The sequence below is a fragment of the Myiozetetes cayanensis genome, unplaced genomic scaffold, assembly GCF_022539395.1.
Source record: "Myiozetetes cayanensis isolate MyiCay16 unplaced genomic scaffold, myiCay2020 scf3, whole genome shotgun sequence".
NCBI classification, from domain to species: domain Eukaryota; kingdom Metazoa; phylum Chordata; class Aves; order Passeriformes; family Tyrannidae; genus Myiozetetes; species Myiozetetes cayanensis.
The window spans coordinates 36,000,515-36,132,834 of NW_026087521.1; the positions used below are offsets into that span (position 1 = coordinate 36,000,515).

General features: G+C 38.3%; 1 protein-coding gene across 2 annotated transcripts; it reads left to right on the forward strand.

Annotated features, from left to right (window-relative positions):
* The first annotated feature begins 26,221 nt into the window (after positions 1-26,221).
* Positions 26,222-114,789, forward strand: LGR5 (leucine rich repeat containing G protein-coupled receptor 5). Of its 2 annotated transcripts, XM_050324994.1 has the most exons (18): positions 26,222-26,541; positions 62,869-62,940; positions 76,283-76,354; positions 76,965-77,036; positions 87,071-87,286; positions 89,982-90,053; positions 92,463-92,531; positions 94,963-95,034; positions 95,832-95,903; positions 96,010-96,078; positions 96,213-96,284; positions 99,289-99,354; positions 99,551-99,622; positions 100,506-100,577; positions 102,472-102,597; positions 107,212-107,357; positions 108,990-109,073; positions 110,851-114,789. In XM_050324994.1, exons 1-18 carry the CDS (start codon positions 26,330-26,332, stop codon positions 111,939-111,941), a joined length of 2,727 nt encoding a protein of 908 aa, XP_050180951.1. In that variant the 5' UTR covers positions 26,222-26,329; the 3' UTR covers positions 111,942-114,789. The 2 variants fall into 2 exon arrangements, with proteins under 2 accessions (XP_050180951.1, XP_050180952.1); XM_050324995.1 differs by lacking the exon at positions 94,963-95,034.
* Positions 114,790-132,320: the final 17,531 nt, after the last annotated feature.

The following is a 132,320-nucleotide window of genomic DNA, read 5'->3' on the forward strand; positions in this document are numbered from 1 at the left end:
CAGAGATGACTTCTCTGGCATATGGGTTTATAGATATATACCATACAAATCCTCTTGACAGACTAACTTCCACGTTAAAGTGAATTTTAATTTTGGGTTAGAAATGAATGGACGTAAAACAGTGCACGTATCAGACACGCTCCTCTCTCAAAATGAGTGACTGAAAAAAGGTACCTTTCTTTCTGCAGTCTTTTCTGTGCCTCAAATATCTGTTCCTTTGCCACATGTATTTTATAGGATGAAATTTTTCATTGAATAATTGCCAGCAGGCAACATCTACCGTTTTATTTTCCATGTTTTATAAAATTAATCTGAGCTGTAAGCTCTTAAATGCAAACAGGCTACTTTCACATTTTTAGTATTTAGCATTTGAGAGCAACCTAGAAGGTCAATAATAGCTGTCTAATGCTTCAGTGCTCTTGACAGACTAAATCCAGGTTCTCTGTCTTGAAAGGAGGGGAGATTTATGAGAAGTTCTGAAAGCATGCATCTTATTTGCAAGCTACTGAATGTAATACATTTTCCATTTTAATATACATCCACATAAGTTTGAATAGTAATAATATAATGTTACTTGAGGTTTCCCTTGAGAAAATATACAACTATTGTATTCACCTTTTAGAACATTTCTTCCAACAAAAGAAATATGTGTACACAGCTTCTAGGTCAACATTCTTCAAAAGAAGGTCCCTGTGTATTTTTGTAACAACTGCCCTTTCTTTCCATTTCATTCTCACTACAAATCTCAGATTAATAAATGTTAAGAAATGGGGATTTTGTGGTGTTTGAGATTAAATAAATTAGCTCTGAAAAATTCAATTTACATGCACAGAAACACATTGGATTCACTCTTCTAACTGACACCTTATTTCACAAAACCAATAATGAGACCTGAACAAAATCATACTGAAGAAACCAAAAACCCTCAAGTCCTTTGTTTGGAGTATTTGAGCCCTAAGAGTAGGGAAAGGAGAAAAAGTATTACATTTGACGATCTGTACAGACCACCATGAACCTGTCAGTCTTGTTCACTCAAAGGTAAAAAAGAGAATACCAGCACATACCATTGTAGAGAACCTGAGGATGACTAAAGAGTATCTTTTCCTCATGGTCCCCATGGAAAAGCACGCTTGAACACTGGCACTGGGTTTTTCTAAAGCCTTTGTGCCGTAGTAAGGATGCAGGCACTTAAAGCAGGACTGAAGCTGGAACTGAGACCTCAAGACCAAAATTAGAATCCAAATAAGACTCATCAGCTGTTACCTAATCTTGAAGTTGCTTAATTTCTCCATTTTTATATATATATATATCTATCTGTTTGATACAGTGCTTTTTCTGAAGTTGCCAGCCTAGTTATGATTAGGATCCAGAAAAAACATGTTCCAATACCTTAAAATCTCTGAGTAGCTAAATGCAACAGCAATTCAGGGAGACATTCAACACATATTCATGGAACTGGACTTTCTAGAGGCAGCAGTTGTGAGCCATCAGGAGGTGGGTGCACCCAGGAAGCTAGAAATGCAAATTCCACCACTTAAGGACATATTTTGGGAGCACTCAGATTCTGCCTCTGGAGCTGCTGGCTAATATGGACGCTATCATGCACACAAAGATCAGTTGGGGTACAGCAATTTACAGCACAAAGTACATTTCTTAATGGTAGTAATGCAGACCACTTGTTCTGGTTCTGGTGTTTGCCCCTGAGGCTGGAATAAGGACAAAAATCCAGAATCATCACCGTGAGGTATGTGTCCTAAATATGAAGTACATAAACAGGTTTCTTCTTGGCCTTTTTGGATCAATCTTGAATGTTTTTCTGGATGGTGTCACAATTTCAGCAGTATGGGCAGGGTGTATTTTAACGGCATTTTGTGGGAAGTAAGAATGATCATTTCCTGCCCTTGGTTTTATGAGACTCTTGAATATAAATAAGTACCCCTGACACATCAACAACCTAAAGCTGAACAACACGCAGCTCTGCACTATCATCACCATGTCACCCTGGGAGAATGAAACTGAAGTGCACAGCCTGAACTTGAAGCCTCAATGTGTTATGACCAAGTCCCTGATGAGATCTTCATGATACCGAGACTGAGATATGTTCACTTCAGAGTCCACTGATCTGCATCGAGATTTGCCCCTAAAGACAATGGCAGTGATCCCAACTCTTCCAAGCCCTCAGATTGTTAATCCTTCAGCTGTCAGTCAATTAAGAGAAGCAGATGGTTGCCACACTATCAACAAATGTGTGATCAAAGTAACACACTGAAATTTGAGGGTCTGCCATGAAGAGGGTTCTAGACCAGGCATCCAAAGTTAGAAATATACACCTTTTGAAATCAGATTTGCTTCTCCAGCAGAGAATCAAGATTCCTAACATTTCTTTCTGTCTCTCTGTAGTAAGTTCCCTTCCAGGTCTCTTGCAGACGTATTTTTGGTTCATCCTGTCTCCCCATCCTTAGCAAAGCTAACACCAGCACTTAGCACAGGATGTGGGATACAGTATACAGTGCCTAATTTAAAATGCCTAATTTTCAAACAACCTTTACAAGGGCTAGCCCTTAGTCTCTGAACTGAACCAATTGCTCAACTCTTATGAAATTACAAGTGTATTCAAAGGCACTCTTTAAATGACAGTCTGTGAATAAATTCTATGCTCTTATGTCTTGGACTCGGCTAGGTAGTGTCTACAGTACTCTATGAGGCTTCTTGTATAAAAAGCTCTGAAAACCTTGCTATTTCAGGTCAGTAAGTCAGGAACCTATCTAATACTTAAACAAAGGGAAATGACCTCACAAAGTACTTACCTAAAATCTATATAAAAACTCAAGTTAAACCAATGCAACTTGCTTCTGCAAGCTCAGGGCATGCTGCCCTGCATTTATTCTGCATATGCAGACTCCTCCAAAAGGAAAACAGGGCATAAGGTTTTGAGAACAGTCCATTCCATATAATCCTAAATTAACTTGTAGAAAGGCCAGCCAGTGCTGGTTAAGGCCATTATGGCTATGGGTTTAGTACACACTGTTCCCTCTAATACCCTCGTTGCTCTACATTCTTAATCCACTTGAGTGTTGCACATGCTCACTTTTGGTGCAACATTTGTATTTCACCTATCATGCAAAATTCCTCACGCCATCACTATCAGGCCTACCAGGAGATCTAGAGACATTGTAGCCCTTTACACATAGTTCTAACAAAAGGCAGTTTAGTTTATTGCTCTATCCCTAGTAAATTCTTTACATTCAAAGCCAGTACATGCCAGAGAGCAGGCACAAAGTAGACTGTCTTTATTTCTGATAGCTGCTAAAACCAAAGAGTCGGTTGCTGTATGAGAAGGCAAGTGAAATAAGGTAGATACAGCAAAGGCTCCCTGTCCTCTTCTCTGAGTCACCAGTTATCTATGCTTGCATGATCTTAAACCTGAATTTTAAGGAAGATGAATACTTAGAAATAAAAAATCTGCTCACTTTTTAACTGAAACTGAATTCATGTTTCATGTATGGAGTTAGAAGACTTTCATAAAACCTCTTGTCTGGCCTTGGATGATTCTGAGGTATTTTTGTTGGGCCCAAAACTCTATAAACTAGCCACTACTAACAGCTTCCTTCTGCGAGAGGCTCTGTTTCAAACTACAGCAAAACTCAAAGGTTAAATCCAAAATAAACAGTTCCTGTAAAAGTAAATTGATAAATAGCTCCCCTGTAATCATATAATTAGTGGTACAATGTGCTAACCGCTTTTGTGAAAGCAATTTAAATGCTCACCATTCACATTGTCAAAAATATCATTGACCCAGTTGCTTAAAAACAATTGCTGAAATGAATGTTGGTCTCTACCGCAATTATTAATGCTGGGGCAGATCTTGCTGTGTGCAGACAGCAACAGACCCTCCACTGGTACACATTCATGCTGTGATCTTTTTATTTCCTAAGAAAATCTGAAGATTGAGGCAGGGTGGCAAGGATCCACATTTGGCCTATTCACATATCCCCAGTCATTGGATCTGCTAGCCAAACTTACTACGTACTGAGGATCAGTAGCTGTTAGGAAAAATTGTACCTCAAGGAATTCTAAACATTTGATATCTAAAGCTTCAGTAACACAATCGTCCCTCATAGAACATGGATGTGATTCCCTCCCTAAAGGCTTTCACATCATGGTGATAGACCCTTACATTTCCAACCCAAGTAAAACCCAGGCTAACAAAAGGGATTTTAAGGAAATTTTCTACTCCTCATTGGGAAACAGAGATCAAGATGATTAGGTCTAAATAAATGTTGGAATTCAATAAACAGAAGCAAATACCCTTATTTTAACTTTATCCAAGATCATCACCAAGACTGCAAAACTTCTGCAGTCTGCGAAATGTTTTATCCCTATAAAAGGTCTAGTGTGAAAAGAGTTTTCCACTTGCCTGCAGTTAAGCTGGTAATTATAGAATAACGTTTCTCAAGATGTAGAACATTCCTTAGGAAATGGACTAACTTCCGTGGGCAACTTTCCTATCAGAGGCTAAGAAGCCACTATTAAAAATTAAGGCTCTAACTCTTGTGGTTGTGAAAGGTGCCTGCAAAAAAAGGGAGCAACTGGTTTAGAAGGGTCTTCCTGCAGCTTACAATCTTAGACATGCACTAAATCCACCAAATGAAAGAGGTTCTAATGTCAGTAATACTCAATATTTCACTACTGATGCATGCACAAAGAAAAAGTACCTTGTAGGAATTCTTACCCTATCATTCTGAGAGTAAACAGTAAAAAATTGCATGTTATGAGGAAAAAACAGAATATACATCTGCTAAGATGTTTGAAGTTAAAAGCTCATGGAAAAGCAATGGGTTCAATTGATTTCACTTTGGAAATGATCTCAGCTTTTAAAAGACTGAGAAGTACTGTTACAGGAAGATGTAAAGATTTTACAGTAACAGCGGATACCCAAATAGCAACAAGGCACTGCACGCAAAATTCCTGACTTGCAAGTAGAGAGCTGTGCAGCCCATGCCTATTCTCAGCTCTCAATTTTCAACTCCTTGACTCCTGAGCTTAAAAGAAGATTCTTTACTAATAAATTCATAAACCTACCTATACACATTATGTTCCATTCAAATGTCAGTTAGCCACAGTTTGACCCAGATGAGTGACTCCCAAGCTTTCTTTATCAGCACATCTATTTTTCAAAATTCAGCCCTTTGATGACTTCCACTCTACAATTATTCTTGTTCAGAACAACTCCTTTTCTACAACTCCATACTATTAAAAAGAGCAATCACTTGCAAAGACCATCACCTGACAGCTGGGTGTCAGTTTTACTAACAGATCATACCATGCAAACACCGTAATTTCTGCTCAACCTAGAGAAATGCAGCTTAGCACAGATCTAGGAACAGATGCTGAAGGCAAAACCAATACACTGTTACATCAGGCAGATAGTATTTCTGCTTTCCACCCCTTTTCTCCCTTTGAGTATATACCACCTTTTAAAAAAGTCGAATTAGGATCTACTCAATCTTCATATTTTTGTACTTTTAATAGAAAACAAAAGTTAAATCCTTTCATGGCACAGCTACGTAGAACAGAATAGAAGAAAACTTGATCGTGTTGGGGGAGGCATGGGGGGAGAGAAGGCAATAGACTTTCATTACATTGTTCTGGACATGCAGGAAGAAAGACAAGATGCAAGGGATGTGGTTTATTTTGGCTGCAGCTTTATTAACTCAACTCCTCCAGGAACTTTCATCAATAACTTGTACAGTACAGGTCGTCATTCTTTCCATAATCATTCCCACCTGCTGGAGAGCCACAGTTGGCCTCCTTTCTCCCATCACTCCTTCCCTTGCTCCCTCCCACCCCCACCTCCACAGCTGGTCACCAGCTCACTACTGACCATCATATCCCCAGAAAAAGAGTAAAGAAGCTGGAACAGGCAATTGATTCCTTGCTGTTACAGACTATAGCAATTCCCACTCTCAGCTTCTTGCCTTTCTCCAAGCCTTCCTTCTGTTCCATTTAATCATACGTTCAGATCTTCGTTGAACAAATGCCTATATTGCACATCTGCCTTATGGAGGAGATAGCAATTAGCTTGGCTGAGCTTCTCCACCCCTCCATCCTGTTTCCCAGAGAATTAACAGTTCACATTTGCTGCTTAGCACAAAGCTGCTATCAAACTGTATATGCAGACTCAGCAAAGTGCCTCAAATAGAAATAAGTGCCTTTTAACCAGAATGCTGAGCATCATGATATTTACAATTGCTGTAACAATTTGAAAATATAATTTTAAACAACAAAGGAAGTGGATTTTTACACTGGTCAGAGAAAGTGAGAAAAAGAGAGCAATCTAACTTCCATGGTTTTCACCTATGCATCAGATGATCTGCTGGCCTCACATTCTCAAGTTCATTCTTCAGCTCCAAGAATGGACATGATACCCATAAAGAGAGAGAAGTGAGGGCTTGGAATGAGAGTGACAATGTGTTTCACAACAGCCAAGACTGTGGAAGTGGGGATGTGCCTATTGACTGTTTGCATACACAATCAATCTCTTGGGTTGTTCACGCATCAAATTTATATGAAGTGTGTGTCTGCATGTAGATCTGCTCCCCACCTCTTTTGGCAGGCAGATGGGCCCTGTGTGTGCAAATTTCATGTGGAGGAATGAAGGATGAACAAACACAGCAAGAATTACACCCCCATCAAAAGTCTGTCCTTTAAGAAAATAGCAAATATAAAATCAGAAGCACCACAGAAAAGGTTTTCTGATATAATGCTAGCCATTTATCAGGTAAAAGCCATAGAAGTGTCTATGGAAAATTCCATCTGGTATTCCGATGGCATAACCACTGCATCTTAAAAACAATCAGTCTATTTTTAAACTTCTGCTCATCTAAGATTTTTTTAACTAGTTTTGGCAATGTATATACATTTTCTATGAATTATCAGTGCGAAAGGAAATGTGTTGTGGGACCTTCAGTGCAGCTAATGTGTTTGAAAACACTTATATTTCTTAAACCATTAAAACAGAGTTATATGAGGTAGCTATGCTATCACTGCCATCTCATTTCAGATAATTATATCCCTTCTCTAAAGAACATCGGATGCAGACCCACTGACCCTTCACCTTTCTGAATTGATTCTCTTTTCTCCTCTCTTACTGTTTCAGTAACCAAATTGAAATAATTAAAAGCTATACCAGTTGTAGAGGCAGTGTAGGATCAGAAATGGATCTATTCCCATTGACTTTAGAGAAAATGGGACAGTGGTATGCATGATGCTGACTCCAGGAATGCAAAATTAGAAGGTCTTTGCATTTCTGTTTTCTTATTTTTTTTTTTACACCCAATTAATTAGTAAAATTAACTGCATAAAGGAAAAATGCATAAATAAAAATGGAATGCATTTTCATCTGGGTTTTATATTTTCTAAATTAATTCCCTTGAAAATGAAATACATAATTGAAACAGAAATTATATATTTATTGCTCATAAAAACATATCATGCACAAGAATGTTGAATGTTGAACTACTTAGAGAAATTTACTCCTTTGCATTTTTCACTTTAAGTTCCAGTATGGGAACTGATGGATCTTTTCTGGAATCAAGGACATTTGTCTCTGTTCCCAAATGCAGAAAAATAGAAATACAGTATTCTATCATTATGCTGTGCTTGGTCCAGGTCCATTCAATTTTTTTCCTAATGTTTTGGAAACATACAGACATGAAAACCAATGTCTGCCTGGCCCAGCAGGAGATAGTAAAATACTCCACAAACACCAGATGGGATTTTAACAACATTTGTAAAGTATAAAAGGCTTGAAGCATTCTCTGTAAACCTAAAACTGAACATGTTTCGTCTCATTATAAGTCTTTTTAATCCTAGTGAATTTCTTTACATTTTTGTTATAAGACTGGCACTAACAGACTTCTGATGTTTAAAAGGAAATCCAAAAATCAATTTCTTTGGAATCTTATATTGATACAGATACCTGTGTGATGTCACCAGTGTAAATCCTATGTAATCATTATAATGTGTCTGCATGGTCTCAATGCTGGGAAAAAACCCATAATAATATTTTTTTCCTTAATTCTTCTATTAAATAACTAAGGTATTTGTGGGTTTCAAGATATTGCATTATGTTTATGTCTCTAACCATCAGATAACATTTTACAAGTACAAAAGCAGACTGCCAATCCATCATCACATCGGAAGAAATAATAATAAGTTCCTACTCCTCCAGAATTAGGAATGCTGCTGAATGGAAAATTTAAGAAAACTGCTTTTGCCACAAGACAAAAAATGGTTTAAACTGAAATTGCCTCAGGGAGATGAGCCAAAGGTACTGAATTTCTTATTAAAAAAGGGAAACATTTCAAAAGTATTGAGAAAAGTTATTTAGATGATTTTCTAACTAATTTCTGTTTGATCAGTTTTCCTTTCAAAGCCTTCATCTTAAAATGTAAGGCAGTGATAACTGGAATAACATCCTTTAAAAGGAATTATGTATTTAGAAACAATCAAAAAGAACAATTCATGTTAAAGCATTAGTTGAGTTCACAACCATTCTCAAAATTTCAACATATTGCTTTGATAATGGATGGACAGAATCTTCAAAATCTTGGAAGTTTTCCCAGGGTGGAAAATCATTTTAAGCTATATGAAACATTGAAGTTAATTTACATGTAATACAATACAATATTTTTCTTGAAAAGGAAACCCTGTCAAACAGCCTTGTAGCCAAACAGTGTTAGAATTAATTGAATGGTTTAGAGTATATTGTGTGGAAGTATTCTCATTTCCCTCACTAAACATTTCTGCTTACAAGGTACCTGCACTTTCTCAAACATAGGATATGCAGAACTCTTATAAATTGACAATTTGCTGCCTCCATCAGATAAAGCAGTTATTCCAAGGCTAGATCTGTCACTAGCATTAGGAGAGGTGTGTGCTCTCCTGATCCAGCAGACCTGGCCTCCCCAGCTTTGTAAGGTGCAAAGTCATGATTTATCATTCCCTTTTGATGCAGTCTCTTGCATTCCCAGCAGTCCAGTGATCTGAGTTTAACCAAAGGACACTCTTGGCATGCCCTGCAGTTGGAACCCACAGGTCTCCCAGAGGAAGTGACAGCCAATGACTCCAGAGGGCCTAGAGTTTCTCCTTCTCACCTCCCGGCAGAATACTGTGACGCAAACAGGACAGTAGCATTAACATGGCTCTAGAAGACAGGGGGTCAGGGTGCAACCCCTGAGTGAAAATGCAAGGTTGGCTTCAGATGGGCAATAATTCTAAACTCCTGCAAACCAGCAGAACTCAGATGGGAGAAGAGAGCACTCTTAACCACGCTGCGGGGCGCTTCTACATAGCCTGGACGTAACTGCATGGGCAAAAAGGGATCACACAAGAAATATTAGGCAGTACAATGGTAATGGTGGAAAATAGATTTTTTGGCTGCTTCTTCAGGAATTAGGCACCTCATTTAATGCAGTTTCAGCAATCTTCAGCTCAGGAAGCTAAGTGGTAATGCAAAATAGCTTAGAAAAATTTAATTTCAGAAATGCCTGTTGCCATATGAAGGAACTTAGTAGAGTGCAGCAGTCTAGATATTTTGCATCAGGCTTACCAGATACTCTCAGTTGCAATTTATATTCATCATATAATTTTAAAGAGGTATCAGAGGAATTGTGACCCCCTAGAATATGCCCCTTTGAGTTGTGACTCTTGGATTACTTTATGCACAGAAGTGCAAGGTGTTGATTGAAGTAAAGCCACAAATGAGTTATGCATGGTCATCTTTAAACCAGAAGAGTATTAAGTGCCTTTAAGTTTTCCTATCCCTTTGCATTGTGGGCTAGATTTTCATTAGGTGAAACCTGACAGCCATATATTTTATTAGCCTAACTTTTGCACCAGCAAGTGCCGCAATTGCATCCTTAAACACACCTTTAATTGAAGAAAACAGAGAGATATTTGTGTGACTAAGGGACCAGTGAGGTCTTACAGAATTCATCATTAACCTTTCCACCAACTTCAGTGAGATTAATGTCAATAATAAAATTATATTTTTATTAAGAAATGAAAGATTTCTATAAATAGTTGCATTAACAAAAAAAAGGATGGAGTTAGATACATCACCACCTCTGGCTTGCTTTGTGAAAATCCTATACTGAAGACCATCCAAACAAAGAATGATTTCAGGAGACAGGGTGCTGGCATAATATTTTTGTTATGCCTTTTGTAGAGTTGCTTGTTCTATTAATTTAGTAGGAGATATTGCTATAGCAACTGAAATGTTATGAATTATTAATAAATTATTTTCACTCTCTTATTCTGTGGTGCATTATTTTACTTCCTGAGGGGTTTATGTGGAGAACAGTTGGTGCATTTTAGTTAAATATTTTTAAAACAGTACCACTATCAGGATAAGAAAAAAAAAAAAAGCCAGAATTAATTCTACTCATTAAAATTTTATTTTGGTTAAGTAATGTGTATATACATATTGCCTACACATTTGGCTGCATCCATTTACAGACAAAATCTGCCTTCATAGAAATTTATGTGTAGAAACAAGGGACAAACTCTAAAAGCTGGAACACTTCAATAGAGATTTTTTATAACAATCCTATAATTTGAGTTACTCAGTTCCACATGTGGCACCCCCTTGAAAACTACAGCAATTGAGAGTGTACAGTCACAGAAGAATTATGAAGATAGAATATATTCCCTAGTGAGAAAGATATACAGTGTCCTCAGGGAATTCACAGAATAAAACCTATCTCACTATGCCATTCTGTACTAAAATACTCCACTGAGTATTTTTATTACCCAATGACATAGTAGATCGTCTATAGATTCTATTCAGTTCATAAGTTAAAATATGTTTGTGCTTCCTTTTTTTAAATGCCACCTCTCTGAACTAGTCCTGAAATGTAAAAGTCAAGATAGCTTTTCTCAAGTTTATACTCATCCGTATCACCAGTAGAACATGCTTTGCAGCTGAAGCTCCATTAGAAATGCTATTGTGCAAGACTGACAATAAACCAAAACCCTCTCACTAAATTTTTTGGCCCTTCAGAAAGGGAAAAGCAGCTAAAACGTACTGGCAAGGGCTACGCTACCTTTGGAATGGCTAGGAGCACCTCTGCTCACACATGGCTGCTGAAGGATCTGATGCAGGCTGCTTTCCAGAGACTGCCTGGTGGTGCATCAGTCTGTGTTCTGTCCTGCACTGGCTTGCTCTCTGTGTGACTTTAGGCTTCAGGGTTCCTTATCCTGTGCTTGAGAGCCTTTTTGAACCCTGAAGAAGTCCATAACTATAGACCATGAGTCCTGTGGCCCTCTGGGATACATGAGAGTGACCCTCTAGTGACTATACTCCTCCTTAATGTCAGCACAGCAATCTGGCAAAGCTGAGCACACAGTGGAAGCAAATAAGAGGAGGAAAAATGTAACATTTTTAGCAGGCACCTTCACTTTATTCATAGTAATTGTCCTCAGAGTTGCTTACAAGCAGAGGAGTAGGCTCTGAATTCTTGTGGAAAATGGGAACCTCCGTCTCCCTTTGCCTCCTTTGAAAATCATTCTCTGTATGTTAGTTTTGATGTAGCAAGGAAAAAAAAAAGTTAGATTGAGGGAACTTTTCTTTCCAATTTCTTTTTGACCATAGAACAAAACTGTTGATTATTTGTGCTAGTGTGTGTATATGTCCAGATGCTGCTTTCCAAGTAACTTTCCTACCCAAGTTCCACAGTATGGCTCCATCCATGCCTAGTGCATTCAATTGCACTAAGTTCTTATTCCTGTCTTCCCTTTCTTCATTCAAGAGTATATGAGGCTGTATGAGTCCTGAACTATATCACTTTTAATGAACCCAAATGGTAACTGCCCTTTCTGTGTTTCAAAATTTACATCTGGAAACAATAATAAAGCCACTTTGCCTATAAGTAATTTTATCCATGCTACTTACAACTTAAACAACATTGTATTTGTATTTCTATTTAAATAATTTGACTAAGATCTCTCAGATACTGGCTGGTTCTCCTTGTCTTGGCTAAAGGATGAAGTGCACCCTTTCAACTTCCAAATGTGATCTCTTTGTGTCTCTTCTGGAAAAAAGTTTCATTTTGAAGCTACTAAGGCAAGTCAGTGGTGTTATTTCACCCGCCTGCTTCCCTAAAACTCATTACTCATAATTTGGAACCCCTACTTAAGTACTGTAAAGGCACAAGCTACAGGCTGGGATTGAGTACATTTCAGCAAACATTCTACCATGTAATTATTACAGCAGAACAATATATAGTTCAGAAGAAAGTGTTTCAAAAGAATTTATGCCTGCAAAGCAGATACACCTAATTTAAAATGAAGTTAGAAAAAACTCTAGATTTCAGAGAATATATACTGTATTTCAATGAGCTTCTCACAGAGTTTTTTTAGGCAGCATATGGAATACTTTTTTCTTTTGCATTCTGTGATAGGATCAAATACGCTAGAACTCAGATAAAACTGAGACTAGGGTAATCGTATTCATATTTTTACACCATACTTTGAAAACCCAGGCATGCATGTCAACAACACGTTGTGTTCTCTGGTGTACTGAAAATGTGCTAGAAAATAAAAATTCTAATAAATCTAATTGCTAAAGCTTTTAAAAGTGCCTCCTTTTTTGGTTTCAGAAAGCAATGGTCTTGATTCTTCAAGTGCATTTGCACTCTGTGGAACTATCTAAGTAGCCACTTGGCAATTCACACAACCTGTGGATGTTGTGCTTAAAGACAAGGTTAGTAGGACTTGGCAGTCTTAGGTTAATGGTTGGACTCAACAATCGTCAAGAGTGTTTTCCAGTATGAATGATTCTGTAATTCTATGACATGAGCTAGCCCAGCTTTGCATTTGTCCTGAAAGATGTATCTGCTCAAAGCTAGCTCAGGTATATCAATCTGGAAATATATAGGCATGCAAACACCCCTGTTCTGTGTCATAATGTAACCCTTGTGAGTCAAAATTTCCACTGAGTTAAATTAAAATTAGCATGGTAGAGTATGGACTGAAAGATAGACACCCACAGGTATAGATTTAAGGCAACTGTGGAAGGGAAGGCAACTGTGGAAGGGAATAGGGAATGAGTGTCTGAGCTTGTGAGCTTTACCATTCATAACTATATCCTAGCTCAATTATTAGAATTTTTTTTTTTTTGGTGGCAGAAAAACTAAGTCTTGAAACCTCATCCTTCAAGTCCCAAAATTGTCCATCATGTGCCTCAGAGCCAGCTATAACGGCAGAGAGTTTCTAATGTGAGGATACTTTCAAAGCGGGTTTTTTGCTCCATTCATTTGCCTGCATAGAGTTTAGAGTGGTAAATGGTGCCTTAATGGTTTGAATGTGAATTGCACATAGCTATCTAATAAATGTTATTTATATAGGGCCTTCTAAGGTAATCACATTAAAGCAGTGAATTTTAAAAATCACCAATTTATTAAATTCATATATATATATATATATCACATATATATCATACGAAGACTAACTATATCTGTATTCTGTGGTCCTGGCAACATCTGGGTGACTGCTAAAATATGCAGATGTTCCACAAACCTGAAGGAATATTGTCCAGTTTCTGGGTACTACTACTATCATGCCCGTTTAAATATCAACAGGATAAAAAAATTACAGATGTGCTATTTTAAGTAAATTTACATCATGCTACAAAGCAAATCTAACAGCTATCATGACAGGTGTCATACAACAGTATGTGGAAATCGCAATATCAGATGCACATCTTTCTTCACTCTTCTGATAGGCTCCATTAGGGGCACATGTCAGTACTACCTTAATCCCTTGGACTACACTGTGGGTTCAGCGTTTTCAGCAAGTATCACTGAACAAAGAAACCTGTAAAACATACACTGACTTAAAAGCCATTTCTACAAATGACATTTTCAATGGCAGTTTCTCCTGATAAACAGAGGGGTAACTTGCAAAAATAATGACATGAGGCTTCTTCAAGTTACCTCTGTAGCTTCTGATTGTGATTTTTTCCTATTTTCTGAAAAACTGTCTAATAAGTCAAGGATATTTTGACCTGGGAGGACTAACTGAGGATACAGTGTTCGCACTAGAACTATTATCATAGAACTACCAAGGTGTTTTTTTAACCTTCCTTCTCATATCTGCTTACGCTGTAGGTGGGTTCATCGCTACCGTATGACTGATTCAGTCACTCTGTTTCTTAAAACCTTCAGAATTGCCCTTTGAATATTGGGCTCTAGTAACTCCCAAAAAAGCCCATCTTGACATATATCTCATAATAATTCTGGTATCATGTTTGTAAAGGCAGTTTTTCAGAATATTAGTAGAAAAAGCGAAGTCCTTTTTTTGATAGTTACCCTTAATGAAAATCACAGCAAAGGCCCAAACAAACATGTCATCTGACCTGTCCATGAAAGAATGATGGGAATCTCTTGTGGCAAGTTGGTCTCACTGCTTTTTTACATATAATTCAAACTCATGAGGCAAAAAACAAACTCGATATTCATCTATGGCCTAAAAAACTGAGAAAATCATGCTGGACACTGGAGCAAGAGAAGGGGAGGATAAATGTTAAGTTTAATCTTCAAAGACCAGACTTGCAAAGCTACTTTCATTGTTGATAGAGGGAGATAAGCTGTACTGGGGGGTTGGGAATCAAGAACACCTAGATGATTGCTTCTGTTCAGGACCATCCTCTCACTCTTGGAATATTGTATGTTGCCTTGCTTTCCTCTGACACTGTAAACTTCTCTTTCAAACAAATTACGTGCTACTGTTCAGTATTTCAGGGGAGGGAGGAGAGTTCACATTAGTCTACTCTCTCTCTCTTGCAGTTAAAAATTGTGTCAAGCAGCTCTGTGATAACTGTTGGTCAGAACAAAGGGTATTAAAACCACTCCCTTTCATATAGCCTGTGCAGCCTTCCCTCAGTGTACAGGCATGTCAGAGACTATCACCTGAGTCCTCAGCCTAAGAAATGATGTCCAAGATTCCTTTTGAAATGATCTGTGTGTTGCTTTCCACAGCTTTATTAATAGCTATTAGTCAGTACAGGGAACATTGCAGCCATTTTGCTTAACGTCTGAGGAGGTCCCTAATCTGCAGCCTTGTACTCTGCACCTGTATCACACCTCTCCTCTTGCAAAGGCCTGCCAGTAAGCAAAGGGTAAAAGTGCAGAAAAAGGATCCAAGCCTCTCTCTTTACACAAGTACAATGCCATTTTCTACCTTGGAATTTAAAAGGTCTTTCAAGATGAACATGGAGTTAAAGGCTATATTACACAAATTCTTTTTCATAAGTTTAATCTTTCTCTCACATTTAGGACAGAAATACTGAACAATGTATGCTTGAAGGACTTAAAGAGGTTATTTTGATCAACCTCCAGCTCAAGGACCAACTTTAGATCAGGTTTCTCACAGCTTCTCCAGCTGAGATCTGAAAAAAAAGAAAATCAATAGCTCTTGAGATAAATTGTGCCACAGTCTGGGGATGGCTAAAAAGAAGCGAGAGATGGAATTTTAGTTTCCTGTTGAGTTTTACACAGGATACAGTGTTGGTTAATCTGCATCCTCACTTCTCCACTCCCTCTCCCTCCCCTTTTAGTATCTGAAATCACAGAAAGTAAAAACTTGTTTCTGTCTAGTATTTTCTTTTCTGGTCTATCTGATGCACTTTCACCGTAACTATTACTTCAAAATGTCTAGGCATTTCAAATGCAAGTTTTATATTTCTGTAGCATTTTAAAGATTAGACAAAATCTATTTTAATAGCCACTTGATTATATTTTTGCCTCAAAGTGTAACTGTTTGAATTAAGCTGCAACTCCTGTTGCCTCCATTCTACTGCCCGGAGCGCCTGAAGGCAAAAGGCTCAGAGCTCCAGCAGTGACCAGGAGAGGGAGCCCATGGTTTTAGCTTGGTCTTACCTTGCTGACAGCGAGAAGCAGTGTAAAAAGGTAGCATCAAGCGGACGGATCCTGTACAGAAAAAACTCAACTGCTGATAAGCGATGGCAGTCAAATTGCTTTTTAATTCGAGCAGAAATATCTATGTCTTGGGTGTGTGTACTTTTGGCAAAACAATAAATAAAATCCACACCTTCCAGTAATAAGCAGTATAAAAACTTAATTGGTATGAATACACAAACGCATGGGAAGCCATTCAACTTCTTCACAGATAAACTTGTAGATATCGCTGGAATCTTTTAATTAGCCCTTGGTCCCATATGCCTTTTTGTCTACCACTACTTTTTCAAAAATCAAAATAATGTCTTCAGCTACTGCTTCAACATCCGCAGTTGAACCATGGCTTTAGACTTCAGTGTTAGGAGTAAATCTATGCCCTTATTTTGTCCATATGAGGATTCCCAAAGAAGCTGGGTAATGTACAAGACGTAGATTTATAATATATACCTGTGACTTTTCCAAAAACTAGTTCACCCATTTAACGTTTCTTACTGAAATATAATTGCTTGTGTTGCTTGGTTTCATTTGATTTTTTTTTTCAAATAGGCCCTTTACAGCTCATATTAGTCAGTCTTTATGTGAAAACATTAACAAAAACATACTTTTTATGTATTATAGTTGTGTTTTTACAGAAATTTCTCTGAACACTTTCAGTTCACTTAAACACAATTCTAAACTTGTTAAGTTTTACTCTGGTGAGGTACTGAGATAGACATAGAACTATATAAATATTTTTATAAATATTTATATAACTATAAATATAAATATAGAATACAGAATAGCTTTATATACTGAATGCAATGGCACTACCACAAAAGCCTCTATAATTTAGACAGACCACACTAAATAATAAGCTGTATTTGACAAACATTTATGTACCTGATAAAACATTTTCTTTTTATCTATCAAGCCACAGTAATTCTTAGTGTCATCACATTACTCCAAACTTCTACACAACAAAATAATTTAATGATAAAATTAATGATGTTAAATTCAGTGCTGTCCCTTTGATACATTTTTCAAGAAATATAAAGTGAGAGTTCTTACAGCACGGAAAATGCTTCTCTTAAAAAACGCAGTGGAAAAACATCGCTGCTATACTGTTGGACAACTGTAAAACTGGAGCAAATACTAAACAATAAAGCTCCAAGGCAAAATATATAATAAATAATCTTTGATCACCACAGTAAATCTGAATTTATGATTCAAAATACATTAGTTAGTATAACTTTTGAAACTGTTTGTAAGTTGCTCTCAATTTGTAATTAAGTTGTGCAAACTTAGGAAGCAAATACTGCCCATGACTCAAAATTAGCAGCCATATTTTGAAATAAACAGAAATACTGCATTCTGAAGATTCCTGGGCACAAATGAGCACTACTGCAGAGGAGTTTCTGATTTGACACGAATTCACCTGTGAATAATATGCTCCTGTCCTAAATAAAGTTTAATACAATGTTAATGAACACACATATTATAATGTATAATTTGACAATTTACCTCAATCTCTGACACTGTATGGAAGAGGCAGATTTTGCTCTCTGTTACAAAGCTGCAAGTTGATGAGAGGACAGAATTCTGAAGCAAAATAAGAGGACAGCTGAATTCTGCATGGCCACTCGCAAGCAGCACAGCATCCCTTATGAAGTTGTTCTCTCCCTCCAAGTAATGACACTTATGGTAAATGCACATGTTCAAAGAAATACTCCCTAAAATCATCAGCCAACCGGCCTGACATTTCTGACTTCTTTCCAAAATAAGATCTTCTAAAATTCTGGATGAACCATTATTATTCTTAACATTAAATGCATTAAGTGTGTATTTGTTTTAGAGATGAAGATATGTTGCATAAAAAAGAAAACCTATAATGGAAATGAAAGTGAAAACGTACAAAAACATTGTTTTTGACTTGGGGCTTTTGAAATCCATTCCAAGTGGCCACACTAAAAAGCAATTATTTTTCAATACAGTGCATTGCTCTCTTCTTTTGTCATTTTCTTTCTCTTTTTTAAATTTTCAATTCCATCTGTTTTTACCATAGTTCACAGAAATATTTCAAAATAAAATTGAACTTGACCAAATGCTTCCTTCTGTACCACTGCTGCTTCTACCAGATTCCAAATGGCATTAGATCAGAATGATTAGCACCGATTTAATCTTCTGTTTCACCTGTCTCAGGGGCTCATATATTGAGCCAAATGCAGATAAAAAAACGTACATAAACAGAATATACTAAACCTGTGCTTTTCATATAAGTCCTTGTTTGCCAGTGTTTCCTCTTTCCTGCAGGTAACTTCTCAGGGCTGCGCTTTATTGCAGCAGCAACACTAGTCACATTGATACTTTTGCATAGCAATCATGATTTAACTATACAAAATACATTAAATAATTAATGTAGGTACTTTGAACCACCTTTTGGAGGAGTCTGTTACTCTTCAGCTTCAGAAAGATGCCTGGAAGATCAAATTTGGGTGGTATAAACAATGTCTACTCATATCCTACTGCCTCCATTAATTACTAAAGAAAAATAGTCAAACCCTCAGATGCCCAAGTTGTTAAGAGAAATACATACGCTGGCTTCTGTGGTCCATTTTTATATAAATTCGGATTTCTTTCAGACACTGTTTTAAAAAGAAACTCCTGCAGCAATCATGAATTTAGAAATTTCAGTTCTCATGACAGCAATTGCAGGGATATCCAAACCATCCAGCATAGGAAACAGTATTGGACTTGAAGAGGTTCTAAGGTTCCCTGTGGGATCTCAATGGACAGAGAAGAGAGTTCTCTCAGCTTGAAGCCAGGAGCCAGCAAGTGCCTTTTGTAGGTACCTCTTTCTCTTCAATCATAGCAGATGAAGCTAAACGAAGCAACACCCTGCTCCCTGCTTTTGTTACATGTAATAGGTCTTTGCTGATAGTGTTAACATGGGATTTATAAATATAAAACTATTTCAAATAAGTTGATTGCTTCAAAGGCAAACATATCCCAAAACAAGTGTGCCTGCCCTAAAGTCAGATAACAAGCCTTGCCAAAGAACAGAAGAGTAACGCAACGCATATTATGAACATGTTAATGTTATGTAAGGCCCAGATTCTGACATTCAGTCCAGAAATATATCTTTATATCTTTCAAAAACATTCAATACAAATACATAGCAATTCAGAGAGTATTTACACTACCAGAGCAGTGTAGAAGAACAAGCACAGAAACTTCAGAGTACTGTATTTCAGCTGATTGACTCTATTGCACGTACCAAGACCTCTTGCCTTCTTCTCCTACAAGTTTTTTGTGGGTCATCTTGTCTCCTATTCTCTTTAAAGACTCCTTTGTCTTTCCCCTGCTCTAAACCTCTATTAGCTCTGAATGTCCCCATTCTCTTTTTTCAAATACAAGGACTCCTCCAACTCACTCACTCTCATCTTCCTATAAACATCTGTGCTGCGATCATTCTTCCTCCCTTTGGTCCTCTGCATAACGTTCCTTCTCTCTTAATCTCCTTGGCCGATGTAGACACACTATCCCACTTTTCCTTCCTGATGGTTGCTCTGTCCAAGTTCTTGACAAGGTCCCTTCCTCCACCTGCAGCAATAGCCCTGAATGACTGTCAGCCATGTAGAAGAAATAGCATTTCTTATACATCCATGTGTCACTGGCAGGCACTGGTGGAGGCTCTGTGGATATGTTGAAGGTCACAGACCTGTATTTTGCTCCCCAATCCCTCTGTGTCATTTTGCATTACTGCAAAATTACTGCATCAACTTAGGAGAGTCAACAGAGGTGGGTAACATACCCTGACAGTTTATCGTCGTGGTACAAAGTGTGGATGAAGCATGTGAGCCACAGAAATGCGGACGCTTCAACATCTGTGCTATACGTACTATAAAGCTTTGGGAATTGATTTTGCACTGGGGAATACACAAATAGTTTTCAAAAACATCTTGAAAAATTAAGTCCCATAAGGTATTTCACATCTGATTTTTCCAAAGTCCTAGTCCATAACAGGAAAAGCTCTGATATCAAGAGGATAGAGATGTTTGAAATGTTTTGGTCTTACTTGCTAACAAAAAAATCTTGACTTCACTCTCCGCAAAGAAATTTGCTTTTTCTGTGCTTACACCTCAGAAGACAAATATACAGAGACAGAAATAAAAATACAGGCCCCTCCCCCCTTCTAGAGGGTAATTTACAGGAAAACAAGGTATTTTACCACATCTAAAGCCTTCTGACAATTTGTCACGATCAGGTGATTCTTTCCTACATACATTTCTTCCTTTTGCATGACAGTTGATCCCAAAATGACTAAAGCTATTACAACCAACACTAAAAAAAAAAAAAAATATTATTGTGACCTCCTTCAAACAACTACAAACCAATGTAATCACTCATTATACAGTATCATGCAAATACACTTCAAAAACCACAGGAACCCCAGGGTGTTTGCCACACAGACACAGTGAGAGGATGAAAAGAATTGGCCAGAATTTCTGTAGGAGCTGCGAAATTAAGAAATTACTCTATTCATGCACATGGTATGTATGAACTCTTGTATTTTACCCAGAGAAAAATGCAGATCACCACAGCAAATACAGGACACAGAAATACATCATGCCTCTCCACACGCACACATATTCATAAGTTTTATGTTTTACAAGTGTTTAGGAAAACAAAAACAACTCTGCAAGCCTCTACGAAGTGGAGTTAACTTCCTTGCAGATGTGGAGGTACTGACTTTCCATGGGAGTGATGAACTTTCATTGCATTAAGTGAACAGTATTTTGGAGACCTTCCTCAAAGTCCCACTGACAAGCACCACAGAATACAGTGCTCTCTGGACTTAACTACAGCCCTAAAATGCACTCTAGTGCATTTTTAAATGTTTGCTCTGACACCTGCTATTATATAGAACAAGTGGCTATTGATTACTTCTGTGGGGAGAGAAAGTAGAGACACAAGACTATTCAAATCAGGAAACAGTTAAAGGGATTCATCCATCCCAACATACACTTCCAAAATTCACATCCTTCTTTCAGTCCTTTCAGAGAAATATTTGAGCCCACTTGCCATTTGGTTTCAAACCTACCTGTGTTCTGTCCATGAAAAAACAGGACAAATCAGTTCAGAGATCTGTTGCAATGATTTGATGACTAACAGAAGGCACAGTTAAGACTACAACATAAACATCTGCTGGAAGGCAGCAGTTGATTTGGCCTGCCTTGCTGCCACACTCCCAGTTCTGCACCTTTCTGAAGAAACTGTACCATAGCTGTTGATGTGATTGTCAGGGGCTACAAGTGACACAAGCTTTGAATGGGCAGTTAGATATAGCTTGTTAAAACAAGACTTAATGACCCAAAAAGAGAGCTCTTGCCTGTTTTCAAATATTAGTTGTTCGGATAAAAATACTGCTCCCCATTTAATGCCTTACTGTTCTTCATGCATCTTTAGACGTAGCTTACATATCCTCCTCTTTCTTCTTCTGGTTCTACATGAGATGTACAAGGATAAGCTAAGAGACCAGTAAATGTTAGAGATAAAAAGCATCATTTAAAGTATTGTTTAAAGCACATAGTTTCTGTGCTGGTGAAATATCCACTTAATGCTTTTGCAGCCTGGCTGTAATTCTCTGAATGAGGTCACATCCGCTTCAACCCAAAATAATAGAAGGTTCTCTTCATATGTCTTATTTCCACATTTTCACTCTCGAACATGCAGATCTTATTTCCTAAGCAGAGAATTACTGTAATAATCCTCTTTCATTCCCTCCAAAAAACATTTGGTAAATCTGCATCCTGCATATTTACATTTTTCCCTTGTTTCTTTTCCCAAATTTCTAGCTATTAAAATGTGCCTGGGTAATCCTCACTTTCCCACTAATGTTGCAAGCTTTACTATCAGATATTTTCAGACTAAGAATAATGTTCATGCCAGCATTTGCTTCAAAATTGTATGTATAAGTCAGCTGTCATTGTATGAATTGTAGCCGTAATACTACTGGTTATCTGTTTTTGTCCCTTCTTCCTATCAGAAACTTAACTATTGAAGCATATTTCAGGTGAACCCAAATAAATCTTAGCTGGCACATGTTTCACCTCTCTCCTACTGTCACACTGACTACAGAACTGCTCAGGGAAGTGTGCAGCTAGGTGGCAGTGTGCCAAACTAAAGAATCAATATAAAAAGTTGATTTTTAAAGATGCATGACATAGCATGCCTTAAATAGCATGAAAACCTAAACAAAACCAACCGACAATAAAAAAAATAAAATCCTCCATAATGTTATTGTGATTGAAAAGCTGTAGACAGGTGGTAAATTGAGCCACAGCAATTAAAAGTTATGTATTTCTTTCTGGTTCAAGGAGTGACTCTGCCCTAACCATCCTACATTTTGCATGCCAGCTTTTACCACTATGTAAAACAGAGACATTGTAATCTATCTTGGTCTGGAGAACATTGCATGGCTAAATTAAGGGATGTAGATACATGTACATGTTTAAGATCCTCAGCAAAACATGATAGTTAACATGATGCAAATGAGTGTGAACACACACTGACAGGAAAATATGGAATCAAATGAACACAAAATATAAATAGCCTTTTGCTGTGTGTATAAAAAGCCTATATGGTGATAAACCTTAGACATGCACCATTCTTCAAGGCTAGCCAAAACAAAAGGACAAATCAGGTGTCCTGCAAGGAGGAAAGGATCCTTCTGCTCAGATCCCTGAGCAGTTGCCTTACTGCTCTAGAGTAGAACAGCCTAAGGGCTGTGGAGCTGCACACATGCCTACTGAACCCTTTCAGTGTAATGGCTTCAACACATGCAGTGAAGAATTTCTTATCCCAATAGGCAGAAAAAGAAATCCCATTCTGCACAAGAGATTTATTTTCTCCACAGTCTAAACACACAGTTGTACTTACCACCTTCTAAGAACCTACCCTTCATCCACAGGCAGGAAAGGAAAAAACATGCTACAGTCAACTGTAAACTATCTTGTCCTTTGCTGCAATGCTTTTTATTTTGTCTCTGTATTGGATTTGTTTTAATATTTAAAAAATAGCAGCTACCTTTGTTAGTGCTGATCCGTTAATATTTCTGCTTTAGACTCCATTTTGGCTGGGACAAGTGATCGTTTTAGGATTAAGCATAATTTTCCACTGTCAAATGTTTTAGCCACACTCTTCTTTAAAATAATTTTATCCAGTTTAAGTTTACAAAACAGAAATAGCAGTGAATATTTTAGATACCCAGTTTTCTTTTTACAGTCCTATATTTTAAAACCAAATTTCACATAAACTCTAAACTCTGTCACACTGTAAGTAATGATCTAAAAGATTCATAAATATATATATACATGTTGTATATATATACATATATATGCTGTGCATTCTTGAAATATGAATTTTTATGCCTTTTGTGTGCTAACAATACATAACACAACATATAATTTTGTTTATTTGTACAAAACATTCCATAAAGATATCCTTTATAGTGACAAACCTCAGGATGGAGTGTCATCAGATCACATGTCATATTCAAAAGACGAGTGTTTTTGCTCGAGTATCAGAAAGACAGATTCAAGACAGCACTCTGCTGAGATCCTGAAGGGATTTGTTTATTGCCATGATGAAAAACGAAGACCACTAATGGCTGTACCATGGATGTCACTCCAAATGACTGAGACATTATGGTGAGATGTTGGAACCTGCAGGAAGTCTTAACAGTCCCAATGGCCTTTTGTAACAGTAAGAGCATCTCCCAGAGATGTTACCAAACTGACAGATGTTTTTCCTTTTCCCTTTATGGAGAACCAGAGACCTATGAGAAACACAAAAAGGAAATAACTGTACAGCCTAATTTAAATGCACAAAGGTAGGGATTATCCATATCCATTCCTATTAAATGCTTCCTTTAATCTTCAAGCTACTTTTCTTTCAAAAAATCTTTCAGTAAAATTGTAGAGAAGTACACTAAATGTTTTCAAGAAAGCCACTAGCTAAACAAATGCATTAATGCAAAATAAACAACATTCAAAGGAGGACTTTTACAGTTGAACCCTCACTACTAATTAATCTGTCTGTCTAACTTCAGATATCTTGTGCAAGCTGATAAATCCTCAACAGAAAATGAAGAAACAGTATACTCTTTGCTTTCTAGAACAAACAAAAGCCTCAGATTATATAAATAATATAGCACCACATTTACAAAAATATTTACTTAGTTGTTGAGCACAACTATTCCAAAGTCTTTTGGCACCTCAAGGACTAAAATATCATGCAGTACAGATGCCTAATAGAAACTATTTTTTCCTAGAAGAAAGTAATTCTCGATTTATCGAACCATTAGCATGTACCTATTCAGAACAGTGAGAAACTCTTTTAAACCTACTAAATTCATTAACAAAAGTATGGATGTTTTGCAGTGATATTAGACATGAGTTTTGGGCTAACAGGTCTCCTGGACACATAATGATGGGACAGAATGAAAACTCCACTTCCTGCAGAATTTTTCTGCTCAAGCATTTCTCACAAAAACTCTATGCTTTTAACCATTGTTGTTATGAGCTTAGGATAAGGTGATACTTGGGGAAAAGCTTCCAAGCAGCCTCATAGGCCTAGATTTACAAAACATTCTGGCCTGTCTAACCAGCCAGACAGCAGATTCCTTTTTTATTATTTTAAATAAAGCACTTGAGCTCCAGTACAAGGTCCTTCTGCAGTTTAGATTATACCAAATGATGGTCCAGAGGCGAGAATGGGTATTATAAACCTAGTAGAATATAAAAGCATGTCTTTTACTGGCCTTTTCATTAGGCTTTCATTTCAGACTTAATTGTAGATTCAAAGACAACGTCGTAGAATACCTTTAACTAATGCTCTCCAATGCATACTGAGTAGCCTGACCAACAATTTAGTCACCAGTCTAAACAAGAATTGGGCTGGGACTGGGTTCTTAAACTGGTAACTAGTCTCAAAACTGTAGCTTGTGGTCAACTTTGTTCACACTGAAAACTGACTTGGAGGGAAAAAAAGCTTTTAAAAAAATGCCATCCTTACCTTTCCTTCACCAACGACTTTGGCATACTCAGTCACAGAAGCTTAGAGAAAAGGCCACTACCTGAGGAGTGGAAACCTCTAGCAAGAAGCTCAGAGACAGCTCAAGAACTTTCAGTGGCAGCCTCACTGAGAACTCGGTTTCCCTCAGCAGCTGATCTCCTCTAGAAAATTGTTGCATGTTGATAAGCCTGAGATTTAACCGAGTGGTCATGAGGCAAGCAAGTGGATTCCCACTGTTAACCAGGATCATGGTTCGGTCTGCAGCTGGTTCTGCACTGACTGACTAAATAAGGCCTTATAGGCTTGACCTCCCTTCTAGCTCACAGGAACACCCAAGCCTTTGTCCCAGAGACACACTGCTAACTCTGCTGCCTCAGAACCATACAACCTCCACGGCTACCTTCCAGAAACATCCACAGCACACATCCCAGCCCTCAGGGGAGATTCTCTCTAGAGAACAGATGACCGAGAGGGGATCTCGCTAATGTGTATAAATATCTAAAGGGTGAGGAAGGTGCCAAGATGGAGCCAGGCTTTTCTTGGTGGTGCCAGCCACTAGGACACGAGGCAATGGGCAGAAAGTGGACAACACCCTCAGGCGTATGGTGAGATTCTTGGGGTGTCCTGTGCAGGGCCAGGAGTTGTATGATCCTGATACATCCCTTCCAACTGAGCATATTCTATGACTCTATGATTGTATCATGCGCAGGAAGTTCCACCTGAATATGAGTAGAGTGGGTGATCATACACTAGAACAGATTGCCCAGAGAGGCTGTGGAGTCTCCCTCACTGGAGATATTCCAGAACCGTCTGGATGCAATCTAGTGTCATACGCTCTAGGACGGCTCTGCTTCAGCAGGGAGATTGGACCAGATGGTCCACTGCGATCCCTTCCAACCTGACCCATCCTGTGATTCTGTGAGATCACCGCCCTGAGCTGAGCCCCCAGGCGCGGTGGCCGCTCGCACGGAGGACAGCCCGACAGAGGGGGGTTCCCCCGCCTCCCCGCTCCCCGCCTGCCCGGCGTGCCCGCGGCCGCCCCCGCCCGCTCTCACGGCGGCGCGGGCAGGGCCCGGCGCGCTGCGGCGGGCAAGGCTGGGGCGGCGTCAGCGGGCGCGCGGTGCCGGCTCCAGGGCTTTAAAGCAGCGTGTAAGCTGAGATGCTACCACAGACAGCAGCGCGGCGGCGGCAGCCGCAGGAGCTCCCCGAGCCCAGACGGGCGCCCGACTTTCGCCCCCGCCGCGCCGCGGGGCATGAGAGCGGCCGCCCCGCGGCTCTAGGTACCCCCGGGCCCCATGGCGACGTCCCGCGCTGCCCGCGCCCTCCTGCTCCTGCTCCTGCTTTGCCTGCCGGCGCTGCGGCGAGGGGCGCGGGGGGGCGGGCAGCGCCCGCGGGGCTGCCCCGCTCCGTGCCGCTGCGAGCTGGACGGCGTGCTGCTCCGCGCCGACTGCTCCGACCGCGGGCTCACCGCCGTGCCCGCCAACCTCAGCCTCTTCACCTCCTACCTGTGAGTGCGGGCGGGCGGGGAGGGGACACCGGCGGGAGGGCTCGGCCCCTGACAGGGTCGGTGCGGTGCCGCCGCCCGCAGAGAACACCCGACTTCAAATACGTTTCTAATCGCTGTTTAATCAGCAGGCGGGTTGTAAAACATGTATAGATGCCTGGCCATCTCGGTGCCCGGTCCGGCGCCGGGAGGGTCGCTGTGTGATGTGCCCTTTAGGGGGTAGTTAAAAGCGATTGCAAGAGCAGAAAGCCGGTGCGATCCGCAGGGACGTTAATCTTCACCTTTGCTTCCGGGGACAGGGCTTTGATGTGCGGTCGCTGCTGATTTAATCGTTAACAGATCTCCCCTCGGGTGGAGGAAAGGCAGTGAGTAAATCGCGCTCCCAGGAGGCGGCAGCGCTCGGGGACCGGAGTGTCTGTGTCCTGACACAGGTGCCTGTGTCTCGATGCGGGCCCGGGCCGGCGCACCCCGCACCGCCGGAGTCCCCCGGCGCAGTGCCCGCCTGGCGGGGCATCCCCGTCGGCCCGGGCTGCTTGGAAACTCCTGTGCATCTCAGGCGCGCTGAGTTACAGCGTAGGGACAGAGCTGGCGAGAACGGAGAAAATTTGTATTAACAAAACAAACAAAAAGAAACAAACCACAAAAAAAGCCCAAACAAACAAACAAAAAACCCTACCCAAAACTGTGGTAAAGCTTTCTTTGTTTCCTTATTTTTGGCTCAGTGATCGTCGTTTACCTTCTCTTGGTTTTGTGTGTTGAAAGTGTTAGTGCACTAAAAATGTTCCTTTAGTGCCCTCCTTACTGATTCCATAGTTTTTTGTGGTTGCATGACCAGTAGGTTGTTAATGTAATGCTTATCTTTCATATCCAGCATAAAGTATGTCTGTTTCTAAATGTGTTTGTCCATCTCTACATTTTGACATGCTGATGACGTGATTGCTACTATAGTCAGTGTGAAGATGCTTTCACAGCATTACGCGTTTGGGTTTGGGGTACTAAATCATTCTGAACTCGCTTCTCTGTTAATACCAGACTTCAAAAGACATAAAATATATATTGCATCTGAAAAAATAAACTAGAAATGGCTAAGAGAAGTACAACTGTGCCAGTATACACAAGATAGAAATTAAGTGCTACCAATAAAATTTAAGTAGTAAGTATATGTTAGGGGAAAGCTTGATTTGGTGAAAATAGCATCAGTGTATGAAGGGGATGTGGAGCTCAAAGACTCTTCTAAATATTATGCATGTAAATACTGTCCTGAGACTTGTTTTAAGATCAGTTTTACCTTATTTTATGATAAACATTTAACAGTCAAAACTATTAGTAATGTTAAGAGGCAGGAGTCAGCGTTATTGAACAACTACTTACAGTAGAGCAAAACTTTGGCTATGCATTATAAAGATACAACCTTTAAGAGACATACAAAGTCTGCCAGTGGTTAAAAAAATATCAGGTCAGAATTTTGGGTATGCATAAGATACAATGTTTTCTGGTGCTTTGGAAAGCCATAACCAAAAAGGTGAAGGTATGAAGTCAGACTTAAGCTGTACATATCCTGTGTCAAAAAGTAGAGGCCCTAAATTCTTTGTTCCTTGGAAGACTGCTAAAACTGGAAAAGCATGAGAGAACTCACTGTTTGACTGTTTTATGAAGAAAAAGAGGGCATATGCATGATGATGTCAGAATACCACTGTCTTCTGCTGTGGTTCTTCTGCCTCTGGTAATCTGCTTTGTGGTAGGATTGTGATCTAGTCTGCACTGTTGTTTTTAAATTCTCCTGTCCTTCAGAAGGAATGTCTTTCTCCAGTCAAGAATTTTCTGCTGTTCAGTAACAGACACACTGAAGTGAAAAAACATCACTTGGACAGGCAGACCTTTAAATGACCGAGACTGCATACAGGCAGTATAATAGTGTAAAAGACCAATTCATACACATAGGCAGCTACATTTACAGTTTTCCAAATTTACAAGGCTGCTAGCATTGGATTGATGAATTATTGCCTAATTATGGAGAATTGTAGTTCCTGCTTGTCTTCCATAAAGAACTGTCAAGTCTCATTGTCTGTAGATGGCTAAGCAATGGCAAATTTTAAAATGTGCTTACTTGTTCAAGGGATGTTTGCCTCCCTGAGCTTGGCAGTGACCAACCAGCTACTCCTTGATTATTTTCTTTTCTGTTTGTTTGGATTTTTTTTCCCAAAAAAACCCCAGAAGTGTCTTTTTGTGCTGTGACAATTTTAACTTCAGATTAAAATAAGATGTTAAAACTGTGTACTCACAGTAATCTCTCTCCAGAAAAAAAAAATCTTCTCTAGTATATTTTGTTCTTGCATCACAGACATATCTGAGCAAAACCAACCTTGTATTAATTTTGAGCTTTGAAAGGTTTTTTTTTTTTTTTCCTAAATTTCTTACATTTTTATTTTAGCTGAACACTTGCATAGGAGAAGAGGGTAGATGTTTTCTTGGTGTGGAAACTGGAAATTGTGTGAAAAGTTGAAATGCTGAGGCCATTAAGGTTTGTTTTATGTTGAGGCAAATGTGGACAGAGCATGATATCCTATGGCGAGTGAATTTTGCGTGTGCAACCATTTTTTTATGATGGTGCTCTTGCAGCAGAGCTAAATGTACTCTACAGATGGACCTGCTACACTTTTCTCCATTTTCGTTTATCCCAGGCTGCAATTCTTGCCTTCCATCAAAAATATTTTTATTTATGATTATTTGTCTGCTGCCATGAACTGTTAGATTTTTTAAGAGTAGGCAAGGAGAAACTATGAGTTTCTTTCCATTCCTTTTTTTTTCATTTACTTTTAGGCTAAGTATATTCATTTACTTTTAGGCTCAGTGTATTTAATGCAACTCCTGTTGACATAAATGAGAATTCCATGTGCTGATGAAGGGCAGCACTGAGTCTCTGTTTCAAATTAAGAACAGGTTGCTTTCCTATCAGTACATAGTGAAAAGAAGAAGAATTCTGAAGCCAAACCCATGAGTTAGTGAAGTATTGTTACCGTTTGCTGTGATGTGGAAAACTAAGCCAAAGAAGGGCTTGCTCAAAGTTAAAGTTTATTGCAAAGCCAGTAATTAAAGACAAAATGCTTTATCCTAACTCCATTGTTTAACCACAAGCTCATCCTACTTAATTACTCATTAAAAATTGTTTAAAATCTGACAACTCCTGTTCAAGACTATTTAGTATGAGAAGTATCTCATGTGATGACAATATAGAAGATAGGTCTTAAAGATTTTGAGGTTCTCTGTTAAGGGCCTGGATAGCACAGAAAACTAAATTTATTATAAATGCCAGGGCTGTTTAACAATTCAGATGCTGTGTTTGTGATTAAAACATGTCAGTGATGAGCAGAATGTTTGCATAATGTTGCCATCTTAGATTGACATAGTCATGCATGCATACATTTATAAATACTGCAGCCGTTGCATTTTACATTATAGTTTACTTAAAAAGATTAAATTTGAGTACATTGTAAATATCTATAGTAACATTTGGGGAAATATGGTTCATAAAATTTTTATTTGTTCATAAAAATTATTAAGAAAAATTATTTTTCAAAATTTTGATAACATTAACATTATTGCCATCAAACCTATGGAGAAGAAATCAGTGTAAGGTTCCTAACATATTAGTCTTCAAGTAAGTTTTAGTCTTCTGCTTCATTCATTGCCATAGTGTTGTGTTTGGTGATATGTAGTCCTGTAGAGCACAGTTAAAACTATGCAACGTATCTGAAAGTGTTTAGGACTACTAAACATAAAAATAAAACCCAAAGAAATTGGAGGAAAAAATACTTTTTTGAAGGTTAAGAAGTATGTTCCTAAAAATTAACGATACCTTCTGAAATAAGAAAGATAGAAATTTCTGTGTCAAAATTAAAACCAACCCTTTGGGGTAAATTTGCACTATTTTAGTCATTCTAATCTCACAGTCAAACTCAGGTCTTGTGTTGTCACCTAAGGTATCTTGGGAATGACTGTGTTTTTTTGAAGGGATCAAATAGCAAGATATGTTCTTATGAACAAGTGAGATTTATAAAGTCTCTTACACCTTGCACATCCCTTGGCAAGATTTAGAAGTTAGTTATTTCATAAAATGTTTGTGTCTTTTTTAGAAAGTACTTGTTTATATAGGTACAAACTTTATAAGCCATTTTTGTGCCTTAAATTAAATGATTGTCATGTGTTTTCAGTTAATAATCTGAGTCTTGTCCTGATTGAGGATGAAGGTAAATCCAGGTTCTGGATTTAGAATTTAGTGCTAAACTTCCTTTTTGAAAAGGAAACCGAATATTTCCTCTCTACTCATGGCTATAGCATGCATGTAAAGGTAAAATGTATCCATAGATAAATTAGAAGTAAATGAAAACTGTAGTAAACTATATAAAGTTCATGTTGGCTGGTTTTCAAGAGGTTTGCTTTAAATTTCAAAACAGTGTGTCAAGTCAAAGATAGTTTCTTTGAGAAAAAAATTGGATTAAAAATGTATTTAGGAATGTCACTCTTCACTTTTGAGAATGCATGCAGTGCTAAAAATAACTCTTTAGACTGCTTCCTAAGGTGCCTTTTGCTCCTCAGAAAGGAAAAAAAAAAAATCTGGCAACACTACCTTTCTCCTTTGTAGCATTTACTCTGTAGAAACGCTGCGTAAATTGACAAGGAAAAGGAAGCTGTCTTTAAGCTGATAGAATAAAAGGTGCTGACAGAGTGAAGGCACCTTCAATTTGGTTGGTATCTGAAGTGCACTGGACAATTGGCCAGGCAGAGGGAGCCTGACTCCAGCTGAGAACGCGTGCACTGGGCTGACCTTCCCAGTCAGCATGCCAGCGGAGATTAGATTTTCCTCAAGTGCTCCCTTGTTAACCCAGTCTTTTCTCCGATGTCATTTGTCTTTCAAATGCTTAAAACGGCTACCAATTTTGGAGTAGTCCAGATTGCTTTCTTTTATTCTGTTTGTTGGCCAAGATAATATTTCATCTGCATGCACTGCTTTCTTAATTCTCTGTTGGCTATTTAAATGGTCATGATTAATACAATTTATGGTATTTTCCTTGACTTCCTTACTTGAACTGTCCAGCAGATCTGATTCTTTTCCCTGTAAAAATCATGGTAAATAAAGTGTGGTTCCTTTGGCTCCAAGTAAACTCATTGAGGGCAGAATGTGGTGTGGTGTTTTTGACATACCAAAACAGCTTTAGACTTCCGTCAGAAGAAAATACCTTAACATCTTTAAAAAGAATAAGATGTGATCAAAGCATGATTACTCCTCAGAGATTTGGCAATTCATGTGGCAAATCCTTATGCTACATGATCTGCACTGTTTGCTGAGAAGACCTGAGAAACATCTGTACAATTTTACTGATCAGATGTGAGAAATTTAATGCCTAGAGAATTATAAAAGGAATATATGTAGCTGGGGAGGAGTAGGGCGTGAAATGAAGTTGCTGTCACTTGTTAAAGGAGTGTTACGCTCTTTTATCTCTTAGAATCGAGGTTTAAATGTACAAAACCAAGACAGTGAACAGTTTCAGCTTTTTTTTCTAGAAGTCTATAGGCAACAGGTTGTAATTTTTGAGTTGGAGACCTTAGAATGAGTATTAAAGCAGAAGCACCCAAATAGAAATAGCGTCCTGGAATGTTCTTTGCCATTTAGATGAAAAAGACCCCCAGCCAGCTCATATTATACTAGGCACCAGCAACACCTGAAACACTAAGCAGGAATGAAGTGGGATCACAATGCAGAGCCCTAGGAACTGGCGCAGTTTTATGAGACTGTTGCTCAGACAGCACTTTCTATATCACCTTTCAGTTTAATTATTTTGCCATGTTTTTCTAATTTTTAGCTGTGAGCTTTGGGTTTTGGGGACTGCAGCCACAGGAATGAGGTCAGTCCCTGAAAGGACAAGTTATATTTTCATGACTGGACACTACTGCAAAAAATAATTACTCTGAAGTGTTCAACAATGATAATTATAATAATCAGCCACTCACAAACTAGGATTTTACTGGTAACAAATGGGCTCTTAGTTGGGTCCAATTGTATGATTTGGCTCCAGTCCTGCAAATACTTATCCAGATACTATACTTTAGTGTCAGGAATGGTTCCACTGAAATCACATGTGCAAATGTTTGTCAGATCAAGGCCTTTAATAATTCTAAAACAATTATCTCTTCCCCTAACATCAGCTTGGTTTGGGTAATAGTTTCATTAAGCTGTTCTGCTCCGCTGTCTCATTACACAGACTAAATAATTATGTATATCATAAATCTTTTGATACCGTTTCTTTCAAAAATTTTCAAAATCTTACATTGATTTGAATATTTAGCTTAATCTGGAATGACTGTCTTTCAACAGTATTGTTATGTAGTCGAAATGAAACAATTTTAAGGACATATTTTTTATTAAAAATTGTTAAAATTTTTTTGTATTATAGTATAAAAGTACAGGCCTTTATATACAGGTGATATGCTGCTGTGTGCATGGAGAGGTGTGTGTTTAGGCAGACTTTGGGCAAATTAAAAAAACGTATCAGTCTAAAGTAATACAAGCAACTATAACTCCCACCACACAAATCTCTCCCCTCTTTTGAGGACACTTAATTAAATGCTTTCCTTTTTATTGAGAGTAAGTAACTATGCTTAGTGAAATTACTAAACTTAAGCATTAATTATTTAAGTAATGCAGAAGTGTTTTCTGGGTTGGGACTTAATTTCTATAATGATTGTGAATAAACTCTTTAAATCTTAATATTTTTTGAGTGCTTGTATCATACAAACTTTCACATGAAAAGTGTACAATAATTTGATGCTGATATTTGTGGAGGGGAGGTAGGAGGTAGAAAGTAATACTACTTTTCTATTTTCTTTTTTTTTTTCTGTTAGTTCCTTTACCTAACATTTCAACCTGCTTTGTTTGCGGATGGAATAGTTAAAGCACTGATATTACACAGAAATAGAACTTTCCTAGCCCTCTTTCTGTTGCAGTAGGCATCTTATGATGCCAGTTATACCATGTCTTCTGGATCCTGTGATAATAAAAATGCTAGTGTAAGTGAATGAAAGAACAGATGTGCGGTGATGTCAGCATTAAGGGAAGTGTAATTGCACTGATTTGGCATTCACTGAGTTTGTAAATGAGTCTCTGTGTACCCTGAGGGGAGAAGTAGGTCATTGCTGGCAAAGCAAGCAAGTAAGATAAGACAAAGCTCTCTCTCACTCATTATTGAAAGTTACCTGTTTTGAACCACCTTGATGAGTAACTTGCCTTTGAGCTTGATCCTTAATCAGTTTGGTGTGGAGGCTGCCTCAGAAATTAAATATTTCTCCTGTTGGTCTTGCATGTGATGAGGTTGCATTTATGTTTGTGGTGGGGGGCAGACCAAGTTGTCCAGTGTCCAGAAACAGGATTCAACCTTATGAAGGCATAGAAATGAAAGTTTTTTAAACACCCTGATTCACAGAGGTCGCTGTTTTGGAAGCATAAGTAAAGGGCAGAAACTGCTTCTGGGAACAGGGACTACAGTTAGTTAGCCATAGCCTGGATTCAGGTAGAGAGATCTTTCAGTTTTGTTCCTGCATACAGTAATGAAGTAGTTTACACATTCAAGTAAATCATGCAACTTTTCTCTAGTCTTGCTGTATATATGTGATGGCTGACAACTATCTCCATCTGAATTTGACTGACTTAGTAGTGGCTGAAAAAAAGCTGGAGATCTGTAGATTAAAAACACTTTATTGAGGTGCTAACTATGAGTATGACATGGTAAAATAGGGGAATCACAAGGAATATTCTTCTCTTCATAGGGATGTATGTCTGCCTTTCCAATTTGCTCATGACTGTCTATTTGAGCTGAACTCTGTGATATATATGATTCTTACTTACTGGAGCAAGTGAAGTCTATGCAGGCATCTGAGAGCAATAGCTAACCCGCTGACAAGAAAATACAGGATCCATATGCTGGGTGCAATATGGAAGTATTGCCTGCACTTGTGCTACAGTTATGCAAGGATAAGGATCTGGAAGCAGGCCAAAAGAGATGCAGGTTCAAACTTGTGACTTGACAAGAGTCTTACGGAGTACATTCCGGTCCTACAGTGTCCCTGCATAAAGCCTCATCACTTTATTGACTGTAATCTGCAACAGGCACACACAGTTACAGAAAGATAAGAGCAAAAAGCCCATTGAGAAGTAAGAGGTGGCACGTAGTTTGGGAATCTGCCTGTGTCACTGCCATAGAGTAGTGAAATGTGGCTCTTACCAGGCAGCTGAACCGATTTTAAACATTTTAAACCCTCAGGAGAAGTGGCAGTAATGCAGATCACAATTCACATTTGTGCCATGTGTCTGCAATGAGACTTTGTAGGGTACAATTATTATGAGAAACTTTTGTAAGTGGCTCTACTGCAGATAACATCTGAGTCTATAGTTGTGATGGGGTGAAGTGTAACAGTGTGCAGTACTATTGCCAACTGTTTTTAAAACTTGAGCGTGAGGCACTGTGGAAGAGTAACTGGTAGCAGGAAAAGGGATTCACGTGGTGTTATTTAGACCTAGCATGAAAAGGGACAATGTGACAGCTCTTGATCAGAGAATAGCATGTGGGAAGACTGTAAGCTCCTCAGCATAGGGAGGCTTCACGCTGCCTCTTACCTGTTGCCTGTACGTATGCAGAGTAGTGTAAACTACCAAGTGCCAGAACTTCCTTCTGGCCAAGAGAGGCCAGAGGCAGTACAGAACATAGTTGAACACATTCTTGAAATCTTGAAGTACATGTTTTTGGAATAAAACAAATGCTTACTAAATATTTATAAGGGGAAAACCTTTCATCTGGAATACAAAACACTGTGTTGAAACAGATATATGTGGAAGCATATTGTAGAAGTATTTCATAGGTTATTTGGATGGAATATATAAGATAAATTATTACAGGGAATGGCAGAAAAAGAACCAGTGCCAGATTGTGGTGGTGCATCCCCCATTCCTTGGGCTGCACTATCATTCAGAAATGCTTGTTAGCCCCCTCTCAGTCTTGATTATCAGCACCTGGACTAAGCTGCTCTCGAGCTAACCAGAAACTCTGTCTGCTACCAGGAATTAGTTCTGTCTAAGAAGCTCCAGTTTTTCAATTAACAGCTTTGGAAACTTATTTTTCTTGCCTGAATAACAACTCAAGTGGAACAACGTTTTTGTTATCAAACTTTCAAAGAACATTACCAACACAAATTGTGGCCAGGATGGAAGATTGTTGTGATTAAAGCCAACTCTTTTGCAACCCTATAAACAGCTGTCCTAAGTAAGACCCTTTGAGCTCTCCTGGACTGCAGGGGGCTGCAGCCAGCAATGTCTACCTGAGTGGGATGCCTCTCAGAGCCAGAGAACTCTCAGGTTTGCTGTACTTGGAGGGTCGCTGCCAAACACCACTGATGGAGCCTCAGTCAATGCCCCCACTCCTTAAGATTCAAGCCTTCGCCCAGAGAGAAGATGCAAAAGCATTTGATGTGAGTACTCACTGAATTAGAGGGGAATTTTTACGGATAAGTACCTTGTACATACTTCTTCAGGTGTTTGTGTGTGCGAGTGTGAATATGTTATAACAAATGTACTGTGAATGTTTTTCTCTTATATTCTTAAATAGTTTAGATCTGTAAGGTTGCTCTAGAAATGAATAGTAAATTCTGTAGAATCTTTTGTTTAATTATTTAAATTAGGCTATTGATTAAATGCTGCTAAGTTTTAAGCATGGCTAAAATCTTTATGCCTAAACTGTTGGTAAAGTCTATGGACTAAGTTTGGCAAGCAGGTCTACTCTAAACCTTGTGATTAAGCAGAAGGGTCTCCTTTATTCATTTTTATGCTTATCGGTTTTTTTATCCCCAGCCTCCATGGAGGTCATTTATGGTTGATTTTAGATTTTAGTCCAGTTTTTCTCTGTGTGCTTAAACCATCTAGTAAATAGTAGAGTGAACTTTCCCAATGAGCTTTGTTGCACTTTCACTTTAATATTTAACCTACTTTTGCTGATGCTTTTGCCAGTAATTCTTTGAGCAACATAAGACACCCACATACGACACAGATCCATCTCTGCATGTCATTCCTTGTGTGTAAATCAATAGATTTATGCCAAGGAGGACTTCACGTAGTTTCTGCTCTGCTTATGCTGATGGAACTAACTTGATTGTGTGGAATTGGTACTGCTAAAATAAACGGAATTTGAAAAATATGAAGATTTTGGAAAAGCATTAATTAATATAATTAAAATGAAGCATTTGCTTTAGTTTTAATGTGCCAACTCTTGACAGAAAACCTTCTATTATGTCATTACCATGTATAATGTCTGTCGTTCTGTAACAAATGAAGGCAGGGTTGTTTTTTTAAAAACATTTTAGACATACAGCCAAGTGATCATGATTATTGCCATGACTGCACCACGATATAGACTGGCAGGTGAGTTGTGTTGTGTTGTGTCAGGGAGCTGTGTACAGATTTTCCAGTAGTTTGAGGAAGGAGGGAAATTTTTTTTGTGTTCAGTCTTTTTGTGCTGCTTGTTGATAGCATTCATTGAAAAGAGCAATACTTTTTTTTGGAGTGCTGTGATACATTCATCCCATTTATCATAGACAGAAAGAACCATCATACAAATACAGTTACCAAAATCACATTTCTGTATGTATCGGTGCCTCGGTTGTTCTGCCTTCAATGGCTGTCCCTGGTCCATCTGTGAAGAATCCTGTAAACCTGAAGCCAGATGTGGTCTGTTTTCTACATTTATCATCAATCATGAATACAGCCTCTTGTAGTCATGCAGCTTTGTGTTCCTGGCCATAGAGTAGTGCTATAAGAGCATCAGATTTCACAAGGAATTTCTAATATCCAGATTCACTGGATGTTATTATTTGCAGTGTCATATCTCTGTGTGGGAAGTATATAAGGAAGTGCTGCATGCTCTCAATGTGCTGCTAGTTTAATCTCTTTTGATAAGGGTTTGTGAAAACTACATATAAGCCAGTTTGGTTCCCAATGAAGCTAGAACTGAAACTCCTTTTAATGATGTGGATTGAGTCCTGGTATGTCACAGTTAGTTTTATTGTAGAGAGTTCTGCTGGGTCATGAGAAGTCTAATCAAAGGGAAATTACTCCCTATTTATCCAAATATCTCCATATGTTGAGTACACAAGCAGATTTTTTTTTATTTGATAAATGGATAATTACCTAAGTAACAATGATAGTAATTAATTTTTAATGACTTTCATTAGTGGTTTTGATATCTTAGCATGGAGGGCTTCCATTAAGTTGTGTTCACAGCTTTTATAAAGCAGTGTTAAGGTGGTTGTTCAATAATGACCAAATGAAAATAAGAAATATGTGTATCGTCATTTAATAATATGATTTTGGTAAATGGGTGGATGTCCCAGCCACAGGAGGATTATAACAGAAAGACATAAGGGGAAAAAAAATATACCTTAACGCCAAAGCATTATGTTCTTTCAGTCAGTAGTAATACTAGTATTAAAGATAAATGAAATACATGTCTTGCTGCAAATGAAACAAAATCAGACACGAAATAAGCCTACTGTTTGTTCTCTATCTGTAAAATGGTGTTGTTTATCAGAAATAATTCTAGCAATTTAAAGATTTGGTAATTTAACATTTATTAGAAGGTTTAGACATTAACCTGAATATTCCTCTGTGCTGTCAATTTTTCCTTATACACTATGGCATAATTATTAATGAAGATAAAATATGAGGCAGAATTTCTCAGTAGTTACAGTACAAGATAAAGGCTTTGAGGTTGCATCGTAAGATGCTTCTACAGTGCTGCATCAGAGCATATAATCCTTGAGTATTTTAGTGATGTAATATATGTATGTTTTCAGTTCTAGTTCAATAGACAGATTTTGAATATTTTTCTATGTCAGGGCAAGTATAAAGAAAGAACTGTGCACAGAGATTGATTTATTTTCCCTTTTATGTCATCATCCACCAGAATAGATAATGCAGCTCATGTAAAATCAAGAGTTTTATTTCCTATCAATATTGGGGTTATTTTTTTCTTTTTCATAATAATCTTGTTCATGCGGTTGTCCTTGACTGCCAGATTTAGTAATTAAATGTTTTGATAGGTAAGATGATGGTTAGATTTATTGAGGGCAGAAGATTATAAATAAGGAAAAAATTATTGTCAAGAACTTGGAGAACAGATTGCATTAGCATAATATCTTGAGTATTATCATGGTACTCGATATTGATGGATAAAAATTCAAACTGGATAAAGGAAAGTGAATGTTAGACCATGGAATAATACCTTCAGACATATGACATGAAACAGACCGGCAGTTTTCTATGAATAAATAAATAAGAGAAACAAATTTGAGATGTCACAGTGTAAGTGTATATATAAGGCTGAGTGATACTCAAATGAATAAAAGATTGATTAGCAGCTTGAATACCAGTTCTGTCCCTCATGCTACTTCTTCGGTATTTCACATGTGATGCACCACTTACTAACTAAGAAGAATTCAGTAGGGGATACTGGAGTGGAGTTTATGCTGCTCCTAAAATTCAGGGGCAGGGGTGTCTAGAGGTATCTTTTGACATTTTAAAATATTTTCCTTTGTATGTTGCTTAGGACATCAACACAGCACAGAAAGAAAGTAGAAAATGCCTACAGCTGCTTCCTAGGAAAGCAGTCAGCTCACATACATCTTGGGTACTGTTCAACTAGTCAGAACTATCAAGCATACAATGTAAAATGTCTTTGTCTGGCTTCTGAGGAGATTGCTATATACCACTGCCTCAGTAATTCAAGTCATTAGCTTTTCTTGGATCTTAAAAAAATACATATCTATGGTTTTTAAACTTTCACATGCCAAAGACATGACAATATAACTACAAGTTTTGCTAATTCTAAGTAAATCTCTCTGATAAATGTTTGGATTTTTTATATATATTATGTTTTCTGGAGACATAAAAAAAATGCAGGCTAATGGAAATGTGTGCATCTTCTGGCTAGTGATTTCAGCTGCAGTGCTTCTATATAATGCAGTACCTCATACACTCATGAAGTCCTGCCTTTTAAGTGTAAGATATGTTAAGATCTAGAAATTAGTGTATTTTTAATCAGTATTTGCAGATCTAGCTGGTTTGTGTTTGGAAGGAAAGACAGATTGTGCTGTGACAGGGATGACATCATGCAATCAGCTGTGGAGACTTTTACTTCCATATTATCCACTCAGTGTCTGGGCCTTCCTAGTGTGTCTGTGTTTGCCATCTGCAATGCTAAGTGCCTATACAGCTTTTAAGACTTCTATCCTTATCATCTTTAATGGCTTACACAGGAAAACAAAGATTTTTCAAGCTTCTCAAATTACTATTCCTGATCTAGGAAGAGGTTTTCCATAAGATTTTTCTAGCTGTTGAATCTGAATTACACAGCTCCCTTTTTAAGACATTAACTGATAAGATGAAGGCTACTTGCTTTCTAAGTTGTGGTTGGTACAATACATACAGATATTGTGCATGCCTGTATAAAGACTGGGAAAGATGTTCTGGCAAATTTGAGTCTTATAATATTTATTTTTAGATTAATTTTTGTTGTATGTTCTTATGGTAAGTTTTTTTGCAGCAATTCCTTTAGATTAGAGTTCTCCAATAGTGAATGTTCAGTGAACACCATTTCTTTCTTTTTTTTTTTTTAGTTATTTACTTACCAAAATGAAAAAAATTACGGAGTAATCAAAAATCAGTGCCACCATTGCAGAAGCCACCTTTGAGAGCCATTCTTTGCTATAATTACTGTGCCTGAAAGGAAAAGAGAATGAAGTTGCAGTGGACACATAGGATTCCGTCAAGAGATTGTACTTGAGGGTATGCCGTGAAATCTTACCACGTAAGTGGCTTAGTGAAAAAGATGAGAAAGAGGGCAGGAAAGGCTTGATTTATATGCTTTATTTTCTGATATGTTTTATCTATATGCTTTCACTTCTGGTCTCATAAGCGCAGAATTTCATCGTACAAAAGCATAGGAAACCAAAATGGGCTTTTTCTCCAAGTTATGAAAGGATACAGATTTAGGACTTGCTAGATCTATGAGAAAAAACAATTTGGGAAAAGTAGACCACCAAAAGTGAACTTCCAAGGTGCCAGGTTGTGTACTGACTCCTGATAGTTCTAGGTCAAGCACAGTTGATTTAGCTTAGCAGGGCAGGGCACTGGGAAAAGAACTTGCTCTCTGCAGCAGAATTCCCTGCGTAGGCACTACTTGTCTTTGCTAGTTAAGTTTCTGAATTCACAGAATTGGAAGAAGATAGTGCTAAAAGTTTTCTGGAAGACTGGAGTTAGAATAGGAAACTCGGAAAAAATATGCTTCCATATTAAGAGTCACTCTGAAACAGACAGTTTTAGATGTTCATATTGGTCTTCCTCCTCCCCTTGGAGTCAGTTGTTCCCACCCTCCTGCTCTAGGCTCCATCTCTTTCAGCAGTGTTGACTCAACTGTTTGTTTAAAAAGAAACACATTTCAGGTTGAAAAGTATGTATGTAGTTTCACTACTTTGTTTTAGGATATAGTCACAGAAACAGCCGAACCAACACAGCTGAAGGGACAGGGACAACTGATTGGGAGTTCGGTGAGCAGATGAAGGGAGTGGAAAACTTTTCAAGTGCCCTTGCACCTTTGCAGATTCCTATGCAAAAATAAACCCTACAGAAACCAAAGGAATGGGTTTTCTTATCTTTGATTTAGTTGTAGTCATATGCTCATTAACAAAAATCTTTGATTAATTTAGTACAGTTGATAAACAATATTTTGTAAAAATTCCATTGGAAGTGCTTATAATACACACATTATAAGTTCTTTGGAGTATTCCAGATGAATCTAGAATTCAGCAAAACTGAGCAGCTAAACATTCTTCAGGAATTTGAGTGCATTTACAGTGGTTCAATTTAGTAATCAACTGAGAGAAAATTTTTCACCCAGACATAGCTCTATAATTCGCCGTTCTAGAATTTGTGAGTCTAATAAATATGAAGTATATACAGAAAATTTCATATATATAGATAAATGTATATGCACATCTATATACATAATTTCATAATAATGACTGGGTAAAAAACTTTTCCAAAATTAGAAAAAAAGTCCTCTTCATGCCATATTCAATTGCCCACAGGTAAAAATGTTTTGTCTGCCTACTGGCAAACTTCACCTCAGATATATTTGTCCTTAGCCTATAAACTACACAAGACTACATTTAAGACAGTGAAAGAAGATTCATCAGATATGAGCTTAGAGTTGGAAGTGCTACCTTGCTCTGAAATAGCCTGAAATATAGCATCCAGAGCAGAAATTCAACAAATTTTCAACAGCATTACTCTAATGATGATTATTAACCCTATGGAGAGCAGTATGGCTTGTTTGTATATAATTGACATCTTTCTACAAAAATAATTTCATTCCGTTTAGATACTATGGCCCTATTATGATACACTAACAGAACAAAAGCATTATAAGAAGTGATTGCAGCTGCCAATTTCAAATATATTTGCTAGTTTTACCTTATTTCATATGCAGAAAGGAAATATTCCCTTTTGTCTCCCAGCTACCATTCTATACTTTGGAAATCAAGCCCGATTCTGCATCCACAACCAATATTCAGTGAGTAAAACATAAAAATAAAGCAATCACAATTAATAGGTTATCATTTCATATCGTCATTTTACCAAAAAAAAAGTAGATATATTGATGTTTGCGTTTCTAAAAAACCTAAAACAGTTTTCCAATTTTATGTTTCACTTTGCTAAAATTCAGGAATGTAAGAAGTGGCACATTTGGGGCACAAAAGAAAATGTATCTTTAAGACTGAATCATCTCATTGTGTGTCTCTTAACGATAGCCAGAGACTGCGCTTTGCGTGAGACATACAGCATGGCCACACTCATCAGAACTTGTTTTTGTTGCTAAGATCTGTATTTTAGCATTTTCAAGGCTGTTCTGTATTTCTGCATTATCAAATATTGAAACTCTCAGATATGTTTTATAATCACCTTCCCCTATTTTTTATATATATATATATATTATATATATATTTGACATTATAAGGAACTATATTAAATATATAACAAGGTAAGTAGAGTTGTATTTTAGACCCTTCTCTTACATACTATTTAAGGCCAAGAAAACTGTTATATAGACTTCTTACAAAAAGGGTTTATTAAATTGACTTTATTTGTTTTACAGTTTAGCAAACTCTGCAGGTAGCCTTAAGAGTCTGCTCAATTCATTATCATTAAATCAACAAACAGATCTTCTTTCTGCCATTCTCTGGCAGGATTAAAGGAGTTTGGCATGAATTGTGCATTTAACAGTGAAAGCTCTTGCTGGGTAAGCTAGCAAGCTTGACTAATTCTCAGTTGTGTTAACTTCATAAACCTATTTTAAGGTTTTAACTTGACTAAAGATTAAAGGTAGTGACTTATGCTGTTACCTTTGAATATATCTTACATGATTATTGTTAATAAGTGTAAATAAAATATTAAATATATATTGTATGGTACACATGAAAATATATATATTATGGATGTTTAGCAACATCCTGTAAAACATCATTTTTGTGGTTTAAAATAAGATTCCAAAAAGCAATTGAGGTACTGATATTAAAACTGCTGCATAAATTTAAACACTTGAAATATTAAATGATGCACAGAATTAGTAAACTCTATATTATAGGAACAGATCATTTGTATTTCAAAATAACTTACACTTGAATCAAAAAAGTGAGCAGTTATTATTTTATTTGATTTAAAGCTGGCTGTGCTCAGCAAAGCTATTTTGACCTGTAAAGCAAAGCTATTTTAACCTGTAAAGCATTCCAGTTACTATTGGATTTTTCACCTTTCCAGACAACCTTAGAATCAGTATTCAGAAAAGCCTAAAGAAAGGAGAAAAGAGAGGAAAAAATATTTTCAGCCTGTCTGACAAGACTACATAAAAAGCTTGTGATCAAAGGATCTTAAATACACGTTACTGGTGTGACAAACAACATTTTTGTCCCTTTATTAGATTTATTTTCCTTCTGAAAACTGCAGTAGCCAGAGTATAGTTTGTGAAAGAAAGCTGGCAGGGTTGTATTCTTTGATTCCTAATTAACACCTTCAGTCTCAAAAGAGAACTAACAGAAATACCATAAAATGTTGCAGCTGCATTGTTATTCCGCTTGGTTGGTTTGTTAAAAGTCGGCTGGGCATTGGCAGCTGCAATAAAGGAAAAGCTCAATGGATGTTTTGTATTGTGCCCACTGAAGTGAAAGAAGGCAACCATTTTATTTTCAAATGGGCAGCTGCATAGTGATGTTTAAATGGAGCTAAATGTGAGATTTACTGTTAATTTATAGTAATTGGTTATAAATAAAGTAGCAGTATAGCTTGGCTTTCATGTATTAAAGCCATAGAACACAAATTGAAGGGAAATGAGTTATGAAGGGTAAAAAGTGAAGGGTAAAATACTAGAGTGACAGAAAATGCAGTTATTCAGAAGGAGTAGTGGTATTCAGTTTTGCAGTGTAATGCAGAGCCACCTTGGAAGCAGCTAGTCAAGGCTTCTTTAGATCGTGCTTTGAGAAATAAAGGTAGACATTGCTTTGTCCCACTGTAGTGAAAACCAGCATTTTAATGCTGGGATCAGAACCAAGTGCAACTCTGCCTGGAGAGCATAGGTTTGTATTTTGGGTAGTAGAATAAAGGAGCCATTTAACTCTGGTCAGATAAATCTCACTCACATTCAAAAAATGCAATTAGGGAAATATGTAAATCTAGATGTTTCATCAAATGCTACCTAAGGGGTTACCAGTTCTTTCCTTGCATAATGACTGAACTAAAGAACTTCAGTGTCTGTGTAAGAACCATTGTCCCAGCCCCAGAGCCCGTTGGAAACCGAGTCCAGACTGGCCGTGGGAAATACCTACATATTTGACACAGGCCCCATTTCTGAGAGAAAAGGGGGTGGAATAGAAAGTATGGAGATTTTACTGTTGCATTCTAATCAGCCATGATCTGCCTAATTTGCTTTGATCAGGAAGATAAACTAATTTTCCTATAGGCTGGATAAAAGTAATTAGCAATCCAATGCTTTCATGCTTTTGAAAAGGGTAAAGAAAAGAATAGCAGAAATTGTAATGGTGGGAGCAAAGTACCCCTTTTCGGCTCATCTGAAAGCATTGTTAATTGAAAATAGGATGGTGCCATAGAAGAGAGGCCCTGATTAAGGTGCTTCTTTGGGTTAGGATATCTTTGTGCACCATGATCTATAATGTCACGCAGCTAAATGTTTCTGAAGATTAATTTCACTTGAGTTTTAGTATATTTAGCTTCTGCTCTTTTTTGTGGAAAAAGCATATTCCATGTAAACAATATATCTGACATTATGTAAGGATACTGTTTGATTTCCCAAGGCATTTTAATATCATTTTCCACAATTGCATTGGAATAATTCAGTGGTTAATTAAAGTTTGGATCTGCTGCTTCCGTAAGGCTTCAAGATGAGGGTTTCTAAGGCCACATAGTGAAATCAAAATCTTTATATCTAACTCTATAGTAACCAAAGCCAAATTACTGCATATCCTAGTCTCCTGATTTTGTTAGGTAAGTTCTGTGAGCCTGGAGTGTGACTGTTAGCCTGACACACATGCTATGGTGTAATATGCCTCGGCTAAGTTTTCTGATAGCTGTTACTGCTCCTCAGCTTTGGCCGTTCTATTTAAGTATAAATCAAGATGTCTTGAAAGACATGAAGTTTCACAGTAATACGCTTAATATGCAGAAATAATGGAGTACCAGGGCACAGAACTGCCATCTTAACCCAGGCAAACAGTACTCATTCAGATAATCTTACTGAATTCCATAGGCTGCAGAATATCTTATTTTTAATACCTGCCTTCCCCTAGGTTTCCCCATCTTTGTATGAATTGAGTAGTTCAGCAGGCTGTTACAGACAGCTTGCTTAATAATTCTGTCCACTTAACTCTTTGTATTTTGAAAGTTATATTTAAAACATCAGATAAGCTTAAGGACTCTATTTATTTATCATTTATGTTGCAGTTGTATTGCAGTCCACAGCCATCAGCTGTCAGGAACAGCCAAAATACAGAGGCAGGCTCTATAAAAGCTTTCATAGGAAAAAAAAAGCAGGTATTTGTGATGAATGGGAAAAACATTTTATGGCGTGGATAGAGAAACAGGGGCATGTGTTCTATCTCAAAGACGCTCCTATTAAAAAAATAATATCCTTCAAAGACGGAGTTTGGAAAATTAATTTCCCCTGCCAGCAATATGCCTTGAATAGTGTTTGAAGGGAAAAAAAGCTATGTTCCTGTACGATAGTGGTCTTAAACTGAAGCATGTAACAAATTTTTCAGTTGTCTTTCTAAACCCTAAAATATGTTGGCTTTGTGATCATCTGCGGTGTTTGTTTTCCAATCCATGTGATGTCAGCTTGCAAAAGCTGTGTTACTTTGAATGTGAAAACAGTCACAGAAATAAAAATTGATGTAAGAATTATAAAACAAAGTAGAAGCATTCATTGAAATGCCATTGAGAGTTGTGTTTAGCCTGGGAGGCAGCACAACCTCATAGATAAAGCATTGATTTGAGATTCAGACCTGTATTTTCTTTATTTCCTTATTGCATTGCTTAATGCCAGAGCAAAATTAGTTTGTCTACTGCTCTACAGTCTCCTCAACTCCTATTTAGTAGTTAACTCTTTCTTTATTTCTTTATAATTGAATATGGCTATACAAAAAGTACAGGAGAGCAATGACAGCAAGCACATAATTCCTTCAGCCCAGAAAGTTCTCCCCCCACCCTCTGCCAGTACACACCCTTCTTTCATATGGGTGGGCAGAAGTTGCTCCCCTAGCTCTCTGGAGAGGAGATGTTGCAATTCTGTCTCAGACCTTTGAATTACATCACATCTTCTGTAGGATGTGAGCTAGTGTAGATTCCTAGAGCTGTCGCTTACAAACACGAGGAAGGACAGGGAATTGCTTTTGTGATTCTTTTTGAGTTGCACAGAAATTAGTTTCCTAAATCCCTGGAGTTTTCCCAAATGAAAACCGTGAAGAAGTTGGATGATCTGTAACTCTTAAAGGAGGAAAACACTGACCCTAATTATGAATGTTGTCCCTCTTCCATAGCATTCTGTTCATTACAAGGCTGAGGGGGGTTGATATAACGTTCTTGTGGTAATATGGAAATACACCATTCTCAAAATGGTGCAGAAAAATAGTGTTACAAAGAGTACTTCATTCATTTCTAGGTCCATAGAATTCAATACACATATGAAGTCACATCTGTGTAGAGTTTTTTAGGAAGATATATGTAAGCTCTGTTCTCTTGCTCTGAGTCATCTGGAAACCAACAGTAAAGTACTAAGCCTGACCTTACCTGAGCACTAACCTTACCAAAAAGGATGGTATTTATCTGGAGACACCTAAGAAACTGCATGGGGGAGAAACCTGCTCCACCTTGTTGAACCTAGAGGAGTCTGTCTACAAGATTGAAACCCACATGAAGCTGGTCTTCCTAAGCTCTACTTTCAGGAAACCCATACTGAGATTTCAAAAGTCTTTAAGTGTTGTTGCAGCCTAAATTGTATTAACTTTTCATAGGGTTTACTAGTTTTTATTAAATCCTCCTTACTAAGTTTTCTGTATTTCTAGGAAGATCTACCTATTTATGTTTTTATAAAAGAAAGCTCAACAATAAAGTCACAAGTCTTAACATATACTGATGAAAGCAAAGACAACTTCTCACTTTTCCACATGAAGTTTCTCTCATCCAAAGAAAAGCTTGAATAACCAACTAGGCATTACAGTATGCTTCTGATGTAAGAATACTTGCACTGGTGCAGATAAGGAATCAAGGAAGCAGATTTCTTCATCCTTGCATCACCACTAGCATGAATATTGTGCATACATTTTATCTTTTAATTTAGTTGCTTCTGGAGTCAACTTAAAGTGCTATTCAGCTCCAGATTCACATGCTTATCTAAAATGCAGCTGTCTGGAGTAAGCAGTGCCTCATTCTCCAGTTGTTGGAAAACATTGACCAGAAAAAAGTCACTTATCTGAAGATGAGATAAATCTTTCTACCTTCAACTGACTACGTTAGGAGCCCAGAAGCTTATTCCACATGCAGACCGCTAACTTCAGTGTTAGGAGCTGAATTACTGTCTCAGAGATCCGTGCAGTTGACTAAGCAAAGGTACACTCAGTTAGCCTGAGGGTGTCTTAGTGGGCCTTCAGTTTTTTCTTAATAAGGCAACATGTCATAGGTCATAATGTCCTATTTGCCAGGCTGATGTGGATGCATCAGGTAACATTTCAAAGACTCTGGATGCCTGTGTTTACCAAACTGAGTCTCCATTCTCTGATGCAACTGTAGCTTCATTTCAATGTTCACCATGTCTGCCTTATGCCATTTAAGATACTTCAGGCTATCTGAGATGTCTCCATGGGATACATATGATATGGGCTTTACAGGAAGTGCGTCCTCTACTATGTGAATAGTGTTGGTTGGGAGCCAGGCAAGTCATCTCAGGAAATGATGACCCACAGCTAAAAAAATCTGGCAGTTTAGGTTTTTTTAAAAGCTGTGGCATAGTTCCCCTAGAAATCTTAAAGACATACAGAGAATTGCAGTACTGTTAACACAGTAACCTCCATGGGGGGGGTGGATTTGGAGTAGAAAACCCCTTCTGTTCAAACTTGTGTTACAGGCTTCATATTAGTTTTCCAGTGAGTCAGACTGAGCATGGATGATCTCTTATGCCATATCCATGCTGCAGAGAGTTTTCACATTAAATTATGAGACTTTTTCCATTGAGAGCAAAAGAGAGGTGGGACATGCTGTGATGTCCCACTCCTCAGGGAAAGGAAGCATCCCAATGTTCCTAAATGCCCATCATTGAGAAGGAACAACAAAACACAGAGAGTCCAAAAGAACTTACAGTTTTATTAGTAAATTATACACTTTGCAGGGAAATTGGTGTAAGTTAGGTCCTTATAGTGTAATCCACATGGTCGTGGATTTTGAGTAAGGGGTAAAGAGAAGAGAGATTAAAGAGAGGAAGGAAGGAGAGAGAGAGAGAGGAGGGAGGGAGGGAGGGAGTCCAGTCTTAGCTCCAGCATCAGTCCAGCTTATAGAGTGTCAAGGGTCCTGAGGGCACTGCCCAAGCTTATCTTTTGGGCCGTTTCTTTATAGGTAAGTTTTCCCATCCTGGAGCTAGGTTTGTCACTTTCCATGCAAATTAGTTATCGCTTACACTTTTTTCTTCTAGATTTTTCTGGAAGTGAGTCAGAGGGCTTTGGGGGTGTTTGGTGGTCTTGATCCCCCTGACTGGGTCAGCCTTTGGTTGACATTCCCTCCCTGCTTCTCAGCCTCATTCCTGTGCCTGCACTATTCTGTGTTGTGCTTATCTCCAGGTAACCAGAACAAGGATATTTGTCCCAGAAAGTGCTACCCTGTCTCTGTCCAACCTTCTTCTCCAGCCACATCCTGTTCTTTCTCACAGCATGTTCTTACCAACAATCCTTGATTGGCACCATGACTATCCAGCTCTTGGTGTTTGAGACATACACATAAATGAACAATAAGGCAAATAAAAGAAGCAGATGCCAGGTGTGACCCTCAGCCATAGTTAATGTGATTTCACATATACAAATCCTTGACTAAGCTTTTCACTTTCAACAGCATTAAGGGAAGGATAATCTTTTTGTATCCTTGGGAGGGATGTCCAGTAAACTTCCTTGATCCCCAGGCTGTGTGTTCTTGACATTCACAGTAAATTGTCCAGTATGGTGAACAGGTCTATTTGTTCAAACAATGAGATCAGTCTGAATTACAGGAACTTTGACAGGGGTCTGGTTGTTTTTTTCTAATATTGAAAGATTTTCTTGGTCTCTAGTGTGTGAACTTGTTCTGTTTTTCTTCTGTTCTGTGATGCATAAATATTTCGACCTTATCATTTCAACAACAACAACAATAATAGTAAATACCTTATGCCCATCAAAATAGCTCATCTCTTGGCTCTGGTATAGCTTATTGGATACAAAATAGAAAAAAGAAATTAGAAAGCAGAGAATAAAAGCATCTTTAGGATGTAAGAACAGCCTAAAAAAAAGTTTGTGCGTGTAAGAGGCACAAGTTTTGAGGGTTTAAAGCCTGTACATTAGCTTTATTTGGAGAAAGGTAAATTAAAACAGCATTGTCCTAAAAGACAAACACAAAGTAGTATGTAACATATTATAAATTATTACGCCTTATAAATATATGAAGTTTTTATAAAATATCATAAATTTTAAATGTTGAATAAGGATTTTTATCCATTTCTTGTCTTTACTTTCAAAATAAAACAAACAGAAAGTCTTCTGACATCTGATTAAGGGAAATTTTAGACTGTTTCATTAGATAAAGCAATCAGGTTGCGCTTTAATCAGTTTCGTTATTGAATTAGATACCTTCCAGTCTTAAAATAGTAACATGATTGTAAAGTTGTCAGTCTCGGGTTTCTATTTGAACTGATTACTTGATAAAAATAACAAACCATGACAAATAGCAGGGCTAGGTTTCAGTAATTCACTGAAGAATGTCTCTACCAAGTCTTTGTGGCAAAATGTCTTGTTTGCAGGACAAATGCAGAGTTGAAATAACAACCCATGAATACCACTGGTGAAATGGCTATGTACACAAGGTGAATGCTAAAGTTTTCCCTTCTGAATGGACCTTTTAATTCAGGCATTATCTAGACTCTGAAAAAGTCTTCAGTGGCCTTACGTACAGATTAATGAGAAAATCTGAGACTTGGAGTCGGGCTATTTGCAAAAACAGTTTTCAAGATTTACTGATGGTTGACAAATGCCATTTAAGCTTTCAAAGCCATCAATATGCTATTGAAAGGGATTTAGAGGGAAATCCTCCCTCTATAGAAGATGAGGACTTTGAAGGATCTCGGTGGAAGCCCTTGGTCTCCCCACCCCTTCAAACCTTTCACTGGCTTCCTTCAGCATATTGAGCCCTGAAACGCGTGGCTATGGGAAAGGGGGGGGAGGCCCCTTTCAAAGGCATTTGTGTATCACTGAATGTGCCAATCTGCTTTTGTTCAGGCATGAGAACTGAATGGAAGTGTTTCCAGAAAAAGTCTCTTGTGCTCATGGTCAACTTTTCAATGAGCTTTCTACTAATAGATTTTTAATATGGGAGCTGGAAATGGCAAAATACAAGTTTGAAAATTTTATTGAATTGAAAAATTGCCCAGGAAAGACTCTCTGCCCTATAGCATCTGTTATCAATGCTACCATTTCCTTCTCTAACATTTCCTGTCTCTCAAAGGAAAGTAACCTCATACATTGTCACGTGACAAGTCACCTGAGCCTTGAATTTAATTTCTTTTAATAATGTCCTTTTTTCCAAAGGCATTTTAAAACCTGTTTCTTTTCATTATTTAGAAACTCATTTTCAAACCATATGCTTTATTAAAAAATGTTCATTATGGGATTTGGTTAGGAGAAAAAGACCCCCTTAGACAATCATGCTTTCATTGAAGGTGTTTTAATTTAAGATCAGAATGACTTGAAGTCCTTGCTTTTTCCTGTGCTCTTCTGAACCTCTGCAGAGTGTGGAAAATAGTACACCACCTCTCAGCAGAAGACTTACTTCTGCTTAGTGAGTGCCTTGACTTTATTCCTGTCCTATATTTCATTTCTATCTGCACCATTTTCATGCTGGGTCTGCTTATTATCGGCCTCTTCCCTTATCTGGCTCAAAACACAGCTTCTTGCTAAAGGAAGGTTGATGTGTCGTGGTCATCCTCTGGTGCTCATGGCCTCTGCAGCTGGGCTGTTGCCTTGCACATCATCAGCAAGGCACTCGCTGCTTTTTATTAGAAAAAAAATAACCATTACCATTAACATTTCAGTCTCTCACACCATCACAATGCAGGTTATTCTGAGTAATCCTTCTGTTTTCCTAATGGAGCTAACTGGAAAACAGAACTTGATGTGAAAGAAAAATTGAGCAAAGGCTATGGAAAAGAGAGGCCGAGGAAGGAAAAATGAAAGAATCAGCTCATCACTTTGAAAAAAACATCAGGAATTAAAATTAAGTATCCAAATAATTGAAACAGGCATGGCAACCAAACAGGAAACAAAGAGAAGCTGCAAGAGCAGAAAATGTCACACTTTCCTTTCCTTACTGACCCAAACCAATGACATCCTGCCTTTAACTCAACAGATTTTGGAAATTATAAAAGGACTGAAAATAATATGTAGAAATCTTTCCAGCGAACTCATCAGTACTCCATGCACTACTGCAGGCAAACCAATGTGCTGTTGCATAATTTCCACAACTGTGAAGTACTGCCTATTGGGTAGAACTTGGCATTAGGAACTTGTAGGCCTGGGATGATGTTTTTCTCCCATGGGATTCACTGGAATTTTTGCCATCAGCATCAGTGGAGCCAGGTGTTTACCCACAGGCACTGTTCTAATGCTGACATTGACTTGCTGTATTAGAAGTTTTAAGACATGTAAATAATAGGAAAACTGATTGTTTCCAGAATTTTTATAGCATTTGGAATAGCTAAATGAAAGAGATCTTGGAAAGTTCGTTTTGTGTGCAAAAAAAGCAGACCAGACATGTGCAGGATAAGGGACACACTTATTTCACGTATGAACACAGGTGCAATAGAGTTGGCAGCAACAGTTTATATTTGGTAAAGGTTTGTTTTGGCTACTGATGTTTTGTGATATGATTCAATATTATCTCCAGGAAGATCCAAAACTGATACTTGAAACCTGAAACAGGGACACTGCAGTGGATTTAGCTGAAAACCCCCAGTAATTGCTTGCCCTGAAGGGATTTTCTGTTGATCATCATAACAATCACAAGAAGTGGTGGGTCACGGGCCTCAAAATGAGGTTGCCAAGCAGTGGACTATGTAAACTCTCTGAATAAAAGAAGGAAACAGGCATCATTTATTCTGGATCACAGTATGCTGCCCCTACTCCTACTAAATATTAGTTTATTGTCTGAACAGCCCAACTGATCTTAATAGAAATAGTTCTGAAGTATTTTACCACCATATATTAATTGTACAGCTCTAATCCCAGTAACTTCAGTTATTGTAAATGGAAATAATTTATCCAAAGAGGTGACATTTATATACTAGAGGGAGCACAACCCTTTTCCTTGAAGATTGTGCTGTCATAACCACCTGGAAAACACATGCCAGCCTGATCCAGCAGATAGGGTCTCTCTACCGAAGATTTCCTGGTAGGTGACTTAGTGCATCGCAGCCCTGCTCCTTGACCTGAATTGTTTAAAGCTAGCTCAGGTATTTCAGTGCTCTGCCTGTCTGAAGGGCAGCTGATCAATGACAAGCAAACAAAATGTGTGAAGACTAGGTGTAAGTCATGTCAGTATAAGATTAACGACCTGGTATTTATGTATATTAAGGCTGTTTTAGACCAGCCCTTGTGAAGGTATCTCATGATGAAGGTGAGTTTTGATTACTTAAGGAAAAAAATAATGACCTGATGGAGAAATACAGTGGTTTTAAGTGCATTATCTCTGTAAGAATCAAACTATGCATGTTTCTTGGCACTTACTATTGCATAAATTTGGGTGTTCAGTCTGTCAGGGAAAGATCTGACAGCTTTGTCATTCCTCTGAGCTCTGTAGGAGGTGTTGGAAGAGGCTGTCAGCCATCCGGAGCTGGCAGAACTGAAAGCCTCTTGTGTTTTAGTGAACAAACTCTGTCAGACATAAAGGTAAGTTATGTGTGTAAAAAAAATCCTCAACTTCCTATATCTGAAAAATGTTTACAATATTTACATTCTAGGTTCAGGATTACTCTGAATTACTCTAAGCTAAAACTGCCAACTGAAATAAAACAGTTCTTCTTCACTTTTCTTATTTGTTTCTCCTCTATACTTGGGTTTGTGGAGGCACAAACAGCAATGTAGTGAACGAATTCAGGAAACTGATTTCGATTAAAACCAGGTTTTTTTCCTGCTGGATTTTTTTTTAAAATCCAAGCCAGTTGCCAACTCTGGTTCAACAGCATCCTCACAAGGAATGAGCGGTGATGAGCTAGGGGGGAGATCAGGAGTAATTCTTTTGGTAGCAGCATTGAATGAAACTGAGTATGTTGGTAATATGATACCCCTGGGATTGTCCATGCAATTTAGAGAAGATTCTGTAAATAATTATTTCAGCAAAGCAACAACACAAAAATGATCAACTTCATGCTTCAGAGAAGAACTGTAGTAGGTGTGATACAGCGTAGCATCATTTTCTCTGCTGAAACTCTTCAACTGCTCTTCAACAATGCAGCTTACAACTAAACAGGAATAAAAGCAGAAGTGACAGTGCTGTGTTAAAATGGTTGGACTTGATAATATTAGTGGTCTTTTCCAGCCTAAATGGTTCTACCTAATCATAGATTCTATGAACCTATTAATTCTGTGAATCTATGATAGAATCTATAAATCTGTGATTCAGCACCAATGCATAGGAAAATGGAAAGCTATAGAGTATGAGTAGTAAAGAAACTTGTCATAATTTTACTGATAAATTATTTGGGAAAAAAAAAATCAGTTGAGATCAAAGAGGTGTACTCTTGTCTTTGCTGAATGATGTTTTTGCCATCTCCTTTACCAAGCCAGAATTTCTCCCAGAGTGTATTGAACTAGTTTGGGAATACAAAGTGTATATATGAATGACATCTGCTACATTGCATCACACAAAGTAGCATTGTGCAGAGACCCTGCATTGTGAAATTAGACTAGTCATAGCGTCATCCTGCTGTACCTGGGATAATTAGTCTTTCTAATTATCAACATGATAATCTAACTTCCCTCTCTGGACCCAGCTCACTCATCTGTACCTTGGGGACCTTTGCACTGTGCAATGTAGGCTATATATTTCCTGCCCTGGAGCCCCTGGTGGTCTAGTGGTAAAGGCGCCGCGCTATCACCGCCGAGACCCGGGTTCGATTCCCGGTCAGGGCCACTCCCGGGCAGGTGGAGCTCGTTAGCCCTTAAAGGCAACCCACCTACGTCCTGAGGACCTCGCTGCCACCGTCCAAGCTCGCTTGGCCCCGGCAGATGAACCTTAGGATTAAAGGGTGGGCTCAGTTCCGCGCACACTGTGTCTCACCTAAAAAATCCAATGCGCAGGCTGGAAGGTGTAAAGACCTTCCCCGGATCTTCACTCGCGAAGACTGGCCATTATTATTATTATTATTTCCTGCCCTGCATACAGGGCTGTGGTGCACAGATTTCTGGATACTCATGTTCACACCATCACTACTGAAATGTGTTTGTAGCAGATGCTGTCATAGCTGTTTGGTTTTTTAATTCTTAAAATCCATGCTGTGGAATTGAATTGAGACAAAGACCAACAGAATCAATGACTTACAGTATATCTTGTTATGAATGAAATCAGGCTAGTCATAAATAATTTCTACCCTCAGCAGACTCACTGAAGTAATATTGGATATTTTGGTGAAGATGAGTTTTAAAATTGGCTTGTGTAACATACCATCTATGATGTACATAACTTGCAGTTGGGTATTCAGCTCATTTGGCTGTATGGTTCATAATAATTGATTTAAGAAATATGTACTTTATGACAAGTATGTATTTTCACTCTTTGTCTACACTCACATATATTTTGAATTCATTTCTGCTGTAGACAAGGTGTAAAATAAACTATTCTGTGCTTTTTGTAAATATTCTCCTCTTACATAGATAGTCATAATTTAGGAACAGCTTCATTGAAATCAGAGGTATGAAATTATAGACTGGGAATTAGAAAGAAATTGGATCCCAGATTTCTAAAACGAAACTCATTCAAGAAAAAAAAAAAGGGAAAAGAAAGGATTTTTTTCCTATATTTTTGTCATGTTTATAGCAAATAATTGTAAAAATAAGCAACTTTGGGAGTGGCAGAAAATATTCTGAAACTGAGAGAGGCCAAGAGATTTTTTCACCAGACTTGGTCACTTCAAATAAGTATTGTTTCTCAATTTAGCTGTATTGTTCTTCATCAAAATAAAATAAACAGTACCTGATAAACAAACAAGTAACTATGAAAAGCACAACAAACATACTAATAGTTGTCTTCATAAATTGCAATAAAAACCAATATATTTTCCTGTTTCTATTGTTCAGTATTTGAACAAGACAAATCATGTATGCAGTACTCATTTAATATTTGAATTCAGCAGAAACAGGTAATAACTCATAAAGTAAAATAGTACCAATACAATCTGTGGGCAGGGGAGGAAGAGTAATTCCATTCAATCCTCTTTTAATTCCTCTTACTGGCTTCTGTATTATAAAATACTCCTTATTAGTTATTTAAGTTTTTTGTATGTGAGTTAAATACATTAAATGATTGATGTGTTGGAATGTTTTTATAACTTACCCTGGTAACTATTACTTAGCAAACTGAGTCTTCGGCATCAAATGAACAGCCATGAATCAGCTTTGAAAGTAAAGGGCTAGGTTCATCTAGGAAGCATTATGAATTTGATATACAAAAAAAAAAGCAGAGAGCCAGAATCTTTGTACCTAAAGTGAAATGTCAAGTACTCATCAGATTAATTCAGCACTGGGTGTGTTTGATGTGATCTTTGATTTTTACTTTCTGTTTTGACCCAAATTGTTTGCTCTGCTCTGCTCCCTCTGCTGGAGCTTTGGATAAACCAAATGGCAAAATCGTTTCCTGAAAAGGTTAATCATGCACATACTGTTTGCTTGACAAGTGTTCTGCAACCTAGATATAAGTAAGGCTTTGATGGCTGTTCATATGATAGAATTGCCTATGTTCAGGAATAATATGTGCTGTTTAAAATGACTCTGTTACAGAGCTTCTGCAGTAATAAGCCAAATTTTGCTGTCTATGACATCAGGGGAACCCACTGACAGGTACTGAGAGTGCAGAATTCTGGCCAGAGCATTTTTTTTTACTTTGTGTTGAATCCAGATGTGACCTAGCAGCCTGGTTTGCCAGGATACGATGCTGTAAGCCAATGCACAGCAACAGAGAAGAGATGTAGACAGAGCCCTCCTGATGCTACTGGATCACCTTTGAGGCTTCCCTAAGTTCAAGATGCCTGATCCTTTTTCTTGTTTGCAATGGTTGTGTCTTCTGTAAGCAAAATGCACTGCTAGAACAAGCACCACTGGTGTGCCAAGGAAAGGAAGGAGAGTGAGGCAGGCAGCGGGAGTAGTCCGTGTACTGGCATAAAAGCTCTGTGTGAGGTGCACAGGCACACATAACTCTCACTGCAGAGTATATTCTCCTATGACCACACAACATCATTTGGGTTTTGCAGGGTGTATTAATACAAAGGAGTTGGGTCTCTGGAAACAGTGAACTTCAGTGTCAAGTAACAGAAATTTTCTGTAGAAAATGTGTAACAAGCAATCCTCTTTTAGCCTTGCATCACTTCTATGTGAAAGTATAGCATGGGATCAGTTGCAATTAATTTGCTATTACAAATAATAGTACATGAGATAATGAATTTTTAATAATTTTAGCATTTGTCATTATCAATGTGCAGAAGGGCAGAAATATCTGTGCTATTGCCACTTGTTACTTACCGTGAAAACCTTGATAGTGAGATTTTCTGTTGTGTGTAATGTCTATTATAACTCTCTCCATACTACTTCTTCCTGCAAATCTACCATTTTTTTTCTTCCAGAAGGTTTTTCCAAATATAAATATGTACTCTTAAAATGTGAGTCATTTAGTGGAATTTCCCATTTTAATCATAGTTTACTACAAAGTCCTTTAAAGAACCACAGATGAAGTTTGAAGCTAGTTATGAGAAGGAATGCTATGGTTTAATTTTCAGAAAGTGCTTACAGTGCTTATTTTTGTGTGTTCATACTCTGCCTTATGCTGCTCTGAATGTATTAAACATGCAAATGCATGACTAGCACTTTTCATGTTGACTTTGAAAGATTATGTAGTTTAGGAACATTAAATTTGAAAAATATGATCGTTGTTTTCTCAGTCTGTTGACAGCTTATGCATTGCAGTGGTGTAAATGCCATGGTTGGACAGTGTGATCTAATAAAAGGGGCACTGGACAAATCATCAGTGATGGTTTCCTTTTCAGATGTTGGTGTATAAACATCTACTTGACTGTGAACATGTCACTCTGCCATTAGGTGTCTTGATTTCCCTTGTGTAAATAGATGATAATTTCTATTTATTTATTGAGACCCTCAAACACAAACATCTCTAGCAATTTATTTGCAAGAAATAGGAACTACTACTACTACAGTGTTGACAAATAGATTTAAGTAGCTGTAGCAGATGAAGATATTTTTTGTGAAAGCTAATAAAACATTTGCATTAGTAGATGGTGTGTGGTTAATAGCTAACGTATTCTTCCATTGTACAGTGGAGCTAGTGTTCTGCCAACAGGAGAAACAAGAGTGCTTTGTTAAAGAGGTAGGCACAGCAAGGGAAGAGCAGAGGTAATATTCACCTATTTTCATCATTTTGTATTACTACATATAAGCTAGTGTCAAATTGTGCTGTAAATTAATTAAGGAAACTGTCTTAGTTTAGAAACTGTTCTCAGCTGTTAGTAACTAAGGGAGTGCATTCAATCTGTTTTCAGTATTTTATGAGAGTGCTTTATCTTTCAAAGACTTCCATAAAAATTATCATTAATACATCTTGTTTGGATCAGGCAGGCTTAGAAGAATCAAAATTAATAATCCTAGTAATAAGTCCTGATCACTTTCTAAAAATCAAGCAGGTTGCAATGGTTAAGAAAATAGGCTACAAAATTGTATTAGACCTGCAATAGGGTAGACAGGTTTGTACCATTCAGTATAATAGATGTTTAGGCCAATAGTAGACTGGCAGGTTGACAAAAGCCAGGAGAAGTTTTGTGTGTATCCGTGGAGAGATTTTTGTTCTCCTTTAAAAGACATAAGTATGATGTGAAAAACTGATCTTCCAAGATGAATAGTCACTGAAACATTTCTTGTAATAACACCTAATAACAAGTTAGTAACTCAGCCTCCAAACTCATCTATTAAATGTTAGGAATTAGTTCACTTAACTTGTTTTACTGGCTTTCTGGAATTCATTTTGAACTCACTATTAAGGTGGTAACTGGATGGGTTTTTTCAGCACATGTATGCATGGACAACAAAACTGTGTTGGGGGGACAGGAGAAGACCTGTTGTGTTTGCCTTCTTGGATGCTGTTTTGCAAATGCTTGGAATTTGCCAATCTACTCACCAAGAAAAAACAGATAGATGCATGGTGGAGTTTGCAATATTTTCTGTTCTTCAAAGATTTCATCCCAGATAGGATTCCCTTAGCAAGTCACCGGAGGCACAACATGGTGATTGATTGGCACAGGGTATAGTTAAGATATCATTACAGCGAGCCGTGTTGGCAGTGCAGTCACTGCATTGAAACAAAACTTCTAGTCTTTTGAAAAGTTGCATTTGCTGGTATATTGCTTTTATAGTCAGCAGTTGGAGACAGGCTGCAGGCATGCTCATGGTAGAACATAGGGTACGTCCAATTGACTGTTCAAAACAGCATATTGCCTTTTCAGTACAGTACGGCAGCTCACCATGCAGATAGTTTTCACAAAGGTAGATCTGGTACTATTGCTGGTTATATTATGAGTGTTTTAAAATAGGGTATACTCTTACCATGTTGCTCCTGCTGACATCAGTGGGGTTTGTGCGTGCTTTGATGGTGGGAGATAGGAGTAGTTCTGTTACACCGAGTTACTTAAAGGTTTTCAGTAATCTAGTAATTCTATGTTTTTCATTGCTGTAGTTTTTTAAGAGTCTACCAAGATCCAGTATAAAACCAGAACAATTCCAATGAGGATAGTTAAAGATCCAGTACCTTGATTTTAATGTTTTTAAGCATTACAATGCAAATGCTGATGTGTAAACCCTCTTTGATCCCCTTCTCTTTCCTAGAGAGAGAGCAAATTGCTGATTTTGGCAGGCTAGCACTGAAAGCAGAAAACAGAAAACCTGTTTGATGCACTTTTTGGAAAGAAACCATTGCAGGTGCAGGACATAAGACATACCCATGGCAAGTGTTACTGGTTTTCATAGTAATAATATGTAATCCTATAATTTACTGACTAGCTCTTTCTGGCTGTTAACTGTGCTTTATCTAGCTAACGGCCATAAATCTCATCCTAGCTGTGTCTTCTTGGCAGTATGGTCCAAAATGCTGGCAAACCAAAATGCTGAGAACTTCCTTTATTTATCTCTAGAGCACTGTGAGGAATTTCTACTCAGAAGCCCAAATTTTGCAGTATTGCTCACACGAGGCCCAGTGACTTGCATTAACCCTTTTTGGTTGTCTCAAGTCTCTGAACATCCCCCCAGAAGTAGCTCTGGGTCATGGCGATTCTCTCCCTTAGTAATTTCAGTGAACAAAAATTGGATTAAATGCATCCATGGTGATTCTGATCCAAAAGAATATTCTGAATGTAAAAAACTAACTACTGCTTTGCCAGTGTAAGGGATGTGTGTTTTTTTAGGGAGAAATAAATGTCATCTGTTTAGCCAACTGGTAGAGGTGGAAAAAGTAGAGGGTTTTGATTTTTGTGACTAGAAGTTTCTCAGTTTTTCCAACTGTATCAGCTAGCCTCATCAAATGTATTACCTCTCCCTATAGTAATTGCCCTTATATTCTTAAACCCTTATAGCTAAAAGAATAGTACATTGCCAACATAGACTGGAATGGCCTGTGTATTAGTTGCAAGTGTAAAGAGACATTATTGATCAAATTTGGGAAATATATTCTGATACATCTGCCACCCCTGGAACTATTTAAAAGATGCATAGGTGTGGCACTCAGGGGCATCGTTTAGTGATGAGCATGGCAGTGCTGGGTGAATAACTGGACTGGAAAGATCTTAAAGGTCTTTTCCAACCTAAATGATTCTATGATTCTATGAAATATGCATAGGTAATGTTTAGTAGTTCTGTTGCACAAAAAGATCTTTTTATGCTATATTCCAGCAGAAGAATAATATGGAAAAGAAGTAACCAGAAAAAAAATAGCAGAAGGAAATTATTTAACTAAAAAGAGTTAGCAGTTGCTGCACTGTACACTGGGAAAGAGGTTCTCCTCCATCATATGATGTGGAGCACATACTTTACCACATGACTGAGTCCAAAAAGGAGACTAGGACATAGGAGTTCACTGTTGGCAAATCCAGCTCTGAGGTCTAAAGATGTTATTAAGAAAAATGCACGTATTGTTGATTTTCTCCTTGTGCATCAAAGCACATAATGAAAGCCACCTTCTCTTATTCTAATCCTCTTAAGATATTAGGGTCTGGTCTGTAGATTGCTTCTGACTGGTTCATCATGGGGTCCTGTGGGTGATGCAAGCAGACAAGTACTGCCTGCTAGTAATAGAAATTAATATGCTAGAAAACGAGGTTTCCCTGGTCAGCCAGAGCAGTGGTTAATGCTGGTTTTGTAGAATGCTCTAAATATGTGTGTATCTGAAGGTGAATCATTCCCATCTTCCAGCAGGGCCAGTTTTTTAAGTCTGAAATGTGATTTGGCATGTTTCCAAAACGCCATTAAGACATGTGTTGAAAATATCACAAGCAAAACGATCTTGTTAAAATATTGGGTTTATCTTAATATTCAGTAGTATATACTTCACTACCTGGATGAGTTTTTCTTTTGCCAAATAAATCCATGTTTTTGTTCCTTTGCCAGAATAAACCCTTTGAGCCTTTATCAAAGTAAAAGGGCAATAACCTGATAAACAGTATGAAAGAATTAGGTGATAAAGTATTACAGTAAAGAATGAATTTAATAAGTACACATTTCTCAAATTATACTTTGATTTTGAAGTGAATGCTGAGACCTTACTCAACAGTGATTTGATAATTGTTGTAAAGTATTAACACATTTCCTTTATTTCAAAATCTCTGTGTGAAGTATGTTTTTAAATTATACATTTTAAAATTCAGCAGAAGATCAAACATATACCAAGCATATATTCTGTAATGTGAAACAGACTGTGAATAATAAGAACTAGATGGAGTAGGCATAGGATGCCTACCCACCAAAGTACAGATAACTTATTTACCTTGTAAGCTCTCAACAGCTGGAAGAAATAAAGTTATCTAAATAGTACCCAAAGTAGCTGGAAACTATAAGCACTGCTACAAATGCATAGATATATTTAAATAGTGGGGAGTTTTAAATTACTATGTAATGTTTGCATAAAATATGCAGGTCATTCTTAATTTAAAGAGTCTACAGGAATTTTGTTATAGTTGCGTAAGTTGGATCTTCCACACAGAATTTTATTATGCAATCTGTTTACAGTTTTTGTACTTAATGAAAAGCAATTATAATGGTACTGTGGGGCATGAGGAAGACAATGGAAAACAATGAAAGAACAAGTTAGGAATATAAAGGTATTATATGAAATTTAGTCTAAAACATAGCTTGAATGAGCTCTGACAGAGCTGATATGGCTAGTAGTTTCCTGTACCAGGAACTACTGTGGAACCCCAGCAGGAAGTGTGCTACAGAGAGGGATCACATTACACCCTTGTTTTATGGTTCATTTCACTTATTTAATGCAATTTGAGTACCTGTAACAAAAGAGCACTCAAAAATTGAATGTTTATTGTTTGAAAATACATCATTTCTTTGAGTCAAGTTGGGTTTTGGGGACACCTGATGTGCCTAATGTGAGGCAAAGGCGAATCAGTGTGACCATGCAGCAGGTTGTACAGCAAAGTGATTATATATATATTTCACAGTCATGAAATATAAAGGATGTTGCAGATAGTCTCTATTGCTATGCTTTTGCCTGTCTGGTTTAGTAAACCAAGTGTACTATGGTGCTGCAACAAAAACAATAAAAATCATAGTAGTTTTTCTTTACAACTCCAAGTAAATTTTAATACAGTACAGTGGTTTATTTAAAACTATGTTGACTAAAAGGGTTGTTTAGTGTTCCAGATGATTTATGGAGCGTGATAAAACATTCCAAAACCTCTGGAAATGAAGAACATGCTACAGACTGTATTTGGTTTCACAACCCTCTGTTCATACAAAAGAAGAATGTTTAATGTGCTAACTAAATAATGATTCATCAATACTGGCAGAAGAACTAATTTTTGTTAATGTAGTACTTAAAAATGTGTGGAATGAACAGCTGGATGCCACAGTTGTGGCATGCCGTATTAAGTCTGTGTCTGTTTTCCCCTACAGTGATCTCAGTATGAACAACATTACTAAGCTGCCCTCAAACCCTGTGCACAATCTCCGCTTCCTGGAAGAGCTGTAAGTATCATTGTATTCTTGATGGGCATAGTCAGCACTAGACACATTCCTGTGTTTGTCCCTCATACTTACTGTGGGAACCAGATAAAATGATGCAGGAAAGCTGTCAGCCTGACACTTTTGGCACATGCGGAAACACTTAGTTGAAAAAAACCCAATTGCTTGTGATTCTGGAAATGAACTTATAAAATGAGTTACCAGGAGGCTACAACTTCTCTAAGCGGAGACAGAGCCAAACAAATTAAAATTTTTAAACAAGGGCTGTTTAAAAGAGCTGGATTGCTTTTTGGAAATAGTTAAGCAGCAGGATATTAAAAGTTTGAATACTGGCTCATGTTTATTAAAATCACAAGTAAAGCTGTAATCAAAACCAAAACCTGCTGCCTCATTCTGCCTGTGTCAAGGACAATTGAGTCCATGTTTCACAGTATCGAGGCTTCTTGTCCTAATGACTTTTAATTACTCTTTCCTTACTCTTAAACTTAGCATCCCTGAAGGCTGACTGTAGAATGCAGGATCCTGCAAAAAGCTTAGTTATGCTATCTAGTACGTTCACTGAGGGGAAAAAGTACATTGCAAAAACTAGCTGATTGAGCATTACATCAAAAGAGGAATGCTGGCTTGAAGTGATGGTGACTAACCAAAAGTGAAAAGTATTGTGCATTCATGAGACCTGGATTTGGCAGTGACTCTAGTTATAATGGCCCAGGCTTAAAAGAAAATGTAGGTTTCTGAGGAGCGATTGAGACTTTATAACTGATGCACCATAGATCTTGTGGAAAAAAGCTGGTGCCTGTATTTCTATGAGTACCTCTAAATGTTGATTAAAAGCCTTTTATGAAACATGGTTTATAAGTTTGAAAGTGAAAGTCCTCTTTTTTATAGCATGTTTATCTGCTAACACACCATAAAATCCATGTAAGAAATGCAAAGTTATTGTGCTGCCTTTCTTGCAAAGACAGGTCTGTTTTAAGCTATGAAATGTGTACAGTCCTCTGCAATTTAGGTGGGTATTGCTGTGACAACTTTTGGTGTCCTTAATGCTCATTTGAATTTTGCCAGCTGGTCTTTCCAGGTGACATCATTGCATCTATGAGAAAAAAAAAATATTGAAACCGTTTTGTTGTGCTGACTTTGGACAATACCCTATTTGCAAGCAGATTTTCCTTTCATTACTTATTTTTTACTGCCAGCACTTGTATTTAGAAAGCTTTACTTCTTTTCATTTTCTCTCTCTTTCTTTTCTTATTTCTTTGCTTTTTAGTATCTTTCTTGCTGTTAGTGCAACTTCATAATAATGTAACAGATATAAACATAACAAGGAGAGATGTCACACACCAAGTGCCTATGAAGTGAATCATGCCGCCAAGCCCCTGCTTGTGGACTTCTGCATGCTGTTCATGCTTGCTTGTTCAATCTCCTGTCAATTTCAATAACCCTACTAAAACCATCCAACCCAATGATTGTTCTCCAGCCATTAAAGAAAAGAATTAAAATGAAAGTTTGGGCTTTTTCTGGAAGGAAATTCTAATACATGAAGCCAAGTTACCTTCACTGTTTCATTTTATGGTCCAAAGTTAGATGACTCAAATAGCAAGACTTAAGTCACTGCCTGAGAAGCTATTCTGTAGTTGTGTCATCCTCCTGATCAAGACCTGTGAAAGGGTTCTTACTTTCTTATTGTGCTGGGCCTCCTTTTTCCACTGGAAATATTAAACCTTTATCCTTACAACCCTCTGTTCCAAATCAAGTAATGCCAGTCCTTCATAGCTGGTAGTACCAGAAGGGTATTTATGTCTTTACTGTGTTTTGTTTTACATATACACAGTCAACTTTTTATTTGTTTTGCACAAGCCAGTAATTTCCATTTCTCATTAATTTAATACGGTTTTGTAAAACCCTACCAGTTTGTATTCCCTTTTCAAATAAGCATAGAAACTGAAGCCTTTGGAGATGTGAGGCAATTGATTACCTCTTGTCATTATGCTGAGAGATTCTTTGGTGTTCAGAGGTATGCAGTACAATTCAGCCCAGTATTACATGGGAAAAAAGTATAGGCAATGGAAAGGGAACTGGATATTCAACTTTGAAGTAGGGGGTAACAGCCATTGTAGTTCTCATGCTCCCTTATGTTAATTTATGAGCAGTGATTGTGCATATGAAAATTATTTTTCCCATCCAGGCATTGCCATATGATGCGTTTTTTTCTAGCTTACCTGGGAATTCTGTGTTTTATGTGGCTCAGTTAAAATGCACTATTGAAAAATATAACTTGGCCCATACACAGACATTGTTAAAATAAGATTTTATGAGATCTCTACCAAAGCAATGTTCCATAAAATTAAAATGCATCTTAGCAATATCTGTCTGCTCTTTGAAATAAAAAACCAGCAGGAGCTTAAAATGCATTTTTTAGGCTTTTTTAGTGTTGAAAAAAGTGTTACTAATACCTTTATTAGAGATCTGGTTTGAATATCTGATAAAAGCCAATGAATGATCCACATAAGTTTCAGCTTAGATCTTACATCCTGGATGCCCGTTTTGGCATTACTGATAAGTCATTACCCCAAAAGAACTAAGATTTTATTTAAGACAGTCAAACCAATTGTTTTGCCTCCAAAGCAGTGGTATGTAAGTCAGATCTGTTCAGCCTGTTCCGAACTACCATGCTGAATCTGATCCACATTTACAGTCAAGGTTAGACATCTCTACTCACAGCATTCTTGCAAACCTGGTGATCATGCCTGGTATTTATTCTTAACCAAAGACTATGATCACTAAAGTAGAACATGTTGAAAGTAATGCTGTATTTCTGAGGCGCACATTCCTCTGAAAATTTTGGAAAATATTGTTGTACTTTAAACTTTCTAACACCCAAAAAGTTTAGTTCTGAGCAAGATCTTTTATTTGTGAAAATGTTGAACCTTTCAGGCTTGATTTTCTCTTAAAGCATATATGATGGATCTCCCACCAAGAAAGAAATATGCTTCAGCTGCTTGATTATCAGCAAGTTGCTCTGCATGAACTTGTACAACACCATTAAGTCAAATTCTTCATTATAAATTCAAAATAACTGCAGATATTTATCAGTCTGACCAAGTCCGAGACTCAGTATCATGTGGATTATTTCTAGACATATGACATATTTCATTGTATAATATGTGTAGAGTGCCTTTACTAATAGAGCAAGGAATTAGAGTAATGCATGGAAAAAAGATTTTTTAAAAAGTGTAAAGACTTAACCAGGGTGAGACTCTTAAGAATTTTAGAATGCACTACATCTTAGTGTAGACATAACATTTTGTGATTAGTAACACTTCAAAGCACTGCCTGAAACTGATTTATTTTATAAATTAATGTCTCAGTGAAAAGTGAGGAAGAAGGCCAATAAAATTTAAAAGCTATTTGAATCAAACCTAACTGTAAAATCTCTCCAGCTAGATATATATCCACATATACATGCATATGCATAAATATATGCGCAGACACCCACACATGCACATATATAAGGCTTTAATTTTAAATGCAGGAACATTCCACAGATAAGCAAAGCTCCAAGTGATTTTTAGTAAATTGCTATTTTTCAGGAACTTAATATAAATGTTCCAGTAGAACAACAACAAAAGACTGCTATATTGCAATTACTTTACTACAGAGCAGGACAGTCCCAAATAACTGTATATATGAAGTCCTAAATTACCAGGCATGATCCATTGCCATCTGTTCTTATTTATTTTTTTCCTTTCACTTCTCTCTCTGTTTGCTCTTTCTTCCTACAAAGAGGTTTTCAAAGCTCTTTTAATGGGAATTAGGTGTTCTTTTCCCCATAGACTCTTGAGTGGTGGGACTGAGATCTCTGGTCTTTGAAAACTGAGAGCATTTGCTCCTGGGGGCCCTGTACAGTCTTTATTTTTGTGCTGGTGCAGGCACATTGTGACTAGCACTGAAAACAAATGCTGTACTTTTTACTGTTACGTAAGCTGGTATAAAATATGAAAGTGCTGCAGCCATAGTCCAAAATTTTTTTGAGCAAGTGAGGAATCTTGTAATTTACTTCAACAGTCTGGGAACAATATGGTTAAATACTACAATCTTTCCCAAAGATTAAGCTGCATAAATTTAAAAACCTCCAAGGCAAAAAAGTATAAATGCCTGCAACTGCAGAACTGAAGTAAAAATAGAGTATCATTACTGGTCTCAAACTGTCCACACATTCCAATGTCACTTCAATATCAGTTTTACAGTACTTGCACAGCAGGGTTTAGCGGAGTTGTTCCTGGTGGAAATTGGCTTGTGTCACCTCCATCAACTAAAGTTTCAAGAACTTTCACTGCTAAATGACATGATCCCGTAGATTATATCAGAGCTGTGGACAATTTATCACATAAGTTGTGAATTCAGTTTCTTCTTCTAAATTACGAGTTTAGTTTCTTGACTTCGTGTGTGCACACACATAGATCAGACTGTGGCACTGTGTTCAATATGTGGTGTTTATCAGTAGAGGTCTCTGTCACCAGCCCAGCAATTCGCACATTGTAAATTCTGTTGCTGTAAGACAGACTTTGTTGATGCCTCAGGACTGTAGTTTGCCACCTTTGCTTTAGTATAGAGCTGCACTCTAAATCCTGACAGAGGAATGTGCACCAGTTGTCTTGAAATTAACTGTATGCTGGTAAAAACAGTAAGAAGATGTTTACCTAATTAATCAGCAGGAAACAATGACAATAGTTTTCTCCTGTAGTGTTGGCTTGCACAGTTTTAGTTTACTAGGAAAAAACAAACCTAAGCACAGAAGATCCTGCTGTATGAGCTAACAATTTGTAACCTTTACATCCACAAAAAAGGACCCTTATGTTCTGGAGCTGTCACTGCCTTTGTTGCTGTCCCTTTGATGCCACCAAAGCGAGTAACAACAAAGAACTTGCCTATGTGGATGTGTCAGCCTGACATCCTCCAAACTGCCCTTTTTACTGTCTTACCAAGAATGACAAGATGAGGGGGAAAAAAAAATAAAACAGAAAAAAGAGCAACTTGCATTGCTTGTCGAATAGCTTGTGCTGACAGACAGTTATTCTGGAAATGTTAATGCAAATTGCACAGAGCAACCTTGACACTGAGGCTGCTGTGCATCTGTGGTGTAAAGAAAGGGAGGGGATGGGGAAGGAAGAAAACAGAAGAGAAGTGAAAAGAGTCAGATATACATGAAAGCAGAAACAATAAATGTTCTAGGTTGATATCCAAGAAATCCCATCGGCGCTGCTGCGTTACTCTTACTGAGCATCTGTTGAAGTTTGTTTTTGGCTTGTAGGTTGTAAGTGCTTTCTGGAACTTGTAATTTATTATCCAGCAATATTCATTAAGAACTAGTTTAGAACATCAAAAAGAGTTATTGGAAGAGCATTTTGTATTTTGCGATCAATACCGATAGTGACATTATGCTTAATTACACTAAGATGAAGCATGCTATATATCTGTAGAACCTGAGGCAGGATTTGTATTTAATTCTCACACATTCTGTGTGTGCTGCAGTAGCAAGTGTGCAGAAATAATTTCCCTTTTTTTATCAGTGGAAGTTCAGCCTGTTTGTAGACTGCATAATTTCAGTGCAGTGAGCACTTCTGGTACCTAGATGGGTCAATTTTTCACTTGCTTAGGATTATGACTAAGGAACTCAGCCCTTATGACGTTTATATCTAATAGATTCACAAGCACAGTAAAATCAACCTCTCTCTAAGTTGTTTTTCTGAATTTCCAGGCAGAAGCAGCAGTAATTTCTCCAGTAATTCATTGGTGCTGCCTCCTTGTACCACTCAGAATTAACAGCAGCAACCTCAAAACTTGGGTCTACACTATTCATGTTCTTTGTCTGCCACACTGAAATGACTAATAATAATAATTAAATAACACATTTATCATTATTAACAGTGCGATCACGGTGTGTTGTACTGCAGTACACTTCAGCCAGTTCCTGCTATTAATTATTATTGTTGTTAATTCCTACCCTTTCTTATGATAATGACACTACTGGGATAAAACAAAAACCAGCATCAGAAGTGTAAATGACGCTTGGAAGATCCAACCTAGGAAATGAGACATGGATGATCCAGTATTTAATGCTCCATCTTGCTGTAACATTTAAACAGTGAGAAAGAAATTTTATCAATTTTAAGGTTGTTCTGAGAGTGGTGATTTGGTGACGGCTTTCCTCAAACACAGAAGGAATGCCTTTTATTAGTTGTATCCGTGGGATCCACTGCTGGGAATCAGTGTGGGATTTCCTGGCTGATGTTAAGAGTCCCTCCAGACAGTTGGCCTTGCTGCAGTTGGAAGACAGTTTCTTGGATACCTGTTGAGCAGAAGGGCCCTGTTGGAGTCCTGTAGAAGAGCAAACCAGCTTATTCTCAGCGCTTGCTAGAGACAGCTCCACAAATTGAGAGATCAGTTGTCTTTAGCAGTTACTGGATCACACTCATGCCAGGTGCTCTGTCTTTTATAAATGGAGAAAGAAATAGCACATTTTAGGCTGTATCCTTAACTAACAAAAATCTATGATCTGTTTTATCAAAGCCAGCTCAAGATCAAATACACACTGATTTAATTCCAACTGCTTTAGGTCAGTTGGAGTTATTCCAGTTTACACCCTATGAGAATTTGCCACATGCATTTTAAAAGGCAATTAGGCCCTAAAGCAAGAGCAGACTGTATTATATTTGAATTTCCAACTAAACTGTAAGTAGCAATAAATATACAGCACAATTATGACTTGCACACTCCCCTGCCCTTTTTTAAAGAGAGGAGAATATCATTACATTTTCTTCTTTGATCTCTCCGAGCATCAGATTTTTTAATATATCATTTGACCTGCATTTCTTTTTATATTGCTATAATTAGTTTTAAATAACATGACAGATTGAAATATAAAAAGATAATTAAAATACAGACTAACATTTAAATTTCAAGTCTAACATAGTAATTCTTCAAAAAAATGTTGAAATATATGTTGATATCACCCATTAGTTATTAACACTGTAATTAATCACTCATCAATTCATGCATTCCTATTGCATTGGTCTGAGAATAGTCATTAATAAATATAAGATTAAACTCATCTCAACATTTTAGTTGATTTTGAGTAAGTGCTGGATGAATGTCCCTTTTGTCACCTTTTTGAAATGTAAGAAGAAGGAACGTTTCATGTTACCTGTGTATATGTAAACCGAAGAAAATTATGGTCATGGAAATATATAAATTATATATTGGCTATATTTTTATATAGATGGACTAAATATTTCTGTGTAGTTGCATTCTTGTGTATCTTTGACACAGTGTGTCAGAAAAAAGAAATTGAAGTAAGATTCAAGATTGGTAATTCTTCCTTGAACGAAGGCAATGTTTTATACCAGAACAAGTTGTTTTAGAAAAAGATTTGGAAATTTATGTTTTCTTGTTATACGTCCATGTTGCTCCCCAGACAGCCATTTCCTTCATTAGAAATTGGGATAATAGTTTTAGGATTGGTAATAATGCTATTGGTGCAGCTCCTCAGAGATGAATAAATTATTGGCAAGTATGATACTGTGGTAGGATGCAAATGAGAGTCCTATTTCTGCTTGTGTCAGCACAAATTTTTCCACAGACATCAGTGAGACTGGTATTTCACCACGGATCTTTATCGGTTACTCAGAACTATTATGGCAGTTGGAGAGGCAGATCAGGCTTTTAAGAAAGAAGTTTCAAATTACAAAAGAGAGTTTCTTATCTGTACACAAGATTAAAAAACACAGTCATGATTATATGAATTTTAATGGCATTTTCTACGTGCTAGAGTTTTAGCACCAAATTCAGGAAGGTACCACATAGCAGCAGAACTGTCCCATCTGTTGGGGTTTTTCACGTCTGAGCCCTGTAGTTCCAATTTCTATTCAGAAAAGATTTTTTTTTTTTTCCAACACTTTTTAAGTTCCTCCATATGATCCCTGTTCAATTTTCTGTCTGGAGAGTTTGTTAGCCGTAGTATATACAATGTAGCAAATGCTAAATAGAACCTCTTTTCCGAGAAATTAGGCAAATGTAAAACTGACTGAATTGTGACTCTTGATGTTAACCTACTCATATATATAAATTTTTATACACACATATACGTATAAACATATTCATGATAGGATTCTCTTAGCATGTGCAGTCCCTGCTCTCATTCCTTAAATAAAATCAACAAACCAGTTGGTGAACAGATGTAGAATGCAGAGTCAAAGAGACATCAAGGCAGGATAGTAGTTCACTGAGTTATTTTTGTAGAAATCCCTCTGTATCTTTGCATAGTTGAAGAATGATTTCATATTGTACTCATCATTACATTCTATACAGGATGTTGCACTATGTGAGAACTGATTAAATATAATGCAACACAAGTGATGCAATGATATGTAACCTAATCTGTATTAAAGAACATGCACTGGCCCTAGTCTAGAAACATTGAGTCAGTTTGGTATTCATATTATAATTTACTGGCATAATAATAAGAGTCCAATATATTTATCAGAAATTTGAGTGTAATGAAATTCTGCTTAACTGTATCTGTTCTGAAATAGAATCACAACAGATTTCACTGCATTTTCTCTTCTTGGTACTGGCGCTTGATTCCTTTCACACTGTTTATTCCCATCATATGTTGAGCTGTATCACTATCAGAGTGTCATCTACTCTCCTGCTTTTCAGCACCTTGAAAGAGTTGATTAGTAACTTGTTCCAGAAAATTCCATTGTGCTAATCCTGTTAGAACATGGCATGAATATTAATCGGTGTAAACATATGCTTTTTCTCAAGGAGACAATTACCTTCTTTTCATGTCCTGACTATAGGTTTGATACTACTAGATTTTGAAATATGCTTCACATATGCTTGTTCAGCATTTGCTGGATTAGATTTTACTTAGGCAAAGAAGAAAAGCAGCCACTACCCATATTGTACTAGCACTGTCTGCTGCAGACAGTGAGAAGTAGCTGTGTGAGATTTGCCACAGGTTCTTTCCACAGTCAGTGGAAAGGTGCTTTCTTTGTTAAAAGTCACAGGTTTTTATTTGTAGAGAGAAGACTTTTTAGTGTTTCAAGTTCACCTTCCATCTAACAGGTAATGAGGAGAAGTTTGGTGACAGGAAAGGCCTGTCATGATGTGGAAAACACCACTACACAAAGCCGGTTTTAGTTGGCAAAGAAAAATTACTGTACTAGAAATAAAGGAAATAGCTGACTGTTCTCAGTTGCAACCTCATATTTATTTGCTTCAATCTGATGAAGGTTTTTTTTTCAGACAATCAAAAGAAAACAAAAAAAAAAGGTTTCTGATAAGTTTTGGAGCTTTCTGTGGATGTCTCACATCTCTTATGAAGAAGCATGCAGTAGTATAAAAACACAGCCAATGCCTAAGCTAAAAGTATCCTAGTATCTTGACTCCAGCTGTGGCAGGTACTGAGGAAGACATGTGGTGGCACTTCTCTGTAAACTTTTCCAGCTTCCATTAATTTGCAAGATTGTTCAAAGCACTGCAAGTAAAATCTAAATCTAAAATAATGTAGCCCAGAAAATAATGATCCTTTTCAATTATTTTTTTCATTAAAGAGGTGTGATACATATAAGCCTGAATGTATGTAATGAGATATTTCTAAAATAACAAGGTATTTGTAAAATAATGTCAGAAATGCTTGAAATAAAAGAATTAACTTTCAAAAATGGGAATTCAAAGTTGTTCAAATAATAGAAGACAGCCATTTGGTTACATAAATGCTATAAACAAGCTATTTCATTCCTGCTCTCAGAAATCATTAACTAAATACTCACCTATTACTATTCTCAGTTGTTCAGGGAAATTATATTTACCCATTCAGACTAAAATTACAACTCAAAGTATATCCAAAGTTCAGAAAAATATTGGGCAGCTCCCCTCAAATAATTTAGGGTAATGGAAAACAAAATCTCTGGAGTGGAGAAAAGTAGACGCTAGTATATACTTGATATGTAGCGTAGTATCAACAAAGGGATTCATTTTCCCCTATGTCAAAGCTGAGAATTGAAGCGCAGTAAGAAAACACTGCAAGGAAGACATTAAAAATTATCAGGAACAAATAAGCTGAGCTTAATGAGCTTTGCAACATGCCCTAAAGAATTGATGTGCTAAATTACATCTAAGAATATTGAAAAAATTAGACAATAAACCAAATGAATAATTTTTCCTGATTTTTACTGAATACTACAATGCTGGGGAATTCCAGTGGCCTGGAAAGATGCTACTATTGTGCCAGTGCTCAGAAGTGGTTTCATGGAACATCTTGCGAATAGATAGATGCTTTTCCTGAACTTGTTCCACAGTAAATCATGAAATGGCCATCATGAGAAAGCATTTACTCTGGTAAATGAAGGTCAGATGCATTGCTACATCTGAAATAGTCGTTACCAGGTGTCTGCCTTTTCTGACCATGTCAGTTTGCTTTGTGAGAGAACGACAAGGACATACATTGATGTAACCCTCTACTGAAATATGTAGGGCTGTACATGATGAGCATGATCTGCTGCTGCATTAGCAGAGAAATATCATATAAGATAGCATTACTCACTGTCTGCAAATTTAGTGAAAGCTCTCTCCAAATTGAAAAATATTCAAAGCAGAACTTCAAGAATAACCTGAGGTTGAAAAATACTCAAAAGGAGTAAGTATAGAAGCTGTCTCTACCAAAAAGGGTTGAAATCTGAAACAAAGCAAGAATTAAAAATTATATCTCAGTTTCACAGTCCGGGAAGCTACCATTCACAGCAGGAACATGGCTCAGCATCCCTTGCTTACAACTATCTGTCAACTTTGGATATTCCTCCAAAAGGTGTTGGAGCTGGAGCCATGCAGAGGGGCTGTTAGGATGGTATATTGTAGTCAACCAGATGATCCAAATGGACCTTACAGTCAGAATGACAACAATTTAATCTGTCAAATCTGTTTGACAGAAAACCTGACCACAAAAGGAAACAGGTAAATAAGTTGCATGGAAAAGTTTTAGCCATGAGAGACTAGCTCAAATACGGCCCAATATAGTACAGTATTTGTCATGAGTCATGTAGCATATACTTATGTACGTGTGGCTCTGTGCTTAGGTATTTTTCTAAATATATTAGATATACATTACAAGTAACATAAAAATGTCTTTAAATTATGACAGTACATTTTCAAAAAATGCCAAACAGTAAGGCTTACTGCAGAAAGCCACAATAAGGCTCTGAAGGTAGCAAAAGTGAGTATTACACATTGCCAACAAAACTTTAAAGCTGCATAGTGTCCCAATTAAATTGCCACAGTCCTGCATTTGAAACCAGGTGGTGCATGCTTGGGAATTGCCAGAGCCCTTCTCCAGGTCTGATTTTCTCAGCTAGCCCATTTTATGAAGAGTATTCTAGTTCAAACAAGCAGTATTTACATGTAATGTGTTTGGCAGTTTGGCTTGCCTCCATTATGAATTAAGAAGGTATGGTGGCCTGAAAGAGCACGAGCTTGAGTCTTTAGACACGTGGGTTTAGCTCTCTGCTCTTTATCAAGTTTTCCATATGACACTCAAAGCAGTAACTGAAGTGAAAACCTCAAGATCTGCACCTTCTTTTTTTTCCAGTGAGGTTTTGCAGACTCCTTACTTTCTGGATCATGCCAAGCTCATGTCCAGACTCACATCCAATCATGTCATTAAAATGGCAGAGCAAAAAGGTGCTCTGCAAAAGGCTAGGGGTGAAGCAGTCTTTGGAGCTTTTTTAAAAAAATCTTAACCATAAACTGAAATCAGAATTAGACAGGTCCTCAATCTCCACTGTTAGTGATCCACAAAAGTCATTACTTTCAGGAACAGAATTTGGTGTGCCTGAGATAACACACACCTGCTTGATCCAGCAACAACCCAAAAGTCATTACCAGTTTTGTTCAAAATAAAAGCTGAAGCTGGAGAAGGCCCTCACACATCAGAAACAAAAATTAGACTTAGCCTGTGAGTGCCTCATCTTGGAGCAAGAGCGAGCCAGGTTTGGTTTGCTCGTTTTCCTGCAGGAACTCAGGTGCATGTGCCAAGTTCTCAGATGCCTGAAGATCAGACTCCAATATACTCTGAAGTGAGAGGCAGACTCAGTAACCGAGCGTCTTTGCAGAGCACAATTACATGCATGTAAAAGAGAGAGGAGGAACCACTTGCTCAGCATTACAGGTCACATCTCTCAGCAGGGATGTAAGGACAGGGAAGAGCCTTTTCCACAAAATGAAAATTCCTAGAAAGTCTTTGAAGCTGAGGTCTAGATTCATGGTAGGGGTTTTGTTGGTGTTTTTTACCTTTTTATTTTCTGTGTGAAAGAGTTGTCTAAAAACAAGGCAACTCAACTCCAAAGGAAGATGGCACTTAAGGGCCAGTAAGGGCTGAATCCTTGGGACTGCTGTCATAAGTATCTGGCCTTTTCCATGAAGAGTATTGGAAAATATGGTTCTTACTTCAGTCCTGTAAGTTCCTCTCTGGAAGCTTGGTACCTAAGGCATTTTGTGGAACTAGTTCTGTGTTCTTTCCAGGCGGCCAGAACATGGAAATGTCATTATTTTGTATCAGATAGATTATCCCTTTCCTAGAAAAAAACCTTACAGAATGCAGTCTTTTTTTTTTTGTTAGAGTAACATGCTTTACAGAGGTATTTGTTGTACTTAACTAGGTCTGTGAAATACTTTCAGGCATTCTGAGAGGAAGGTGCAATAGAAGTAGTGAAAAAAGCCCTACAAATTTTAGCAAATACTTTTTGCCAGCTTATTACACAACTGCTCACAGGGAAAACTTATTTCATCAGTACAGCAGTTTTATGTGTAGTTACTTTAAAATGAACTGTGGTCATTACTGTGTTGATTTATTTTTATATTAGTGCAGATGAGTTCAATGTTGATGGACATCATACATGCACAATTACAAAAGTGCATATCTGTAAATCCTATGATGCTAATTGTTGTCAGTGTGTCTGTATTTTAGTTTACAGGATTGCTCTAACCCCTAAAAAGAGTATGAAGAATTCATTCAATGTGCATTCTAAACCATAAGCACAATTTGCAATGAAATTGTTCTTTTTCTCTGCAGTCCATCTGTCAGTGGATCAACTGTGCAGTTAATGGATTCTCTTTTTTTTTTCTTCTTCAAAAGATGTATTAATGACAAAACTAGGCTCTTAAACTACTATCTCTGGCATCGGTCGCTCAAACATAGCTGTGTTGCACTTTTTAACAACCAAATGAATTCCACATGAAGAGAAAAAAAGTATTTACTCTTTTTCTTTTCCTTTCTCAAACTTTGCAGACGTCTTGCAGGAAATGGCTTGACATACATTCCTAAGGGAGCATTTGCTGGCCTTTTCAGTCTTAAAGTGCTGTAAGTAAACTGTGTGTTGTTTGATATATTTCTGATTTACTAAATGCTCCAGGGAACTAATTAACCAGTGAAGTTTTGATCAAGTAAATTACATATTTTGATCAGCTCATTTTGAACAATTCAATTGAAATGAAGATACATATGAGCATCATTAAATCTTTGTTTTTTCATGTAGAAAATATCCTAAACAAAGGTTGGAAAACATTAATGGTATTCTAAAAGCAACTTGCTCATCAAGTAGATATCTCTGTACAATATCAAAGGTAAAAATTGGCTCAGTTGACAGTTTCTTCAGTTGTCTCAAAACCTCTGATTTCAAGCCCTATTGAAAGAAAATCAGATTTATTCTTTTAACTTTCTCAGTTGCTTTGAAAATTCCACTCAAAGCTGTTGTCTAGCTGTTAACAAAGCTAATATTGCTACAGGTATTTGTTTGCTTTGAAGGGAGCGGGCTTTTGACAGGGTCAGGGGAATGGAGTATTTGTGTAGCTTTCCTTTGTAATCTGAAAGTAGAACTATTACAGAAGAGGTAAGCTTGGAAGAAAATTTGCAATAGAAGGAAATTGACTTGACTGTGTTGACCCTGGGTTTTGTTCTACTCAAAATGTAGGATGCTGCAGAATAACCAGCTACGCCAGGTTCCTACTGAAGCACTCCAGAACTTGCGCAGCCTGCAGTCTCTGTGAGTATACCTGATAAATCAACTTGCAACCTTGCATGAACAGTAATATATGGTTACCTATTAATTATCTGTTAATATCACTTAATAATGTGCTGAGTCAACTTTTTCTTTTAACTCTCTGTGAGCTGCTTTTCAAAAGAATTGTACTCTCAATTAAGCATCAAAAGTGACTGATTTCGTTCCAGTAATTTCATGACACTGGCAACTTCTTTGCAGCATTATAAACTGGCTCACCCTCTGAGAAGACACTCTTTGGCCTGCAATGCTTTCTGTCAAGAACACAGTTTCTTGTTAAGATTCTGTGCCAGGGAAGAGAAAGAATCCCAAATGACTCCTTTGGTTTTTTTTCATTTGGTGTAATTTTTTTTTCTTTTTAAGCAGTATGGAAAACACTATTAGCTCATGAAACAAAGTGTGCTAGAAGATGCTTAATTATATTCTATGCTTCTGGCAGGTCTCTGTATTTATAGTTCTTGAATGTGCATGCTGACTCAGTCCATGAGCCTCAGTTTCAACAGAACTCCTGCCAAAACTGCTAGACCAGGAGCGAAGATTGGCTGCTTCATGGTATTAATGAAATTATTTCTGATGCGCTCCTACCCCGTAACATAAGGATGGTTGTATCAGGTTGTGCTAAAAGCTGACCTAGCCCAGCATCCAGCCTTCAAGAACAGATACTAAGGGAAAACTATAAAGTCCAGCAAAGACTGTAATAATACTGCTTTGGTAAACTGTCCCAGCTGCCAGAAATTTCCACTCAGGGACTCACTGAGCCTATTGTGGCTTTGGTAGCTCCTCAGAGTTTTTCTTTTATGAGTTTGTACAGTTGCTTTTTGAGCCAGTGAAACACTCATGATTTTTTGTGGCAGCATGTCTGCTGATCAGCTAGCCAGTGTAGCATGGTGAAGTACCTCCGGTTATTTACTTGGAATTACATCACATTTGATGTTCTCTAAATGCAGCATCAGGAGAAAGTGGGAACAGCAGTTCTGTTATACGGAGTTACACACCTCTGTTGTACCTCCATTAGTCAATTTTTCAGGTGTAAGCTGTTAGGATTGTTTCTCACATGGAAGCTCTTCCATTCCTCTGTTCATCCTTGTCACTTTACTGAACTTTCTTTCAGTTCTCTTGTGTTGGATCTGAGAGAATTGAAGGAGGGATAAGCCCTGCATAGCATTTTTACAGTGCTTGCACACCTCGGATTTATAGAAGGCAATTATGGATGCTTTTTTGTTTGCTTTCCTCCTAACTCTCAAAACTTTGGATTTAGTTTTTTGTTGTTGTTGTTTGTTTGTTTGGTTTGGTTTGGTTTGTTTTTTGTGGTTTTTTTACTTTTGCTGAATGCCAAGTTGTTAATTTTATACTTATTACAACTGCAGGACCTCTTTCTAGCATGTTAGTAGCTACTCAAGAGCTTGTCCTGTAAAGTTTGAATTGCCTTTTCCCTAAGTGCCTCTCTTGACACCTATCTATACTGAACTTCCTCTGCCATGTTCTTGTTCAGTCAATTGGGTATCACGAGTTCCTTCTGCTGCACTTGCAATTCACATTTTGAAACCACAAAGACCCTTGTGCTGTCTCAATGCAGAATGCAGTAAATAGAGTTAGTTTCTGAATTATCCACAGTCTTGCATTGTCACCTGATAAATAAAAAATTACTAACTTTTCTAAAGGATCTACTGATTTTGAATATGCAGCATAAAATATCTAGATGACAGAAAACAGAAGTAGTTCTTTGGTCAGAGGAAGATGTCAACTGACTCTTCTCTCTGCCTTAGTTCATCACCTTGTAATGTCACAGAATTACTCTCAAATAAAATTATTATCATAAAAAGTTCCAAGATAGAAATGGGTAATTCAGTCTTTAAGTTCAAATAGCTATTACAGAAAATATTGGTACAATATGCACTGATCACCAACATCACTAGTAAAATTCTAACCATGACAAGGATAGAGTGAGCATCTGTACCAAGCTGGTACATCTGTACCAATATCTGGTTAAGATGTGTTGGTTGGGAATTGTACTGTGTTGAACATACTCTTCTTTTTTGTATGTATAAAGAACTCCCACCAGAAGGTTAACATATTTTGCATACATTCAGCTCAGCCAACTTCTGGAGAACAGAATGAATGAAATTAATGGATTTTCAGCAAAATTATGTCACCTGTGTATAACTTAACCACTGCACAGACACACATTATACTGTATTAGCTCCCAGGTTCTTATGTCCATCTTGAACAACATTTACCTCTGTAATACATAAGCATTTCTAAAGGTGAAACAGCCCTAAGAATTAATTATCTAATAATTGTTATTTGGTCAAGTGTCTTTTTTCTTTATTGAGCAGACACAGACACAAATATCTCAGCCATATACTTTTGAGGTTACAGTTCTTTCCTTTGATCTTTGAAAAAGTCATGAGAAAATGCTGGTCTAGTGACTATACTAGGTTTTCTTTCTGCTAAACAAACAAAAAAAATCTTGCTGAGATCACATCACTCTATACACATTCTGGGCCAAAACAAGATAAGCCAAGCCAACAAGAGTTCCTTTGTTGCTCTGAAAGAGATTGTTGAGTTTTCGGTACAGTTTCTAAACAAAATGACAGTTTCACTCAGACTTTATTGTAAATGCATTTTTCTTTGGGTGAAGAAGTTGAAGAAGTAAACCAGAGTTTGTGCAGTCTGTGTATAGATCTGTTAGTTTGTGACTGAATTAAAACGGAGAATAGGAATGGTCAGTAGAAACCTTTAGACAGCTGCCTAACAGACCCAAGATGGAGTGATATGGGTTTGTACAGAAAAACTACTATCACCTGAAAAACGATCACTGGCAAAAGAGACTTTTTTGAGGAAAAGAAAACTATTATTCTTTTGTTTGCTTAAAAGGGGTCTTGCCTGTCAGATAAAGGTGTGCACAGATTCAATTTCTTCTTTCATATAGTCTAGGAATTTTCTGTTCACAAGGTTATTTTGCATTGGTTTCTGATTTACAATAGGAATTCTTTCTTGAAACCTTTGAAATAGCAGGAGTCTTTTCAAGAGTTTAATTAAGAGGTTAAAAGCCTTCACAAAAGCAGTTTCTGTAAGATAGCAACTTCTTGTATTTATTATGTTTAAAGTATGCAGGTGGCATGATTTCTGAAAGCCTCATTAACCCTTTGCTTTAGGTTAGTGTAGATGTGAAAAACAAAACCAGTGACTGGACTCAAATCTCTGCCCTTTGTGGTTTTACTCAAGGAAGGCAGTCATGCAGAGGGGCAAGTAACCAGACCATGCTGATTTTGAGATGTAGTTTTGAGCAGAAGAATATCTTCAACTTATTATATAGGCTATAACTTTCCTCTGAAATCTAGTGTGAACACAAATTACCTAGATTACTAGTCCTAACAATTCAAATGGCATTTATTTCTGTCAAGAGGAAAAGAGTTTGCAGGTACCATGATTGCAAGGGAAGAATCACTGATGTGTTACAACTTAGCACCTGGCAGAAGGGTTTGAAATGTCACTTGAATGCTGCCATCCCCATTACTCACCTTGAGCAAATGTGTTTCTTTAGAACAGAATATAAGCAGTTAATCTCTAGGTTTTGTGTTTCATACGTCATCAATATCTCCATTCTGTGTTTAAATCATTAAACCTTCTAGTGATTTTGAATATCAATGAAGAGTCCAAAAACTTTCTACATATGTATATTGATTTGTTCTTCAAGTGTTATTCTTAATGAACAGCTTGTTTTCTGTCCAGCTTTTTTCATTTAATACATGTATTTGTTTAAACAGGTATCTTTGTTTCTCTAGAGTGATCATCTTGTCATTACACCACTTATGTACCAGAACTGACATATAATTTCAGTATTTTTGAACAAGCAGGGTTTGGTTAAACTGGTAATGACGTATCATTTTTTTTTCTTTTTTTTCCTGAACATTTTAATATAAATTTTATATTACTAGCATCTGAAAAGTTGCAGATCTCCACTAGCAAATGTTGCTAAATAAAGGAGAAAAGAGTAATTTGCCTTGCAGATGGAAAAGCAAAGCTTCTGCTCTTCTTTTATTGGGACTACTGTAACAACCCTTTGCAGTGAATACTACAGATGAAACTTCATTCCCTGTTTATTTTCTTGTTTAGACATCATTGTTAATAAGCAGCTTTTACTGCTGCATTGGCAGACACAGAAATAGTCAAAATAAAGAACAGATCATGTGGTGTCTCACTGCCCATGACAAACCAGTCATCAAGGACATTTAAAAGCAAGCATTATTTACTGTATGACCTGCTTTCTTTCCTGTGAAATTTAAGAGGACTTTAATTGTAGAAAATAGGGCAGAATACAGCATAGCCTGTTTTCCAAAGCACTCTGAACAGTTGATAGTGGGAAAAAATAAACCATCTTTTCTGTGTTGACAACCTGCGAAGTTGAAATTTAGTGAAGCAAATTAATTGGACTTTACAAGTAAAGTAAATTAATTGGACTTTACAAGTAACAAAAAAATAGCATCAATGAAATGTTTTATAATTTTGTAACAGAATGTGTAGATTATTTAAATTTTATTTTAAGATGTTTTGGTGTTTTTAGAGCACCTGATGGTGACACAAAGTTTTACACAAAATGTTATCTAGAAACATCTTGGATGTCCTCAGTAATTACCTGGCTGGAACAGATCTGCAAATGGATCTTTTGTCATCTTCCTACTCCCACAAATATTTGACATTTCAAGAGAAATTTCCATGCTTAACCTGAACGAAGAGTTGAAGACTTTGAGGGCACAGAGTTCTGAAATACTTCCAGTTCAGTCTTGAAATTAGAAAGCCATCTTCCCCCCCCACCCCCGAAGTGTTAACTTGAAACAATTTTTTTCCAGTTTGATGCTTAATAATCCTGATTTTTATTGAAAGACCAAACAACTTTGATGAAATTACATTCTCCCAAGAGAACTGTTTTCATGAAAAGACAGGAACCTTAGTTGTGGTTTTCCATGTCACACCCCATGATAATGAGGGCTACAGAAGGCATTATCCTTCTTAGGAAACTTGGTACCTCAATAGGTACCCACAAACTCCCAGAGGAGGAATTTCCCACATTTTAAATCAAGGTTGGTTGTGCCTATGAAGGTGTCTGTACACATATGCAAAGATGTCTCAAAATTCACTGTTACGGTCTCCTCATTTTGTTGCACATCTGCACCATCTGAGCTGCTAGAGCCCCAGGGCACTAGGCAACTGAAGAGTGACTGAAAAATCAAGCAGTAGTACAATGTCAGACCACCCCTCTCGATCACAGACACTTTTCTAGATTGATAACCAAGGAGAGGAAGGTAGAGGTGCAAGGTTCCCTAAAATACTTTTGCTACTTTTTCTTTTTTTTTAGATGCAGTCCCTAACTCAACCAGACAGTTGCTTTCAAAGTGGGTTTTAAGTAGACTGTATTAGATCAGCAATTCCAGGACACTGGGTGATGTTTTCTTTCGTCCAACAGAAGATACTAGGTGTCTGACTCTTTTCTGTCTTATGAGTAATCTCAAAAAGGGGGGTTGTATTGCATGTTTTAGAGACAGACAAATTTCTCAATCTCAGAAGTGCTAGCCAGAAATCATCTTGCATGGCTGAAGCCACCAGGACATACACCACATGTGGAAGGAGGACAATAAGCTCCTGTTGGAGTGGTTAGCAATAGGGGGCTTACGCTCAATTTCCAAGGAGGTCCTCCTGAGTGCCCTACAGTGGCATACTGTGGTAGTCACCCCGGCCTAAAAAAGCAAGCAGAGTGCTCCCAGGCTCTGGCCATGACCGTTCATCCTGTTGCACTGGTAACAGGATCCTTGGCACACTTTTGACCTGTGCCAACCAGCATTTGCCTGAACTGTTCCTGGGGTCCATCTGGCAGTTTGCATGCCCCTGGGAATGTCCCCAGGAGGTGCTGTGCATACAGCCACCTTGCTTGGGATGCTTGGAGAGGTCACTCCAAGCCATTTGGCTGAGGACCTGTGAGTGTTTCCAGCATCACCAGACATGCCCATCTAGCTGTGGGGTTCTGATCTGAGTCTGCAGCCAGATTCCTAGGAAAACCCAACAGCTCCTGCTAGCACCCACTTTTTCCCACATGTGGGGATTGAAGGTACCCAGTATCAGAGCCAGTCTTTGTACAAACATGGCATTGCAGTTGGCTGTTTTGCTGTATGCAGTGTGCTGGCATCCTGTGCCGTCATCTTGAGTACAGGTTTACCAACACAGCTGAGCAGCACATTTGGATTAGGAGAAACACTAAGGATTGAAACTGCTAGAGCTGCAGGGACCTCCTCATGCAAAACTGAGCAGTGGGACAGAAACAAGTGCTTGTAAACTGTGACTTATTACTTGTCTTTTTTGTTTTTGCTGTTGCCACACAGTATCAGTATCAGTCCTGTAGGAGTGAGCTATGAGAACTGCTGGTCTGGTGTGTTGTAATTAAGCTTTCTACAATAGTCCTAGCATTTTCCCTTGTGAACTGAAGGGGATATCCTGCATAGAAGGCCATGTTTGAAAAACATGGCTTACAATAGCCAGCTATATTTTCATTACACCCACCTTTCAAAGGCAGTTTAGATGTCACTTGCCATTACTTAAACGAGACTTTGGTCAGACTCCTGTGAACAAACCCTTGAGAGGGTCTGTGTCCCCACACACCAGCAAAGATGGTGGGGCTACAGGTGACCCTCTCTTGCCTGGTTTACCCTCCCCAGGCAGCGCCTGTCCACAACACTACCATTGCTCCGCGCTTTGTGACTGAGGCTCCCTGCATAACAGAACCAGGTCAGGAGAAGAGGAATCACAGAATCAACTGGGTTGGAAAAGACCTCCGAGATCATCAAGTACACACCTTCTTTAATCCCCCTGCCTAAAATCAGGGTGTGCTCTCACTTCTCTACCTCCCCTACCTATTATGTACAGTCCCTCTTCATTTAGTTTTACCTCCCCTACTTCAAACTTAAATGTCAGAAGAAGTATTTTATTCTTGACTTCATCTACCTTTGTGGTTTCCCTCTTCTCCAGATCTTTCGTTGTATTCTGTAATCTCATCCATTGCAAGAAGAGGCAATCCATGTAATAGCTGTTTATTTCAGAGGGAGAAATGACCTGGGAGAAACCTCCTTCCTGATCCCACATTTAGCATTTGATTTAAACCTGAATGAATGAGCAAGGCACTCTAACAAGACATTAAGGAATTTCTTGATTGCTAGATACGCCCATGCTGTAGTTGGCTTCGAGAGAAGATGCAGAAAAAGGACAAAGAATATATATATTCCCTTAGAAACCTACTACTGGCATAAAACTTAGTATCCAATCATATTGAATTGATAAAATAATGCAAATTAAATCTTTTTCAAACATCTGTCTTTGCCTGTACCAGTAAATGAGTCCTATTTACAATTCTGTATGAACAGTATCTTTTCATAAATTGTGCACATGGTCATAGCATTCACAGTATGTCACAGGAAACACTAGTGGGTTACAGTCCACCTCAAGCATTTGCTTTAAAAGGTTTAGACATTTTAAGTGAGCTCATGGTGAATTTCATAGTGGCTGCTTTATTTACATGCTGCCTATCAGAAAAGATCAAGTATTTCTGTTTCCCTAAATTAGCCCTCTCTGGAATATAATAGCAGCTTTCAAACTCTCCACATGTTATCTATATATTTTCAGTTATAAATAGGGTCATGCTTGTGAGTTAATGGGTTTAGTTCTGAAAGTGCCAAAACTTTGATCAACACATGTAAAACAATTGGCTGAAAAGGGTGATTTTGATCAATGCTTTATACATCAGTGTTCATTGCCTACAGTATGACAGGAAACATAACCACTACTGAAACCTTTTAGTATCTGCAAGAGGGAAAATGGTACTTGGAAATTTAAAAAAGATTAGATAATAAAAGAGCACTTGAGGCAGTACCTCTTACAAGTACTTGCAGGATATGTAATCCAGTTACAGAACCTGAAGCACAAATCATTGCAGCTTTCTTATTTCTTCCAAGCTTTATTTAAACAATAATTCAACTATTTAAAATTTCATTTATAGTACAGCAGTCTTGTTTTTCTTTCTGTGCCGTGTGTTTGTTTATGTACCCGGTGGTGGGTTTCTATTTGGAAACTTAAGCTATAAAAAAATCAGTTCCTTGATTTGCTACAAAATATTGGTAAGATAAAAATCCTGGTCTCACTGACGACAGCAGAAATATTGCCATTTCAGCCACAGGGTCCCATACAAACAACTGAGTGTTGGCTTGGCCACACAGCCAGGCATCCTGTGAGTAACTCCTGTGGAGTCAACAGGGACATCAGAGCAGCACAGGCAGGCTTCCTATTGAACAAGATGTTAACTGCAATACTGCAACACATTTACTTTGAATAAAGCCTCCATTCTTTAATCAGTGTAACTGTCAAACTAAGGCAACTGTAACTTCTTAGTTTACATACCAGCATCACCCAGGGAAGAAATTTACTTCTGAATGAACACAAAGAAACCTCATCTACTCATTCAAATTATACCTTATTTGAAAATACAGGCATAGCATGGTTCTTGCCTGGGGAATAGGGGAGGAACAATGTGAGTATTTCTAAACATTTCCAGCCTTACCCATTTGTTGACAGACCCTTGAGTTATTTTGGAAGCTCTGTCTCTGCTGCCTGCCATGTCAGTTATTATATCGAAAATTTAATTGTACAAGGGCTTTGACACTGAACCTTATAAATTTGTTCCAACTGACCTTGTCTCAGTTATTTGCCAGCCTGGCACGGAGACTTAGCAGTCATTATTTGTTCTCATGCAGTAGGTAGGAGCAGCATGGAGCAGGAGATAGAATGGACCTGACGTTTTACATGACTGTAAATGAGGAGGAAGCTTTAAATAAAGAGATTATTATGCCCACCACAAAGAGTGTTGCATTTCTCTCAAACAGACCAAATTTAGGTTGTACAGAATTACTGCTTTGTACCGTGGGTGTAGCTGTTTGCTCTGTAGCATTTTCAGACATCTATTTAAATTTATTTCTGTTTCACCATTCACTTAATTACTCCTTTCTACACATTTCAAAAAAAAAGTTTTAGAGCATGGCTTTTATGTTCTAAAAAAGGTACAAGTCACTGCAATGCATTAAAAGCAGAAAACATGTATCGGAGTACAAATCCCCAACTGGATGTTTCACAAAGTTTCAGAAATCTGCAGCACACTTTTAAATCTTTCCTTGAAAAAATCACAGCGAAAAAGCAAAACACAGCAAAAGCTAGTGAATAAATGGTGCTATATTTGTAGCACCACATCTGCAAAACGTTCAGTAGATTTAATCCTTATTTACACAAGTGTAAGAGCAAAGCATCACCTGCAGATATTTCAGAGGTACAACTTGCAGTTGAGCTCCCTCTGTTGGCTCTGCAGCAGCTGAATTGCATTTACTAACTTCTTTTTCAACATAAATACTACATATTAGCAACACTAATCTCTATGTAAAAATCGTTATGTTGCACTACTAAAAAATGTGAACTTCAGTTCTCATTAGAATCATTGGAATAAACAATATTTAAGAAAAAGTTAAACAGGAACCTTGAGGGGCTCAGAAGTGAATTCTTGGAGTGGGTGTCTAGCGTATGGAAATCCAAATTATCTTGCAGCTCAATGATTTATAGGTTGTGAAAGAGAATCTGGAGATGAGTTTCTTGCACTTTTTTGTTCCATACTTTCAAACAATTGGGAAAGGAAACAAATTCATACCCAGTCTTTAGAGAGACTCCGCTCAAAAATGATCAGTGTGTGCTCTCAGTGAGTTGATGCCTCCAAAGGAGAGCTGTCTGCATAGAACCAGCTGACAAGGAGACTTGTAAACCTGATTTGAGTCTCAAGGGTGAGGCTCAGGAGGATTTCCAGGAGATGAAAACTGGATGTGGGAACCCATGTCCATCCTTTGGGGTTGTGTACTTGGTGGTAACTCCTGATAGCCACTGTGCAAAGCTGCTGTTCCTTTCTTGAAGTCAATTTTCTCTCTTTCTTTTTCTCCTAGGCGTCTGGATGCCAACCACATCAACTATGTGCCCCCCAACTGCTTCAATGGCTTGGTCTCCCTTAGACACCTGTGGCTAGACGATAATTCTTTGACAGAAATTCCTGTCCAAGCTTTTAGGAGTTTACCAGCACTTCAGGCAATGACATTGGCACTGAATAAAATTCATTACATACCAGACTATGCCTTTGGAAACCTCTCCAGTTTGGTAGTTCTGTAAGTTTCATTGATTGCATTTTAGACACAATCTTTTCTTGCAGGGATTTGGCCTCTTAGTGATGAATTACTTGAGGATGCAATGTTTAATTTAGCTGTTACTTGAGACAACCCTTAATTATTAAATATTCCCCTATGTCCGGTTGGCAAATTATAGGTAAATAGGTATAGGCATGGGTCTGTTTTGTCTTACAGTCTTAATATTAAATTGCTATCTTGGGGCTATGAATCTGCAGTTTCCTTTCTGCAGTTGCATAGGCTTAGTGATATTCCTGAGGTCCAAAGGTCAATGCCATTTGTTCTGAAAATTTTCTTTTTTAAATATAAATGCAGTTTTCTGGGTTGCATATGTAATACAACCCAACATTTTCTTAAATTATCTTGGAGAAAACAATTTTTTTGCATCTTCCTACAGTTTCACTAACATTTCCTAAACTACTTGTTTTGAACTAGCTCAGAAGTTTCCATCTCAATTAATAAGTATGTAAGGGACTTAAAAACTCACCCTATCTGGTCAGCAAAACAAACAGGAAGGGAGGAATTGTGTGCTCCATAAGAATGACTGAGGGAAGATTAGAAACAGGAAATGAACTGAAATCTTTCAGGGGGACTTGGAAAGAATGCTGTCTGGTAGAAAAAAATATGCATTTCCCTTCATAGAAAGTATATGTATTTGGTTATGTTTGCATACCAGTTCAACTAATTAAAACATGCATGGCTGGCACCAAAATCTGGAAGGTATACTAGAGAACGTGATTTCAGCTTTTTATCTTCTGGGAATGTACCAAGTGGAAAAAAACTAGACTGGCTGGAGAAACTGAGGTGGAGAAGGTATTTCAGGATGCTTTGGAAAACATTAGCATTATTAAAGAGAGAATGATATAGTCAGGCTTTACAAGCTGTCTGAAACAATAGTTTGTAAAACACTTAGCGTGGTTTAGCATATTCTAGCCCCAGTGTAAGCACTGAACCTGGCACACGTCAGGGTTCTTTATTTAGTCACTATCTCTGCCTAGTGCTTAATATACAAGTACATAGGACCCCAAAAATGGGGATTAACAGCTGCCTTGTGCTGCAAAACCTTTGCCTTCTCTTTACATTAAGTATCAATCACATTCAAGTTAAAGAGTGGATGGAGTTGTCATTTGATTAGGCTTCTAGGCTTGTATCAGTAATGTTAAAGACAAGAGGCTATCTTGAACATTGTTCTCTACATCCCTACCAGAAATGTAGTGGGAAGAGGACAGTTAAGAAATTCAGGAGAAAATAATTCCTTTTCATGCCCTGATTGCTTCTGCTCAATTAGGTTTCTTTATTTAAGATCTGCCCTCATTTCTAATCTTCTGGGCTATATAGTGATTAATAATTTAATCATTCCTCATTATGTGCAACATTTGATAGTTTTGGCTCATCAAAATCTTTGTGTGTGGTTCTGCTTTCATTTGTTTGCTGCTCTATACAGTCTGGCAAATTTTGAACTCAGTGCAAAAATGCATGGTCAATTGGAGCATGTCAAAACCTTTATAATTAAAGATCCAGACATAAGTGGAATTTGGAGATGCACTCTTCATGTTAACTAAAGCATTAAAGGTCAGTGTAGTCATTAAAAATAGAGTTGACAAGGTTTCTTCCTAGGAAAGGAAAAACCCAGAGAACATTTTATTTTGCCATCAGAATCCCTGCCTTTAATGGACAGGTAGACTCAGTTTCTGTAGGTTTTGCAGAAAATTCAGACAGCTTCTGATCTTTAACAATATTTTCAGAGCAGAATGAAGTATTGAAGGGGCCTGGCAGCCCTCATTCACAGCCTTTCGTTTCTTTTAAAGCACTGCTCCTCTGGTTTCCCTCCACTATAGGGGTGAAGTTTAGAGGACAAAATAAAAGGAAAAATCTGCTAGGGAAAAGGCATCCTTTTTAAATTAAACAGCCTGAAGTGCCTACAGGTTGTATCTACTCACATTAATGAGATTGACTCAGAGTGGGTTTTCTCCATGTTGTTTTAAAGACTTAGAAATAGGCAGAACTCCTACTCTTTGGTGGGGGGGGATTGGTTAAAATATATAAAAATTACTTTCAATTGCTAAGTATTTCAGGAAGTAGTTATTGATTTTCATAATTTCAAAGGAAGGCAAGTTATAGCACTTTTAAGATTAGTTAGTTTGCTCATCTCAGCAAAGCTACAACTTTATGTCTTATGGCTCTGTGTCTTCTTGCATTCTGCAAGCCTAATGCCCCTTACCTCTATGCCATGCTATCAGTCTCCTCATGTGCTGCTGGTTTTTGCCATACCCTCTAACACCCACTGAAAATACATCTTCCAAATATACACCTCACACCCCACACACAGTTTTCAAGACAACATGTTAATTAACCAATTAACCATCACTGAGAATATGTCTATTTGATATGCAGATACCAATCTGGAACTGCAGGATTTAACATTTTTAAACAATCTAGGTGGTTTTAAAACAGATCCCCTCTATGAAACCAAATGGAAGCCTGTGTGGGTGGAGACGTATCGGGCGAAAGCGTAGAGGGGTGGTGGAGGTGCCTCCTATACGTGCACTTGCAAAAGCATGACTTGCATATAATCAATGTGTGCCTGAAAATAAGTTTCTTTAACATCAAAATGTTTTGCTTAAGTCCACTGTGTGCCCTGTGCTTTCCTGACTGCGTGCTTAATGTTCCCCTGCAGACATCTCCATAACAATAGAATCTATTCCCTGGGAAAGAAATGCTTTGATGGGCTCCACAGCCTAGAGACATTGTGAGTTGACCTCTTATTTGTTTCCTTTTTTTTTTTAGAGTGTTTTCATTAATATTCTGAAAGAATAAAAATAGCCTAAAAGCCAAATGTGGGTTTTGGCTTGCCTAATCGTTACAGGATCTTAGTGATAGTTCACAATGACTCTATGTAGCAAATCCTATTTTTTACTATAGAATTAGTTTGCCCTTTTTAATAAGCATTGTCAATTGATAATTTGTTTGAAAGACAGTTGAAAACTGTATTGAGCATTGAAAATGAAGTGACTATTCATGAAGTTATGTTTGCATAGTTTAGTACTATTTATTTGTCTTGTTTAATCAATAAAGCTAATAGCTAGATTGGGAAACTGTCACAATGGAAAGCTTTAACATTAAGAAAGTGTCTTGCCATAGAGGAACGTTAAAAAAAATGGATAGTGGAGGTTTTATTACACCTGGAAAAAGCAGAAGTTTGAGGTAGTCAAGTTACACTTGTGCTTTACAAGAACAAGAAGAGAAATGTGTCAACTGTAGCCAAGTTTTTGTCTTTAAAGAACTCTAATAAAGAATGGCACTGGTAAAGATTGAAATTTCCTCAGGTTTTCACTGTAGTTCTGTTCAGACCAATTCAAATTTTCTTGAGTTGTCTAGCAAAAAACTGTTCTACAGAAAGTGCCAAACAGAAATTCAGTGCTGGTGGTTAGTGCAAAGTGTGCCGCTACAGTTAGTCAAATAAAGATGTCTTCTAGAGTCACCCACAGACCCAAAAAATACCACAAGGACAGGAAAACCTTGCATATCCTCCCTACAGCACCTGCCACAGCTAGCTGCATCATTTTCAGAGATTTTAGATGTTCTACCCAACCAGGGCAGAGGCTAAAAAGCCTGTTATGAGGAAGGAATAGTTTCAGACATGAATAATGTTAGTCTAAAAGTTTCTGTTTGGTTTCTTATCCACAGAACTGCATACTGGCCACTTTCATGTTTCATTAAGATCAGGAAGCAAGATGTTTAGGGCTTGTTGGTTTTTTTACCACCAATTTTGATTACATTGATCCCTTGCCCCACTGAATTGCAGTTTTACAATTTGGACTTTTAGCTGGCTGTGCTGGTTGAGAGGAAGTCCCTTAGTGTAGCACTGGAAAGGGAGATGGGAAAGGAAGAAGGAAAATATAACTGTTTTGGTTTTTTAAGTGATGTTCGCGTGGCACTTCATCAAAAATGGGGGAAAATAGAACAATGGAATAAGTAATTGCAAACCCAGTCCCAACCATCTGCCACAAGAGAGGTGAAAACACAGAGGGCAGTCAGGAACCTGGGAATAAGTGTAGGTGCAGCCACTTCACTTCAACAGGACAGTGTAGCACTTGGCTCAAGCACAGTAATTGCATACTTTATAGACTGGCTTCCAGATAGTTTCAAGATAATCTAAAGATCTTGGTGCAGATGATGGACACCAGCTTTAAGATCATTTGTTTGCATTGACGCATAAGTCTGGAAATCACATATAACTGGAGGGCAAAACCAAACCATACATGCCTGTAATCTCTTTGTCAATAAGCAGGAGAGATTTACAGGCAGGAAGGAAAGCCTTGTTGAGTTCAGACAGCAGTTTCCTGCCTGCATTACTTCAGCCTGATGCTATTTCAATTTCAATCTATTGTAAACTGGGGCTTGTGTTTTGCCTGTTTAAAAAGGCTTTTGCTCCAGTTTTTCAGACTACTTTCATCACAAAGCATTGCCAGAGAACATCACAGTAAACTGGCATATCTCAATTTTAGTTTCAGGTATCTCCTAAATGCTAAGGGATACACATGTTGTGCTGAGAGCAGAAGCAGGATTATAATCCATTCAGCCTACCAGAATAAAATCTAATTACTGCTGCAACATGAGCAGTTCTTAAAGCAGAGGTCATACCCTAGCTAAACTATCATTTTTACAATTTTTGTGGTTAGAAATATTCTTTGTATGACTATTGTCAAGTCTTAAAATTAACAATACAGTTAGAAATATTTATAGTGAGATGTATTAGCCATGTGGAATGCAGCTCACCAAACAAAATTGTTGAATATTCTGTTTGAAAGATTTTTTTTCCCCTGGTAATACTTTAAAGCAATGAACAGGCTAGGCAATTTACGAAACAGCAATCCGGTAGTAGTATCCAAAGTCACTTACATTTTCTTTATTGCAGAATAGCTTAGATGTAACTAAAAATAGTTACATTTTTATGCGTGCTGATAAAAAATAGGAATGATAATGTGCCCTAATAGAGTTAGTTGGAAAACATCCATAGACTTTTGAGGATTTTCTCTCTTTTTGCTGTATGTGCCTTTCAATGCATGGAAGATGACAGCTGATTGCAAATGCCAACAGTGCTGTGTTATCTGTTATGCAGTGCATAACCTAAATAATAAAATCTTTTTTTACACAGAGATTTAAATTACAACAGTCTGGACGAGTTCCCCACTGCTATCAGGACACTAACAAACCTAAAAGAACTGTAAGTGCAGAGCACATATTAGGAAGGAGAATGTTTTGTCTTGTGTGTGATTATTTTTTTTAATGCTGGTGATTTTATCAGTAGTCCTTACAACTTGATACTCTAGGAAAAACTAATAAATATGCCAACATACATAAAAAATCATTTTCAACATTCAGTTCAGCATGCTCAAGTTCTGACGACTTTTACTTTTACACTTTTACTTCTTTTTTTCCAGGAACTTCATCCTTGGAATGCTGTAAATAATAAACACAATTTATTCACTTCTAGTCCCAAACACAACAGTTAGATTTTGCAAGCGATGCAATATATCAGTCTTCTAGCCTGAGAAGAAGGAGGCATGGTATCCTTATTAATCCATCAGGTTTAAATGTCATGACCAACTTCCCTCCCTCTTCTCCATTAAATTAAAGCAATTTCTTTTCAATATATATAGTCCTTTGTAATGCTGCTTTTGGATGCACAGCCACAGTGTACATTTAAAAGAAATCAACAATGAAAATAAATTATTCAAAGGTATTGTAAGAAACAGTTGTATTATTAAAAAATAAAAATACTTAAATTATATTCACACATCATACACACAATGTACACATCGATGCATATGGTCAGAATTCTTTACATTTGAATTATTTGCCATGTTACCGGTACCATCAGCGTAGATTTTTGACAAAACTAGGTAATCCAACAGACTAGTTGGACATGGCTGTATCACTGCTACATCACAAACTGATCTGAAAAATACTTTTAAGTAGCTAACTGAGATTTTTTCCAGAGCAGGGATCCCCAGACACTTTTGATTCCTGCTCAGCACCTTCAGTGTTAGAAGAATGCAGCTCTGGAAAAGGCAGCAGGGCTGAGTTTCTCAGCCCAACTGTTCTCAGCTGCTGTTTATGTCATAAAATAATGGTATGAAATCCAGTGACCTCAAAGGATTGCCTCTTTGATGATCCCTGGAGTCAGTAGCCAAAAATGGATAACACAGCTTTGCAGGAAATGCACCTTGTCCAGTCCAGCAAAGTGCCTGATGGGGCCCCCACAGGACTTCACCTCTAAGCATCAAACTTATTATTGCACTTAAGCTCCTATGTGCAAGAAGTATTTGGAGTTTGAAATTTCAGCCTGATATCCCAAATCCAGCACAGGTCATGAAACCACGTGGTTCTGTGCTTTGGGACCTGGAAGCTGATCTTGCAAGGATGGGATGTCTCCCACACAGTTGTCCATGCCCTGCTATTCTCACCCACATGGTGGCCCAGGTTCATTGCAGGGCCGCCTCAGTAATGGTGCTTCTGGGTGGGAGCTCCTGTCTCTCTCAGAATTTGTGCTTGGGCTGAAAACACAAACTATCACCTTTTGTCTACAGCTAGCAGCAGATATTTCTCTGGGAAGTAGTCATGCCATTTCCTTGGTTTTTCTGCCATGCAAGGAATTCCATTCAAAACCAGTCTGTTTACTGGTTCTAGATTAAATGAGATGCTCATATTGCTTAGAGTCTGCATCTGCATGTTTTTATTGGGTGCAGGGGAAGCAGGGATGTAAAGCCTTGCTCTGTAGCTCATCACCAGTAGCACAATGCCTAAACAAGTCAACCAGTAATGTGGGACCTGTTCAAGTAATGGCCAAGTGTGCTTGCATCAGTGAACAACTGAACGCTTAGTAATGCATAAATTTAAGCTGGGAAGCCTTCTTCATACCCGACTGAACTAATGGGAGTTTCCCACACAAATCATCATTGTTCTTTTGAAATCTTAGTTGTTCCTTTTGTTTTTCACAATGGGAAATTACTCATATGAATGAAATCTAGCAATTAATGATGAGACAAAGATTTGGCTTTCTATCCAGCAGCCACAACTACATTTTGGTTGTGTCCACATTTAAAATATTTCAACAAGGAGGTGGTTTGGGGAGGATCAACATTACTATATAATGTATAAAATAATTTACTTGATAAACTTGTGCCATCCAGCAAAAGAAATAGTTGCAGTTCAACAAGCATGGGGAAAACATATTGTTAGTTATTTAATTATTAGTATCTAACTATTAATGTTCTTAGTTCATGTATGTGTGTATATTTATTAAATCTGTACACCTATATGCATATATTCTGGATTTTAAAAGGCGATTTTTGCAGTTTACTTCATCTGAATGGCTTTGTTCCTTTGTTCATTTAGAAAAGTGCAGAATTTCAGCAATTTTCCTTCCCCTTTCCCTTCTTTTCCCTCCCCTCTGCTTCTCTTGTGCTTTTTTCAGTTCTGTCTTATTCCAGAAAACAAGGATAAGTTACTTACTTACTTACTTACTTATTCCAGAAAACAAGGATATACCTTTACATACAGACACTTTTCTTATTACTAATGAAAAACAATGAATACAGATTGAGTCTTCCCTTTTTTTTTTCTTACCATATAAACCATTTTTCCTTTTGTAGGGGATTTCATAGCAATAATATCAAGTCAATACCTGAGCGTGCATTTGTGGGTAATCCATCACTTATTACTATGTAAGTGATAAGAATCTTTTCAATGACTCTTTGTATTAGAGAATGTGAAACTAACTATTGTATTTGTGGCTAATTGTCAAATTAGCTTTTCTTGTTAGTACAATATGTAGCACATCATTGTACAGGCAAGCAAGCTCATGTCTTTCCAAATTCATGGGAAGAATGGCAGTTTGCATGCCCTGCTTAAGGGAAGCAAGTAGTGGTCTCTGGCCTTTGACCTTTTATTTGAACTGTTTCTTCTAAGTCTCTCAGCATTACTGGTGATGCAGAAGCTAGTAAAAATTACTCTTGATGTATTCAAGTCTGAGTTCCCATTCTCTTACATGAAAATGCACTTAATGGGCAAACTTAAAAATAAGAATCTGCAAAATAAATGTGAGAAAAATAATGACTCACCTTGAGTAGTATTCTGTCTGCAAAAGCAGCATGACTGCAAAAGGGCAAGGGAACCTCTTCTGAGTAGGTGAAGTTCTGACTTTTTCACGTCTCAGGTCTTAACAAAGTTCTTCTTGTGTGGATTTCTGTCTTTGCAAACCTGGGAGGAAGAGAGAATATTTAGTTGACTGACTTTAAAACCCAGAAAAGAGATACTACTCGAATATTAAAAATTTGAAATGTGATTGGTGATTGATGATGATTAGAGAGTGAGAAAAGTCCAGAGGTTCACCTCTGCTACAACCAGAGGTGCACAGTGTGTGATTCATCATAGAGAGTTTACTTGTTTGCTTCTAGTATAAATATATATTTAAAATATTTAAAAATATTTTTCATTAAATATCTTTTATCATCTTTTTCAGACATTTTTATGATAACCCTATCCAACTTGTTGGAAAATCTGCTTTTCAACACTTACCAGAACTCAGAACTCTGTATGTGTTTACTTTTTATTTTAATTTTCTTTATATTTTGCAATATGAGAGTTGTCCCACAGTTCCCTTAACATAATTTTATTGAAATTATTTTTTCAAATTCTAGGACTTTAAATGGTGCTTCACAATTAACAGAGTTTCCTGATCTGACAGGGACTACAAGTCTGGAGAGTTTGTAAGTGTTAGAAAAGTATTTTTGCTTTGTTTTATCATCTTGGATACTGCTTGTTGTAAAGAATGTCCTAAAAAAACCTACTTGTTTCTCATACTTTAAAAAGTAATATTTTTTTTCATAAATTCTTTCAACAGAACACTCACAGGAGCACAGATCACCTCTCTCCCCAGATCAGCTTGTGACCAATTACCTAATCTCCAAGTGCTGTACGTTTCTATGATTCTATGATTATTAATGTTATATTAATGCAAGAGATTAATAGACAAATGAAAACATTATGATTTCAAAATTACCCAATTACTGCTATTTCTATGTATCACGTTACATCTTAGGAATTCAGCTCAGGTAGCGGGCCCCAGTGTTACTCAAAAAGTTTACAACCCGCTTATCAGCCAGGATTTCCCATACATTGCTGAGAAAGACAATTACTTAGTATATTTTTAGGAAAGGGTAAAATGGTTCTTGATTTTGTTTAAAAAAACGCAGAACTACCCTATTTTCATTCATTCTGTTTCTCCTACACTAGTTAGGGATTTTTTTCTTACTAAGGCAGAAAATTTAGTGAAGTGAATGAGAGTGGGTGAGTTTTGAGTCCTTGTTATGCTCCTCTTTTAGTTTCTTTCTCAACCAGACATAAGTAGCTGACTGAAATTTTAATAGACTATTCCTTGGCATAGCTGGGGTATATTTGATATACTAAATATCCAATATTATTTTAGCTTGCAAACTTCCTTGGAGTGTGCTTAATCACTAATGAAAGTAATCATTGTGTCCACTTCTTTGAGAATGAGCCAAGAACACTTTCCTCAATCTGTTACATCACTAGGAATGTATTTGGTATTAATTCTTTGGCCAACATTGAAATAGCACTAATTATAATGCATTATTTGAATACCAGAGTGCATGTCAAGATCATTTCCAGAAAAAAATTAATTTTAAGTTAATGGACTTAATATAATCATTTCCAGAATGATAAAGGAAACAAGTCTGTTGCCAGAAGAAAGTCTGCACACAGATTCAAGTTGAAATATGTCCTGTATTACTCAAAAACAATAAATGATATCAAAACAGAAGGCAACAAATACTACAGCAATTAATAACTTGTACAGTTCATAGGAGAGTAGGACTGTCCATTGAAAATTCACACTTCTTAATTTGAGTATCACCCTATATTAATAGAGCTGATACTTAAAAGAGTGGGGAACCAATTTAGCATCAATTTCAAGTACTGAAGACTTGCTCTTACCCCATTCCTGTCAGATTGGAATGAGCCTGCGAAGTCCCCCCTTTGGTTTGCACATTAGTTTTGCCTGTGCCATGAAGTGTAATGGTGCCCTGAACCCCACGAGTGACTTGACCCCCTTGGAGGGGCTCAGATACACTCAAACATCACGAGCGCACACGCTGCTTTGAAAGGCAGTTTGTGCATCCTACCTAGCCACCAATACTTCCAAATGTGGATTAATGTAGAGCAGAGGCTTCCTGGGTGTCTGCACACCTGCAGTAAAGGTGTGCCTGAGAACACAGTCAACAGCAGTGCTCGAAAGACTGCCCTCAGCATGGTTGGCGTGCACATCAGCATGGGAAACGAAACCATTTGCCCTCTGCTGCTGCCAAGAGCAACATATATTAAGAAAGTGGGGAAAAAAGACATTAAAAATAAACAAGTAGAATATTTCCTGGAGCACTGTCAGAAACTGAGAAGGGTCTCAAGTTTGATTTGGGGCTTTCTGCTCTGTGTGAGGAGGGAGTGTCAGTTTGTACAAAATTCAAGCTATTAACATATTTTTGAGAGGACCTAAGTCACAAATCTGTGCATGATGAAATAGCCACTGTCTGCCAGACATAGGAAACTTGCTTTACCTTGGCCTAAAAGCCTCTAGCTCATTGAATCCCCTCCTGTAATGTCTGATTTGGACCACAGAGTATCTGTAAAAAATACAAAAACAGAGGCTGTAATCTTACTTGCTGGAACAAAAAAAAAACAAACCCCAGACATATTAATGTTTGTACATAGTAAAATCAGAGTAGAATACCTTAAAAACATGCACTGTTATTACTTGCACTACTTCCACAAATCAAATATAATAATAATGGCCAGTCTTCGCGAGCGAAGATCTGGGGAAGGTCTTTACACAAATCAAATATAAAATAGTCTAAATGCCCACGTTGGAACAGTAACAGGGAAAAAACAATTTTACCAAGGAAGTAAATAGGTGGAGATGAACCAGTTTTAAGGAATTTGAGAAGCAAGAAGAATTTCACAGAAGTGAAAAGTGATTACTCTCTCATGTGATAATACTGGATAACTGTGGAAAAGGATATTTTTCCTAATTATAGGCTTAAGTTTTTTTCTCTATTCTTTTCACAAGCAAATTTCCCATTCAGCTTTCCCTGAGCGACACACACACACACATCTATCTATCTATCTATCTATCTATCTATCTATTTATCTATCTATCTATCTGTCTGTCTATCTAGGATAAGACTCTTGGGTGATGGGGACTGGTGTTTGCTTCCTTTTTTTTTTCCTCCAGTTTCTGCAAATCGCCTGGGCTTGGTTTTGATTAGTTATATTATACTGTAAATCAGTCCAGATGTTTCAGTTATTCTGTAATTTGTTGAGTTTTGGCTCAAGTCTTTTTAAGGGTTTTTTTTTTCCCCCATGTAGTGATTGATTTCAAAGTTAGTTCCAATTTTTTTTTACCATTTCCCTCAGTTATAAGTTACAGCAGTCTTAACAATCAGAGGCAATAGTGCTTAATTAAAAGTGTAGAATGGAAAGCTGATTCTGATTCTTATCAGAAAAATACAGGATTTTCTCTGAAAAATTTATGAGTATATATATTTAACAGATTATTTTAAATGGTTTAAATATTTGTCCGAATTTAAACTTGATAAATATGAAGTCTGTGATATAAATCCAGTATTCCCTATGAGTAGATGGCATGTATTGTTACTGAAAACACTCAGCAGAAATCTATACTTCAGGCAGGAAATCTTCAGACAATGCAAGGAATTTGCAAATATAGGATATGGAGTTAATATATCTTACCTTTCCCCCTGCTCTCTCAAATTAGAAATCAAACACTCTTATTCTCCTGTGGATAAAACCAAGTTATTTATTTTGAGTGTGAAGGTAGATAATGAAAGCTTGTTTTCTTCTAACATTACTTTGATATTAATCTGTTAATTTCTTATATAATACAGGGATCTGTCTTATAACCTGCTGGAAGATTTACCCTGTTTTACTGCATGTAAAAAACTCCAAAAAATGTAAGTGTCAATTTACCCTAAAAAGTTTAAAAAGAAGCACCCATGTGTGTTTGAGCATAATTAACTCAGTTATTGCTGGCCAATTTGACACACTCCAGATACACTATATTGATGTGGATCGTAAACACAATCTAAAACACCCCAAAGTGCTCTACAAGTGTCTTTGAAACTGAGGAGATTCTTACTGCTATTTCAGTGACTTGCATCACAATGAAATCGGTGAAATCAAAGCAGACACATTTCGGCAACTGGCTGCTCTTCGGTCTCTGTGAGTACTCCCCCAACAGACATTCACACAGATTCCCAAAAACGTGAGATATATGCTGTCTGCTAACTGAGTACCCTGAAAGATCCTTATTTCAGTTTTTCCTCACTTTGATCTTTCACCCATTAGATCATAATTGTGAAAGGAGAACAAACATGGTGATGTTTAGCATCTGCAGCAGTTAATTAAAATACATCTGTATATTATAGCTGTAAAAGCTGTTACTTCTAAATGTTTCTGTTGGAGGTAGAGAGAGATACTGAGCCGAAGATGGCATCTCTTGACAGGTTCACATTATAAGCGGCTCTAGGGAACATGAAATCTTTTTATAGAGAACAGCGTCTTAAGACATAGAGTCATATGCAGGGTTCTAGTTTTCACACAGATATATGTGCTAGGAGAGTAATTTTGTCAAGAAATTACTCATGGTTATAAGTTTTTGCAGGATTGAACCCATACATTTTTTAAGAGTTGCTTTTAGTCTTTTTGATTTTTATGGGGCGGTGAAAACTGAGGTTAGGAAGTTAAGCCTATTGACCCTGGATTTGCTGTTCTTAGTCACATCATGAGAAAATCTTAGAAGACTGGGTCCATGTAAACCACCCTTCTTTCTGCTGCCTTGTGAAGCTGTGAAGCAGACTGAAAAGCCTTAGACTGGAAGGCATTAAGATGTTTTAAGAATATTGTCAGTTTAATAACTAACACCACAACTGACTAACAACTTAAAAATAGGAAAAAAAATTTCCACTATGAGATATGCAGAAACTTACTGAAAATATTTGCCTGTAATTAATATCTTCTTTATATTTAAGTCTCCTAATCAAGTGTTTGAAAACTTCCATAATCACTCAGTGAGTGTGTAATTTTCTACTCACTTTTCTTGTAGGGATTTAGCTTGGAACAAAATTAAAATTATTCACCCCAATGCCTTCTCCTCTTTACCATCTCTGATCAAACTGTAAGTATTTGTAAATTTTTTACATTCAAATTTTTGCATTCTTCTTGCAAGAGCATACAAAAATTTAATAGCTTGGTGACCCAGCAGAAATGGAGGCTTTTTCTATTCTAATCATCTGGTCTGTTGAATCCATATCTAAATGTCTTCTTTCCTGTACTTCACCAGTTTCCATAGATATTATGGCAAAGCTGCATACAACCCTGTGTAATCAGCGGGATTTGGGTTTCATGAAGATTATCCGTGCATCTACTTTTCTTCATTCAATTTGTTAGCAGTTTAGTTTGTTGTAGGAGTGGGGAATATTTCCTGTTAGTTATGTTCCAAAACTAAAGAATTGGATTAAAAATTAAATAAGAAACTTTTTTCGGTGTTTGCTTTTATTTCATTATTCCTCATTTGACAAAACAGTTTTTCTTCTCTAGTGATTTCAGGGAGAGCAGTTAGTGGTCAAAACATCAGAAACCAGATTTGCAGGCCTTGTTCACAAGCACTTCTCAGTGCTTACTAATTTTTTTCCTACTTCCCACTGTCATTGTAATGCCTTTTTAAGGTGAATCCCTGAGATATTGGCTATGTGAGGAAGACATGAAAAAAAAATCGTCTGGAGTCATATTGCTGCATGGTCGCCACAAAGATACGCTGCTGAGCATTTGCTCACAGATAATTCAGTATGTGCTGGGAACCCTAAATTTGGAAAAGAGTATTCATTTTTGTTGATGAGCAAAGCCTTCTGAATGGTGCACTGAAAAATGTCCATAAAGACATTTTTGTCTATAACATCCCTTTTGGGGCCCTTCCTGCTTTGTGAGGTGAGCAGTAAATTGTAGCTTTAGACAATAACGTATAAAAGGGGTTAAAGAAAAAAGTCCTTTAACACACAGACAATAACACAGTGTACCAGGGTTTCCTGAAATGCTAGTCTCTAACCTTGGTCTGACTGAAGTCAGTGGTCATTTTTACCATTGCGGTAGGACCTGAATTTTACCTTTGGTATTTAACTGTGCTGTGCGCAAGACGCATTAAACCAGACAGGTAGAAGACCAGTCCATCGACATACCTTATTTTAAGTCTATGCCTTAGATTTCAAAATATAGTCCAGACTTCACTGTTCAGCCTTGGGCATAAAAGCGTTTCAGCTGCATCAGATTCCCCTTCTTCCTCCTTGATGGTTGACAATCTGAAGTACTACAGTGTAGATAATTGTGAGGAGGACTGAAAAGGCTCATAGAATAACTGGAAGAGAGAAGGCAAAGTAGAGAACAGAATTCTTCTGAACTCCTCCCTCTTTCATTACTCTACCATATCTCCTTGATCACTTATCACTTTTTCATTCACCTGGTTTACTTTCCCAGAGTTACATGTCTGTGTTCATCGGCACTGTCTTCCCTCGGCTACTCAGACAAACCTCAGCTTGGAAATGTCATCTTCATCTGCTCCAGCCCAGACCTGTCCTACGCTGAAACTCACATCATCCCCATACACCTCACCTCCACCTTGTGGAGCTTTCTGGGCAGCCGTGCCCTCTTATCATTCCACTGAATCTTTTAAACTGTGGGAAGCTGTTCTGGCACTGGCTCACACAGAATTCAGACAGTCTGATGACCAGATTTTAAATTCATTTGCTAGTCTCAAAACTGGCACTATGAACATTTGGAGTCAAAATTTGGCAACAGAGACCCAACTAACTGCTAGATATTACTGTTAGCTTTCTGCTGGATACATCATTGTGTACTCCTGAGCCATGCTGCAACTTTGTTCTGCTGACTGGGGCCTCTGTTTAATGCAAGCATTTTATTGAGTTAGAAAAGTTTAACCTGTTTTTCCAATGTGACACTTCTACTGTTGAAGAAAAAAAATGAAAACCATAAGCTGATTTTTATTTGCTGTTATGCAGGGATGTGTCATCCAACCTTTTGTCCTCTTTTCCTGTGACGGGGCTACATGGTTTAACTCATTTAAAATTAACAGGAAATCATGCCCTGCAAAGTTTGATAACATCTGAAAATTTTCCAGAACTCAAGTGAGTATATGATTAAAACTAATAAGCCACATTTGTGTTCATGTGCAATGGAAGGTGTGTCAGTGTGTAATGCATGTTACTTCGCATTGTCAGTCTTTGATCTGTGCCATTAAAACTAAAGCAAATATGATAAAAATGATAGACTTATTTTATTATGCTCACTTTTAACCGAAGAAACTATGAAGGGTTTTGAAATATTAACCCCAATACTTGCTTAGTACGATCCACATCTGCTTCCTGTTGATATGTTTCAAAAGCTGTTAAAACAGTATCGCTGGCAGCTTAGTGATATGTCCTCCTTCTACTGAACTGTGCTTACAGAACTTCCATTATATTTAATGAGAACTCAGAAAATACAAGGGAAGAATATACTCCTGAAAGTCCAAAAGATTTGACTAGTTTGAACATGATTTTTCTGTAGTCTTTTGATTAAGATTCAGATAATACTTTGCCATTATTATGAACACATTTTGATAATAATAATTTCTGCTGGGTCCTCTGTGGCACAGGAAGGAAGTGTCCTCTAAAGATCATTTGCAGCTATGCCAGCCACTGGATGATGGTGACGTGTATGGGTATTGAACCCATGACCTTGGCTTTATTAGCATCATGCTCTAAGCTACTGAATTAATTTCAGGGTCACAGCAAAGAGAGTTTTTGCTTTGACTTCAGGGTATTTGGGCGTGTTCCCTAACTCTCCCTTCATTTTTATATTTTAATTAGAGGATGCCAAGTGCAACATACATTTTTTCATGCTTTACTGTAAGAAGCTCAATATCATAAAATATGAAACAGCTGAACAGTGTGCACATAGTTACAGAATCACAAAGTGGCTGAGGTTGGAAGGGACATTTGGAGGCCATCTTGTCCAACCACCTGCTCAAGCAGGTCAGCTGGAGCTGCCTGCCCAGGATCACATCCAGACAACTTCTGAGTATCTCCAAAGATGGATGCTCCATCCTTATGTCTTCATTAGATTTGCCTTTTGCACTGGAAAAGTCCTAAGAGTTTTAGCAGGCAAACAGCTCAAGATGTTATGACTAATGAAAAAGATTGGAGTGTTTGGAGCTATCAATAAGGGAATCATGAATAGAAGTGTGGAGCTGATTAAGCCTCTGTATACAGTGCTAGAGGCATCCATCCTAGAACACTTCTATGATGGCATGTTAATATGAACTGAGATAAGAGCTGCAAAAAATGTTTCCAAGGTTAGGAAACACTGCCTTAAAAAATTGTAGGTTGTCACAGAGGAGATTGGGCACTGACTTCATCACAGTGCATAAAACCGCTTCGTAACATTAACATTCAAATTACTAGAGGCCTTACATCTCTCTTACAGTAGAGATCTTGAGATGTGTCTAAGAGGTCAAGAAGCAAGTACCATAAGAAGTCATGAATGGTTGAGGCTGAGCTTATACCATGCTTTTTCTTCTCTCACTAACTTTGCCCAAACGTTGAGGCAGGTGACAATTCTAAAATAATTGAAGTTTCCTCAAAAGAATGTAAACACAAGAAAATGCATTACTCCAACCTGCCAAGTATATAGTGATGTATATACCATGACCTGGGGCGATAAGAGGTGCTGCAGTAGTCCTAGAAAAATCCATTATTCAACTGAATTGACTATTTTCTTAATAGTTTCTCAAAACTATACTTTATATGATTTTTCTATGAGTAAAATTGTATACATTGCTCATATGAAACTACAGTGTATTTAGTCTGGGTAAATTGTTTACAAGGATGTGTCCAACTAACTTAAGTCTTTAAAAAAAAGTATTCAAAGTATGATTAATATATCTAGCGTTGATTAACATCTGTAAAAACAAATTATATCCAGTTAGGAGAGAATAGGGTAAACAGACCTACAGTCTGCATGACTTTTACCATAAATCAAAAGAAAGTCAGGACTTCACACAGGATCCCTGCACAGATAATGCACGAAGCACCAAACCTGAACAGAGATCTAACACAAAATGATATTTTTCCATTTGTAATTGTTGTAACTAGACAGTGGTTACAACATTAAAGACAAATTTCTGTATAAAAACTTCCTACTCATATAAATTGATCAATACAGACACATCAAAGAGCTGAGCATCCTCTTCCCCATCTTCATCAATAGCACTAGTACACCCTACAGAGCTGAGCCCAGCCTATTATGGCAAGCCTTGAGGAAGCAGTCAGGCTGCCAGCCACTCCTTCCTTCTTGATCTGATGCTTTGATTCAGCACTGTAAAGAACTCAGTGCTTTTCTCCATTCATCGTAACTGTGCCTTCCTCTTCACTGTCAACCCCACAGCTGTCTGAGGTAGAAAACAACCTTGTGTCCTCTGCTGCTTAATCTAAAAAGAGAAAAAAAAAGAAGCATTCCTCGCTAGAGGAAAAAAAAAATTATCAAGGATACAGATATCATTAGTAAGATAAGCAGTACATAAAAATAAATTCAGCCAGTGTTTCTAAAAGAGTTTAATTTGACAAAGTCCAAACCTAATTACCCACATCAAATAAGCACTAGTTTATCTGGACTGCTTCCAGCACTACACCTCCGAAAGTTCTAAGAGTTCCTTCCTTTTTTTAATTTCTTTTTTATGTACCTTTTGCAAGGAAAAAACTCCTCTTGTCACCAAGAAGAACTGATATCTATTTCCCTGCATGGCAAAGTATATTTTGTCCTTTGTGTTCTGGGTTGCAGCCGCTGTGTGCAATTGTACTTTGCACATAAATTCAGCAGCATTTGCTAATTTGAGGGGGGAAAAAAAAAAACAAACCAGAAATTGTTCAGGTTTAAGAAAGTATGCTAGAAATACCTACAGAGAGAATAGGGGTGTGAGTCTTGCTCTTTAAAGACCATTTAAAACCATGGATGTTTTTGGCTACATCATCAAAGTAGTCAAGCAGTACAGTGTGAGAGGTCTGCATTTCCAGTGTATGTGCTTTTACTAGCCAGCAGGCTAGTAAAAACACAACAGCATCTGAAAATCTGTCATTATTAAGTATGTAGAGCAGTTTCAATAACCAGAGAATATATTTCTCTTAGTCCCTTGAGCCTAAAATATCCACTAACTGTTCATTGCAGTAATGTCAATGTCTTATGAAAGGTCTGAAGCCACAAGTTGCACTCATCACTTCACAGAACTGTCACTGTTTCTTTTGATAATTTTTTTTTGTTTTGTTCCAAAAAAGGGTATTTCTAGTTGGGGAGTGGGATTTTTTTTATCTCAGATGATTATGTATGGGTTAATGTAGTAATCTATGGGTATAATAATAGGTTACTTAAGAAGGGCTTCTGGGAAATGAGTTCAGAAATGTTTGATCAAGATAATCTCCTTATTTTAAAAGATGGCATGCGGACAGGAATGAGTTCAAATTAAATATTTAAATCTGCTGGCATGAGGTTGTTTGATAATTATCTTGAAATTTTATTGAGTACCCTAAAAGTTTTGTCTTGTGTACAAGGGTACAGATTATTGTGGTTAATTCCCATCAGAAATGTAAGTATATTAGAATCTAAATGCCCCAAAATGCACTAATTTAAAAATCACTTTAGAGCTCAAGGTTCTGTTTGTTCCCCTTTGTACCTGCTTTTGGCTGGTGCACAAGTTTAAGTCCTGTTGGCACTGGGCCTGATTCAGCCTGATTTCTTTGCAGATTTCCCAGGGGGTCAGAGGTTGCTTATTACGCTCATTATGTTAATTTACATTATTAAACTGTTGAAAGTAATCTGATAGGAGGATCTAGTTCTACTTTATTCCTTTTAAGTCAAGTCAGAATAACTTCTAATCACCTCTTTATCTTTGAATTTTTTGGTTTATTGGGCTTTCAGAATTAAGGTGAGTTGTTAGGTTTTACTATGTGATATTGGCAAGCTGTGCAAATTAAATAGCTCTGCTTCCAAAGCATAAAATATATCTACAGAACTGAAGAAGCAGTCTGTAGAACTCAGATATATGTAGTTCTCCTGTGCTACCCCAGAATTCCCAAAGGAATTAAATTCACAGCATACCAGAAATGTGCAATTTTCTGACAAAAGAAATCCTCATAATCATTGGAACTCACTGACATACACTCAGTTATGTGTTAGGAATACTAATGATCTTTTAAAAGAGTTAGGAATGAGCGTCCAGTGTCCTGCAATGACACTGGATGTCAGTGCTCTTGGAGAAATTCCATTTGGGAAGTTTTTTGGGTTTGCCTGTTAGGATCTTTGCATCTGCTTTTTTTAAAAGAAACCATTAAGAAAGTAACTGTTGGAGAAACTGTTGAGTTGCACAGTAAAATCATTGAAAATCATAAAATAGAAATACAGTTCTAAGTAGTATTCACTCAGTGGCAAGGCATAGATCTCCCGCTTTCATGGCTCCTATGAAAACACATAAAAAACCTTAATTGTTCCTTTACTAAAATTAGCTTAGAAATCATCTGCATTTCTGAAGTGGAATTTGATTTGCGAGTCCGTATTTTGCATTATCTTGACTGATTTTTATTCAGAGATGTTTTTACTTTCAGTCATGGATATTTAAACAATTTCCTTTGTGCTGACAGTAAAGGAGCAGTACAATCCAATAACTCTTGTGCTAAAGCAGTTTCATGGCATGCTTCCTTATTCTTCTGCAGGGTCATGGAAATGCCTTATGCTTACCAGTGCTGTGCCTTTGGAGCTTGTGAGAGCCACTACAAAATCTCCAGCCAGTGGAACAAAGATGAGAATAGCAGCATTGATGATTTCCACAGAAAGGATGCTGGGCTGTTACAAATTCAAGGTAACCATCATCTTACGCTTTTAAATCTACCTGCAGGCTGCAAGCAACCTGTGATGTTAAACAAATCCAATACTCTTTACAGTCACAGAGGCTCACCCTCTCTCTTGCCCAATAATGTGTTACTGAAGCATTCCTGTGCTTAACAAACTCATTGTTTTAGGTCTGCCATTCAAAAATCTCACTCCCTCACCTGTTTGTCCAAACAGTAGCTATATTAATGTGGGAAATGAAATCTGCCCATTATATGAGCGACAGAGAAGTGCAGCTGGTGTGTAACACCATACAGGAACAGGCCAGCAAAGACCTAGTTTCTTGCCAGCCTCAGAAGTAGCAACACATACTTGGCTTACCCACATGCTTCAGGGTGATTTACAGCTTAAGTGGCTACTTTGGCATACTTTTTCCTAGAATCATAGAATATGCTGAGTTGGAAAGGGCTCATTATGCTCATCAAGTCCAACTCCTGGCCCTACACAGGACACCCCAAGAATCACACCATATGCCTGAGAGCATTGTCCAAATGCTTCTTTAACTCTGTCAGGCTTGGTGCTGTGACCAATTCCGTGGAGAGCCTGCTCCAGTGTCCAGCCACCCTTTTGGTGAAAAACTTCTTCCTGACCTAAACCTCCCCTGAACTCAGATTCATGTCATTTCCTCGAGTCCTGTCACTGGTCATGAGAGTGAAGAGATCAGTTCCTGCCCCTCTGCCTCCTCTCAGGAGGCAGGAGTATGTCAAAGACCACAATGAGGTCTCAATTTCCTCTTCTCCGGGCTGAACAGACCAAGTGACCTCAGCCACTCCTCATATGGCTTCCCCTCCAGACACTACCATCCTTGTTGCCATCCTTTGGATGCTCTCTAACAGCTTAATATCTTTCTTATATTGTGGTGCCCAAAACTGCACACAATATTCAGTGTGAGGCCACACCAGTGCAGAGCAGAGAGGGACAATCCCCTCTTTGCCTGATGCCCCCCAGGACACGGTTGGCCCTCCTGGCTGCCAGGGCACTGCTGACTCATATTCAACTTGCCGTTGACCAGGACCCCCAGGTCCCTTTCTGGGGCACTGCTTTCCAGCCTCTCATTCCCCGGTCTGTACAAACATCCAGGGTTGCTAGAGAGGGTAGCTGCTCTCCAAGACACAAGACTACTATACTTCTCTTCCCCTTCAGCACAAGGTCTGTTACTTGACAGGTTATCTGTTACATAGGTGCACACGATTGCTTTCTGTGCTGTCTCTGCCCCTGCAAACCAGTCTCAGAGTTTAGCAAGAGTAGAGACATTAGAGACAAGAATATGTGCTAGAGTGATGACACAGGAAGCACAGAAAACTTGATTGATTCTTAGTAACCTGACACAACATCAGAATTCATATTTTAAACTCCTTCCTAGGCAGTCTGCAAAGTAGATAACAGAGTATGTATCTTTTAGTGATTATTTTTCAGAGAAGTAATGATGCCTACTTTTTAAATAATCCCAAGTACAGTAATTCAAAATCAAGGAGGCATACATCTGCTTTTGCAGCCAAAGGGAGAAGACCAGGCCTTAAATACTAGGGGGAATTTTTGGAACTTTTACTTAAAGAAGGTTTGAAAATTGCAGTAACAAATCTGGGTCTCTTCTCTCTCATAGATGAACGTGATTTTGAGGATTTTTTTCTTGATTTTGAAGAAGATTTGAAATCTCATCATTCAGTGCAATGCTCACCTTCTCCAGGTATGAAACTGTCAGACAGATAGGAATCCAAGGACATTGTTATTGGATATGCTAAATGCAGAACAAACTAAGAATCTGATACTAGGACAACAATATGACATTGTGCAGTAATTCGATGAGCTTAATACAAATACATTGCACAATAATATAAAATGTTGCATTGAACTCCAGAAAACTATTCAGCTGCTAAATTCATCTATGAGTGTAACAAAAGCTTTACCCAGTCATAAAACAGGTACTTACTCTGGGCCCCTTTTCACTAGAATTGATCCTCCATATCAAGGGTATGGGAAAGGAAAGACTCTTCTACTAAGAAACAGATGAGAAAGGCAACAGAATCTTTGCTTGCTCAGTCTTTTGCAAAGCTAAAGTAATTCTTCTGAACTTCATTGACTTATTTTACACATGAGCAACTTCAACCACATACAGTTTAGTTCAATGTCTAGGAAATACCAAACACTACTGCACTGATGTACACAATCCCTCACAAAGGACACCCAACACTGTCATTTGCTTTATAAAATAGTGCATCCCTGGATTCAAAGTGTCACAGAAAGGAAAAAGAAATACATCAATGGCATAACAAAGCTACTGGCCACCCATTCCACTGGAAGTTTCATTTAAGAAAAGGAAAGAAACATGCCTTTGGAAGGTCAATTCTAGCTGTAGCAGCCATGGTCATAAGTTTTGCTGGCTTGATTCAGCAAATGTTTTCCTTAGCCATTCTCTGATTGTGAAACATGAACAAACAATAGAAAACAAGTGACAACTTGTACTTCAGCATTCATTTCAAGTCAAGATTCTTATTTGCAACAGCAAGTAATTGTAAATTTTTTAAAGTTACATAAAGTGGAATAGAAAAGGCAGAAAGCCAGAGGATAGAGACATTTGACTGGCACATATTCTCTGATGGCCTAAAGATAACTCCTGAATTCATGAAAGCGTTGCTGTCTTCAAGGCAAGTTATCACCAGACCCAAGAGAAGTTTAGCTTTGATCTTTCAAATAGTATCTTAGAAAAACTCACACAATAGATATTTATACTTACTTGATGGCAACAACCATAGTCATATGGAGCACTTTTCAGCTGCAGGGTTTAAGTCCTCATGGAAAAGCACAGACCACTGTGAAGGACTTGCTTTGGTCACTTGTACTGGGAGTTTCTCAGACTGCAGAGCTTTCACCTTCAACTGCACAGCGTACGCACCACAATTCTATGAGAATATGCAGCAGGCTTCAGTCATAATGACCTGACTTTAGCCACAGGATATCCAAACAGGCAGCACTTCCAAATGCAAAGAGAGCCTCAATTTTCTTGGATTGTGTAATGACATGTTATAAGGTAGTCAAAGTGCATCAGTCCATATCCATTACATTGCGCTTCACCAGAACTCATTAGCAACCTGGCCTAATTTAGTGAGAGAGAATGTTTTTAGCTTTTTTCACACAGTGGCAAATATCACAGCATTTCTTAAAACTACAGGAGTTGACACTCACATTGCATTTGTACTGCTAGGCACAAAAAGAAACCCATAGACTATTTGTGTTGAAGGACAAACACTCATGTGCACCAGTAATGTAACATGCACATTTAGCAACATGTTATCAAGGTCTCAGATTATTCCAAAGGAAGTGCAAATTTCCAGCTCCCCATTTGGAATTAAAATTCAGTGCTTGGCTATGCTGAGAATCTGCAAGAAGCCTGAACTTCAGTGTCTTAGCACAAAAATTTTTAGTTTACATGGGTTTTCCTTACCCTTTTTATTTTGTCATTTCAGGTCCCTTTAAACCATGTGACCATCTGTTTGGTAGCTGGCTTATCAGAATTGGAGTGTGGACCATAGTGGGTTTGACCTTAATTTGCAATGCACTGGTGTCTGCTACAGTTTTCAGATCTCCATTGTATATGTCCTCCATAAAACTTCTGATCGGTTTAATAGCTATTGTAAATGCCTTGATGGGTCTGGCCAGTGGAGTACTGGCTAGCGTGGATGCATCAACTTTTGGTAGCTTTGCTCAGTATGGAGCACAGTGGGAAAGTGGAATTGGGTGCCAAATAACTGGCCTTCTCTCCATTTTTGCTTCAGAGGCTTCCATTTTGCTCCTTACCCTGGCTGCACTCGAACGTGCATTCTCTTTAAAGCATGCTACAAAGTTTGAAACGAAATCCTCCATTGCTAGTGCAAAAATTGCCATTTTCTTTTGCTTTATGTTGGCACTAATCATTGCAGTGATACCCCTTCTCACTGGAAGCGAGTATGGGATTTCTCCGCTTTGTTTACCACTACCGTTTGGAGAATCCACTGCTATGGGCTACATGGTAGCACTGGTATTACTGAACTCCCTTTGTTTTCTGGTAATGACTATTGCTTATACAAAGCTCTACTGTAGTTTAGAAAAGGGAGAACTAGACAACATTTGGGATTGCTCTATGGTCAAACATATAGCCTTGCTACTTTTTACTAATTGCATTCTTTATTGCCCTGTGGCCTTCTTATCTTTTTCTTCCTTACTAAACCTCACCTTTATCAGCCCAGAAGTGATTAAGTCAATACTTTTAGTGATTGTCCCACTGCCGGCATGTCTAAACCCACTGCTTTATATACTTTTCAATCCACACTTTAAGGAGGATTTGGGAAGTCTGCGAAAGCAAACTTTGTTATGGAGGAGATCAAAACATGCTAGTCTGATCTCCGTGAATTCAGAAGACATAGAAAAACAATCTTGTGACTCAACACAAGCATTGGTAACCTTCACAAGTGCCAGCATATCGTATGATATGCCCACCAGCAGTTCATTAATGCCATCATCTTATCAAATGACGGAAGGCTGCAATCTTTCATCAGTCGCATTTGTTCCCTGTCGCTAGTTTCAGTAGCGATGCAGAAAATATCTCTGTTTACAAAATTTTTTATCCTGAAAGTAAGCGTGGATGTGTGCATACAATTTTAGAGCTTCTGAATTACAGTTACGCACATCAGAAAATAATGACAACTTGTGGCAGGCTGAAAATCCAATACTTGAGTCTTCTCAGCCTGTTCCTGAAATGCTGGGATGAAGAAACTGAAAGCTGCTGAAGTTCATGCAGCTGTATCAGCTGCTCTCTTTTAAAGTAGCACAAGTCAGAAAGGGCATCAGTTGGTCAAGAGCAAAAATAGCATGTTAAATTTATAACTTTTTTTTTCAAAGCATCACCTGATATTCTCAGGAGTTGTGTTATTTTTTTGTCCTCTATATTGCAATTTGTTTTTAATAATGGTTTTTCAGTGCCATGATTGTTTTTATAAGCATCTGTTTATGGCCTTCATTCAGCAAGATATCTAAATGGAAGAGCAGTCTGTTCAAGTCCTAAAGGTTTCTGCAGAAAACCCTTTGGTGAAGTTTCATGTTTGATAAAGCTGATTAGATGGTTTAACTGGCATGGGGGTTGGATTTTGGAAGTCATCCAGCTTGACAAAGCATTTTTAGTTGTCAGCTAATGGTAAAAAATGAACACAATGTGAAAAAAGTTAATCAAAAGCATTTAAAATGTAATTTTAATGGCAAGGCATTGTCACATGGATATTTTTCTATGTCAGTTTCATCCTGAATTGCTACCATGCAGGTAGAATTAATCTCAGAATTACTGATGATAACATTGACAGATGACTCATAGAATTTGAAGGTGGAAAATACTACGTATAAAGTCATCAATATAAAAAAAATTGTCATGCTGAGAGCTATTAAAGGACACCAAAGGAACTCATGAGTTCATCTGTCCAGGAACAAAAACTGTAGACCTGCTCACAGCATGATCTCTGTCCTCTGAAACAGTGATTCCAGAAAGCTGCTAGTTCATGGTCATCGTTCAGTTGAAGATTTAGAGGCCACTGTGACCTTTTGACTAAGGATAGCCAATATCCTGAGCTAAGGCTCAAGTAGGAGTGAAGAGGTTGTGTGATCTGTGTTCTTAGTGCTGATGCAAGCACTCCTGGGATATTTCAGTTACTTCATTCACATGTTGTAAAGAACATTGTGAAATTGAAAAGGATATGAATATCATAAACTTAAAACAACTTAAGAAATAAGTGATTTGAGCACAGTTTAGAAGTAGTTGCTTCTGGGAAACAGAAATTTGAAGACAGAGGGTTACTCGTTTGAGAGGAGGAGAATCTGATAAGATCAGCTGGAAATTGACATTAGGAGTATGGAGTATAGAAATAAAGGTGCAAATTGTTGGCAGAGACGGTCATTAGCTAGTGAAACTATCTATCACCAAATGTCTCTAAATTCAAATAGGATATATTGCCAAAAAAGATAATTAGAGCACCTGTTGAAATTCAGGGACTTCTGATGGTTCTAGTTTAGGAAATGGCTAGAGTAGAGTAACAGAGTTTTTCTCTGTCTTTAAATCCGTTATTACTTTGCTGAACCAAGGCACGTATCTTTGCACATCAGAAGCATCCCAGTTGGAGAGAAGAGACTTCAGGTCCTTGCCAAGTCTGCTGTTGAAATATCTCAGACAACAGGGCCACCTAGAATATAATTCTTTGACCTTGGCCAAGCCATCGGGGGATTTTCCAGTATTCTTTTCTCAGAGCTGACACCTTTTGCTTAAGTAACCTGATCATTTAAGACAGAAAAATGCACAAATTTAATTTTTTTTGTTAAAAATAGCTGCCTGAGGAGTAACATTTAATAGCCCAGTACTCACTGCTCAGTTAATGGCCACTCAGCCTCCAGGTGAATGGGACTAATTTTTTAACATTACCAAGGCCCAGTAATTAAGGTAATCAGTTACAGATGATCTCTGTTGTTTATCTGTTCCTATGTATAAAACTTCCTGGGACTCAAAGGATGGATTTTCACAATGAAGAATTTGTTGCCAGCAATGGATACGCCTCAATTTTCATGTCCATTCACACTGGCATGTTTTCAGTTTTGCAGTTACAGATGGCATCAGTTGACTTTGGCTGACATCTTCATCCTACAGGAAAAAAAAATGAATCCATTTCAAAATTATAGACGATAAAGTCAGCTGAGTACTTATCTTAATCCTTTATCTTTTGTGGCTTTTGAAGCAGTGCAGCATACAGCTGCAGAACGATGCCTGAAACCCCTTTGGATTAAACAGAGAATCAGTCAACCATTGCACAATACTTATTACCATGTTTACGTAGCTTTAATTGAATGGGGGTCCATATGTGCTGCACTGTTTAATGTCAGTGAAATTCCTTTCAGCTTGCTGTATTTAAGAAGTTTGTAAAGAGATTTGAGAAGCAAAATAATGTTATAATTTCAAAGACTAGATAAAGAAAGCTTCTTTTATCAGAACTGTTTTAGCTTGCAGAAAGTCATAAAGGCTTTGTGTCTTATTTTTATAAGCATGTTTGAAATATTTTGATCAGATGTTTTTAACTTGAAATTGTTAAAATTCATTTAATAGATTTTTAAAGTAAAATATGTAAATATAGAACTGTATTTATTATTACAGTGAAATGCAACAACAGTAAAGGACATGAGATTAAGCTCTGTACAGTTTCATATTGATATTTGCTATATTTTCTGCTCATATATATTACTAAATTCATTATCTGTAAATAGTATAATGTAAATGTGTAGTGATTGTAAATAGGTGACATGCTTTCTTTTCTATCAGTGTTCCAAACATATGTAAGTTGTAATAAAATGTGACTACACAGTAAAGTGCATTTAATCATGACCTAACACCTCACAAAGTGGTGTGCATGCTCAATTAATCCTTCCCGAGTTATTGTAATATTTACACTAAACCTCCCTAGATGTCTGAAATTCTTGACAAAGTAGAAATTACAGGTTGTGTGCTCTCATTAGTTGCAAAAAAAAAAAAAAAAAAGAATAATAGTGTTTTGTTTCAACACAGACTAAATCTTTTACCAAAACTTCACTCACAGACCCTTATGAACAAATCCTGCTCCCTTTGCATGCTGTTGTGTCTCGGTGATGACCTCTCACAATTGCCACAGCTAAGACTGGTACCTCCAGCTGTGCGACAAGGGTATGCACGAGGTCAGGCAGTGAATGTGCACAAGTTACCCTCAAGCTTCAGACCACACTGGACCACATGAGAGGTGAAGCTGAGCTGCACTGGGCTGCTGCTTCTGATGAGACAGGAAATTCTGCCACGTGCTTCCTTATTTTCTCTTCGCCCCCTTATGTGTCAGGTCAGGTAGGTCAGGGGATTACCCAACAGCTACCAGAGTTCATCTAATACAGGACAGAGAGGCTGTAGCACTATCAGGTATGAAGTGGATGGAGGTGCTAAGGGCAAATGAAAGGTGGGGCCAGAAACAAGGAACTTCGCAAGAGCCAGGTTGCTCAGGCTGCAGTAGAACTTCCAGCTCAGTTGAATTAAAGGCAGGCAGCAGCTAGGCACAGACATGTCATTATCTAGGCATCAAGGACAGGTGAGACAATGGGTGCATTCCTGTTAGGAGAGACTGCAGCATGGGACAGTTATATGTGCTTGGTTTTTCAGAGATGGTGATTGCAGATCATTTCTATGAACTACTTGAAAGAAAGAGGTAAAATACCAATGAAGCAAAAACTCTGAGAAAGCAGCTTTTTATTCAGGAATTCATTCCATATAGCAAATAGCAAATTACAAAGATTTTAAAAAGTAAAATTACCCTAGATGTAAATGGATTTTAGCAAGGAATGTGCAGGTTCTCAGGATAGATAGGGAGGCTAGGTTGAGGAGGTTCATTTCAGCCAGAAGGGCCAATGGATAAGAAGTAATTTTGGTGGGTGAGTTTCAGAATAGTCTTATTGAGGTAGGAGAGGACTAGCAGTGAATGGGAATAGGAAAGTCATTAATTAGGAGATAAAAAATAGAAGCATGACAAAGACATCATAGGGGAGTGCATAACTCAGGGTGGAGAAGGGGCTTCGAGAGCATGGGTGGAGTTTTATGGGATATTAAGAAGTTTTGTGAAGGATGAAGAGCTCAGAATGGATACAAAAAGATGGAAGCAATAGAAAACAGGCAGAAAAGATGATTTCACATGCACCTAATTTGCACCAGACAGTGTAAGCAATACTGGAGCCTAGGGCCATAAGGAAGAAGAATGAAAATGTGTTACTTTAGGAGAAAAATACTACAACTTGAATAAAAAGAAAGGAAGAGTGGTCTGATGAGTTAAAGCCTAAGTGCAAAAGGGAAAACGAGGCAGCAAGCAACATCTCGATATGTGGAGAAAAGACTTAATATATTAACTTATGTACCAAATAGGGAGCAGTAGTGCCTGCAGTCACAACTTCAGTGTTCTGGGCAGTGTACTGTCACACTCGTGTACAGGTGACTTCTCCCTTAAAGTACTTGTGCCACAGACATGTAGTGTTCTCTGCAATAACAACTGGAAGTTTATTGCAGGCTTGTGCAACAGGTTATTTAGGAAGAGCAGACAGACCATGCCACCTGCTCACTGCTCTGGCTCACTGGATACATTACTGAGTTCTGTTTGGGAATTTAGTCCTCAGAGAAGTTTCAGGTGGCCAAGAAAAAAGAGCTAGTCAGAGATACAGTGAAATCCATAAAGAGGGTGGGATCACCTGTAAGAATAATGGATGGGGATGAAGGCCAAGCCTTAGCAGACACTAGCAGAGAAGCACAGAGAATGATGTCACAAAAGCAGTGCTGTATCAGGTGGGCATGCAGCTTCACACTCCACTCCCAGAAGACGGGAGAACATCCCTGGTTAATCTGATGGTCATACTTGATCTGAAATGGAGACCAACCTCTTGCATAGTCCTTGCTGTTCCTGCTGCTCCATATTTGCTTCCTGCCCTAGAGACCTACTTACACTAGACAGCAAGAAAGCTCCTGCCATACGAAGTGTCAAACTACCTCCTATCCAAATTGTCTGTAATAGGAATTTCAGTTTAACAGGGGCACCACTCATTTCCTCTGATTGTTACATGAAACACTGGAACAATAATATCATAATCAGAATTTCTCTATGATCAGTTCAGGCTAAGGTGCTGAAAATTTAATTGATCAACCACTTAAGAAAGGCTCAAATAATTAAAAATGTAGCAGAACTAATGTTTTCCTTCAGGAAAACACTGGAAGACAAGAAAGTGGAGACAGAAGAGTAAGGATATGGATACAGGAAAGCTGACAAAAAATGGATTTAGGATCACAACAGCAGCAACAACAGTGTTAGAGAATTCTTTCCAGATCCATAAAGAACAGTAATTGTGCAGATGCTCAGGTACTGCAGGATAACACAGCTCTCAAACTCCAGCAAAGCTGCACTCTTCCACCAGCAAGGGATGGACCAGTACCACCAGCCACAATAAGCACCTCATGTTCCCTTTCATTAACATGTGCCAACAAAGGGACAAATCTGTCCTTCAACAATGGTATTGTAAAAAATAATGTGTGTATTATTGTATGTTCTTTAAGTTAAGCTTAGGAAATTGATTCAGCTCTTTATATGTCTGTGCTTGAGCAGAACCCCAGCTACATGTGATTAGAAATTTTAAAGAAAAATGCAAATTTACCTGTGCTAGTGAATAAAACAGAAGGGATTCCATGTGTTATACCCAACCCTTGCAAGCATACTAGAAAGAAAAGGCAGTATCAACATGAAGAACATCTTGTTCATATAATAAGAATCACAGACTTGTGCTCCAGTGACTCTAGAGACTTAGGAAACATGAGTATGTTCTCTCCATAAAACAATTTGTTGTGGCATTGTCAAAATTATCTAAAGATCCAATCTCAGTCATAGGAAAAAACAAACATTAAGAATATTCCTCTTGAGAGCTGGCCCACAGCCAGGATTTCTAAAAAACTCTGTCACAGACAATGAGTCCACTCAAAATCCCTATCTAATCTTTTCACAGGTGGCAACATTTTCCACTTGTCAAGCAAAAAATATGCTTCATTAACAAGGGAAAAAATGTCCATCTGTGAATCTAAAGACTTCCACTAAGTATTATGCATGCACACAATAAGAGTCTTCTGCAGCCGGCCTTGAAAGTCTCAGGACTCCAAAACTAATTCTTGAAGGAAGTTTCAAACATCTCCTTTTTCATGTGGTGTCATTCTTGATATGCAATCACTGTTTTGACAGGTGTCTGCAGTTATTAATTTGGTTCCATGCATAACAACAGCTTCTCAGGACTATCTGTAGAGGTCACTGCAGTTATTATCAGCATTTCCCATTTATGAACTAACCTTTTCCTGGAGGAAGGAGCTCTCCCAGCCTTCTAAGAAAAAAGTAATTGGGGAAACTGCTCTACTTAAAACAGAGGGGGCTTATCTCCCACAGGAAGTACCACAGCCTTCTGTGAAGTCTTTCTAGGCCTCTTTTGTGTTTAACTCTGAAAATGAACTCCAGAGAGCATTGTGTGGCCAGAGAATGAATTCTAGAATATGAAATCAGTCTTAAGACTGCAGCATTAACAAATGCCTCAGCGCCTTTCTCCCTGAACATTGTCATCAACCAGCAAAGGAAAGAGAAGACAAAAATATTGTTCCAGGGAAGTATATAGAAGAGATGATTGATGAGAATGTGTCTAAACCATGGCATGCTAGGCAAGTGAAGAGCCAGCCACTGGCATCTTAATGCGTGATGTGGGAAAATAGTTTTCCTGACGTAATTGAATGCCCAACTGTGAATGCAAAGAATGAACGGTTTTACTTTATTTGATGCATGCTTGTCACAGTATACAGATAATCCTCCATATTGTTGGAGTTTTCCATGGGTTTTTTTGTTAGGGAGGTTTTGTTGGCATTTGTGTCTCTTGTGGGGATTTTGGTAGGTTTGGGCAACTGGAGATATTCTGATAAAGCTTCTGCTCCCCTGGATACCCAGTCCTCCTCAACCTGGCCACTGAGGTGGGCTTCTCCATCCTATTCTGGAAGGATGCAGAGAGCTAAAGATACCAAGCCCTGAGACACTGGGAGAGTATATCTCTAAGGGACAATGACATTCTTACTGAGCTGAAATAAGGCAATAAAGCACACAGGATGGAAGCTAGAAACACTGACAGCAGAGTTTGGCAAGTGTTCCATATCACAAAGGCAAGGAATCAATGTGCTGTGAGGGAAAAATACAGTTTCACTGCAGTTCTTGTCAGGGAGGTAAAGTCAGGGCAGACTGGAAACTGTAGGGTCAGAAAGGTTGTGCAATTACCTTAGGGGGAAAAAAAAAAAAAGACTACGTGTCACAAAAATACTCTTTTGGAGTTGACTTCTTTAGAGGACATGCTCCAGCTCTCCAGCCTGAGCCCTTGAGTTCGAGGCTTTTGGCCATGCTGTGAGTGGTGCCAAAACGTCTGCCTCAGGAAATGTCAGCTCTGGTACTGAAGGCTGCCTTCATGGCTTCCTGAACAAGCCACTTTGCAACTGAAAGTCGTGAGCCCTCCTTGCTCTAGGCTTAAAAGTACCACAAGGAGAGCATTTAACAGAAATTTACTCATCTCTAAGAGAGAAAAGATAGATTGTAGAGAGGTTGAGTTACTTCCTGTGGAAGAAACACAAGAAAACATAACCTTTGGATGTGCTGGAGCAAAAGCATTTTAAAAATCTTAATAGTCACCACGTGTCTCATTCAAAAAATCAGCAAAGAGAAACCAAAATAGCAGTGGGCAAACTGTGTATGACCCCATGTGCTGGGCACGGGAGGATTGTGCAATACACTTTATTGGTATTGTAAAAAGGGGGAAGGAAGATCTCCAGTCTTAAATAGGGACATGTATGTGCACCCACAGCAGGACAGTATTTGCGGACTATCAGTCAAAGCAAGAGAATAATGATAGCCTAAAACAAAGAATTTCCATGAAAAATCATCTAAAAACCCGCATGTATACAAGGATCAGTAGAAAACAAACAAAACAATAAATCGTATTTTATTGGGTTCATTGCTGAGTTTGGCAAACTGACAAACTGTTCAAAATTCAAATAGCTTTTTTCTTCTATTCACTCGACTTAAATAGGAATAGGTAATACTAGCTTGTACAGAACTGAAACAGAGGTAAAATATCAGCATTTATAATTTGTTCTATCCCTGAATACAGCTTTTCTACCTACAAAAATTAATAGGCTTTCCCTCAAATAACATTCTCTCTCCTTTTCCCGTTCTCTTGACTATTCTTTACACGACACTGTGGGTGTATGTAGGTCTTTCCAGGTCTTTAAGCAACTCCTCAGAGGGTTTTAGAGCAGTAAGAAATCCATTTTGTGAGCCAGAGGTGAATTGTTCTCAGTATCAATTTCTCTCGATTTTTTTATTATCTGTGTTAGGAGAGCACTTTGGAGCTTTGGTCAGGGACCAACGTCTGACTACTCCAAGCACTGCAAAAACAGAAAAGTAAAAAAAGCTGCTTGGAAGCTCTCAGAGCTATATTCTGAACACAAATAAACATAAAGAAAAAGGAGAAAAAGATATAAGAAAACCCAAAGGCATTTGCAATGTAGAATTCAGAAGCTTTGCAAGGACCTCCTTCGCTCCAGTGGATTGGAGCAAGTGTTTATTCCCATACTAAATATTCCTGTTAGCACAGTGGAGACAGTGAACTACAGCATAGTCCTAAAACCTGTTGCTTTCTGGCAGAGTGAAACATTTCTCATCAAATCTGAGACCTCATAAATGATACACTAGATCTGATTGTTAATTTTTTTTTTAATAAGTAACAAACAATAGAGCCATTGTCCACCAAGTACCATTCTTACACCAAGAGCCTTTCATAATGACAGCAGCATCATAAAAGTGCTTTGATCTACGAAGGATCAAATATCTTTGTTTTCTCTTAACATAACTTTCTTTCCCAATAGACCACAGAGCATTTCTGATAATGGCACTCTATTACGATAATTAGAAAAAGATTGTTCAGCTCTATTTCCCCTTTAGAGCTCCCTGGCAAATTTCTCCTTTCGTGTCATTCCGATTTTCTACCCCAAATACCTCTGTTACAAGGAAAAAATTTTAGTTTCACATTTTGTGGCTCAGAAGTTTAGGCTGCCAGTGCAACCTTAACCAGCCATTAAAGGATTCAGAAGAAGGACCTAGACTAAAAATTAAGCCCTCACCTTTTAAAAATAGTGGTTTTTTTTAATGTAAGATTTGCAATAACTATGTCACAGATCTTTTAATAAGGTAGCAGAAATGTGCCCTGGTTTTATTTGCAAAGGAGACATGAGAAAACACTCCAGGAAAAGCTTGTCCAAAGGGATTTGAGGGTGTAACATGACCAGAAGCAGAATTCATACAGGAGATGGCAGACAGAGGAAGACACTTGCTAAGAGAGTATTCCCAGACATCCTTTTGGAAACTCAGATTTCTTGCTTTGTCTTGCCCTACAATACTCAGCCTTTTGCCTCTTCCATCAGGGATACAGCTTTGGGGTCACAAGGAGTCAGGGCCAGAGGGCGAGTCAGCCTTGTTTTGTCAGTCACCCAGTGGCGTCATGTGCCCCAATGTGCCTCACTGCTGCTGAGAAACACTCACGTCCCTTTTAGTTTCTGAGTCCTCCCTCTTCTGAAAGGCTCAGAAGGACAATTTGAGGGAACTCCCTGTGCAAATTTGGGGAATTCTGGCAGAAGGTATGCTCCCAGGCCCTCCCACCTCGGTGGCAGTGGAGGTGGACTCAAGGCTGGTAATGGAAACCCTTAGTCTTCAATGGTTTTCCATCTGAAACACAGCATCCTTGATCAGTAAGATGGTTGCCACTCACAGCAAAACCTTTTAAATGCAGAAGAGCAACAATTGAAGAAAAGAACAACTGAGAAACTGATCAAAGGGCTCCAGCATTATAAGAGAAAAGGATCTCATCAGCCACATGAGGAAAATTATGTCAGGAAAGCCAAAGGTACAGAAAACAGACCCCCAACAAACATATCTGGGGAAACAGTGACTAGGAAAACATGTACAGAGGACTCCCTTGTCCATACAGAAGAATGGTCAGGAAATCAAAGAAACTAAGTGTATTGGCAGTTACTGTTATTCATATCTATGCATTTGGTATTCTACAAAACAAACATGTTCCTGTATGCTTCAGCTGTCTAAAAAGGTAGGCTTTAAATCCAGAGCATTTGGAAGGCGGGAGATAGAACAGGGATGTCCTGAATCTGTTTAACTGTGACATTTCCCAATTGCAAAATCTTAAGGCAGGTGGGACATAGGAAGTGTGTTGGAGAAGCCAAGAAAATGGTCAATACTGCAGCCCACTTTAAGAGCCCATGTGCACAACCTAAATACTTGCAGCCCAGTAAGCATTCATGTGGGCAAATTATAGCAGGTATTTATGACAAGAGTCTTAAACATGCTTCAAAAGCAGAATTGTCCTAGAAAGTACCACAATGTTCACACATTTGGCTGCTCAGTCAAATTGGAATCTTCATTGGCATCATCACCACCACAGTTTCTAAAAGCCATATGGAAAAATAATCATTTTATTAGGAAAGCTTCCCCTCTTTCACCCTGCATAACTGTTTGTATAGTAGTTCTTTAATCACTACAGTCCTGAGAAGTTTGGCACTTCATGCTAGCTCAGGGGAACTGAGGGAAAAGAGACGTGAGCTGTACTGGAGGGCTTCAGCTGGAAGAGCACTCGAGCAGTGCCAACAGCCCAGCTGCTGCCTCCAGGAAAAGACATCTTTGACACTCTGGGCACTTAGGACTTCAAGGATCCCAGTTCTATCCAGCAAAAAGCCAGGAGGCTTCAGTCAGTGTGCTTGGTTCCACGAACTCCTGTGGTTCTAGAGTACCAGCACCCAACCTGCTACGTGCCTCTGGACACAGTGGCTACTTCTGTACCGTGAACTAAACTATCTGGGGATTTGACTGCCCTCAAAGCATTATCCAAGTCTACATACTTACACTCCCTCCAATCCCTCTTTCCCTCAAAATAGAATTGTCTTGTCCATAATACCTCTTGGAAACAGTGTCTGACCTACATTAGTTCACCAAAAAAAACTGGGACAGATGCTGTATGGGCCCAAAGTGTGTCAGGGAGCCTGACACATCGAACTATTAGGCTGAGATGAAGAATGTATCTTGCCCAATCCCACTAATACAACTAATGTTTTGGAGTTTCTGGTACAAATTCAGAGGGATGGATGTCCAGCCTTTAGGCTCAATATTCTATCAGTGTGTCCAGCAGACTTGGATGTACAATATCCAGGGCAACTAGGTGGATGTCTTGACTTTTCTTAGAGACTTTCCAGTCTTCTCCATTGTCCAGTTGCCTGTGACCTAAGAAACACAAAACCCAGTGCTGGATAAGGTCCAGTAGCCAGCATCACCAGTGAGTGCTTTGTGACTGGATCAAGGCTTCTTGACTCCAGGTTTCTATAGGTGATTCTCTATGCAGCCATTTGCACAAATTACAGTTTAGGATTTCCACTACATCAAATATTGGGTACAATTGTGAGACACTGGATTATTATATTAATTATTGGCTCAGACCAATTAAGTGTGTGGGGAGGGTGAAGGGACAGGTCCAATTTCAGCCTCTTGGAGCCTCCTTGGGCAGCCCTGGCACAGCCCTCAGTCACTGGACACCGGGAGCACTGCCCACACCCCACCCTCTCAAGCCTCAACCCAGTCCCGGATCAGCTGGAACACCCAAGTATCACCTGGGGTGGGGGGAGTGGCCACAGGGGGCCAGAGCAGATAAAACCAGCACCATGTGGCCATTGTGTGGGTGTGGTTCTGCCATCTCCTGGACTCCCGGTAGCTGGATCTACACTGGACCTGGGGTGGTAGCTATAATTATCTCATTTTCTCTCTCTTTACTTCTTGTTCGTCTAATCTCCCTTCTTGATATTTGGGTGACTTAAAGCCGGATGGGTTGGATTTTGCTAAGCAGTATGTGTTAGCATGTGCTAAGTCATTGCCTTGTGGAATGTTTTATTCTGGTTGCATGTTGCCCTGTAGACTTTTGCCAAGTTCCCTTATTTTGCAAAGTTTGCCAGTAAAAGTGTGCTATTTGACCTCCTGAGAAAACACGTAGTGTCTTTTCCTGTTTGCTCTCAAGGTATTTAAAGAACTGAAGGCCCTTTTAATGAATCTGGAGGGCAGATATTTTTGGTGCCTTGTATATTTTTAAAGTAAAACCCCTTCGATGAGCTCGTAGCTCAAAACCTGGGGTCTTAGAACAATACACAGAGTGAACTCAGGCCGTGGTGTTGTACCTCCATGTTCTGCACCCCTTTACATGGCTGAGAGAAAGCCAGGCTGAAACAGTTTTCATTGCTCCATTTCCAACCAATGCTTTTCATTACTTAAAGCCTCTGGAGTGCTTAGCAGAATTGGGCAGGAAGAAAGGCAGAAAGACACACAAAAATAATAATCAAGCCTAACCTTTGATCTTGATTGATCTGATAAAGTCCTGGCACAAGGCCTTCAAAAACAACTCAATATAGCACTCTGGAAGGATTATGCTGAACAAGTGATAAAAGCACATGCTTTATGTTCACTGGCACTTTACAGGCACTGACTCACTCATGCTGATTTCAGACAGAAAACATTGATTTTTGCCTTACAAATGAATTCCACTGGCCATTTTCCTCTCTCTTATCGTGCCATTATAAATCCACTTACATTATATATGGTGTGGTATCTTTCTCTCAGGACAGTCCACCAGATTATGCTGGGGCTTTACAACCAGAAAGCATGTGGAAGCAGGACTTCCTACTTAACAAGTCAAAACTGTTCCACTGAGAGCTAGTGCACAAGTTTCATGTGCCAGTCCTCCTGGGCATTTCCGAGCAGGAGTAAACAGACCCCCACTATAAAAACAAGTTCTTTGCAGTCTGAACAAAATTGTTGGCCATAAATCAGTCTTTGACTTTGTCCAAGTCTCCTGCATTCAGCTTCTGACAACATAGCACTGTAGTATGCACCTGCCACAGAACTTGGTCTTGCTATACACCATCTCCTGCATCCATGATCAAACCTTCAGCATACCCCGCAAACTATCTTTAGACATAACCTCAGTTATCTTAAGATTTCTGTGATTATTTTTTTAACAACTGAGTTTGTCCTCTGGGTAGACAGATTTGCAGTTGATCCTCTCTCACTCACTTCCAGAAACGATGGTTATCATACCTGTAATTGCAGAGTTTAGAGAGCATGCTTCAATCTTTTTCATCTATCTATGGCCATGTAAGGAATGCCCCAACAAGTGATATCAAAGTTTGACTTCTCTTGACTGTATAGAGTTCTGAACAGTCTGGTTGTGGTGTTAATCTTCCTACTAAAATCTATCCAATCTATCCCAGCAGAGGAAAGTGCCTTAACATCTCTTCTGGAAAAGAAAGGAAGTTCTCAGAATGTTTCGAAGTCCTGATTTTGGCTGGGGTAGAGTTAATTTTCTTCCTAGTAGCTGGTATAGTGTTGTGTTTTGGATTTAGTGTGAGAATAATGCTGATAACTCACTGGTGTTTTAGTTGTTGCCAAGTAGTGCTTACACAAAGTCAAGGACTTTTCAGCTTCTCCTGGTCAGCCAGGACAGCTGACCCAAACTGGCCAAAGGGATATTCCAGCCTGTATGGCATCATGCTGAACAATAAAACTGTAATTGGCCAGGAGGGGGAAATCGCTGTTCAGGGACAGGCTGGGTGTCAGTCAGTAGGTGGTGAGCAACTGCTTTGGACATCACTTGTGAGTTTGGGTGGAGCTTTCTTGAGAAGCGCGTTGTTTCTCTCTTTTTTTTCTCCCTTTTCATTACATCATTGTTATTGTTAGTGTATTTTATTTCAATTATTAAACTCTTTTTATATCAACCCATGAGTTTTGCCTTCTGTCTGATCTTCCTCCCCTTCCCACCAGGGAGGGAGGGGGTGTGAGTGAGCAGCTGTGTGGTACCTGTGGTACCGAGTTGCTGGCTGGTGTTAAACTGCGACACTTTTTTTGTGTGAGTGTCCACTATAGGGCAATGAAGGGCTAAATAATGACAAATCTGATTAGAATTAGTTAGAACAAATTTGTTATAAACATTCATTATTAGTAGTCGCTGGTCACAATATTGATTTTATTTGCTCTCAGAGCTGTTGCACTTGTTTTTGGAGCTGTATCATGTTGTACTTAAATGCTGGTTTATGATATGACAGAATTGCTGATCATGAAACTACTCTGGTATTTGTACTCAGCATTGCCACCGTTTGCATACCTTGTGAGCCATCTATTGGAAACTATTAATAATTAAACCTTTTACCTTTTCTCCTCAGAGACCCAGTCCATGGGGGAGACACCTCCCTCTTCTTCCCCTTCTCCTCCAGGCAAGTTACTGTAGCTCTTACACCCCGAGATCTGCCCCAGGGTTGGACAGCTTTGAGTGGCTGGGTATGTGGGATAGTATAGGCAAGTGCCTAGCAGAGTAGGCACCCCCAGTGTTTTGGAACTTCCGCTCTGAAGAAGTGTAAAATGAGTAAAATATTTGGGAAAAGGATGTCGTCAGCCTGGTAATTCCGGAGGGACACAAATCACTGCAATGTGTTGGGCCCTGGCCCATGCCTACCGAGCCCTGTTCAACACTATTCAGTATCCTCAAAGGGAAAAGAATCTCCCTGGATCTGATGACAGTGGTGGGCACTGTGGCTCTTCCAACCCCCATGAAAGGCCCTGCGGCTGAACCAGAGGACCAACCTGTGCTGGTATCAGTGGCCCCTTTTGCACAAGAAGAAATGGATACAAAAGAGTTCATTAGTTCATTTAGTAAAGGAGGGCAAAGCAGGGCCATCACAAGAACAGGAGGGAGCAGCAGAACAAGAGGGAACCACTTAATCCTTATCCCCGAGTGAGCTGTGGGATATGCGGAAAGGTTTCAGCTGTTGCCCAGGTGAGCACCTTACCACCTGGCTGCTCTGACTCTGAGGTAACAGGGCTGGTAGCCTGGAATTAAAGGGTATGGAAACCAAGCAGCTGGGATCACCTTCTAGAGAAGGGGGCATTGACAAGGCAGTTGGAAAAGGGGTACAAGTCCTCAGCCTCCAGAGGTGACTCCTGTGGAGCATGAAGGAAAGGCATCCCTTGAAGGATGATATTTTGTCACCCAGGGAAGTGGGCTACCATAGAGACAGGTAGCCAGTACCTGAAGGGAATTAGCTGTGCTAGATATGACTTACTTTGGCCCAAACAATGCACAGTCACCCACAGATGCAGTCACACCATGCCTGACTGCTGTCCTACTGGACATCCTGGAACTCGAATATGAACTGGAATCAAAGGCTCCAAGTGGTTTGCCACAAGAGATATTGCCAATGCATTTCTCTCAATCCCTTGGGCAGGCCACAATTTGCTTTGACTTAGAGGGATGTCCAGTACACCTGGAATTGACTGCCCCAGTGGAAACACAGCCCTCTCATCTGCCATGGACTGATCCAAACTGCACTGGAACATGAAGTTCTGGAACACCTGCAATATATCAGTAATACCATCATGTGGGGCAATACAGCAGTAGAAGTTTTTGAGAAGAAAATAGTTTTTGGGAAGAAAGTCAGAACTACTTTTTGTTATTGAACTGTTCTGAACTCATGGGTTTTACTTTCTTTCCCATTCTCCTCCCAGTCCCAGCAGAGGAGTGGGCAGGATTACCAAGTGGCTGTGTGGTAATTAATTACTGACTGGGGTTAAACCACAGCACAGAGGGAAAAGCAAGCCTCAGGAGGAAAAGGAGAGAGTGGATGAGATTACAGGGGTTAGACACTGAAAAAATATGGGCTATTTCTGCTTTACATAAAATCATAACTAAAACTTCCTTATGGAAGCTTGTAGGAGCAGTTCTTCTGTGTTCCTTCTCATGCTGTATTAACACTGGTCAGTCCAAGAGGAAACATCACTGCACTCAAGACCCATACTTACAAGTTCCCCAAACACCTTTCCTCAGCCACAGAGTTTTCTCAAACTGACCAGAAAAGGGACTGACCTAACTCTAAGGGTCACAAATGACAGCCAGACTGAGACCTGTCATGAAAATAAAAAGAAGATATAGAAATCAATGAAGATTATCATCTCAAAGAGCAAATGTTCCTCACAAATCACCTGTGGCCATCATATGCTGTGGTAGCAGTGAGGAATTATATAAAAATCATTCAGTTTTTCAAAGACACATTTTTCCCAACTCAGACTCTTACAGGCAAGTCAATTACACCACAGCATCAGTGTTATTTTCTCTGCTATTTTCTGCTAGATCAGGCCCTGCTGACTGCACTGAAAGGCTTCTTCCCATTTACTCTTTGTCAGCATTTTACAGAGCCACAATATGGTCACTTCTGCAGTACCCCAGGTGCTGCACTGCAACCTTTATGGTTGCATTTTATGCTCTCATTAACAGAGAGCAAACAGACTCATGGATAATTCATTGCCAACAGTTTTACAAGGTTAAGTTTCAGTTACAGGCCATACTCTTGCTTTATTATCTGCTACTCAGGTAGGACAACAATAAATAGCTGTATGCAATAAAAAAAGTAGCAGTTAATGTTTATATCCTCTTTTAAGCCAAATTTTGATCTTGGGCTCCTTGCAAACATTAAGTCATCCTACAGATAAGCTAACACTACTGCTCTGTTCTGGAAAACAAATCTTCTCCGCTCTCACCTCACTCCTGACCACTCCCTAAAACCAGTGGTAGGATGTTCCCGTCTCAGGTGAAATGGCAGGTCATGTAAGGGCACCTGCTGATTTCAGTGTAAATTGCCCAGGCAATAGCTCCATCTGTTTCTGTGCACTATAACTACATCAGTAACCTAGTTCAAATTTCTAAAGGATTTGAAAGATGCTGAAAATTTTTGAAGTCAGTGCTGTTACATCTTTCTTCGTACTGTATCTAAGCTAGTTAGGAGCATCTACAATTACACTCCCATTAAAGGAGAGATGTAACAAGTGTATCTTATATGTGAGATGAAGTAGGTTGAGCTAGTCAATGAAGAGTCTCTTCAATGGACACATAACCCACAAAATTATTATCTTGTAACTAAATACTGACAAGACATAGATGCTTACATTCAACTCATTCAGAAACTACTTTTGAAATCTTTCAGATGCATAAATATGACACAGCATCTAGCAAAATTATTCAAATTATTTCCTTCTGAGACTTCCAGCACCAAGGAAATAAATTACTTTATTACCCAGAAGCTGAAAGCCAGGTTTTAACAACTGTCAGGGAAACTCCATAAACATAAATGGGCTTGATTACAGGCAATTTGTTAAGAATTCTGCATTCCTAAAACACTGTAAATATGACACATTCTCCCTATTAACCAAAATCAGCATCACTAAAGCAGACTGTGATTTTCTGTGGACCCACAAACCATGTCCTTCAAACCAAGACGATGGAGTTCAGTTTGTTACACGACAGCTCAGGAAGGCAATGGCCATTGGGAGCGGAAAAGACAAAACTAAAGTACAGAAAGCTGTCTACCAGAGATGTCACCAGAATCATCAGAATCAGTGGGTTTTACTAATTGATTTTACTAATTGATTTACTAATTGGTTTTACTAGCTGACCATTGCTTGGGAACCTTGTATTTGAAATCCTAAGAAATATTACTAGTGGAGATAAATTACATTATTAATCAGATTGTGTTTCCATGTTCATATGGAAGAAGTCAGCTCACAATGTTAAAAAGCTGATCAGATGACTCATCCCTCAGCTGAATTGTTCCATGACAAATCTGGGTGATCAGACTTCTTGTTTACTGACAAAAAATAGAAACTTCTTTGTTCTGTAGTTCCGAATGATATTTAATGGGATGTGAACTCAAATTATCTGTGAGGAGGAAGGGGCTTAGATGGGATCTGACCAGCTTAAGAGAATCAGGCTCTCCAGGGAAGATGGAGTCACCATCCCTGGAAGTGTTCAGAAAAAATGAGTGGACTTGGCACTTCACCGTACGGTTTAGTGGGCATGGTGGTATTAGGTCAAAGGTTGAACTCGCAGGTCTTTTCCAACTTTAATGATTCTGTAAATTTACGATGTGCATTCTGGAGCCTTGGGAACACAAACCCATCTCACAGAACATTTATAGTAAAATCCAGGATTCTTCCTGAATAGAGAGAAAAGCACTTGTCTTTCATTATCAACACAGTCTCAATATTGGATATTGTGGAATTGGTTCCAAGCATCCAGTTGGACATGGTATACATTCAGGACAGTACCACAGACCAATGAATGTCTGGGGGTTTAAGCTGTAATTGGGTTCTTTGGGAAAGCTACAGGATGTGGAAGTTTTCACTGTCCCTTTTCACTTAGCTCCTCTGAAGGTGATGTGAATTTCTAATGTTTGGCAGGATATTGTCACTTTGAGAAGCCAGCTACTCCTTCGAGTAGTAGCTACTGAGCACAGCAGCAGCAGTACAGATGCACAAAGAATATGCCCTGAAGGATTTTGAAAGCAAGCCAGTTAGTTCTATACCTGACCCTCTCAGAGCTGAGGAAAGGTCTCAACCACCTGCCGTACAAGATCAACACACCTCCTTAGTCTTCTCAGTTTAAACCATCTACTTTTGGTTTCTGCCAATCATCTAAATAAAAGCTAAAATAAAAAAACCTGCAATACAACTTTCATTGAAGGCATCGGTTACCTCCAGAATGAATAAAGCTGGGCAGGAAGTCTCTATCAGCAATCACTGCACTGACTATATAGAACAAAAGGTGTCCAGTGGGGGAACACCTCAATAAAAGCATTAAAGAAACTATGAAGTCCATTAGGCTAGCTCTTCAGCTACTGTATATACTAAGTTAAGGAGTATTTGTAAAGTTAGTCCCAAGTGGAAAAGATGATATGCTCACAGCTCTGCCTCAGCCAGAGATGATAGGAAAGGACCTAGATTGCTGGCCTGGCCCTGTGCTTTTTGCACTTGACTAAAGGAGCATGGAGGCAGTTAGGGGCAGGTGAGGTTGACAAGACAAAGGTGGTGAAAGCACACAGATTTACATACACCAGGAATATAATAAATAATAATAATGGCCAGTCTTCGCGAGCGAAGATCCGGGGAAGGTCTTTACACCTTCCAGCCTGCGCATTGGATTTTTTAGGTGAGACACAGTGTGCGCAGAACTGAGCCCACCCTTTAATCCTAAGGTTCATCTGCCGGGGCCAAGCGAGCTTGGACGGTGGCAGCGAGGTCCTTAGGACGTAGGTGGGTTGCCTTTTTAAGGGCTAACGAGCTCCACCTGCCCGGGAGTGGCCCTGACCGGGAATCGAACCCGGGCCTTGGTGGTGACAGCGCCGCGCCCTTCCACTAGACCACCAGGGGCTCCACCAGGAATATAACAGCATAACAAAATGGCTGAAGCTGGAAGGAATCTCTGGAAAGCACCTGCTCCAATGCCCTGCTCAAGCATGGCCATCTAGAGCCAGTTGCCCAGGACCGTGCCCAGGCAGCTTTTGATGTCTCCACCACCTCTCTAACCAACCTGGGCCAGTGCTCGGTCACTTTCACAGTAAAAAAATATGTTTCCTGATATTCAGCTGGAACCTCTCATGTTTCAGTTTGTGCCTAATGCTTCTAGACCTACTGCTGGGCACCACTAAGAGTTTGGCTCTGGTTCTCTTCACACCCTTCTTTTCTACACATTGGGAAGCTCTTCCCCTGAGCCTTCTTCAGGCTTAAGTATATCCCATCCTTTCAGTATTTGTGGGGTGCTCCGGGATGCATCGCTCCAGGTGTGGCTTCATCAGTGCTGGTGAGATGGATCACCTCCCCTGACCTGCTGAGTATGTTCTTCCTAAGGGAGTACAGGAGGGTGGTCATGCCTTTGCCACAGGGGAACATTATTGACTCATGTTCAACTTACTGTCCACCAGGACTCCTGGGTCCTTTACTACAAAGCTCTTTCCAGGCTGTAGAGGTGCCTGGCATTGTTTCTACCTCAGACTGTGCAATTCCCTTTGTTCCCTTTTTCCTTTCCCCTTAAGAAACTTGCAGATGAAGACTCATGTAAGTAAAGGGAAACAGATGTCACACCATTCTGCCACACAATCACAGCCAGTAAGAAGGTCAAGGCTCTTCTGTTATTTATGATTTAGGTAAGAGGCAGCCCAAGGAGCCCAAACAAAAGGAGCATGATGAAGTGAAATTAATGTACTTCAATGAAAAGAAGTTATTTCCAGAAGCACAGAAAAAACCAGTCTGTAAGTCACAGTGTGAAAACTATTTCATTTACGGATTGTCAGGAACGTCACCTGGTAGTGAATCTAACTGTAAGAATATAAGAGCAGCAGCTGGCCCCCGTGTGCAGGTGATCATCAAGACTTATGGAAGGCAGCAGG

What these genes read in the sequence shown, in the direction of transcription:
- LGR5 (XM_050324994.1), top strand. Translation starts at nt 26,330, where the DNA reads ATGGCGACGTCCCGCGCTGCCCGCGCCCTCCTGCTCCTGCTCCTGCTT. An exon ending in TGTAAAAAACTCCAAAAAAT is followed by an intron (nt 99,355 to 99,550) that starts GTAAGTGTCAAT and finishes CTGCTATTTCAG; the next exon opens with TGACTTGCATCACAATGAAA. An exon ending in GCAATGCTCACCTTCTCCAG is followed by an intron (nt 109,074 to 110,850) that starts GTATGAAACTGT and finishes TTGTCATTTCAG; the next exon opens with GTCCCTTTAAACCATGTGAC.